Here is a 134,747-nt window from a genome sequence, read left to right on the forward strand (position 1 = left end):
GGAGGCTGAGATCTGAGGATTAAGGTTTGAAGCTAGTCTGGGCAGGAAAGTCTGTGAGACTCTTAGCTCCAATAGACTACTCAGAGAAAAAGCTGGAAGGAGTGCTGTGGTTCAAGTGGTAGAGTGCCAACCTTGAGCAAAAAAGCTCAGGGACAGCGCCCAGGACCAAGTTTGCATTTTGAAGCCAAGCAGCTCATGGCACCAGAGGTGCACACTGTTAGAGGGGGTTGTTGGACAAACAGTTTGCAAGTATCTGCAAGCTGTATACCACCTTTCATTTTGAAAAGGTGTTTTATCCTTAATAGGGTTGTAATAAGTGAAGAAACTCAGAAAACATACAAGAAAATGCTGTCAATGCCAGCAAAGAAGCTGATATGTTACAGGAGAACATAAGAGTAATGAATATACCTACATTTGTTTTACCAGTCCTGGGGCTTGAACTCAGGGCCTAGCTTCTTTTGCTCAAGGCTAGAACTGCTACCACTTGAGCTACAGCACCACAGTTGGCTTTTTCTGCTTATGTGGTACTGAAGAATTGAACCCAGGGCTTCATGCATGAGGCAAGCACTCTGCCACTAAGCCACCTTCCCAGCCCTACATCTTTTTAGTTTATTTTTTGTACCAGTACCTGGAGCCTGAACTCAGGGCCTCAGGATTGAACTCGGGCCTCAGGCTTGAACTCAGGACTTTGGCTTTTCCAATCAAGGTCAGCAGTCTACCACTTGAGCCATACTGTCTCTACTTGTAGCTTTTTGGTGGTTGATTGGAGATAGACTACCTTTGAACCTTGTTCCTTAGATCTCAGCTTCCTGAGTAGCTAGGATTACAGGCTTGAGCCACCAGTGCCCTGCTTAAACCTGCATTTTAACTGTATACCAGGATTAAATATTCCAGGTGCCTATGAGTCTTGAATTTATAAATAAGCCATGCTTTGTATCTGGTCTGGACAGAGTCTCAGGAACTATGCCCCCCAAAACTTAATAGGATCTTTTGTTAACTGGAAAATTTTAAATTGTAGCATATTTGTAATGCTATGTAGTACTTTGTAGGAGAAATGCCTGTGACTCTGTTCAACTAACTGCTATAAAACTCTGACTGAAGTTGGGTGCCGGTGGCTCACACCTGCAATCCTAGCTACTCAGGAAGCTGAGATCTGAGGATCGCAGTTCGAAGCCAGCCTGGGCAGGAAAGTCTGTGAGACTCTTATCTCCAATTAACCACCAGAAAACAGGAAGTGGCGCTGTGACTGAAGCAGTAGAGCACTAGCCTTGAGCTGAAGAGCTCACAGACAGGGCCCAGGCCCAGAGTTCAAACACCACCACTAACAAAACAAACAAAAAACATCCAAATAAAATGTGAAAAACCTAGCTGGGCGCCAGTAGCTCATAGCTACTCAGGAGGCTGTGATCTGAGGATCATGGTTCAAAGCCAGCCCAGACAGGAAAGTCCGAGACTCTCATCACCAATTAAACACCAGGAAACCGGAAGTGGTGCTGTGGCTCAAGTGGTAGAGTGCTCACCTTCAGCTGAAGAGCTGAGGGACAGCACCAGGCCCAGACTGACAAAAAAAAAAAAAGTGAAAAAACTTGAATTTACTGAGATCCTTACCACCTTGAAAAAGGACCCAAAACAAATCAAATTTAAAAAAGAACGAGGGGCTGGGAAGATGGCTCAGTCGTAGAGTGCTTGCCTTGCATGCCTGAGGCCCTGGGTTCGATTCCTCAGCACCACATAAGCAAAAAAGAAAAAAGCCGGAGGTGGCGCTGTGCCTCAAGTGGTAGAGCGCTAGCCTTGAGCTGAAGAGCTGAGGGACAGGGCCCAGGCCTAGAGTTCAGGTCCCACTACCGGACCCAAAAGAAAAAAAAAAAAAAAAGAACGAAAAGAGAAGGAAAAGAAGCAAAGAAAAAAAGTGGAAGGAAGAGAAAGGTGAAAAGAAACTTCCTAATGTCACTAAAATCAGTGGCATCTCTGAAGGGGAGATGGACTCCACCTTGTCTTTGGGAAACAACTTTATGGTAGAGAACAGGAAGTTTGTTAGCAAAGCTAAGAAAATCAGAGAGAGTGATTGCCCATGACTCACACAGGGTACTGATGCCTCTGATAACAGCTGCAATGACCCTTTGAGCACTGGGAATATTGATGATGAAATAGTAGGTTAGGGTTTGGCTCAAATGCACTAACTGCTACTCTGTGACCTAACAATGGGTATATTTTATAATGTGTGTATGTACATAATATATTTATTTGTCATCCTTATGGTTAGAATGTTTGATCCACTAGACCCAAGGAGTTCAAGGTCGTTTTCCTTATTCAGGTTGGATCATTACAACATAGACTTCTGAATGTGCCTTTAAACAAAGGATGGATTTTACTCCCTTCAACACGTGTCCATCCTTGAAAAAAGCATTTTCCTTTGCTAATTTTTTTTGGCCCAGAAGAGTCATTTTTTTCAAGTTTTCTGTTTTGTTTAAGATATCCTTGCTCAGTTCCCAGAGCACACTAATTATTTGAACAAACAGCCAAGGTCAGGGGGAATACGGTTGCTTTTTTTTTCCTTTTCTTTAATAAAATCAAATGTTGTGGCGTATTGAAAAAGTGTAAGACTTAATGAGGCCTGGGAAAGCAGTCAGGAATTTAGAGATAAACACTGTGTTAATGAGAAACCCCTGTGCCTCCTCCTCCCCTATTGGAGTTTGAATTTAGGGCCTTGAACTCCCTGGCTCTGCTGGCTCCCTTCAATACCACTCTGCTTAGCTCAACTCCCCTTCACCCTGTGCTTATTTTAGACATGAAGCCTTCTGGACTTCTCTGTCTCTGCATAGTTAGGATTACAAACAGAAGCCATAGGCTCCCAGCTGCCCGTGTGCTTTTAACCTGGTTATTATTCCTTAATACAGTGTTTTTCTCATTTCCTGATCTATCTGCCCATTAGTTGGTGGGAATCTGCTTTGTTCTCATAATTTCATGTTGATCCTAGGGCCCACTGACTGCCCTCCCATGGAGACCCCTCCTGTTCTCAGGAAAACCTCAGCCCTGACCTTATCTGAAAGCGCAGGACTGTTGGTGTCAGGAAGATACCCCACTATAAAACCCCAAACAGGACAGTTTGCACAGTAAGTCTCCAACAGGACAGGCGAAGAAATTGCAAAGATCTCACCCTTGATTGTGTATAAACCTACAAGCCCCCACACACCCCGTTATCTCCCTAACCCTACTCGGTGTTACACTGAGTCTCTCTGCAGCCACGATTAAAGCCTGTTCTGTTCTGCTGAGATCTCTGCCTTCTTTCCCTCCTTTTGACTCAGCCTAACACTGGGATAACAGGTACTTGGAAGCTGCTTTTGCTAAAACACACTGACCCTGAACTTAGGCTAACTAACTAAAAACAGGAGAAAAGCCTCCATTTCTGCCTTCATTCCCTCTTCCCCATTATCCTATATCTCACGCCTCCTCAATTACCTGCAAATATTAGGTTTGGGCAAGGAAAGACTGATAAATAACATCTTTATTACCAAAACTACCCCCTCCCAAGGAAAGGTATACTAGAACCTCACCCCACGCCCCCTCTTATCCCTACCCCAAAATGAAGACAACTACCTACAGTGATGTTGCAGCACCCTGGGGCAGGAGAAACATCTCATGGGAACCAGATTGTTCCCATAAAGTAATGACAGTAATAACACAGGTAATGGCCTGCCAGGCCACACCTGTAACTGGGACTCCTTATTATTTATTTATTTTTTGGTCGGCCGTGGGGCTTGAACTCTGGCCTGGGCACTGTCCTTCAGCTCTTCAGCTCAAGGTGAGCGCTCTACCACTTGAGCTACAGCGCCACTTCCTGGGACTCCTTATATGCATACCTTTCACCCCGTTTCTATTTCTTCCTCTACCTAAACTTAACACGTATGTGTGTGGTGTGTGCGTGCCTGTGCTATGTATATGTCCATCCTGGGGTTTGAACTCAGGACGGTGGAGCTGTCCCTGAGCTTTTTTTGCTCAAGGCTAGCACTCTACCACTTGCGCTTCAGCCCCAGTTCCTACCTTTTGGTGGTTAATTGGAACGAAGAATCGCACAGATTTTCTTACCCAAGCTTGATTGGAACCACAGTCCTCAGATCTCAGCCTCCTTGAGTAGCTCAGATTACAAGTGTGAGCCACCAGCCCCGGGCTAAACCTAACGCCTCTTATGTCTGCTACCCTGCTACCGAAGATGGGTGTGAAGTACTTTTTTGCTCAAGCTCACAGATCTCCTTTCTCCACCCTCAGCGCCTCGTGGCTGGACCTGACAGGTGAACGCCTGAGTTAGGCCGCTGGCCTGGAACTCTGGCTCCACCCTGGGAGGAACCTGGGGCGGCTGGGGTGGGGGCCTGGGGAAGGGGAGGTCCCCCCGACCGCCAGGTGTGGCCCTCCAGGGAGCTTGTGCACACACAGAGGCTAAATCTTAAATTCTGGGCTTGTGGAGGCCTCGGGGTCATTTTACCACCAGGAGCCGGCCAGGTGAGCCCGGGTCACACGCGGCACGAACGCCCGCGGTGCCCTAGGCTCCAAGGCCGCCGGCGCCCCCTTCCGGCCACTCGCAGCCCGCGCCGGTGCCACCTCGATAGCGGTCCCCCCCAGATCCCTTCCGGAGTGCCCACTTCTCATTTCCACCCCCCGGATGCCGGTGAGAGCCCGGGACCATCCCGCGCGCCTGCGCTGTCGCCGGCCGAGCCCGCTCGCTAGCGCGGTAGCCCTTTCCCCGTGCGAGCGGACGGCTCCGCGCCGGGGCGAGCGGAACCAGCCGGCCGCGGCGAGGGCACTTCCGGCGGCGGAGGGGGGGCGAGGCCCGCCGCCGGCGCGCGCGGGGTCACTTCCGGGGCTGCCGTCGGGTCTCGGCCGGGGGCCGCGGGATGAGGGCGGAGGCCGCGGCTTCGGAGCGCGGCCCGCGCGCGGCGCGCGGCGGGCAGGCCCCTCGGAGGAAGGCCCGGGCGAGGTTCGGGAAGCAGAAGGCGCCGCGAGCGAGCCGGGCCCCGGGGAGCGGCCCCGCGGGCGTCGCGGGGCGGCCGCCGAAGGCTCCGGAAGACTTTTCCCACAACTGGAAGGCGCTGCGGGAGGTGAGGCCGGAGCGGGCCCCGCGCAGGGCCGGCGCCGTCCCCGGGCTCGGGGGCGACCCCGAGGGTGGCGGCCGTCGGGCGGTGCGGGCCCTGCCCCGTGCCGGACCGGGGCCCCGCCGGTGCCCCGAGCTCTGCCGGGAGCCCGCCGTTGGCAGGCCGCCCGGCACTGGGGGCTGCGGGCCCGAGGCCGGCCTGCGCGGCGGGTCGTGGGGTCTCAGGCACCCCCGTGGTTGCGGCCCCCAGGAGACCCTCTGTCTTCTGCGAGTGAGAAAAGGCCGAGGAAGCCGACCGAGACTGCGACTGGGAACCGGGATTTGAACCCAGGCCGTTTGGCCCCGAGGTCCGGGCCATTCGTGCCTTCCAGTGGCGGCCGGCACTTAGGACTGTGGAGGTCGCGCGGTGCCTTGCTCGTGACCGCCTGCATGTTTCTAGTACTTTCTCCTAGATGAGGAAATTGAGGCAGGCAGAGTTTAAGGAAGTTGACCTAACGTCAGAACGAGGATACCGGTTCTTCCATTCTGACTCGAGCTCCTGCTCTCCGTGCTCCGAGGGCAAATCGCGGAAGCTTAACGAACAAGAGCGAGAGGATAAAGGACTTACCGGGTCCCCTTGGTATCTTGGTGTAGATATTCCTAGTCGTTTCCCTGTCTTGACATATAGGACCAGTCAGACACCCCCCCTCCCCAGTCCCACATTGTATATGATTTTCTCAGCACTGGCCCTTAAGAAACACGAAATTAAATGAGTGAAGTGAAGAGCCAGGTCTCATGATGCATTCCTGTAGTGCTAGCTTTTGAGAGATGGGAGTATCACTACTTGAAGCCAGCAAGACTCTAAAAACAAAAGAATGGAGGTTTACTATAGGGGAACTCTCAGGATTTCTGCAAAAAGTAAATCATTCAAGATCTTTAACTGTATCGGGAATGGTGGGCACTCACTTCATCATGTCAGCTGGCTGCTTTGTGCCAGTCTTCAATGTGGTCCAGAACAGCCCAGCTGGGGATTTGAGCACAAGGAGGAAGTTGGGCTCCAGCACCTCAGAGAGCCTGAGCTGGAGTGAAGTCAGAGCTGTGCTGCCGCCGGAAGCTCACCAGCTGCCTGCAGTGTGGCAGACATCTTTCTGGCTGTTGAATGTTACATATCTGACATCCAGGGACTCTGAGCAGCAGCAAACAGAGATGGTGTGAAGGAAGTGGTGATTGTGTCCCACACTGACCTGAGCCACAAGCGGAGAAACTAAAATGAACACTCAGGTTACATAAGAAGTGAAAATGAGCTGCTGGTAAACACACACACACCTCTGCACCACCCTCCCCATTCACAGGGGAGTGTTCTGGGGTGTTTGGTCACTAGCAGGCACTTATAGGGTAGAATATGATGTTTTGTTAGGAATAAAGGAGCATGTGGAGAAGTATGCATTATGATAAGTGAAGAAAAAAGCATCTCACCACCACTGTCAGAGTGAAAAGGGGTTTTTTCAAACTTTGAAAACTCACATTGCCAGGCATTGGTGTCTCATACCTGCTTATCCTAGATACTCAGATCTGAAGAGTGCCGTTTGTAGCTAGCCCAGGCAGGAAAGTTCATGAGACTCCAGTTAACTACTAAATGAGACAAGGCAGGCTATGGCTCAAGTTGTAGAGCACCAGCCTTGAGCAGAAAAGCTGCCCAGGACTGGTTGGGGGGGGGGGGGATCACCTCATATCAGTGATGCTGACAGGAAGTGTTTGTAGGTACAGTAGGTGTGTGTACATCTATACATGTATATAAACACAAGCTTTTCGTCTGCTGTGTCATTTCCAAATTAAAACATGGCTTGTATTTTATTTTTGTTCCACTAGCTGCTGAAACAAAAATCACAGGCCCCAGAAGAGCCTCTTGTCTGTCAAACAGATCTGAAAAATCGCCCCAAAATCAGCCAGCAGAATGGAAAAGAGAGCTCAGCTAAATCAAAGGGAGTCGATTCACGGCCTAGGAAAGACCAAGAGACCACCCGGGGCTCTGTTGCCTCTACCTCTAAGAGGGACAGGACGTTATTGGCACCTCCTACAGAGGCAAACAAAGCAGAGCACAAGAAAGGAGCCAAGAAAAGGACAAATGGTCCCATCTCTTTGAAACAAGGGGACATCAAGCATAAGAAGAGGAAAACTAAGGAGGCAGCTGTGGCCTTGACTCCAGCCACACCCACCGAGTAAGTATTAGTCATCTCTGCAGTCTCTGCTGTGGTGGCTGACACAAGCCTCCTGGTGTGCCAGCCTGAGAGGGCCCTAAATGTTACACCTGGCTGCCCGGCCTCCATCATCCTTACAACTGAGAAGGTGCCAAGGCCTGTCTGTCAAGGAGCCAATGTAGAGGTGGCCTGATAGTCTTCCTTACTTTGTCCAGTTACTTGCTCCCTCCGGAGCGTGGGATTGGGGAAGGCAGAGGTCGGTTACAGTTGCTGCTGCCTCTGGGGCCTGGCACAAAGCTCAGTGCTTAGGAAGCATCAGCCAAAACTGGGTTTCGAGGGGCTGGGAAGATGGCTCAGTGGTAGAGCGCTTGCCTTGCGTGCCTGAGGCCCTGGGTTCGATTCCTCAGCACCACATAAGCCAAAAAAAAAAAAGCCAGAAGTGGCGCTGTGGCTCAAGTGGTAGAGTGCTAGCCTTGAGCTGAAGAGCTGAGGGACAGCTCCCAGGCCCAGAGTTCAGGCCCCACAACCGGACCCCCCCCCAAAAAAAAAAAAAAAAACGCACAACTGGGTTTGGAGGTGTGGCTTAGGTAGAGCACTAACCAACAAAGCAAGTATCAAGTTCAAGTCCCAGTCTTGACCAAAAAAACCCAAAAAACTTGTAACATTAGTACTCAGGCATGGTTCAAATAAATGGCTGGGAGCTTGGAGGGCCTGAGTTTGATCCCTATACAGCCAAAACAGACCCAAACTTGCATTGTGAATGGACGCTGGAGCCAGAAAGACATATGAAATCCATTCTTCTTGCTTGCTGGATAACTGGGAGCTGGTTCCTAGCATGTTCTGCTCCTGTGGAGTCAGGAGACAGTGAGGTGTAGCATGCTTGGCCTAGTACCTGGCAACTTCTTGACAGGAAGGGGTCATCTCTCCATGTGGAAGACCAGGGGCTGGCTTCCTGTCGGTGTGTCTTCGGGACGCAGTTGCTGCAGGTGGAAGGGTGCCTCCCTGTGCCCCTGTGTGGGGCAGTCTGTGAGCTGCTGTCACAGCTCTGCCTCTCACACTGACCTCCGCAGGGGAGCAGGTCCTTACTGTAGTAACTATGGGAGTGGTTGGGTGGGCATAAAGCTGGAATTCACCAGGCTGTCAGTGCCCATCTGTGTTTCCTTTTAATAATCCTTTGTGTAATTACAAAGAAAATGTCAGCTGTCATTCTACTGAGGTGGGTCATAGGTTTCTGTTGGTATCCTGTGTTAGTCTGTGGCTTCTGAATCTTGGATATTCAGTGTATGTGCTAATTGAGAGGATCAACGTGGGGAAGGTGCTGAGATAATCCCACTCTGGCCTGGCCAGGCTGGTGGGGGGGGGGGGCACCCTTCCCTTTCCCTTCTGTCATCCCTCTGAACGGCAGCCCCCTCCCCGCCCGGCTCACTGCCGTCTTTGTCTTTTAGGGAGGACATCTGGTTTGATGATGTGGACCCCATGGATATTGAGGCTGCCATGGGCCCAGAGGCGGCCAGGATAGCACGGAGACAGCTGGGCCAGAAGGAGAGCAGCATCTCTCTGGTGAAGGAACAGGCCTTTGGCGGGTATGCTGGGCTCAGGCCGGGTAGCTCAGAATGTTCTTTTGGGGGTGGGACTCTGGGGAAGAAGACTACCCCCTCTCCTTCTCTGCTGTATTGGAGTGGAGCAGACATGGCCCCACCAAGTCCCGTGATTGTGCAGCCCATCCATGGCGGTGCAATGGTGCGGGTGGGGCCTGGAGCCCTTCCCCCAGTGCCTCTGATTCCCTCAGCCTGACGAGAGCCTTGGCCATGGACTGTGAGATGGTGGGTGTCGGCCCCAAGGGGGAGGACAGCATCGCAGCCCGGGTGTCGCTCGTGAACCAGCACGGGATGTGTGTGTATGACAAGTACGTGAGGCCGACCGAGCCCGTGACAGACTACAGGACAGCCGTCAGTGGGATCCGGCCCGAGGACCTCAAGCAGGGTACGTCTCCCAGGGCACGGCTTCGTGCTCCCCTGGCCCTGGCTGTTCAGAAACATGGCTGCACCTGGCGGTCCTTGCCTCCACACGGACTGCAAAATGGTGGGCGTGGGCCCAAAAGGGGGAATTACAGCACTGCTGTCCTTGCTGTGTGTCTACACCTGGGGACTGGGCGGGGGTTTGATGTAAGAGTCCAGCCCCATATATCTGAGGCTGTGGGATGACAGGGACAGGACATCCCAGCAGATGCCCAGGTCTCCTTGGGGATCGGCCCTGTGCTTCCCCCTCCCCCCCCCCCCCCCCACTCTGCACACTGCCTGCTTCTCGGGTGCACACAGTCATCAGGGTGGCCCTGTCACCGCTTACTCCTGTACCAACCAGTACTTCTTGCTTTTTGGTTCAGTGAGGGAAGTTGTACCATGCACCAGCCAGGGTTGGGTATGGCCACATGGCACAAGTGTGCTTCTGGAACCTTCCTGGTGGTGTGGTCCTCAAATGGGGTCTTCTGGGGAGAGACAGAAGACTCTCAAGACTAGATCTAAGGAAGCTCAGTGTCTGTGGAAGATGATCAGGCAGGAGTTTTTGTGTTTTTGTTTTTGCCAATACTGGGGCTTAAATTCATGCTGACCTGGACCCTTTTTTTTTTTTTTGGTCAGTCATGGGGCTTGAACTCTGGGCCTTGGTGCTGTCCCTCAGCTCTTCAGCTCAAGGAAAGTACTCTACCACTTCTGGTTTTCGAAGTGGCTTATTGGAGATAAGAGTCTCGTGCACTTTCCTGCCCTGGTTGGCTTTGAACCGCGATCCTCAGATCTCAGCCACCTGAGTACCTAGGATGACAGGCATGAGCCACCGACGCCCGGCTACCTGGATCTTTTTTGTTCCAGGCTAGTGCTCTACCACTTGAGCCACAGGTCCACCTCTGGCTTTTTGGTAATTAATTGGAGCTGAGAGTCATGCAGTCTTTGTACCTGGATTGGCTTCAAACCACAATCTTCAGATCTCAGCCTCACAAGTAGCTAGGATTATAGGCCTGAGCCACCAGCACTTGGCTAGGCATTTTTACTTCATGGAGCTCAGCCCTGGCCTTTTATTACATGGAGTGGAACTGCACTATTGGTGGCTCTGAGAGGTCTTAAATGCCATGCGCTTCTTTGGGCCAGGAAGGAGTTGGGAGGCTGTACTGGTCCACATATCGTTACAGCCCTCTCATTCCTGCTGTCCCAGAAGTGGGCAAGAACCCACAGTGCATGCCCTACGTAGTCCCCTCACCCGCTGGGGCCCATGAGCTCTGGAGCAGAGGCTCCAGTTGCCCTCAGAATAATCTTGAGGGCCCGCCCCTTTGGTTTTCAGTCTGCCATAGGTGGGAAGGGGCCTAGCGTCTGGCACTGTGGCTGGTACGCAGCATGGGGACCTGATGGAGATCAGGTAGGGGGTTGCTGTAAATCGGCCACAAGCAGTCCAGTTCCATACAGCCGAGGCTGAGGCTGCATGGGGGTGACAGGAGGAGCCCTCTCTGAGAATGGCTGATTCATTCTGAGGACTAGGGCTAAAGACTGTTTTGGTTTGATTTTTAGGTGAAAAACTTGAGATTGTGAAGAGAGAAGTTGCTGAAATGCTGAAGGGTAGAATCCTGGTGGGGCACGCGCTGCACAACGATTTAAAGGTGCCTTGTGCCATATACCCCTCCTCCTGCCCTCTGGCTCCAGAGGGTCTCCGTGTGATCCCCTGCCCGCCTGCACCAGAGCTTGGACTCGGGACCTTGCCCTCTTCCAGCTTACTGGCTAAACTGGTGCTCTTACCATTTCAGCTACACTTTTAGGCCTGTTTTTTGCTAGTTATTTTGGAGATACAAAGTTTCATGAACTTTTCTGTCTAGGCTGGCTTTGAACTGTGATCCTTTGGATATCAGGATTACGGGCATGAGCCACCAGCACCTAGTACTATTGTATCTTTAATTTTTAAATCTATGTCCTATTCTGGAAATCTCAGTATGTCCAGTGGCACTTCTGATTCCTTGCTGTGCTCGAAGGACCATACTAGGTCCTGGTTTTGGAAGTTCTGGCAGCATGAGGGCTCCAGAGCCAGAGCAGCTGACAGCCCTGCTCTGGGTTTGGTGAAGGGCTGGCTGTGAGTTCACCTGTTTCACCTGGCCGAAGGCCTGATGTCCAGTCGCCTTTTCCGTGCCCAGGGCCCAGCACATCAGAAACTTGGTTATGCTGGCTGAGTCCTTGTGGCTTCTGACCTGTGTCCAGTTTGTGCCTGCTGGAGCCTTGCCCTGATGCTGGGAGCCCAACCTTGTGTTTCCCTCAGACACCTAGGAAAACCCAGCGTGCTCACAAGCCATGGGTTACTTTTAAGTTCACAGGCAATTGCAGGGAGCAGGGGTGGAGGGGAGTGGGGAGCCCAATCTGGCTGCAGAAGAGATGCTTCTGCTCTTCCCCCAGCTGCCAGGGTGTGGGGTTCTTCTGGGCCAGGCAGCAGTTTAGTAGGTGGCCCCTTTACAACATTCTGTGAAAGCAGAAAACAAAACCATTGGAGGGGCTGGGAAGGTGACTTGGTGATAGAGTGCTTACCTAGCATGCGTGAAGCCCTGGGTTCGATTCCTCAGTACTACATACACAGAAAAAGACCAAAGTAGCACTGTGGCTCAAGTGGTAGAGTGCTAGTCTTAAGCAAAAGCTCAGGGACAGTGCCCAGGCCCTGAGTTTAAGCCCCAGGATTGGCCAAAAGAGGGGGAAGAAACCCCCCAGAGATTCATGTTCTTTTTACAGATGGCAGCACTGAGTCCTGCTAAGGTTACAGTGTGCCAGGAACACTGCCCAGTGCTTCTCCCACTGCTGCTGAGCATGCTCAGTAGGCAGGGCCAGCAGCTGCTCCCAGCAGTGGGGAGTTGGGTGCGGACATGTTCCTGGGGCAGCCATTCTAGGCTTGGCTTCTTTCACAGCTGGCCACCCACTGTCCTGTCCTGTGGGAGAGGGGTAGGAAAGCTTAGAAGGCCTTTCTAGGGTCAAGGTGTGTGGCTTCTGGCCTCTACTCCTTGAGGCTCCTGCAGGTTGGAACCTCGCGATGTCCTTCCTGGCCACGGTCTTTGGGGCTGTTCAGCATTATAAGACTCTAGTATTTGAGAGGCCTGTGTTTCAGGAACCTCTAGTGGTTTTAATTTTTTTTTTTTTTGTCAGTCATGGGACTTAAACTCTGGGTCTGGGCGCTGTCCCTCAGCTCTTCAGCTCAAGGTGAGCACTCTACCACCTGGGCCATGGAGCCACTTTCGGTTTTCTGGTGGTTTATTGGAGATAAGAGTCTCATGGACTTTCCTGCCTGGGCAGCTTTTTAACTGCGATCCTCAGATCTCAGCCTCCCAAGTAGCTAGGATTACAAGTGTGAACCACTGCTGCCCAGCTTTAACTTCCTTTTAAATAAGTGTTTAGGGGCTGTACGTGGTAGTTCATGAGTATAATCCCAAATATCTAGGAGGTAGAGATCAAAAGGATCACAGTTCAAGGCCAACCCAGGGAAAAGTTACTAAGACTTCATCTCAAGCAGTAAGCTGGATATAGTGGTGTGTGCCTGCTGTCACAGCTGTGTGGAAGGCTTTTAGGTAGAAGGATCATGGTAGACTGGCCCAGGCGAAAACGAAAGAGTTTTATCTGAAAAATTAAGCCAAAAAAGGGCTGGAGCTTGGTTCAAGTGGTAGAGCCACCTGCCTAGCAAGAATGAGGCCTTGTGTTCAAAACCCTGGAATTACCCGCCCCCCCCCCCCCCCAAAAAAAAAAATGCAACCTGACAGTATAGTTTAGTTGTAGAGACTCTGGGTTTCATCCTCAGCACCTGGAAGATAAAAAATTGTAACATAAAGTAAGTATCGAAAGCATTGAATCATCTTCAGAGACTACCAGTGGGTGGTGTCTTTTCCCCCACCCCCACCCTGCGCAGAGAGAGAGAGAGAGAGAGAGAGTGTGAGTGTGTGTGTGAGTGTGTGTGTGTGTGTGTGTGTGTGTCTTGCTGAACTTGCAGGGTTGAGCTGCTCAAATCTCAGCTTCCCATTATATGTAATCAAACTCCAAGTAGGACTGGAGGCGTGGCTCAAGCGATAAGAGTGCTACCCTAGCAAGTGCTAGGCCCTGATTCAGTACTGGGGGGCAGCAGGGATCCGGGCTTATCTCTGGGCGTTTATTTTGTGTGTCACCACGGGGTCTGCCGGATGCTGTCTGGAAAGGGGCTCCTGTATGCAGAGTGAGAATGAGAGCGCTCATTTCCTGCTCCTAGGTGCTGTTTCTTGATCATCCAAAAAAGAAGATCCGGGACACACAGAAGTACAAGCCCTTCAAGGCTAGAGTGAAGGTACTTGGCCAGTGCTGCCCCGCTGTGGCCCTGGTACTACCTGCTGGGTAAAAGGTTTCCTTTTAACCTCTAAAAGGCATCCTAGAGTAGAAAGCAGGGTAGGGTGCAGCACGTTGATGGAACGCACGGGCACAGTTCTGGGTTCAGTCCTCAGCGCTGCAAGAAAAGAAAAAAGGGTGGTGTTGTGGTGATGGTCAGTTGGAAGATGAGCCCGAGCAGGCCCCACTGTGTGCGCTCATCTCTGCAGTGAGTCCTGCTGAGGGAGGGCACCAGGCTACCAGGGCGGAAGGTGCCGTGCTGTCCCCACTCCCACCCTCTCCTGTGCTGGAGATGGACCGGTAACTTGAACTTGCTAGGAAAGCACTGGTGGCTACTGCACCACATCCCAGCTCCTCACCTCTTTATTGGGTTAGGCAAGGGGGGTTCACCAGCCGTGACTGACTGGTGCTGCATTCCCAAGTGCTATGGGTCTCCCCGTGTGAGGCAAACTGCCAGTCCCTGGCTGGGCTCAGAGCTGGTCAGGTGGAGGACCGCCCCTAGCTGACTGTGGACCATCTCCCCTCTGCAGAGCGGAAGACCATCTCTGAAGCTGCTTTCTGAGAAAATCCTGGGGCTCAGGGTCCAGCAGGCAGAGCATTGTTCGGTAAGTGTGTCCTTGAGTGACAGGCCCTGGGTGGTAGCTGTCCCTGACCTTGAAACTCAGGCTTATAAAGGAAGGGGTGGGGTCTTGGATGGCTTCTGGTTTAGAGGACACAGCAGAGTAGCTTTATGAAATGGTACATTCAGGGCTGGGAAGGTGGCTCAGTGGTAGAGTGCTTGCCTCGTATGCATGAAGCCCCGGGTTTGATTTCTCAGCACCACATAAGTAGAAAAAGCTGGAAGTGGCACTGTGGTTCAAATGGTAGAGCGCTAGCCTTGAGCTGAAGAGCTGAGGGACAGCAAGAGTTCAAGTCCCACAACCAACAAAAACAAAAACACCAAAAAAGGTGCCATGTTGTAACTATTCAGAGAAAAGTCCAATCTAACAGAAGGCTATGTTAGTCCATTTTATATTACTGTAATGAAATACCTGAGGCTGAGCACTTTATGAAGAGAAGAGGCATTCTTGGGGTGAGGCCTTAAAGCAGTTGATGTTGCAGTGGACAGGAAGCCAGAGGAGAGGGGCATCTTGTTCTTCATAATAGAAATGATGGGGACCTGGAGAACTAGTTACCTGGGCCTTCTGAAGTCTTCTTCCCATGACTTCCCACTGTGGCTTGCCCACCCAACACTGCCATGGGGGGGGGGGGGGACGGGGAGGAGCGGCAGAGCATGCTGACTCTGTGTAGCCTGTGATCAGCTGTTGGGTGGTTAGCATCATTATGTGTCTCCAGGTCCAAGACGCCCAGGCAGCAATGCGGCTCTACGTCATGGTGAAGAGAGAGTGGGAGAGCACCGCCAGGGACAGGCGCCCCCCAGCGGCCGCCCCAGCCCACTGCAAGGGTGATGCCTAGCCCTGCCCTCCCTGTCTGGCTAGTGGCACCGGGTCCAGTGGCATTAGGACCAACTCAGACCAAAGCATGGTAACATGTGAAACTTGGAAGCTGTGGCTGCGGGTTATGGAAGTGAGCTGCTGGACCTTGTTCTCTCGGCTCTGCTGTGGACCCGGTCTTGCCACAGCTGGTGACATGGTGCAGCCTAGAGGTGGGCTGCCTGAGGCTGCTGTGGCAGTAGGTTCTGGAGGGATCCAAGCCACTCAAAGCCTTCCCCTGGGGAAGAAGTGGACAAATGAGGCTTGATTGTGGAGTTTCCAGGCCAGGTGCCCACAGGTAGCTCCTGATACCCAGCAGGCTGGCACGGTAGCTTCTTCATCGAACTTTGCTGTGGCCCCTGGATCCTTTGACACTTGCATTTGTCTCATTTGTCCCTGAGTTAGCTGGGAGGCCAGTACCTGCAAAGACTCGCGGTCCACAGTGGTCTGGAAGTTGCCTCTTCTGGCCCAAGTCTCCTTGTGGATCTGAGGCTCTTGGACTGGGAAGACTGAAATCTGGCCAAGCTGTGGCTTTCTGGCCTGGCCAGTGTCAGGAATGGCCAGTCACACTGGTCAGTGAGGGGAGCCCAGGGCTTGGGGATTCACCTGACCGCTGCAGGAGAGGTGCACACTCAGAAGGTGTCACTCAGAGGCAGAGTGCTTGCCTAGCATGTGAAAGTCCTGCCTCCCTCTGGTGCAAAATAAAGGACTTGGATAGTTGGTGGAGGCCTGGCTTCCTGCAGCATCCAGAGCCCTCCAAGAGCCCCAGTTAGTCAGGCCAGAAACAACTGGGCACACCAGGAAGGAGCCTTGGCGTTTTTATTAGTCATGAAGGGTGTGATTGGGGTGTACTGGCTTGGTGACCCTCCCCGAAACCTCCCCAGGGAGGTTCTACTTCTGAGAGGAGGGTGCCACCTGCAGGTCCCTGGGGACCTCTGTCTCCCCTGAGGGGGGGACTGGGTTTCACCTGGGGTTTAACTTCATCCAGCCTCTGGAGCACGGTGGTTGCGTATGCGACCAGCTCCTGGAAGGAGGAAGCAAGTGTGCACTGGCAGCTTCGGGGTATGGGAATTGGCTGGGGTACCACCACGCAAAGGGCAGTGCGTACAGCTCTGGGAAAGTGGCGCCTGCCCCGGGCACTGGATCTAACCCAGTCTTGAGACAGGATAGCAGGCAGGTGGGAAAACAGCGGCTGGAGCCCCTACCACCCACTCACCAGGCTGGAGGTGAAACGTTCCACCATCTCCTGGGCCAGGGCCCTGATGCCCCCAGACTCCAGCTCTGATACAATCTCCTCTGGAAGAGCAGAGAACATCCTGAGGACCACAGCCTGTGGGGTGGGTGGCCTGCCAGTGCCACTTAGACTTTGCACTGCCCTAGGGTCCGGGTGGGTGCTCAGTGGGTATGGAGTAGAAGTTGCAGGGGCAGGAGGAGGGAGGGACTCACTGTAAGAAGCAAGGTAGGCCAGCAGCATGCACAGGTTCTCCACCACCTCTGGGTCATCCTTGTAGAGCTGGTAGATGTCCCGCAGGAGCCAGAGCCCACTGCCCTCCACCTCCAGCACTGCCACCCGGAAGGCCACCAGCTCTGCCAGGGAGGCCAGGGAGCATGGTTACACGTGTGCCATTCCAACTTGGCCAAGTCTTTGCCTCTGCCCAGTGGGAGGGTGGGCGTGTTGGGCAGGGGCTCAGCTTTCTGAGGGGTTCTGAGGTGTGGGCCTTTCCCTAGACTGAGTATAGAGGTGCTGGGAGAGGCCCAGGGCTGGCTTTGCACACACCTTCACCTGTGCAACCATAGCCACAGCCTGTTGGGGCGGGCACTCAGTTTGTCAGAAGGACTGGAGCCCCAGGTGCCAGAATACCTGGCCCCAGCCTTTGAGGAAGTGGGCACTTGATGTGATCTCCGTGCACAGTTACACCCAAGCTGCCCTGGGCCTTGCAGGGCATTGTTCCCCATACCCAGGGGTAGCCGAAGCTTGGAGGGTGAGACACCTCCAGTGTCACACGGGCAGGTGACAGGGCTGAGTCACCCTGGCTGGCTCCAGTTCCTGCTCCCTTTGGTCTGGCCTTGGCCCTCAGCTAAGTGGTGTCTCTCTTGCCCTCAGGGCCTCAGATTGGGGCCCAGTCCCTGAGACATGGGGTCCAGGACTGAGACCCTGGGGTGGCCTGAGTGGGAGGAGCTTGCTACCCAGGGAGAGAGGAAGGCCCCACACAAGGCCCAGTCCACAGTTGGAGGCTGACCAGGGCCTCTCCAGCTCTGTACTCCCATCTAGAGCTGGCCAGGAACGAGCTCTTCCCAGGGAGGACTGAGCAGGAGGGTGCTGGACAGCCCTGTAGATGGGCACAGAGCCAGAAGGTGGCCCCCAGCACCTAGGGTTAGTTGCCGCCCCCAGGAAGGCCGTGTGGCCAATACATTAGGATGAAGGGCTGGGCTTTGCCCCTGCTGTGCATTGCTGCTGACCATGTCCTGTCCCAGGCCAAGTGTTCTCTGCGAGGCTGGAGGACAGCCAGGCCTGGGGTACCCAGGAGGGCCTGGGGTGCTTAGCATGAGCTACTGAACAAGAGTCAGGTTTTGTGTTGTGGTCATTGTAGACAAGACCACATATTGCCGCAAATGTGTGAGTGGATGGGGAAGATGGCCACTGGACAGCATTAAGCAGAACACTGAAGGGTACCCATGCTGGTGCTTTGTGTACACATTTTGCTTTTCCTTTTATTCATTTATTTATTTTTTTTTTGTTTTGGTTTTTGGGGGCCTGAACTCTGGGCCTGGGCGCTGTCCCTCAGCTCTTCAGCTCAAGGCTAGCGCTCTACCACTTGAGCCACAGCGCCATTTCCGGCTTTTTTCTTTTTGCTTATGTGGTGCTGGGGAATCGAACCCAGGGCCTGATGCATGCAAGGCAAGCGCTCTACCACTGAGCCACCTTCCCAGCCCATCATTTATTTATTTTTTGATGCCAGTGCTGGAACTGGAACTCAATAGCCTGAGTGCTGTCCCTTAGCTATTTTGCTCCAGGCTGGCATTCTACCCTTGAACCACATCGCCACTTCGGGCTTTTTTTTTTTTTTTTTTTTTTTTTTGCTGGTTAGTGGGAGCTAAGAGTCTCATAGACTTTCCTGTCTAGTCTGGCTTCAAACCATGATCCTCAGATCTCAGCCTCCTAAGCAGCCAAGAATACAGACTTGGGCCACTGGTGCCCGGCTTTCCTTTCGTGGCTTGTGGCAGCTGGCAGGAATGACTGCCGGGGACTGCTCTGTGCAGCCTCTGGTGCAGTTCTGTCCCTCCTGGGGCTCACCTGACATCTTGGTGAGGCTGGCCAGGCCCCGGAAGGCATTGTTCACCAGCAGCACTCTGTCCTGGCACAGCCGGATGCTTTGCAGCAACAGCGTCACCACGGCCTCAAACTGCGACTCCTTGATGCAGCCTGCAGAGAGCAGGTGGGCCTCGGTGCCTGGACTTGTGGGGCCAGCCTCCCTCCTCAGCCACGGCTGCTCACCGACTAAGGACAGCAGCCAGAGCACCGCGCAGCCTGCCTCGGCCATCTCCCCATCCTCAGGGTGGGTGGCCAGTTGCTGGATGACCAGGGCAGGGATCTGGTCCAGTGGGCCTTTGTCCACAATGACAGCTGGATGTGGGGCAGGATAGGAGATACCCAGACCTTGAGCAGCAGCGTGCGCGGCTGCTCCCTCCTGCCGAGCCCAACAACAGAAACCAGGACGGACATGTGTCCTCAGAAAACAGAAGGTGGAGCTCCCCAAAGCCAGAAAGTCTGTGGGGCAGGAATCCCCCAGAGAGGCTTGGGGACTGATATTTTGAGCACTGTTCAGTGTCTGGGGCTCTCTGGACTTTCCAGAACCTTCCTCTGGGTAAAACAGACTTCAGGCATTAGGGTGCCAGGTAGGACCTAGAAGAGGGTTGGCCTTGGCCGGGGGCTCCCATTCTCTGAATCAAATCCAAGGATGGGCATTCAGCTTTCTGGCTGACCTCCAGCGCCAGGTGCCAGCGCTGGACTTGGCCCCCTTCCCTCAGCTTTGTCCCCCTCCCCTTCTGCACTGGGCTCTGCACCTCGGGGGCTGAGGTTGCCCTGGTGTGTTTACGAGCTAGGACGTGGAGGCCGTGATGGGAGGCTCTCACCGTCCACGAGGAGGGACCAGAGTAGGCCCAGGGCACGGAGGCAGACATCCCTGTCCTTTGCGTAGCGGTTCAGGTGCTCCAGGAGCAGCTCAATCAGTCCTGCCTTCTGCATCTCCTCAGAGACCGCGCCTGAGGGCAGAAGACACCCCAGGCATTCCACCCTTCCCCCCACCTGCCCTCTGACGTGTTTCTGGAGCTGGCCCTGGAGAAGCTGCCCATCTCCTGACCCCACCCAGCATCCCTCAGCCGTTACCAAGCTGGGGGCAGTCACTGTAGCTTCCCAGTGGGAAAGCAGATGTCCAGTGTGCCTGGCCGTTCCAGTTCATGTCTGTTTCTAGAGTCCCTTTCATCCCCACGTGTGTTCAGTGATGGATGGGAAATCTTTGGGGTGTGAAGGGAGCAGACTGGGGCCCAGCCCTGCCCTCCTGGGACTTCTGGCATGTAGCCTTGGGCTCTTCGAGTCTGCTGCTTTCTGTGGGACATCGGTGCCCACTCGTGGGCAGGAGGAAAGGGCACTGACCGCCTGGCCAGTAGCCTCCAAGCCCGCAGGCGCAGAGCATGATGTCAGTGTGTGCGAAGCCCATGGCTGTGCCTGCCATGTGCCTGGCACCTAGGTCCATCTGTGGAGGAACCGGTGGCTGTAAAAGTGGGTGTCACTGAGAGCGCAAAGGAAAGCACCCAACATCAGAGCAGAGCCGCTCACCACTTGAGTCATCTTGGGGATAAGTTCCATGCCACCCCCCAGCCCTGGCATTCTGTACCCCTGGCTCTCCCGTGGGATGGGCTGCGCACCCTGGCTGGAGATGATGGTGAGGATGCTGTGGCCTGTGGTGATGAGCTGCACGGAGTCGGGGTGGCTCCGCATGGTGTTCAGCAGGTAGACGATGATGGAGTTGTCCCACTGCGTCTTCGGTGCCTGTGCCTCATCATCTTGCATCAGTGCTGCTCAGATCGGGGGAGGAACCTGAGTTGACCCCATACAGGGGAGGCTCAGGGGCAGACAGGGCACATGGGGCCCTCCTTGATGGGGAGCGGCTGAGGAACCTGCCAGTCTGCCTCATCCCCCCCAGCATGGAGCAGACCTGGGCACAGACAAGGCCTGGCCGTGAAGGACACAGGGCCCTGGCCTGGCCCTCCTGCGTCTTGGGCCCGTGCTGGCCTCCCGGAGCCTACAGGGTTTGTGCTGGCAGAACTCAGAAGCTCACGGGACTTGCCTATGTGCACACTGGCCTGGTACCAGTCACTACCACTGTCAAGAAAAACCCAAACAGCTAAGACGTTTAAATGGTATGCGGAAGTTCATCCTTTAGTAGGTAAGCTAGAAAGATAACTACTTAGCTGGGCGCTGGTGGCTCACGCCTGTGATCGTAGCTACTCAGGAGGCTGAGATCTGAGAATCACGGTTCAAAGCCAGCTAGGACAGGAAAGTATGAGACTCTCATCTCCAGTTAACCAACAGAAAACCAGAAGTGGTGCTATGGCTCAAAATGGTAGAGCACTAGTCTTGATGAGCTCAGGGACAGCTCCCAGGCCCCGAGTTAAAGCCCCACAACTGACAAAAAAGCAACACAACTACTTTAGGCTTAAAATCAAAGGCAGTTTTACAGAGAGCTACAGGAGAACAGCTCAGCTACAGCTGCTCCTGGGTAGCAAGCTCAGTACTGCCCCCTCTGGTCCCCATGCTCCTCAGCTGCCCTCCCACCAGCTGGGGCCCCTGAAGGTACAGTGCCTCGGTCTGGGGGTGTCTAGAGGACTCTGTCCTATCCAGGTCCTCACTGCGCAGCTGGGAAGCCGGGCCGGGGGACGGGGGGGTGGGGGGGAAGACACCTGGCCTGCACCTGGCAGCTGGGGATGGGCTTCTAGCAATCAGATTCCTGGAGAAACTGTTGTCTCCCCTGGCTGGCCTGGCACCCACCTTGGCCCATGACGTGCAGCAGTAGGGACCAGGTGCACAGCTGCAGCTCTAGGATCCTCTGGTGCTGCTTCATGATGGCAGTCACTGACATCACCATCTCCATGGGCCATGGCAGGCCTGGCAGGGCAGAGGCACAGTGAGGCACCGGGGAGTGGAGGGAGCCGCTCCTCCATGACCCAGAGGGGCCCCTGGGACACCAGAGGGGCAGGCAGCACAGTGAGGCGCGGGGGGGGGGGGGGGGGGGGAGGGAGTGGGGGGGAAGCCACTCCATGACCCAGAGGGGACCTGAGCAGGAAAGCACAAAGGCAAAGCTGGCCAGTGCACACATTCCAGTGCCACTATCTCCCCTTTTTTAAAAGATGGAGTCTATATTGTCTGAGCTGCCCTCAAATTCCAGGGCTCAAGAGAGCTTCTGCCTCAACTCCCCGCCACCCCAAGTTGGGTGCTGGGACTACAGGCAAGTGCTGCCATGCCTGGCTCTGTAGAGGCATATGCTTCCCGTAGCTCAGTGTAGTCGGCCTTCTCCTTATGGCCCTTACTTTATAGGTGGGAAAGCAGAAGGCCTGACACAATGAAAGCACTTGGCCTTGAACCACAGCCTGATCCCAGCACCCACAGCAGTGACTGCCTTGACAGAGGCTATCTGTGGGCTGGGGTGAGAGGGGCTGAGGCTGGCTACTGGCTCCGTGTCAATCACATGGAACCCCTCTGGGGACGTAAACAGCCTTTAAGGGGTAGGAAGGGTGGCCAGGCCCAGAGTGCTGGGCTCCAGGGTCTGTCCTAGAAGCAGCCTGGACAGCGGGGGGGGGGGGGGGGGGGGGGGGAAGGCTTCTACCTAGCTCATCATCCGACATTGTCATTAGTTTCTTCATGGCCCTGAACTGGACTTCGGGGCTGCTGGAGAAGTTCTGCATGACCTCTGCAGCAACAGGGGGCATGGGGAAACTCGCTGAGGGCCGGGGCCACCAGGGCACCATTCCCCATGCCTAGCTGCTGGCCTGCTGCCCCTCCTCAGACCCGCCCCATCGGGCCATGAGGCGGCGCTCTTCTCCCCTGGGGCTGAGCAGCTTGTTGGTGATCGTGCCCATGTCTGGCAAGCCCCTCCCTTGGCCTCAGTGGGCTGCCTCTCATCCTGGCCCACGAGTTCAGACTGAGTGAAGACACCAGACCGTGGTACACCAGCCCACCACTGAGGTGGTGTGTGGGGCCAGCTCAGGGGTGAAGGCTGGGCTGTGGAGATAAACTCTGCTGTGCGAACTGGCAGCCATGGAGGGTATCTGGGCAGGGCAGTTGCCAAGCAGTGCGGGGCATGCTGGGGGTGGGGGTCGTGAGGAGCCTGGAAGCCACCCCCACCCCCCCGCTGGCCAGACAGGAGGAGCAGATCCCCCAAAGTCCAACCCTCCCAAAGGAAGCACCCTCAGCCTTCCCCGGGCCCCACTGTCACCTAAAATGCTGCCCAGGTTGCCTTGTAAGAGCATGTCAGTGACGGCCATGGGCACCACCTGCTGGTGCAGGGTCAGCATGACTCGGGGTGGCCTGGAGGAGCTGTCCGCGAAGGTGATGTGTATGACCTGCCTAGCAGAGGGGGGGCAGGAGGGAGCGAGAGCGCACGTGGTGGCCTCCCCCAGGCCACTCCCCCTGCTGGGCTCAGGCTGACACTGGGCGCTGGCCATCCTGGGATAGAATCTGTTTGGCAGGGTCTCTCATGGTGCCTTGTGTGGCCAGCACAAGCTTTTCCATCCCCTCCTCCCCCCCCCCGCCAAAACCTTGCGGGGAGCCCCTCAGGGTGGTCTTAGGTCCTGTCCCTTCAGACAAAAAGAGAAATTCAGACTGGATGTCTATGCTGCTATAAAGACTCATCTAAGCCAAGCGGGATTCACTCCTCCTGGATGGCTTTCCATGAACCCCTAAAAGTGTCATGGTTCCCTGGGGCTGTGTCCATGCTTGACGATGAGGGGGTGTGGCCCAGTGTTGAGAGGCCTGCATTCAGGGTCTCCGGCTGGGCAAGGCTGCATCTGTGCAACAGGATGTAGTGAGGATGGGGGCAAAAAAAAAAAAAAAAAAGCCAGCAGCCATGTTTGCTAGGTGCAGACATTGTGAAAAGTAAATTAATAGGTTAAAATAAAAACCCGGGGGGGCTGGGAAAATGGCTCAGTGGTAGAGCGCGTGCCTTGCATGCCTGAGGTCCTGGGTTCGATTCCTCAGCACCACATAAGCAAAATGAAAAAAGCTGGAAGTGGCGCTGTGGCTCCAGTGGTAGAACGCTAGCCTTGAGCTGAAGAGCTGAGGGACAGCGCCCAGGCCCAGAGTTCAGGTCCCACAACCGGACCCCAAAAAAATAAAAAATAAAAACCTGACCCTGCCAGGCACCAGTGGCTAACACTTGGAATGGGAGGATCACAGATCAAAGCCAGCCTGGACAGAAAAGTCCAAAAGACTCCACTACCAAAAAACCATAAGTGGAGATCTGGCTAAAGTGGTAGAGTGCTAGCCTTGAGTGCAAAAGTTCTGAGTTCAAGGCCCAGGGCCAGCACACCAAACACAAAAACAAAAACCCTCTGAGGCTCACCTTATAGAGATTCGATTGGACGGGCTGATCTGCAGCATAAGTGGCAGAAGGGAGCAGAAGGTCTCTGCACTGGGGACCTTCCGGTCCGAGATGTCTTTCAGAATGTCTTTCAGGTTACCTCCGGTCTGGTGGAGGGACTTCCGCAGGTTCATGGCCTCTGTGGTCTACAAGGATGCAGGCCTCTGGTTTGTGTATTTTCACAACTACGTGAAAGCCATGCACCAAAGGGCGGAGGGGGGGCTGGGGGCCAGAAAGAGGACTAGAGGGGAGCTGGAGGCCACAGAAGACATAGAGGCTCAAAGAAGCATGTGGCCATCTCACCGGGCAGAGGGTGGGCAGGGGGCCCCTGGTGCAGGGTGGGGTGGAGCCTGTCCTCCCTCCAAGCAGGAAGGCCCGGGCTCCCCTGAGGAAGGGAACGGCGAGGTGCTTCTCAGTTTAAATCTGGAGGCTCTGGGAAAGCGTGAAGGAGCTAGGGCCCAGACAGGTGCTTGTACTTTCTGGGACCTGGTCCTAGGAATGGGGGCATCCATGCCTGTGTTTGGCACTGTTGCGTGCCCCCCCCCCCAAAGGCTCAGCTTCCCACCTGCCTCCTGTCAGGTGACCATGACCCCCTGACAAGGACAGGAGAATACATCTCACTCCAGCTTGGCCTGTGTGGCAATTAGCCCTGGGGTATTTAGGTCGAGTCTCCCAAGAGGCAGCCTCTGCTGCCCTCTGCTCCAGCCAGGGGCCTCGGGTTGGGTGGTTTCCAGCCATCAGAGGCAGAGCTGATGACAGATGCCAAGAATCATGGCCCCTGCTGCCCTGTCCTCTTGCCAGAATGGACAGGGGCTGAGTATGGGGCCGTGGGTGGGACTGGAGGCCGGTGAGAGCGGGGCCCGCCCCCAGCACACAGCTCACATCTAGGAAGGAGCAGGAGATCAGATCGAGAATGATACAGCCCAGGGACCAGATGTCAGATTTCTGGCTGAAGGAGAAGTTGAGGGCTTCGGGGGCCATCCACGACTTCTGACAGGGGTCTGTGGGCAGGAGAAAGGCGGAGAATGCTGGGTCCCAGGCTCCCTAAGGGTGGAGGCAGGACAGAGCCCTCCTAGACGAGAACTGCCCCTTTTTAGTGACCCCATAAAACTGTATGAACTGCCAGCCCTTCTTGGGAGAGGCAAGAAATGCTAGCCGAGGGCAGTAGAGCCAGGGCTCAACTAGACCTCTGCCTTGGCTGAGCAGGGAGACCATCGGCCTGGCATGCTGGCTTGGGTGTGCGGAAGGAGCCATGTACCAAGAAGACTGAAGGGTGCACCTCCTCCAACAGCTCGCCCCTCTAAGTGTCAGGACCGGGGGTGAGGTTCCGGTTGCGCTGCCCTATTTCCAAATGTGTACTCTAGAGGAGCTGAAAGACTGGGGTCTTGGCTCAGCTCTGCCAGTCTCTGCTTGTCCTTAGGCAACCCTCCCTCTTTTGCCTCCACTTGCCTTTGAGGCTCCATTCCCCTGGCCAAACAGCAACGGGCTGCATGCCAAGATACTCCAGCCATTTCCACCTCCAGCAACCCACCTGGTACCCACCCGCCCACCCTCATATCTATTCATCCACCTCCATCCATTCACTCATCTATCCAACCACCCACCCCTTCTCATCCATTTATCCATCCTTACATTCATTCACCCACCTATCCATTCACCCATTTATCCATCCATCCAACCACCTACCCACTTAACCATCCATTTATCCATTCATCCTTACATCCATCCATCCACCTATCCATTCGCTTATCTACTTATCTATCCATCCATCCATTCACTCACCCATCCATCCACCCACCCATCCATCCCACCATCCTCTGTATAACAAAGAAAAAGTGCCACTAACCACTGCCACCTTGGGACTGAAATTCTCTACTTCATTTTCTCTGTCCACCTGGGTGGGTGTCTGTTAAGCCTTGAAGCTGCTTCCTTTACTCTGCCATTTTTTCAAAGGAAGAGAACTCATCTCCCTTGCTGCTGCCCTGACTCATCCCTTATGCGACTTCAGGATTCCAGTCACACACATATCCATGTCTGCACCCCACAGACCACCCCTGCCCCCTCCACACTGTTTCCTTCCTCCTGGGTCTTCCCTTGAATACATAAGCACTAACAGGGGCTGGGAATGTGGCTTAATGGCAGAGTACTTGCATAGCATGCATGAAGCTCTGGGTATCACATACACAAAAAAAGACTGAAGTGGCACTGTGGCTCAAATGATAGAGTGTTAGCCTTGAGCAAAAGAAGCTCAGGGACAGTGCCCAGGCCCTGACTTCAAGTCCCTAGGACTGCCAAAACAACAACCACAAAAAAAAAAAACACAAAAAACAAAACACTAGCATTTTCAGGGGTACCCCAGACCTTGCTTTGTTCCTGGGGTGCTTTCTCTCCAATCTGTTATTTCGGAGTCTGCATTTACAACCACAGGGGCTGTATCTGCTCAGCTCCAGCCCCAGCCAGGCCACCTCTTTGGGACCTGAGGCAGGTCTGTGGGGACCTTCTGATGGAAAAGCCCGGTGCCCAGAGTGGCCCCGGCCCCGTGGACCTGCGAGCTGCCCTCCCTGGGGGCTCGCCACCCCTCCTCTCGGCCACCTTCCTCCGCACGAATGTTCCACTTGGCCTCGTGGGTCATCAGCGTGTGGGAGCTGAGGTCCTCAAGTTTGCACTGGGTGTTGCCTATGACGATGATGTTGGAGGGTTTGAGGTTCCTGTGGCCAAAAGGTGGGACCCTGAGGATCTCAGAGCTGCTGGGCAGACCAGCACAGGCCCTGAACCTCACTCCCCTCCTGGCCTAGTTCTGGCCCTCCTCTCTCCTCAGGAAAATGCTCCTGTTGCCAGGCGCTGGTAGCTCATGCCTGTAATCCTAGCTACTCAGGAGGCTGAGATCTGAGGATTGTGGTTCAAAGCCAGCCTGGGCAGGAAAGTCTGTGAGACTCTTTATCTCCAATTAATCACCAGAAAACCAGAAGTGGTGCTGTGGCCCAAGTGGTAGAGCACTCACCTTGAGCTGAAGAGCTGAGGGACAGTGCCCAGGCCCAGAGTTCAAGCCCCACAACTGACACACAAAAAAAGAAGAGAGAGAGAAATAAAGAAAGAGGAAGGAAAGGAAGGAGGGAAGGAGGAAGAGAGGGAGAGAAAAGGGAAGGATGGAAGAAGGAAGGATGGTCGGACATTGAATGACATCAGTGTCTGGATGCCAGAATGGAAGCCATTTCCCAGCTCCTCCTCTGGTGCCAGAAGCTGGGAGCTGGCAGGCCAAAGGCTGGCCTGGGGTATGGCACCCATGTTGGCCTGTCCCGTCCCCAAGCCAGGCCACTGCAGGTGGCCTCACCTCTCCTTCCTTATCTCCACCTCCCTTGCACTTTAGAACCACCCGGCACTCGTCTGGATATTCACAAAGCGGTGCACCTTACCACCAGTCAGCCAGGCTTCTCTTAGCCTGGGATGGGGAGGGGAGGAGGAGTGGCCCATCCTGAGGAGGGTGAGGGGAGGGACCGGATCATGCCCCACCCCCAGACCCACACCTGAGTGGGAGGAGGCCCTGCCCATCACCTGTGAATGATGTCCAGCTGGTGCAGGTAATCCAGGGCGTCCATGGCCTGGCCAAGAATGTCCTGCATCCACTGAGGGAGAAAGGGGGATGCCAGCTTGGGAAGGGCCCTGAGAGCCCCCCAGCGAGGCACCCCCCAGCTGCGGCCAGGGGTCAGGGAGGTAGGTGTGGGAGGGGAAGAGGGGGTAGGCCCTGGGGCTTCCTCCCATAATTCAGCTAAGGTAGCCCTGCCTCATTCTCTAGGTCCTGGGGACATCTATGCTTCTCCAAGGGCTCTGCCCATGAGAGAAGGTCTGAAAACCTCTCCAGAGCTTTCCTCTGAGGCCCAGGTCATGAAAGGACTTTGGTCCCCACTGACACTCCCTTTGGGGGAAGATGGGGCCTGGCCCACTGAACAGAGCAATGCTTAGGGAAAAGTGGACAGAACTCTTTTGGGGAGATACCTAGAGCCAAGGGTGAGAGTCAAGAACAAAGCTTCTACAAGAAAGCAGGAGAGCACCCTGAGCCAGGGTGGAGAGGACGGAACAGCACTGGCGACTCTGTTACGACAAAGACCTTTGCCCTCATCCCAGTAGCCACCGGCCAGATCCCAGTAGCTCACACCTTTCAGCCTAGCTACTGGGGAAGCTGAGATCAGGGAAGATCCTGGTTTGAGGGCAGAAGAGTTTGCAAGAGCACTTTCTCAACCATAGCTGGGTGCGGTGGCCTGTGCTTCTCATCCTAGCCACACGGGAGACTGAGATGAGGAGGACTGCAGCTCAGGGCAGCATGGGCAGAAAAGTCCACATAAGCTGGACGTGATGGTGTGAACCTGTGGTCCCTGCCACAATGGGAAGCCTGAACTAGGTGGATCACAGTCCAGGTATGTGTCCAGGAAGGAAGGGAGACGCTATCGCAAAATTAACCAGTGCAAAAAAGAGCAGGAGGCATGGTTCAGTAGCAAAGTACCAGATTAGTAAGTCTGGTTCTGACTTCAAACTCCAGGACTGTCAGGAAAAAATGAAAAGAAAAAAGAAAAAAGGAATTAGAAAGTCTCAGGCTAGGCTGGGCACTGGTGGCTCACACCTGTCATCCTAGCTACTCAGGAGGCTGAGATCTGAGGATAGCGGTTCAAAGCCAGCCTGAGCAGGAAAGTCCATGCGACTTGTTTCCAATTACCCACAAGAAAACCAAAAGCAGAGCTGTAGCTCAAGGTAGTAGAGCATTAGCCTGGAGTGCAAAAGCTCACGGACAATGCCTAGGCCCTGAGTTCAAGCCCCATGACTGGGGGGAAAAATAGCCCGAGGCGGGATGGAGGTACCTGGATAATCATATAATATCTGGACAACATATAATGAAATCTTACTAATAAAAGAGAGAAGAAACTCAAGTGTGAGAATGGACAAATGACTGGATCAAGCACAAAAGAAGAAATCCAAATTGCCAAATGTGCCACCCTGGTGACTCACAGAGTGTGCAAATTAAAGCCCTTATAGAGTACCACTATCTAGCAGGGTGCTGGGGTGCAAGCCTATAATCCTAGCTACTCAGCAGGTGTGATCCGATGAACACAATTCAAAGCCAGCTCAGGCAGGAATGTCCAGGAGACTCTTATCTCCATTGAACCAGCAAAAAGTGGAGCTATGGCTCAAGTGGTAGAGAGCTAGTCTTAAACAAAAGAGCTCAGGGATAGCAACCAGGCCCCAAGTTCAAGCCCTAGTACCAGCACACACACACACACACGCGCTCGCGCACACACACACACACTCTCTCTCTCTCTCTCTCTCTCCCTCCCTCCCCTGAATAGCTACCACAAAAAAAAACACACAATGACAATGAAGTTCTGTTCAGGCCATCACGTGGAAGGGGGACCCTCACTGCTCACTGGGAAAGCAAACACTGGAAACATCCGGAACACCTACTGAGGGTACACCCCACACACCCGGTAACTTCACTCCCAAGGAGTGGATCTGAGGAAAACTTCACCCCAGCAGTGCTCCTCACAGGCTCCTGGAAACAGCCCTAAACTAGAGACAGCCAAAGGCTCACAGAGGGTGGACCAGCAGGACCAGCCCCGTGACTGCGATGCCTCAGACCAGCAGAGGCTTGCTGCATCCCATGAGGGATGAACCCAGAAGCGCAGGGTGGAACAAACAACATGCATGCGGATACCAGAGATGAGCCACCCACCCAGTGCACGGGGATGGACTTCACGAAGCACCATACAATCTCTGGAGGCAGATGCCCGGTTGGGGCCACGGGCTGGGAACCTTCTGGAGTCTTAGGAGTCTTTCTTGCTCTTTGTGGAGATTAGGGGAGTGCATGAGCATCTGCAATGCATCAAGGGACATGCCTCGGCCCACATATATAAGAAAAATCTAGGGACTGAGCATGATGGTGCACACCTGTAATCCTAGCTCCTCAGGGCTAGCAGCCAGGAGGCTCATGGTGGAAACGTTAGTTTTCATTGAGACCCCATCTCAATTTAAAAAAAAAAAAAAAAAAAGCTAGGTGTGGTGGTTCACGCCTGCGATCCCAGTTACATAGGAAACATAAATAGGAGGACTGAGATCTGATACCAGTCTCTGCAGAAACATAAGATCTTTTTGAAAAGATAAGTAAAGCCCCTCAAAAGTACAGGGGCCTGGATCTAGTGGTAAAATGCCTGCTTAGCAAACCTGCAGTCCTGAGTTCCAACACCAGTACTCCTAAATAGGAAGGAAAGAAGGCAGGGAAGAAAAGAAAAAAGGAAAAGGTAGAAATTAAAGGAAGACAAGCAAGGAAGAAAAGCTGAACCAGGCCCAGTGGGGTGTGCCAGGCCCCTGCCCTCTGCGCCCCACCGCGGGGCCTGTGGGGTCTCGGGTCTCCATGTTCCCCAGGCTTGCTGACTCGGAGGCCTCTTACCCCGGTGTCTATGGCCGCTTTTTTCTTCCTCTTATTCTCAATGACATCCAGCAGGGTTTCCTTGCTGTATTCCATCACCATGCAGAGGAACAGAGAGGAGATCTGCCGGGACACGAGGACCCTGAGCCGGTCTGGGTGCCCTATGGGCCAAGCGTCCTCTGATTGCTGCCATGGGGACGCTGCTGGCGGGGTCTCCTGTCTCTTCCTGAGGGTCCCCGTCTCTCCCTGTGGGGCCCCGCTGGGCTCTGGCTATATTCAGCATCCTAGACTTTGCCAAAAGCTCCAGTTGCCTCTGACCGCTGCATGTGGGGGTCCCTCCTACGGACCCACCCTCTCCCCTTTTGGAGTAACTGCTCCTTCAGGGCTCAGGGGAGTACTTTTCCCCAGGAGCCAGTCCTGCCTTGGGCCAGCAGGGGATAGCTCTGCTCCTCCCTAAGAGCAACACAGTGTGTCTCAGGAGATACTTTGGTGCATGCATGGAATGAGGGCTCCCCGCAGGCTTCCTCAGAACCCAGATGTGGGGGAACACGTGTGTAAGGGGTTTCCAGCCTAGGCAGGGACACAGGCTGATGTGGAGATGTGGCCCAGCCACTGGGACTCCCATCCCCCTTGGCCTCAGCTTCCCCCTCTCCCTTCCCTCCTCCACTTCAGTCCTCTCTGAGGGAGCAGGAGCACTCCTGCCCCAAAGCCAGGGCAGCCCTGAAGCCGCACACACAGACTACTGGAGTCAGGGCACCTACTTATGCCTCCTAGCCTGAAAACCTGGAGGATCAGTTGCTAGTTCTGGGGTTTGAACTCAGGGCCCGGACACTATCCTTGAGCTTTTTCACTCTACCACTTAAGCCACAACTCTACTTCCAGGTTTTGGGGTGGTTAACTGGAGATAAGAATTCCACGGCCGGGCGCTGGTGGCTCATGCCTGTAATCCTAGCTACTCAGGAGGCTGAGATCTGAGGATCGCGGTTCAAAGCCAGCCTGGGCAGGAGAGACCGTGAGACTCCTATCTCCAATAAACCACCAGAAAACCAGAAGTGGCGCTGTAGCTCAAGTGGTAGAGCGCTCGCCTTGAGCTGAAGAGCTGAGGGACAGCGCCCAGGCCCAGAGTTCAAGCCCCATGGCCGCACAAAAAAATAAAATAAAATAAAGAATCCCACGGACTTCCCTGCCAGGGCTGGCTTCAAGCCATGAGTCTCAGATCTTGGGCGTGAGCCATGAGTGCAGGGCCGCAGGGCCATTCGGACCCACCTTTCTGTTCCACATGATGAAGAGCTCCTGGTACACGGAGATGTGGGCATGCTGGAGCTTCAGTAGAGGCATCAGCTGCAGAGACCAGAGCAGAGGGGCAGGGGTGAGGGGAGCCAGTGTTTAACTGGTGGAGCTCTTTGTCATAGATCCCAACAAAAATGTCAGCTGCTGGATCTGGGCAGGCAGCGGGTGGGTACAGAGAGTCTGTACTGTTGGTGCATGGAAGCTAGAGGCTCATCTCTAGCATATTCTGGCATGTTGTGTGACTGAGACAGACTCCTCAACCTCTCTGAGCCTCACTTGCTTATGTGAAAACAAGGCGGGCTGGAGGTATGCACTTTCCTAGCATGTGTAAGACCTGGACTTGATTGCAGCATTGCAAAACAAAAACAAACAAAAAGACAAATGGTGGAGGCTGTGGACTCTGCCCCTGGTGAGCCAGTGCAGGTACAGGGCAGACATGGAGGAGGTGAAGGAAGGGCTGGGCCTCAGAAGGTGTGCGACCCAGGGCAGGTTATCCAACCAAGAACTTCTGCAGCCTCTTCTCCCAGGGAAAGGACTTGGGCAAGAACCCCAGGCGTCTGACCACAATGGCCACTCTGGAGCCTTGAGCCCGATGGCACTGGCAGGGCTGCGTGCCTGGGGATGTGGAAGGGAGCAGTGCGGAAGGGGAATTCCACGTGCCCCACATGCCCCGGCCAATCATCACCCTGCAGCTATGCTGCAGACCCGGGAGGTGATGGCTGGCAAAGAGCAAGGCAGGCCATCCCAGCAGGACCGTTCCAAGGAGACACAACTCACCCCGGAGAAGTCCCAGAGACAGAGCACTGCTCAGAGGCTCTGTGTATTAAACTGGCCACTGTCATTACTGTCTATAAATCAGGAGGACACTAGTGGTCAGTTATGAGGGGCAGAATTAAGGATAATTTACCCATTTACTGTTCCTTTCTTTTTCTCCCCCCGCCCTGCCATCTCTTGCTCTTTTCAGTGTTGGGATAGAATCAAAAGCCTTACACATGTTAGGCAAGCCAGTGTTCCAACACTGAGCTTCATGTGCAGCCCTGAAGAAAAAAGATTTTATTTATTATTTATTTATTTTGGCCATGGGGCTTTGAATTCGGAGCCTGAGCACTGTCCCTGAGCTTTTGCACGCAAAGCTACCATTTTGAGCCACAGCACCACTTCTGGTTGTTTTATTTATTTTTTCTTTTTTGATTGGTTGTGTGGCCTGAACTCTGGGCCTGGGCGCTGTCCCTCAGCTCTTCCGCTCAAGGCTAGTGCTCTACCACTTGAGCCACAGTGACACTTCTGGCTTTTTCTGCTTATGTGGTGCTGAGGAATCAAACCCAGGGCTTTATGCATGCAAGGCAAGTGCTCTACCAGTGAGTCACTTCCCCAGCCCCCACTTCTGGTTTTAACTAATGGTGGTTCATTGGAGATAAGAGTCTCACAGGCTTTCCTGCCCGGGCTGGCTTCAAATGGTGACCGTCAGATCTCAGCCTCCGAGTAGCTAGAATTTTAAGTGTGAGCCACCAGTGCCCAGCCAAAAACAAAAAATTTAAAACATAGTTACTGATAAATTAGCCTATGGACTGAGCCACCAGATACCTTTCAACTTCTCTAGGAGCAAGGGTCCTACGTGGCAGCGCTTGGGTAGCATCTAGGAGCGGGCATTTGGACATGGGCTCCCTTAGTAGCCTGTGCAAGAGCACACTGTGACCCTCCAGGCTTCCCTTCAGCTGGCACTCAACAGGGCACAGACCAGTTTCCCAGTCTGAATCCTATTCCTCTAGAGAGGAAGCCAACCAGACAGTTACCTCCTCCAGAGCCTCGTTGGCATGATGTTCATCGATGCATTCCACCTGCAGGGGTACAAGACGACCAGCTCAGTAACTGTTCAGTGAACCTCCATCATAATCACCAACACTACCATCACCATTGTTACCACCACCATCACCACCACCATCATCACTACCACCATTACCACTGTCACCACCACCACCCTTATCACCATCGTTACTACCACCACCACTATCACCACTACCACCATTACCACCTCTATCACCAGTACCAACCCCCACCACTATCACCATCATCATCACCACTACTACCACCACCACCATCATCATCACCATCACCACTACCACCACCACCACCCACAATTACCACCATCATCATCATAACTATTATCAAGTCTGTGAATACAAATCAGTCAAATATACTAACTGAGAGCCTACAAAATACTCAGAAATCCCATTCTAGGGATTTTTCCTAAGGAAATCATGGATGTTCAATTAAAAAACAAAAACATGGGGCTGGGAAGGTGGCTCAGTAGTAGGGCGCTTGCCTTGCATGCATAAGGCCCTGGATTCCTCAGCACCACATAAGCAAAAAAGAAAAAAGCCGGAAGTGGCGCTGTGGCTTAAGAGGTAGAGCGCTAGCCTTGAGCTGAAGAGCTGAGGGACAGCGCCCAGCCCCAGAGTTCAGGCCCGATGACCGGATCCCCCCAAAAAACAAACAAAAACAAAGACACAAGGATGTTTATCAGTTTTTGTTTGAATTCAAAACTGAAAATAAGCACTCATCCCACATGAGGAGATGAGTATGGCCAGGTCTAGCTCCTGGTGCAAAATGGGGTGGGAGGCTAGACAGGCACTAGGCTAGGAGAAAGGTATGGTAGTGACTTGAGACAATCTGCAAACTGTTGGGGGGGGGGGGGAATTAACTTCAATACCTTTCCTGTGAAAACTAGTTCATTAATGCTTAGGAAAAGATGGTTGCTGGTGGCGCATACTTCTAATCCTAGTTATTTGGCAGGGTGAGATTTGAGTATTGTAATTCAAAGTCTGTTGGGCCCCCACTGGTGGCTCATGCTAGTAATCCTAGCTACTTAGGAAGCTGAAATCTGAGGATCACAGTTCAAAGCCAGCCCGGGCAGAAGAGTCCATGAGATTCTGATCTCCAATAAATCACCAGAAAACTGGAAATGGCGCTGTGGCTCAAGTGGTAGAGCACTTGCCTTGAGCTGAAGAGCTGAGGGACAGCGCCTAGGCCCAGAGTCCAGAGTTCAAAAAAAAAAAAAAAGCAAAAAGCCAGCTGAGGCAGAAAAGCCCATGAGATTCTTATCTCCAGGGGGGAAAAAAAGCTGAAAGCAGAGATGTAGCTCAAATGATAGAGTCTCAGCCTTGAGCAAAAAAGCCAAGCAAGAGCAAGAAGCCCTGAGTTCAAGTCCCGGTGCTGGCACATGCTTAGTGTTGTGGTTGGTGGAATAAAGATGAGGACTGGTTCTCCATCAAGACAAGGTGCAGGACGCCTGAGGAGTGGAGGCCATGCCTCGTATCTGTTGGAGCGAGGCTAGTCCTCTGCCTGCTGGCCAAGAGAAAGGCCAAAAAGCCTTTCTCTAACTTAGGGAGTATGAGCATGAGCTTGGAGAGCAGCTCTACAGACAGAGCCACACCCCCAGTCACAGAGCTTCACAAACCCTCACCTGTTTTATCAAGAGCTTCTCATTAGTTTCTATTTCCTCCACCACCAGATTCACTCCCAAGGCTCCAGGACTCAATTGATTCAAAATCTACCAACAAACAGTAAGATGTTCTCAGGAAATGCTGCACACTGCTCTGTGCTCCCCCGCATTAAGTCCAGCTCCCATGCTGGTTGCCCCAACTTCCCCCGAGGGGCTGGCAGGGTCTGCCCCATGGTACAGGAGAGGAAATGGCAAGAAGGTTCCCCAAAGGGGGACCCAATGCTATCTCCCCAGGCCAGTTCTCAGACTCTCTCTACATCTTTCTGACCCCTGAGGACCATCAGACATATATGATGTGCCCTTGGGCACAGGGGTCTCAACTTCCAGCATTCACCTCCAAGTGACTACCGTAGGGAGAAAGCAAAGCCGTAACCACCCTAGTGCCCAGACTTACACCAAGCACCCGGCAGCCTCACTATGGTGTTACCTCCGTGTTTATAGTGGAGGAAACTGGGGCACAGGAAGCAAAGTCCGGGCCTAAAGCTATGACATTAAGTGTAGTGGCCTGGATCTGATTCACACCCCAGGGTCTGAGTCCAGAGGCTGTGATCTGAACCAACCCCACAGAGATGACCACCGAGCCAGAACTCAGCAGAGGGGTGGCCGGCGGGGAACAGACCACTCACTGGTCAGCGCGGGCCAAGGAGGCAGAGGGCTGTGTGTGGGATGGAACCTGACTCAGGAGCACCATGGGGTGCAGACCCACGCGAGGGTCACCGGGCCCTTGTGGACGGCCTCGCCTCTGCTCGGAGGACAGAACCAGACAGGAACACTGAGGCCTGGGCTTGGGGCAGCAAGTCGAGGCTAGGAGTTACAGCCCGGTCAGCAGCGTTTCAGCCTGCCCCGGCCATCCTCACCCCTGTCTCCCCTCACCGGGAAGGTGAAGTGGACGCCCGGCCTGCGTCCCGGGCAGGTCCCCGGGCCTGGGACTCGAGGCCCCGGCCGTGGGGAAGGGGCGAGGGGCTGTCCTCCTCCCTGGCCGGGCAGCTGCGGCGCCCCACACCGAGGCCCCGCGACAAGATGGAGGCTGGCCCTGGCCGGGGCGCGGTCCCCGCCCGCGGGGCACGGCCTCCGCGGCCGTGACCGCCACCCCGCGGGCTCACCGAGGACCCTCCGCCCGGGCAGCCCCGGCCTCCCAGCCAGAGGCCAGCTCGGCACCTGGTACTTGTCCATAGTCTCCGGACCGACACCGGCGCCCTCGCCGTCCGCTCGGCGCGGCTCGTCCGCCCCTCGAGCGCGGGTGAGCATGCGCAGTCGTGACCACGCCAGGGGCCCCGCCCCTCACCGCGGCCGCCCGAGGCGACCCTCAGCCGACGTGCTCCCTCGCCCCCCATCCCGGCGTGCGTCCGCAGGACGGCCCACAGCACCACGCCCCTGGACGGGCAGCGGCGGGCCGGGATGGAGAGCGCACCTGGGACCCGCGGGCGAGGGGCGCGGCCTTGCAGGTGGGGGGCGGGGCAGCGAGGGCAATGGGAGGGACCCGGCTCGTGGAGGGCGGGGCGACCGAGGAAAATAGGCGGGGCACGAGCCAGGTGGGCGGGGCGGAGACGATCAACGGGTGGGGCCTCGAGGGCGAGTGGTGGGCGGGGCCTCAGCGCGATGGGCGGTGCCTCGTGGTGACGGAGGCTGTGGCTGGCCGGCCGGGCCTAGAGGGCGGGGCCCGGAGCGCGCTGCGCGGGGCTTGGAGCGCGCAAGGCGGGGCGGCGACGGGTGGCGGGCGTGGCTTTGTGCGTGCGGGGGCGGCCCCGCGCGGAAAGGGCGCGCTGCGGGCGGGGCGGAGCCCAGCGGGCGGCGCGGCCCCTTTAAGGCTTGGCCTACGTGGCAGCCGCTGGAGCCGCCGCCGCGCAGCGAGGCCGGCCGCCGGGCACTTCCTGTGGAGGCCGCAGCGGGCGTGAGCGCCGAGCGCCGAGGAGCCGCCAGCAGAGCCTGCCGCCGCCATGGGCCAGAACGACCTGATGGGCACGGCCGAGGACTTCGCCGACCAGGTGCGGCCCGCCGCCCCGCACGCTCGGCCCCGGGGCTCGGCCTGGACGCCCTCGCCGTTCCCGGCGCGGCGCGGGGCCCGGCCTCCCCCTGCCGCCGCCCCCCCCGGCCCGGCGCGGCCCCCCTCCGCCGGGAGCGTCCCGGGGGTCGGCCGGGCCCCCGGAGGGCGAGGGGCCGCGGGCGGCCGGGGGCGGCCGGGCCCCCGGAGGGCGAGGGGCCGGGAGCGTCCCGGGGGTCGGCCGGGCCCCCGGAGGGCGAGGGGCCGCGGGCGGCCGGGGGCGGCCGGGCCCCCGGAGGGCGAGGGGCCGGGAGCGTCCCGGGGGTCGGCCGGGCCCCCGGAGGGCGAGGGGCCGCGGGCGGCCGGGGGCGGCCGGGGGCGGCTGGACCCCCGGAGGGCGAGGGGCCGGGAGCGTCCCGGGGGTCGGCCGGGCCGCCGGGGGCGGGGGGCTCGGCGCTGCGCTGGGGCGGGGGTGCCCTCTGCCCTTTGAACCGCGGGAGGCCCGATGGAGCGCCCTCCGGGGCGGGCGGGGCACGGCCGCGTCCCGGGGAAGCCCCGACCCCTGCCTGCCCCGGCGGGCCGGACTCGGGGTCCCCGGCCCGGCCTGCCCCCTCCCGCTCGGGCGTGGACTCTGCCCTGGCTGCGGTGAACGGGCGTCCGGACGCCGCCGGGAGGAGGGGAGGCCCGCGCCCCGGCCCCCTTCCAGAAGTGTACAGGTGGCGGGGGAGAGCCCGGAGGGGGCTCAACGCGGTCCCAGAGCCGCCAGGTGGGCAGATCCGGTCCCGGAAGAGCGAAGACCCGGGCTGCGAGCGCGCGGGGCGCGTGCGCCGTGCCCGCGCCCGTGCCCGCGCCCGCGCCCGCGCCCGCGCGCGCGGGGGGCGGTAGGCGAGCGCCCTTTACTCCCGAGCGTCCCGCTATGCCGTTTGAGCTTGCGGGCGGGCCAGTGCCCGGCCCACCTCCCAGCCTTTCTCCGGCTGTAGCCTACGGGAGGCCGCGCCAGCATGGAGCGGTGACGGCTCTTGGTTTTTTATGGGGGGGTGGCACTGAGTAAGCAGGCCGACCTGTGTGTGTGTGGAAGAAGTGAGCATTATCCGGCCAGTTGCTGCTGGATGGAGTGGCGTCTTTCTCCCCCTGTTCTGTCGGGTCTGTTGGTGCGGGCTGATCGTTCAAAAGCAGTTTGGAGGAATCACTTTTCTCCTATGGTCAGGCAGGGCTTGATGTGTGCAGACACAGCTTTACAAGTATGTTCCTCACAAAGACAGTTCCCAAGACTCAGGTGGGCCTCGTTAGTTTTCACAGACACGAGTGTGTGTGTGAGTGTGACTCATTGGGCTCGAACTCAGGCCTGGGACACTGTCCCTAAGCTTTTCCACTGAAGGCTAGCCCTCAACCATTTGAGCTACAGCTCCACTTCCAGCTTTGTTTTTTGTTTTTTGGTAGTTAATTGGAGATAAAAGTCTCACTTGCCTTAGTGAGTTTCAAATAGCTATCCTCAGATCTCAACCTCCTGAGTAGCTACTGTTACAGGCATGAGCCAATGGCAGCACTCAGCATTGACATGATTTTTAGTGACCCAGTTTTATTTCCTTAAGTAGCAGCTCAAAAAGATAGCTGGGTTTGCCGAGGGAATAGAGAGGTACATACACTCACCTCGCTCTTCAGCCTGGAAAGCCCTCAGTTTTGCAGATGAATTTCATAACCAAACCCAGATAAAATGTCTCCAGTCAAGCTGTTGCCAACTACCAAATGATAGATTTTCTACTGAAGAAAGTTCTGGAGCTCTTTACATAATCGTTTTTCTCCCTGTGTTTTGTTTTGCTTCAAACAGCATCATGCTACTGGGAAGGCCCTAGTGGGGACACAGGACCAACTTCAGCCAAGTTGCTGAGAAAGGTCATACCGGCTGGGGCTCCTGGACTGATCAGTGGCACCAGCCCAGTGGGAAATCCTGGGTCTCCAGCTCCCTGGCTAATGCCCTGTGTAGCTTGCTTCCAGGGTCTGGCATTCTGGCTAGTGTGGTAGGAGGCCCCGCTGCTTAGAAAACATGCCAGGTTCAGAAGGGCTCCTACCTTCAGCATAGGAGTCCAGCTGGGTAGTAGCACAGAATGTCTCAGGAGCTTCTTTGTGGCTGCTGGCAGAGGGCAGTGGTGGCTGGGGGGCAGGGTATGACTCCTCATCTTCTGAACCAGGATTAGGACCATCTCTGCTACCTGTGAATGGGCAATGGTGCACAGAGCCACATGACGTCTTTTTGTCACCAAAATCTAACCAGCTGTCGGGGCGAGGGGCTGCTTTTGTCTTGAACGTTCACTTGTAATACTTTAAACCTGTTTTTCAGTAAAGAAGGTGCTGAGAGAGAGTCCAGGCTTCTCAATGAGGATCTAACTTGCTGAGAAGGAGAATGGAGTCTTAATTACTGAGATCACTGTCAGATAATATGCTGTATCCATTCTATCTAAACTTGTCTGCAGAAAGCAAAAGCAAAAGTGAAGTGATGGGTTTGCCCAGAAAGTCTGGGCTGCTAAGACAGATGCACTCTGATAGCCATGACAGTACTAAGTGGACCAGGTCTCCATGCACACTGCCTTGTTATCCCCTCACTGTGGTAGGTGGGCCCCTGGCTTCATCCTCCCAGGGCTGAGGCAGGCTAGCCAGGTGCCAGCATCCTCCTTGCTTGTTGGAACTGTGACCTTTCCTTCTGATGGGTGGAGGCCTGTGACCTTTCCTTCTGATGGGAGAGGCCAGTCCACGGGGAGCACATGGGTTGGCTTCTGCTGGCTGGCTCTTGTGAGCTGCATCTCTGCCCCTGGCATCAACCTCCTTGCCCTTGGCAGCCAGGGACGGTGTCCTCTTGCTCCTTAGAAGCCAGGCTGTGGAGAAAGTGCTGAGATGTGCTCTCCACAGGAGCTGGGTGTTCAGAAGGAAGCCATTGGAGACCAGATTGGAAGGGACCAGAAACTCAGGAACTCAGCAATCCAAAATAACGTCAGTATGCTACAGATGCTACTCTCGGTTTTTAGACTGCAGTGTAAGCCTCTCAGCCCATTTGTACTGGTAACCAGGAGCATTAGCACTTAATGGGTTCTACTTAGTGGCTGTCACCAAGGTGACAGGAAGCTGCAGGGGGCCCTACTCTCTGCTGTGCCTTCTGGTGCTTTTACCTGTTCTTAAGGGTGGCAGAGCTACCCTAGCTCTGGGAGCTAGGAGATGGCCAGGCTTTTGTTTAGCTAGAGGCACCAGGAGAAGGTCTTATCAAGGTCCCCTGGACCCTGGGTGTAGCATTAGTTGCCTTGTTATTAACAGTGTGTCCCCTGACGTGGTGTGTTTTGCTGATGGTGAGGGTCTCTGTCACCTCCACCAAGGGCCTGCCTGCCCTCTACCATGAAGGACTGGGGAGCAGACTGCTTTCAGGTCTTGACAGGAGGTTAAAAAACCAGCGCCCCCTTCTGGGGAGCATTGAGGAGGCAAAGGGGAGCCTGGTTAGTGGCTTTTCCTAGAAGGTGAGTCACACCCTTCCCCTTTGTGAGACTTCTGTCAAACTTTTTTTTTTTTTTGTCAGTTGTGGGTCTTGAACTGAACTCTGGGCCTGGGCGCTGTCCCTCATCTCTTTAGCTCAAGGCTAGCACTCTACCACTTGAACCACAGTGTCACTTCCAGTTTTCTGGTGGTTAATTGGAGATTAGAGTCTCATGAACTTTCCTGCCTGGGCTGGCTTTGAACCACAATCCCCAGATCTCAGCTCCCTGAGTGGCTAGGATTACTGGCGTGAGCCATTGGCACCCGGCTCTGTCAAACTTTTAATTATTTTTTGTTTGTGTGGTGTTGAGGAATCAAACCCAGGGCTTCATGCATGCTAGGCAAGCACTCTACCACTAAGCTACATTCCCAGCCTCTGTCATACTTTTTTTTTTTTGGTTAGTCCTGGGGCTGGACCACCTCAGTGCCTGGGCACTTCTCTGAGCTTCTTTTGCTCAAGGCTGGCACAACACCACTTCTGACCTTTTCTGTGTATGTGGTGCTGAGGAATCGATCCCAGGGCTTCATGCATGCTCGGCGAGCACTCCACACTAAGCCACCCTCCCAGCCTCTGCCAAACTTTCATCATCCCCAGGTCCCTAGGAGAGGAATCAGGGTATTCTGAGGCAGAGGGCCCTTGACATCATCAGTGGGTGCAGCAGCAGCGTGTGAATGGCGCATGACTCACTGCTCACGCCACGGTGCAGGGTGGTTGCTCAGCACAGGATGCATAGGCTGTGGGCCATTGAATGTTGCAACCCCAAAGCTGCCTTTTTCTCAACATCCTTATGAACTGAGGGCTGTGTTCTCAATTCTTTTTTGCCCTGAACACGAACAGAATGTTGATGCTTGTGTGCTGTGTGGCTCCAGGTGGCTATGTGGTTATGACCCCTGTGTTCTGGTCCTGTCTGGGTCAGGTCTGTCTCTGTTTCTAACCCCTTCAGACCTCTTTGTTGGTAACTCTGTGGGACAGATTTCCTCATGGGTGTGTGTATGTGCGTGCTGGTATTGGTCTTTACACTCTTGCCTTAGCTTTTTTAAGCTCAAGGCTGGCGCTCTATCACTTGAGCTCTACTATTTGCTGGTTAATTGGAGATAAGTCTTGGATTTGTTTGTCCGAGCTGGCTGCAAACTGTTATCTTCAGATCTCCTAGCTAAGATTACAAATGTGAACTATCAGCTCCTGGTTTCCTCATTTCTTGAGTTACTTGCATGTTTCGTTGCTTGTATGCCACATCCTTCTTGGTTGTGAGGCTCATTGAGGTGGACTGACTTGCCTCTTCCTGCAAGCCATCCAAGTTGTATAACGAGAACCATGCTCACAGGCAGGCTCAGGTGCTCGTGGCCGGCATGGGCTGATGTGTGGGACGCTGGCAGTGCCTGTGTCCCTGCCACATGGCTGCTCTCACAGCCGTGCTGCTGTCCTGCCTGGGTTGAGGACTCCTTTCTGCTGTGCTGAGAGGACAGGGGCTATGAGATGCCTTCTGGAGTGGCACCTTGCAAGTCTGGGACCAATCTGAATGGTGCGTGGCCAGCATGCATATGAAATGGGGGCACCTTGTGCCCATTCTCGCTTGCCTTTGAAATCAGAGCTGCCAAGCAGCAGACATGCTTATTTCAGTGCACAATATCTGCAGATGTGCATATCACTGTGTTGATCCTCCCACCCATGCTGGTAGGGGAGGGAGGCCTACCTGCTCTTTTTGGCCCCCTCCTCTTGCTCTTTAATCCTATTGACCCAGACACTCCAATTAAGGGTAGCAGACTCATCAGGAGGCTTTGAACCACGTTCTCAGTCTTGAAGACTGCTGGTGGCAAATGAGCATGCTCAGTGAAAGTCCTTATGCTGAGGTGGATCTGGCCCCATCAGGCGTCATCAGGGTGGGGCTGGTTTGCTTACCTGGGGTGGGCACAGCCCCTGTGTAATCATGTCAGCAGAATCGGCTTACTGCTCATTTGGAAGCAAGTCAGAACACCTCTGGTGTCTGCCTCCTGGTGTCTTGGGGTCCACCCCCCTGGAGGTCCTGCTGCCACCTGTCCAGCTTCTGTTCAACACCTCCTGGTGGTGGCTTTTGCCCAGGTGTAGTCCCATGTCATTGCCAAGGCTGCTTGATGGGGGCACAAAGTGCAGGTCGATCCTCAGAGCAGTGCTAAATCCGGAGCCACGGACATGGTGTTTATCTCTCCCACAGAAGGGGTGATTGCACGGTTGCTGAGCGCATCAAGAGCATTAGGGCATGAGGAGAGACTGGGTGGAATGTGGCAGCAGCTGCCCCACACTTGTTGCTGGAGCAGTGTGTAGGTGCTCTGCAGGAGCCCTAACATTGACCAGGATGTATGGAGGACCTCTTTTTTTGGATTGGTTATGGGGCTTGAACTCAGGGCCGGAGTGCAGTCCCTGAGTCTCTTAGTGCTCAAACCTAGCACTCTACCTCTTGAGCTACATTGCCACTTCTGGTTTTTGAGTGGTTAATTGGAGATAACAGTCTCATGGGGACTTTTCTGCCTGGGCTGGCTTCAAACTGCGATCATGAGATCTCAGCCTCCTAAATAGCTAGGATTACAGGTGTGAGCTACCAGTGCCTGGCTCTGTTTTTGGTTTTGAGACCTTGAAACAATATTTTTTGGGGGGGGGGGGTCTGGTCGTGGGGCCTGAACTCTGGGCCTGGGTGCTGTCCCTCAGCTCTTCAGCTCAAGGCTAATGCTCTACCACTTGAGCCACAGTGCCACTTCCGGCTTTTTTCTTTATGTGGTGCTGAGGAATCGAACCCAGGGCCTCAGGCATGCAAGGCAAGCGCTCTGCCACTGAGCCACCGTCCCAGCCCTTGAAACAATATTTTTTTACGTTGTTTTTTATATAGTTAATCCCAGGGCTTGAACTCAGGGTCTGGGTGCTGTCCCCGGGCTTGTTTTTGCTCAAAGCTAGCCCTCTACCACTTGAGCCACAGCTCTACTTGACAGCTTTTTTTGGTAGTTTATTGGAGATATGTCTCATGGACCTCTCTGCCTGGACTGGCTTTGAACCGTGATCCTCAGATCTCAGCCTCCTAGATAGCTAGGATGACAGGTGTGAGCCACCAGCGCCTGGCCTGAAACAACTTTTTAAAATGCTGTAATTTTGGGAACTGGTATGTACATCTCTGTATTCCTGTGACTTTTAAAATGCTGTAATTTTGGGAACTGGTACGTACATCTGTATTCCTGTGAATACAGGAGTAAGACTGTGCAGCTGACCTTCACTGGCCTGCTCCTGGAAGGGACAGATTCTGCCCTGTGGACTCTGCCTGACACATCACCCCATGGGTGGGTCTCCTGTTCTTCAGCCCCAGGCCTTTGTGTTCCTTGGAATTCTTTGGCCGTGTGGCTCAGCTCCGAAGGGCAGTGTGATGCACCTGCGTGGCATTTGGACCTGACTTCGACAGAGTGTGCTGGCTTCCTGACTGAGCGCTCACAAGTGTCCCATTCACGGGGACATACAAAAGCCCTGAGTGCTTTCCCCCACCTTTGCCAGTGGTTTGACACATTGGCTTGTTGCTGTTGAGAGCTTGTCCATCACAGCAGTTTTTAACTTGCTCAGGTTATACGGGCTTTAAGAACATCCTAACACTTCTTGGGCAATAGCTGTGGCAGTTCCATGTTTTGTGCATGGTTGGGCTGAGTTGCCCTGTGGGCTGTAGAGCTTTCTGGAGGGAGCTTGTTGGGGTGGGAAAGGCCAGTCTTCTGCAGCATGCACAGCTCTCTCCTGCCTTTTTAAATTATTTTGGGTCTGGTCGTGGGGCCTGAACTCTGGCCTAGGCTGTCCCTCAGCTCTTCAGCTCAAGGCTAGCACTCTACCACTTGAGCCACAGCGCCACTTCTGGCTTTTTTCTTTTATTTATTTATTTACTTTTTGGGTCCGGTCGTGAGGCCTGAGCTCTGGGCCTGGGTGCTGTCCCTCAGCTCTTCAGCTCAAGGCTAGTGCTCTACCACTTGAGCCACAGCACCACTTCTGGCTTTTTTCTTTTTGCTTATGTGGTGCTGAGGAATCGAACCCAGGGCCTCAGGCATGCAAGGCAAGCGCTCTACCACTGAGCCACCTTCCCAGCCACACTCTTCTGCCCTTTGCTGCTCTGGACATTGGAGAACTGTACAAGTGGCACCTGCAGGCTGGCAAACCATGTGGCCATCATCTCTGTAGGGTCTATTCTGTCTGGAGGAGCTCATCACTGGGGAGATGCTGGGCCAGGCCTCAGCATCTAGCTGTGTCCAACCTTTCCCAGCATTGCTTAGAGCCAGGTTAGCCTGGGGGACTCATCCCCCTCCCCACCCTGTGTGTGTGGGGGGGGGTGGGAGGGTCTCATTCCACCCTCCCCCCCCTTCCCCGTGTGTGTGTGTGTGTGTGTGTGTGTGTGTGTGTGTGTGTGTGTGTGTGTGTGTGTCTGTCTGTCTGTGTCTGTCCTGGGCTTGAACGCTGGCCCCTGATGCTGTCCTGAGTTTTTTTGCTCAAGGCTAACACTGTACCACTAGAGCCACAGCTTCACTTCCATTTTGTTTGGTTAATTGGAGATGAGTCTTACAGACTTTTTTGCTGAGCTCGCTTTGACCTGTGATCCTCAGATCTCAGCCTCCTAGGTATCTAGGATTACAGATGTGAGCCACCAGCGCCCAGCCCTCATCCCTTTGGAGTTGTGCTCTGAATGTAACACAGGGAGCTGGATTGTGGCAATGATGGAGGCATTTTGGTACCATGTTTGGGGGTCTGTCATGACATCTGTGGGTGAAGGTCAGGGGTGTTGGCTGCTGAACATCTTCCGGTGCCCAGGACAGCTGTGCATGCCTTTAACTGAACATAGAAGCTGTGGCTGTGGCAATAACAGAAGGGCATCGTCCTGTGGGGTCTGTGCTCTGGGACTGAGCCTTGGATTATTGTGTGTCCAGACTTTCAGGGGAGCTCCCGGAGCAGGTGGAGCCCACCGTCTGCCCTGGGGAGGCACCGGGGCTGCTGAGGGCTCTTGCCCAGTGCTGGTTGTCTCTCCTGTCCCACTGCTCACTCACCTGCCCTGGGAAGTGCCTGTCGTGGTCCTGGGCTCCAGGCTGCAGCCGCCTCACCAGCACCTTCTGTGGCCCCTAGTTCCTGCGAGTCACCAAGCAGTACCTGCCTCACGTGGCGCGCCTCTGCCTGATCAGCACCTTCCTTGAAGACGGCATCCGCATGTGGTTCCAGTGGAGTGAACAGCGTGACTACATCGACACCACCTGGAGCTGTGGCTACCTGCTGGCCTCATCCTTCGTGTTCCTCAACCTGCTTGGACAGCTGAGTAAGTGGCTCTGGAGCTTGTCCGGATGCCTCAGGGCCCCTGTTCCCTCTGTAATGCCAGGCCCAGAGCACAGGGTTGGTGGTGATGGGGACAGTGCGTGTGGACTTGAGTGTTGCAACTGGCTGCAAGCTCCTTGATCCCCGGCGACCAGGAGCGAGGCAGTAACGGAGACTGGACTGTGGAACTGAGGTTGGGGTACTAGAAGACCCGGAGCCTCACGTCAGCGGCAGATCCCAACGCTCCATTAACCAAGGTTTTTATTGGTCTTGTGCAAGGAAGTACAAACTTCAATGTGAGACAAGGTTTTGTATACAAGTGGTAGATGACCTTCTCATTCTGGGAAGAAGAGCTAAACTGTAAATAGCTTACAATTTGCATAAACCTAAGTCTACCCTCAGTCTCCCACACAGTTTAGGGTAGAGTTAGCCCCCACCCAAGGTAGAAATCTCAGTTCCAGTTAAGCCAGGACTGACCTTTCCAGGAAACACTCAGCATTACGAGGAGAGTGTGTTGGGAGAAGGCCTTCCGAACTCTCAGTCCTTTCTGCTCTCTCTTGAGGGTCTCCAGCACAGGCGGGTCTTCATCGGTTCTACCAGCTCTCTGTGTGGGTTTTTTTTCCCCCAGTCATAGGGCTTTAACTTAGCGCCTGGGTGCTTTTCCTGAGCTCTTTTGCTCAAGGCTAGCACTCTACCACTTTGAGCCACAGCTCTACTTCTGGTTTTCTGATGGTTAACTGGAGATATGAGTCGTAGGGACTTTCCTGCCCAGGATGGCTTTGGACTGTGATCCTCAGATCTCAGCCTCCTGAGTAGCTGGGATTTACAGGCATGAGTCACTAGGCTGTGTTTGGGTGATTTTTGTCAGTCGTTGGGCTTGAACTCTGGGCCTGGGCACTGTCCCTGCGCTCTTCAGCTCAAGGCTAGTGCTCTCCTACTTGAGCCACAGTGCCACTTCCAGTTTTCTGGTTCTTAACTGGAGATAAGAGTCTCAATGGGGGCTGGGAAGGTGGCTCAGTGGTAGAGCGCTTGCCTTGCATGCATGAGGCCCTGGGTTCGATTGCTCAGCACCACATAAGCAAAAAGAAAAAAGCCGGAAGTGGCGCTGTGGCTCAAGTGGTAGAGTGCTAGCCTTGAGCTGAAGAGCTGAGGGACAGCGCCCAGGCCCAGAGTTCAGGCCCCACAACCAAAATAAAAAAAAAAAAAAGAAAGAAAAAAGAGTCTCAACAGATTTTCCTATCCAGGCTGGCTTTGAACTGCGATTCTCAGATTTCATCCTCCTGAGTAGCTAGGATTACAGGCGTGAGCCACCAGCGCCCATCTTGTGTTTGGGGTTTTTGTACCTAGTTCTGGGCTCATTGCTTTGGGGTTTGCTAAAGAAGTTAGATGCAGTCCTTGTTGGAGTCCTTGTTGGAGTCCAGTGGCTAACGAAGGTGTCTAAAAAGGAGATAATTTAGGTCAGAAGGGAAAGGGGACTTAGATCCTCCTCCTCCTGATAGACAGGCTTTGTTTTGGGTAGCAGTTTTCCTCCCTTGGGAGAAGGAGACTTGTGCTTGCCAGTCTTGGTCAGTTCAACCAGGTACTGGTGGCTCGTGCCTGTAATCCTAACTATTCAGGAGGCTGAGATCAGAGGATCACAATTTGAAGCCAGCCTGGGCAGGGAAATCTGTGAGACTCTTACCTTCAATTAACCACCAGAAAACTAGAAGTGGTGCTGTGGCTCAAGTGGTAGAGAACTAGCCTTGAGCTGAAGAGCTAGGGACAGCACCCAGGCCCAGAGTTCAAGCCCCACGACTGACAAGAAACAAAAACGCTGGAAGTAGAGCTGTGGGTCAAGTGGTAGAACACGAGCCTTGAGGAAAAACACAGGGAGAGTACCCAGGCCCCAAGTTCAAGCCCCAGGACTGGCATACAAAGCTGTCTGTGGTAGAACAGTCATAGTCCTGTTCCTGGTGGGCCTCTGGTGCTGGGAAATGGCCTGCTCTCTGGCCCAGCAAGGCACCCATGCTTTGGACAGTTCAAGTCCAGATAATGTCTTGTGCACCTTGCCTATTGTTCAGTCTCCCAGAAATTGCTTTTGGCTTGGGGAAGGGGTACTTTGCAACTGGACCAGAGGGCCAGGTGGGGTGGTGGTTTGGCTTGGGGAAGGGGTACTTTGTCTGCAGCTGGACCAGAAGGTCAGGTGGAGTGGTGGTATGGGTTTGCCCAGAAGCTATGTGCAGTTGTCCTAATGCTTGCCGTCCTCTTTCTAGCTGGCTGCATTCTGGTGTTGAGCAGGAACTTCGTACAGTATGCCTGTTTCGGGCTTTTTGGAATCATAGCACTGCAGGTACGAGGGGCACAGTGTGGCTCTCAGAGTCAGGACCAGTTTCATGAAGTATGTGGCTGGCTATCATTTTTCTTTGCCCCTGTAGAGCTGAGCATCAGACCAGCCTTCTGCAGGTGTGACTGCTTCAAGCTAATTTTCCTTGTGGAGAGGTGACTAGCATTTCCTCCTTGCAGGCTCAGAAGCACCAGGGCCAGAGCAGGCTGTGGAGGCTGCTCCCAAGCAGGTGCCAGCTCCAAGTACTAAGCCATCTTTTCCTCCATTTCCTGTGAGCAGAAATAAAAGACTTAAAGCAGATTTTCAATCCAGACTGGTAGTCTCAGAACCACTTTCTCTAGGAAGTTCTAGGCACAGCCTCTGATGTTTAGGTTCAAGGGTCATCCCTCACCCCTTGAGAAATATGGAACCAAATTACTGTGCTCCAGTCTGCCCTCCATGTCCTAAAATAATTTTGTGTATTTCATATTCTTTATGTTGTATAAACTGGCTAGTGGTATTAACAGAAGTTGATTTGAAAACACTGACTCGGGTTTCTCTTTCATACCCTCAGACGATTGCCTACAGCATTTTATGGGACTTGAAGTTTTTGATGAGGTAGGTGCTTCCCATTCAGTCCTCCATCCCTCACCTCCCTCCCTGCAGCTATAAACACTTTCCCCAGGGTAGTGTTGGGTGCGGCATAGCCTGTGCTGCATCCAGAGCCCCAGTACTGGGGTGAGAATGAGTCCTCTCTCCTCACCCCTGATTGAGGCTCTCAGTGAGAATGGAGACCAACCAGAACTTGGTTCTGAGCACCTCCAGGTGGCTTCTCACTGACGGTTCAACTTGAGGCTGACACTTGGTTTGGAGAAAGAGAATGAAGGACCGTGCTGTACACCTGTCAGATCTGCCTTGGTCTGGCCTGTTGGACAGGTGCCCCAGGAGCTTTAGCTTCTAGCTGGCATTTTGTTCCTCAGGAACCTGGCCCTGGGAGGAGGCTTGTTGCTGCTCTTAGCGGAGTCCCGGTCTGAAGGGAAGAGCATGTTCGCGGGCGTCCCCACCATGCGTGAGAGCTCTCCCAAGCAGTACATGCAGCTCGGAGGCAGAGTCTTACTGGTCTTGATGTTCATGACCCTCCTTCACTTTGATGCCAGCTTCTTTTCTGTGAGTACTCCTGCCTTCTCAAAGGCCCTGTCTCCCTGTGCCCACCTGCCAGCTCACTTATTTATGCCAAGGATCTGCCTCTCAGCAGATCCCAGCCTCCCGCCTTCACTCAAGGTCCGACTTTAACTTCTCTCCTTCCTGTGGTTCATACCTGTGCTGATTTGTTTTGCGTGCCAGCTCTTATCAGCAAAGCCAGCTTGGAGCGTTGGCCAGGCAAAGTGTGTCGAAGAAGCGAGCTGTGACTAGGTAGCTGAGTGGATTGGGTCATCGAGTTATGACAGATCCACTGCCCAACACTTAAGCTTATCTTGGTAAATCAGTCTGCTCTTGCTAGGAGACTTTGTTTTAATCTTCCCCAAACCTTTTACACTAAAGATAGTGCTTGCTAGGCACCAGTGGCTCACACCTACAATCCTAGCTACTCAGGAGGCTGAGATCTGAGGATCCCAGTTCAAAGCCAGCCCAGGCTGTGGTGCCGTGGCTCAAGTGGTAAAGCGCTAGCCTTGAGCTGAAGAGCTGAGAGACAGTGTTCAGGCCCAGAGTTCAAGCCCCATGACCAACCCCCCCCAAAAGATAGTGCTTAGCTGGATGTGGTGAAACATGCCTATAATCTCAGTAATTAGCAGGCTGAGACAGAAGGATTGTGAATTCAGGCTAGCCATGCTACATAGCATGACCCTGTTTAGAAAAAAAGTTCAGCCCACTAGAAAAAAAATTGGGGGGTCTGGGAAGATAGTTCATTGGTAGAGCTCTTGCCTTGCATGCATGAGGCCCTGGGTTTAATTCCTCAGCACTACATAAGCAGAAAAAAGCTGGAAGTGGCGCTGTGGCTCAAGTGGTAGAGCTCTAGCCTTGAGCTGAAGAGCTGAGAGACAGTGCCCAGGCCTAGAGATCAGGCCCCACAATCAAAAAAAAAAAAAAAATTTGGCCTCCACTTACTTTCCTTGTTGAATATGATTTGTGTGTATGTGCACGCGTGCCAGTTTTAAAGTTTAGACTCAGGGCCTAGGCACTGTCCTTGAACTGTTTTGCTCAACGCTGGCATTCAACCACTTGAGTCACAACTCCATTTCCTGCTTTTTGGTGGTTAATTGGAGAAGGGAGTCCCACAGACTTTCCTGTGATCTCAACCTCCTGAGTGGTCAGCTGAATATGATTTTTTATCTTCTACCATGTGGCCAAGCTGAGAAATCCTCAAATTCCATTGTTTCCCTTTTGATCATAAATTGAGGGTTTTGTTGTTGTTGTTGTTTTGTTTTGTGGCAGTAGTATATAAACTCTCAGACCTTGCATTCTTCTCCCTTGGCTTTTTTCTCACTTTTATTACTTGAGGCATGCCTCCAGTTTTGGGTTTTTGTTGGTTAATTGGAAATGAGAATCTAGCAAGCTGAATACCAATGGCTCATGCCTGTATTCCTAGCTGTTCAGGAGGCTGAGATCTGAGGATTGTGGTTCAAAGCTAGACTGGGCAGATTGGTCAAAAGCCAAGCAAAAGTGCCAGGTCCTGAGTTCAAGTCCCAGTACTGTATGTGTACATTTGCCTGTGTGCGTATACACACACACACACACACTTTTGTAGTTTCTGCCCCAGTTGGCTACATACACACACACACACACACACACACACACACTTGTAGTTTTTGTAGTTTTTTCTGCCCCAGTTGGCTACACACACACACACACACACACACACACACACACACACACACACACACACACACACACTTGTAGTTTTTGTAGTTTTTTCTGCCCCAGTTGGCTACACACACACACACACACACACACACACACACACACACACACACACACACACACACACACACACACACACACTTGTAGTTTTTGTAGTTTTTTCTGCCCCAGTTGGCTTCAAGCTTTGGTCATCAGCTTGTAGCCTCCTGAGTAGCCAGGATTACGGGTGTTGGCTTCAAGCTTTGATCATCAGCTTGTAGCCTCCTGAGTAGCCAGGATTACGGGTGTGAGCCACTGGTACCTGGTTATGGATTGTCTCTTTTTCAGTCCCCTCTATTCCATTTCACTGGAACCCATCCCAAAGTAGCCATGCAGCCTTGAGCACTTTGCTGCTTCTAAGTTCCTTCTGCCGGGTGAACTGTTAAGTGTATCTGTTAAGTGTAGGCCTGGCCACCATATGGCCAGCTTTACATCTTTTGCTGTCATATGTCCACTTTCTGAGTTATCACAGAGTCGGACTACTACTGCTTTTATCGGAGTTCTAGTCACTAAGGAACTAAGAAGTTCCAGAATCTGTCTTCTTATCTCCTGAGCCCTTACCAGAACTGTCCCAAATGCTCTGTTCACACTACCATGTTCCAGGTGTTTGTGTAACAACAGTCTTCTACTTGGTACATATTTTCATTCTCAGCCATTTTCTTACTGCTTAGCTGAATACCATGGACTGGACAGTTTATAGAGTTTAATTAGTAAAGCATAATGTTTTAACCATGGCCTGGAATCCAGAAGGTTCAGGGTCCGGTGGTCATACCTGGTGAGGGTCGTCTTGCTGTTGAGGACTCTGCAGGGCCCAAGGCAGTAGTGACATAGGTGAGAGAGGCAAGCCTGGAAGTCCACTTTGAACACAAAGCCACTCCAGTGACCGGACTCAATCTTCAAGAGCTGCGTCCTCCCCTCCCGGCGCCCCCCCCCCCCCCCCCCGGCTATTACCCTAGGTCATCGGGTATCCAGTCTTAACACACGACGCTGGCGAGGTACACTAACATCGTCTCGTCCCATCTTTAACAGATACAAAACTTCTTCCAGGTTTAGCAAGTGGTATTTAAAAACCACCACCACTGCTGTTCAATAGCAATGCGTCAGCCTGGCACTCATCGGGCCATGTGTATAAAAAAAACAGCATTGCTTTCCTCCCGACCTTTAGTCTGAGTGACTTTACTTTCTCTCTGTGCAGATCATCCAGAATATTGTGGGTACAGCTCTGATGATTTTAGTGGCCATTGGTTTTAAAACCAAGCTGGCAGCTTTGACTCTTGTCGTCTGGCTGTTTGCTATCAACGTGTATTTCAACGCCTTCTGGACCATTCCAGTCTATAAGCCCATGCATGACTTCCTGAAATACGACTTCTTCCAAACCATGTCCGTGATCGGAGGCCTGCTCCTGGTGGTGGCCCTGGGCCCAGGGGGCGTCTCCATGGATGAAAAGAAGAAAGAATGGTAACAGACAGCTCCCTCCTCTCCCTGGTCAAGGCCCACAGTGTGTGGAGGACTGGTTCAGGGTGGAGCCACCAACTGCCAGCATTTATGTGTCCTTTTCCCTTCCCCTCCCTTGGTAAAGGCACCGATGTTTTGAGAACTTTATTTGCAGACATTTGAAAATTGATGAAGTCTGCTCTGGAACCGCAGTATGGAAGCTGAACAACTAGCTGAACGGCCAGCCCGCCCTTAACACGCCCCCCCCGCCAGGCTGGCCAGCCTGCCGTTACTCCCCGCCAGGGCTTAAGAGCCAGCAGCTTGGTGGGTTGTGGCCTGTCCATCTGGCTTTGAGTTCTTTGGGGCGGGGGGGGGGGGGGGGTGGGTTGAGGGCCTTCAAGCTGTACTGTGAGCAGACACATTTGTCTATCTTTTTTTTTTTCTTTTGTAAGTTTACACCCTTAGCTCAAACCTACTAAATGATTTTGGATGGTCCAGCTGAACATCAACCATACGGCTAAACCCCTGGTTTAGAATCTTACCAGTGGTTCCAACCTTGTTTTGGCCCCTGCATTAGACTTTAGAATCACTGAAGACATTTAGAAAACCCCCAGACGCAGAGAATGGTGCAGTATTGGAGGGGCAACTGAGGCTGCTGGTGACAGCGAAGTGATTGACTTCAGCTGAACACGCACCATGTGCCAGTGGGTGGAAAACACCCTGGGAGCTTCAGTGGCTCAAGGCAGGGACTAAATATCTGGAGCCTGGCAGTGGGGAGAGCTGGTGAGGGAGCTGCACACAGGATGCTTGGCCCCTCCATGGAACCAGTCTGGGAGGAGCAGCAGTCTGCGGCCTAGCAGCGACACTAGCCCCAGCACTGGAGACCCAAGGCTCAACCCAGTCACCTCAACCTCAGAGCAATGCCTGAAGCCTGCAGGCCATGCTCCACCCCGGCTTAGCAGTGCTCCTCCAGTCCAGGCTGTGTGCTGGGCCACCCCGACACCACCTCCAAAGGCTGTTGCTTGCTCTCTGTCATCCTGTTTGCTGAATGCAGCCAAGGTTGCTTTTTACAATCTGTGATGCCTTACCGATTTGATCTTGATCCTGTATTTAAAGTTTTCTAACATTGCCTTACACTGTGTTTCTCTTTTTGGGGGGTGAGGGAAGGTGTCTCATGTTCATATGACAGTGAAATGCCATGGTTAATCACAATCTCTGGATCTCCCCTAGACTCGTGGGGACAAACCCACACAACCTGGGGGGGATATGGTGGAGACTTGTCCACTCCAGTAGTCTCTTAAGGGGCCATCTCTGGGTTTCCCCTTAGTCCAGTCCACTGGCATAACACCCTAGATCCACCTGCTCCAGTGATGCCTTTCCAGCACCCTCCCTGTGTCCCATTGAGCCTCACAGACTGCCCCATCGCACCATTTAGGTAAGATGTAGTAAAGACTCTGGCCTCAAGGCCTCCCCTCATCCTACAGAAAGGCCCGTGTGGATGCCGCCACAGCAAGACTGCCTCAACACACACCCTTTGGCCCTGTCGCGTGACATGACTTGTGGAGTGGAGCCTGGGAGCAAGTGTTTGGTCAGCCCTGCCATGCAGCAGCGGCCTGTCTAGGGGCCCACTTTCCATCTGGTAGTTTTCAATGGACTGCCAGGTGGGGAGAGAAAGAAACAGTCTACCCATTGGTTTAGAAAAATAACTGAAAATGCTTTTTGCTTTATGTGGGGATAGGTATAAATCTCATTTTTATGCTGTATTTTATATCTTAGTTGTGTTTGAAAATGTTTTGATTTTTGGAAACATCAAAATAAATAAAGGCATTTGTGGTATGCGGTGTGATCCTATGGGAGCATCCAGCCTGGGCGGGCCTGGCCAGGCTCGCCGCAGCCCAGAGCAGCCTCACACGGAACAGCTTGGGAAGCCCTGCCGCTGCCTTCGTGTCAGAACTCCAGCAAGTCAAGAGACAGTGGGAGCCGTGAGTGGGTCTCCGTAGTCTGCATTACCCCAACTGCTTGAAGGAGTTGAAGCTCCTGGGCTTCTTGGTCAATGACCCAAGCTGTTTCTGTGGCAAAGCGGAGAAAAGGCTAGGTTACCAGGCCTTCCGGACCCCATGAGGAAGGTTCTATATGCCTAGGACATGCCATCAGGCCTTTCTGTGCTGGGTTAGAGCACTGTCAGCCTGGAACAGGGTGCCGTAGATCCCCTCAAAAACTTTGACCTTTGGGGCGGGGAAGGTGGCTCAGTGGTAGAGCACTTGCCTTGCATGCTTGAGGTCCTGGGTTCGAGTCCTCAGCACCACATAAGAAAAAAAAAGCCAGAAGTGGCGCTGTGGCTCAAGTGGTAGAGCGCTAGCCTTGAGCTGAAGAGCTGAGGGACAGCACCCAGGCCCAGAGTTCAGGCCCCAACACCGGACCCCCCCCCCCCAAAAAAAAAGACCTTTTAACCCCAGCCCTGTTTCCTACCCTGTAGCAGAGGAAAGGTGGTCTTCAGAAGTCAAGCCATTCCCGAGGCCATGCCCAAGCTCCCCAGCTCAGAACTTCTGGAGACTGTGGTTTCCATGTTCCTTGTCAGCGTGAAATAGCTTGTGGAAGGTGTGCCTGGCATATACTAGGCCACAGGTAGGAGCTCACCTTTCTCCGCTTACACATCTGCCTGCAGTCCACTCCCGTCTCCTTTCTGTCCTCAGTGTCTGCCTCTCCTGGGGGCCTTGGCCGCGCCTCCTCTTGGTCTGTCAGAAAGTCGGTGGAGCCATCCTCATTCTTCTGTCCTCCCAGGTCCTTTTTGGCGAACAGCTCAGCTATTATAAGGAATAGACACCGTTTCAGGCTTGTTGGAGGTACACCAACACTTGGCCTTCGGGATGGGGTGGGGCAAGGCTGAGGGGGGAAATGCCCAGATGGCCGTGGTGCTAGCAGGACGCACGGGGCCTGCTTACGCGGGTACAGGTCTGTCATGCTGTCGTCACTACTCGGGCTCTCCCCTTCATCGCTGGAGGCTGGCTCCCAGAACGCTGCTCTCAGGCCAGGTCCGTCCCCGTCCGTGTGGACTTGCTTCCTCTTCCTCCTATGCAGCAGGCAGGCAGGGACATACTCCACTCCTTGCTCCTGGCACTCTTCATCTGGGAGACAAACCAGCTTACACTGGTATTCAGTGCCACCAGGGCCTCTGGACATGGTGATAGCCCACGGAGGCTGCTCCGTCAGGGCCCCGGATCTCCACCCCACCAGATAGCGACCAGAGCTGTAGTGAGTGGGCAGCTGGGCTCAGGTCCTACCCAGAGGCCAGAGAGGGGTGCAGGTCCACCAGGCCAGGCTACAAGAAGCTTTCTGCGAGGGCAGTGTGCAGACCCACTGTGAGGCCCCATGGCAAGACACAAGCCTATCACCAGCTGACCAGTCTTCCCCCTCAGCACTGTGGGGACATGCCCTAGGAGCTGCTCCATGTAGCTGCCTGACCCTCCCTTCTGCGCTTGGAGCTCCAAGGCCAGTATGAAGCTTCATGGAAGGCACTTACTGGGGATCCCTCTGCTGTGCTCACATACTGAGGATCTGCTGGAGCCAGACCCTCAGTCTAACAGCATGGGGGATATCAGCTCTGCTGTCGTCTGGTTCCTGCCACTGCCTGCCGCCGCCTCCCCAGCATGTCCCCACAGCCACATTCTGACTCTTCCAGATCATTCCTGTCTCAGTTCCACAGTCCATCCAAGTTGTGTGTGTGTGTGTGTGTTTCTCTCCACCGTAGCTCAATGGTCTTGTTGCTAGCTCCAGGAACCCTGACTGTAGGCCCAACCCCTCACCTTGTTATTCTGCATCTTCTCAGCCTCAAGTCAGCATCCATCTGCCCCCACTAGGGGCGGGACAGTGATGCAAGCACTCAAACCCGCTCCCCTGTCCCCATCCTCCTCCCGTGTTCACCTGTATGTCTCCATGTTTGCCTTGTTCAGGCCAGACGTTGCCCTCACCAGAATCTAGCCAGGGTTGGTCCGCACGATACCTTAGCTGCCTTGGTGAGGGGTGCCAGGTCCAATCCTGTGGTCACTTTCCTACTCTTGTCTCTCCTGGGGCTTTACGATGCTCAGGACTGCCTAGTCCCCTCTGCAAACTCAGGCAGGGAAGCTCCCTCTTGGTTCAGGCACAGCTCTACAGTGCCTAAGCACTGGCCTTCCTCGCTAAGCTGCCCTGAATTTAAGAACAAAAAAGCAGCTCTCCCTGCTCCCCTGACGACCAAGCATTGACTACTCAGCCTTGGACTGAGTCACAGACGGTGCCTTCCCAGCACAACCTCCCTGCCAAGTCCCCCTCCATCTTCCACAGGCCGCTAATCTGTTCCCACCAGATCTAGCCTTGACCACAGCCTCTAAGATCCTCTGCAGCCTAGCTTGCCCCAAACTGCATGCTGGTGGAGGCTGTCAGCCCTCCCAGTCCCAGAGGACCACAGGTTGGTCCCCTAGGAGCAACTCTGGAAGATATTTCCTCCACAGTAGTTTCTGTCCCACCCAATACTTACTTACTGCAAGTTCCTTCACAGCCTGCTTGTACCTGTGTGCCCATCTATGTTGGAAGTCCGTGAGGTCCCAAACCACCTCCCTTTTCCTTACTGTGCCCGGACTGTCAGGTGTAACCAAGGATGTCTGGAAGGTGACCATGGTCCCCCTCTGCCCTGCTGGCGTCTCTGGCTTCCAGTAACTTACACTGCTGCAGTGCTCTCCGGTAGCGCCGGCCGCGGGTGTGCCTCAGCACGTGCTCCGGGGCTTTGTTGATGTGTCGTAGGGTGAGTTTGCAGAACAGCTGGTGCCTGTGAGACAAAAAAGACGGTTCGCAGGGGCAGGTTCGCCGAAGACGCCATCAGAAGGCTCCACGGCGTGTCCAGTCGGGGGGGGGGGGGGGGGGGGCTGCGGTCCTAGGGCTTGAGCTCGGGACCCGGACACGGTCCCTGAGGTTTTCCGCTCAAGGCTAGCTCTCTACCACCTGAGCCACGGCCCCACTTCGGCTTTTCTGGTGGTAAGTCGGATCGTGGCACGGGCTTTCCTGCCGCGGGTGGCTTGGAAACGCGATCGGACCCCAGCCTCTGGAGCAGCTGGGATGCAGCGCGAGCGAACGCGGCGCTCAGCCTGCCCCGCGGCCCCGCGTGGCACGGTCGCCGAGGGGCAGGTCCTCCGGGGGAAGGCGCGCCGGCCACCTACGGCTGCTTGGTGCTGGGCACGATGTGGGGCTCGAACTCGGCGTAGTCGAAGGCCGGGCCGGCGCGCGACAGGCGCCGGTACTTCCTGCCGCGAGCGTAGGCCTGCAGCTCGGCCAGGCGGCAGGGCAGCTCGTGGCCGGTCAGGGCGCACCTCACCTGCGGGCGGGCGGCGGGGCGGGTCAGACGCCGGCCCCCGCCCCTCCCCCGGCCCCCTCCCCTCCCCGCGCCCCCCGGCCCCGGGACGGACCCTGCCGGTATCCGTCAGCAGGCGCAGGCTCGGGTGCTGCCGGAGGAAAGCCCTCACGTCCTCGGGCGGCTCGTCCATGGCGCGGGCGCGGCGCGGTGCGCGCCTGGCGGGGCGGGGCGGGCGTCCCGGAAGTAGAACACCCCTCCCGGAAGCTAAGGCGCCGACCCGGAAGTGCTCGCGGCGGCCGCGGCCATGGCGGTCGCGGTGCGGCGGCTGGGCCCGCAGGCCGCGGTGCTGCTGCGCAGAGCGTGCGTGGGGCCGTCGGGCGCGGGCCGCGGCGGGGCGGGGCGGGCGCGGTGGGTGGGCTTCGCGTGCCCGGGCTCCGCCGGCCGCCGCGGCCCGCCCGGCCCCGCCGCCTGGAGCAGCGGCCTCGGGCTTCCTCCCCGCGCAGGTGAGGCCCGGGCGCGGAGGCTGCGGCCGGCAGCCGAGCGGGGACCCGTGGGGGGGGGGCCCCGCGGTGTCCTGGGGTCCCTGCGGCTGTGGGCGGGGCGGGGCCCGCGGAGAGCGCCCCGCGCCCCGCGCCCCCCGCAGCCCGGGGCCGTCGCTGGTGTCCCCGCGCCCGGCGCCCCCCGCAGCCCGGGGCCGTCGCTGGTGTGGCCCGCGCCCCCCGCAGCCCGGGGCCGTCGCTGGTGTGGCCCGCGCCCCCCGCAGCCCGGGGCTGTCGCTGGTGTGGCCCGCGCCCCCCGCAGCCCGGGGCCGTCGCTGGTGTCCCCGCGCCCCCCGCAGCCCGGGGCTGTCGCTGGTGTGGCCCGCGCCCCCCGCAGCCCGGGGCTGTCGCTGGTGTGGCCCGCGCCCCCCGCAGCCCGGGGCTGTCGCTGGTGTGGCCCGCGCCCCCCGCAGCCCGGGGCCGTCGCTGGTGTCCCCGCGCCCCCCGCAGCCCGGGGCTGTCGCTGGTGTGGCCCGCGCCCCCCGCAGCCCGGGGCCGTCGCTGGTGTCCCCGCGCCCCCCGCGCCCGGCGCCCCCCGCAGCCCGGGGCCGTCGCTGGTGTCCCCGCGCCCGGCGCCCCCCGCAGCCCGGGGCGGTCGCTGGTGTCCCCGCGCCCCCCGCAGCCCGGGGCCGTTGCTGGTGTGGCCCGCGCCCCCCGCAGCCCGGGGCCGTCGCTGGTGTGGCCCGCGCCCCCCGCAGCCCGGGGCCGTCGCTGGTGTCCCCGCGCCCGGCGCCCCCCGCAGCCCGGGGCGGTCGCTGGTGTCCCCGCGCCCCCCGCAGCCCGGGGCCGTTGCTGGTGTGGCCCGCGCCCCCCGCAGCCCGGGGCCGTCGCTGGTGTCCCCGCGCCCCCCGCAGCCCGGGGCCGTCGCTGGTGTCCCCGCGCCCCCCGCAGCCCGGGGCGGTCGCTGGTGTCCCCGCGCCCCCCGCAGCCCGGGGCCGTTGCTGGTGTGGCCCGCGTCCCCCGCAGCCCGGGGCCGTCGCTGGTGTCCCCGCGCCCCCCGCAGCCCGGGGCCGTCGCTGGTGTGGCCCGCGTCCCCCGCAGCCCGGGGCCATCGCTGGTGTCCCCGGCGCCCCCCGCAGCCCGGGGCTGTCGCTGGTGTGGCCCGCGCCCCCCGCGCCCGGCGCCCCCCGCAGCCCGGGGCCGTCGCTGGTGTGGCCCGCGTCCCCCGCAGCCCGGGGCCATCGCTGGTGTCCCCGGCGCCCCCCGCAGCCCGGGGCCGTCGCTGGTGTGGCCCGCGCCCCCCGCGCCCGGCGCCCCCCGCAGCCCGGGGCCGTCGCTGGTGTCCCCGCGCCCCCCGCAGCCCGGGGCCGTCGCTGGTGTGGCCCGCGTCCCCCGCAGCCCGGGGCCGTCGCTGGTGTCCCCGCGCCCCCCGCAGCCCGGGGCCGTCGCTGGTGTGGCCCGCGTCCCCCGCAGCCCGGGGCCATCGCTGGTGTCCCCGGCGCCCCCCGCAGCCCGGGGCTGTCGCTGGTGGCCCCGCGCCCGGCCGGCCGGTGCAGCCGGCTCGCCGTCCCCCCGTAGTGTGGCCGAGGCCCCCACCGACGGGGCCCTTCCCCCGGAAGCTTAGGTTCCCTCGGCCTTTCTACTCGTGATGAGCGGTGGAAACGCCAACGCCAGAACTACTCTCAGCGTTGTCCGGGGACCAGGTCGCGTTGTGGTGGCGCAGAGCCAGCTCTGGTGCCTGGCTGAGGGGCCTGCTTCAGCTACCGACGAGCTAACTAGCTGCCTTTTAGGTGCTTCTGGTCTGAGTGGACGCGTGCATGTTACTGCGGAACACGCCTTGACGCGTCCTGGAGTTACGAAAGCCTGACGGTGGTGGTTCCGAACACAGTCATGGCTGGCGGCAGACAGCCCCAAGCTGAATGTGTCCTCGGTGTAGCCTGGGTTAGGAGACACTGGGCGCAGCTGTATGCAGCTTAGGGTGGTGACTTGAGGTTTTTGCGTTTTCCCTCCTGCACCACATTCTCTGAGGTTATGTTGGTGGAGTCTTTTTTTTTTTTTTGTCGGTCCTGGGGCTTGAACTCAGGGCCTAGGCACTGTCCCTGAGCTCTTTTGCTCAAGGCTAGTGCTCAACCACTTTGAACTCTCTGCTTCTGGTTTTGGGATGGTTAATTGGACTTTCCTGCCTGGGCTGGCTTTGAACCATGATACTCAGGTAATCAGCCTCCTGAGTAGCTAGGATTACAGGTGTGAGTCACCATCACTTGGCCTGGTGGAATCTTCTTGAGGAATTGACTACCCAGTGCTGTTTGAGGGCTTCTGGTCCTATGCCAATGTTGTAAAACTTCCTCCAGGAGTGGCTCAGAGGTCCAGCAGGTATGGCAGTTCAGCCACAGAAGTGCCTGCTGAGAAAGTGGAAGATGACTCCTTTCTCCAGTGGTTTCTGCTCCTCATTCCCGCCACTGCCTTTGGCCTGGGAACTTGGCAGGTAAAGTCTGGCATTCAGCTTGGGCTTCTCTGAGTTGTTCTCCCTGCTACCATCTGCTCGGCTCATTCTCTTGTTTCTGTAGGTCCAGCGTCTGAAGTGGAAGCTGAAACTGATTGAAGAATTAGAGGCTAGAGTCATGGCAGAGCCCATCCCTCTCCCAGCAGAGTGAGTATGGGTACACACAGGGCTGGTCTCACTTGTGGTTAGTATTTGCACCTTTGCTTCTGCCTGCTCTGATGTGTCTCAGTCATCCTTACCAGTTGTTCTTTGCTGTTGACAGCTTACTTGTTGCCTCAGGCCACCAGATGGATGCAGAAATGTCTTATTTTTGATGCTGGTTTTCACTGCTTTTCAGGTCTAGAGGGATCTTCCACAGTGCTGACACCACTCTATAGCACTGTAGGGATAACTCTTAGTCCTTAGGTGAAGACAGATAACGTGGGTCTTCACGAGATTCTGTATTTTGAAAAAGTGCCTGGAATGCAAAAGGCTGTGTTCTGGAAAGACAATTCACAAAGATGAATTCTGGGCAAATAACAGTGTGCTTTTATGTGTCTTACATGAGATATTCATGTAAGAATCCACACTTAGCTTCTCTCAAAAAGCTGGACAGGGCACTGTTTCCCCATGACATCTAAGTCCTGCAGCTGAGGATACAGACTGCTGTCACACTCTGCACAGCCTTCACTTTTCTACATTATTTTTCTGGGCCTTTTTTGGCTACAGCTCATCTACCCTTTCCTTGTAGCCCGCTGGAACTGAAAAGCCTGGAGTATAGGCCAGTGAGAGTCAGGGGACACTTTGACCACTCCAGGGAGTTGTACATGATGCCACGAACCATGGTGGACCCTGCTCGTGAGGCTCAAGAGGCTGGCCGACTCTCCTCCTCAACAGAAAGTGGGGCCTATGTTGTTACTCCCTTCCACTGTACAGATCTGGGGTGAGTGAACTGTGCAGGGCCTGGCTGGCCTGGCAGGGGTACTTAGGGCATACTGATTTTTATGTCCTTCCCAATGCTTAGCCTTGCTAAAATCCTGAGGAATCTAAGATATCCAAAGGGCATTAGGCAACCTCTTCTGACATTAGGCAACCTTCTTAACGATTCTTTTACCACTTAATAGGTTCTTCTGTATGTTAATCTCCAGATGGAAAGAGGGTTTACTTAGGCCCTCTTTTGGGGAATCTTCTGATAGCCACTTAGACCACTGTGATGCAGCATGAGGCCAGCAGGAGTATCTCAGCAGAAACCCCCCAGCTGCCTAGAGGGAATCTTGAACTAAGAAATTGAGTGGGAAGGTGGCTTAGCGGTAGAGTGCTTGCTAGCATGCATGGGGCCCTGGGTTCAATTCCTCAGCACCAACCATGTAAGCAGAAAAAGCCAGAAATGCCCCAGTGGCTCAAATGGTAGAGCACTAGCCTTAAGCTTAAGAGCTGAGGGACAGTGCCCAGGCTCAGACTTGAAGCCCCACGACCATGGGAAAAAAAAAAAAGTTGAACAAGCTGGGTGCCAGTGGCTCATGCCTATAATCCTAGTTACTTAGGAAGCCGAGAGCTGAGCATTGTGGTTCAAAGCCAGCCTGGGCAGGAAAGTCCATGAGACTCTTGTCTCCAATAAACCACCAGAAAATCAGAAATCGTGCTGTGGCTCAAGTGGTAGAGCGCTAGCCTTGAGCTGAAGAACTGAGGGACAGCTCCCAAGCAACCTATGACCAATACCCCCCCCCCCAAAAAAAAAGTGTATAGGAAATGGAGGTGTGGTAAAGTGCCCAGCTTCAAGCAAAAAAGGCTACTAAGAGTTGAGGCCCAGAGTTCAAATGCCAGTATTGGCACAAAAAACAGATAGGAAGAGCATGGAAAAGGAGCACCTGGGGGCTGCTAGTCTCTGGATCTCAGGTGGGACCCAGATGCTGCTGGTTCTTGTATACTTCAGCTGCCACAGTTGAAAAGACTGTAGAGCCCAGAAAAGGGGGGTATAGCACACTGCTGTAGGCCAAGCACATGAAGGAAAGCAGCAGAGAAGTGGCAGTGTACTGTGTGTACCAGCAACTTTGGAAGCCTAGTTGGTGAAGGGTAGTAGTTGGCAGGGGGCTTTGCCAGCATCACACTCCCAGGGCCTGGGGAGATACAGCCTAGTAGTGAAATACAAATACTCAGCTCTGGATTGGGGTTTTCTGGCTAGTCCTGGGGCTTGAACTCAGGGCATGGGCACTATTCCTGAGCTATTTTGTTCAATGTTAGTGCTCTACCATTTGAGCCACATTCCCAGCCCAAAACCCTGGACTACTTAACACTACAAAATTAAACGGACCAAGCCTTTGCTTGATTCTCTGTAGGGACGTAAGGCCATTAGGGACGTAAGGCCGTTAGCATTAATTAAACCACTCCCCACCTGACCTGCCATTCTGGTCACTCTAGAGTCACCATCCTGGTAAACAGAGGGTTTGTCCCCATGAAGAAAGTAAATCCAGAGACCCGCCAGAAAGGCCAGGTAAAGGACAGTGGGGACATGGGTCTTTCCTGCTTGAGAATGGGGCTCCTGTAAAAAACAGTCATGCCTTTCTTTGTAGATTGCAGGAGAAGTAGACCTAGTTGGCATAGTAAGGCTAACAGAAACCAGGAAGCCCTTCGTTCCTGAGAACAACCCAGAAAGGAACCACTGGCATTATCGGGACCTGGAAGCTATGGCCAAGACAACAGGCGCAGAACCAGTGTTCATTGATGCCAACTTCCGTACGTTGTGATCAGCCCACCCCAGAAGAGAAAGCTGCTATTGTAGATACCCTGCTCTACCTCCCTGGCCAAGCGGTTCTTGATTCCACCCTAGCATGTAGTGCTGGGAGACACTGGCAAGTTCTGAGTAAAAAAGGGACAATGGGTGGTGGGTTACAAGAAGCAAAGGTCCTACTGGGATGGAGATGGACACAGCCCACTGTTTCTACAGAGAGCACAGTCCCTGGAGGCCCTGTTGGAGGACAGACCAGAGTGACTCTGCGAAATGAGCACCTGCAGTACATCCTTACCTGGTAAGCCTCAGCCACCTCCCCTTCTCAACACCACCTAGCTCCATGCTTACAGCCTGACTTCTTTCAACCAAAGGTACGGACTATGTGCAGCTACATCATACCTGTGGGCCAAGAAGTTCCTACGTCGGACTCCTGGCAGATGAGGTGGATACAAGCCTATCCCAAGTAATTTTAACTGTGATCAAATGTCTTAAAAGCCTTTTTATTCCACTCACCATTGGTATAAATAAAACTTCCCATGCACTGGCTTGGTGACTCAAACATATTCCTGACCAGTAAGGAGATAGGGGTTTGAAGAGGAAGGGGTCATAGCCCAGGAAGACCTGGGTGTGTAAACTGAGTGGACCCCTGCAGACAAAATGACAAATGCCCTTAATGGAGAGGTACGGGAGCTCTTAGAGTGCTACATTTACGGGGTGTAGTCGTAGTGCTTGTCACCCCCATGACTTTAACTCAGAATGCCCACACACTGGAGGAAGGACAGTTTTATTATTTTCATGTACAGAGAAATCAACATTGCACACTTAGCCCAGCTTCGTGGCCAGCTCCTTAGCCTTTGCCTTTTCCAGCTTGGCAATTCTAGCCACAGATTTTGGACCCAGGACATTGCCTCCCCAGTGACGGCGGATCTGAAATGAGAAGAGACAGTCAGCCTGGCCTGCCTCCTGATACGCCAAATAGAACTCTTCAGAGCCCCTTAGAAACAAGGTTGATCGGGACTGGGAAGGTGGCTCAGTGGTAGAGCGCTTGCCTTGCATGCATGAAGCTCTGGGTTCGATTCCTCAGTACCACATAACCAAAATGAAAAAAGCCGGAAGTGGTGCTGTGGCTCAAGTGGTAGAGCGCTAGCCTTGAGCAAAAGAGCTGAGGGACAGCGCCCAGGCCGAGTTCAGGCCCCCCGACCGAACAAAAAAAAAAAAAAAAAAAAAGAAAAAAGAAACAAGCTTGATCTGCAAAGTTCCTTACCTCATCATATCTGTCATTGTAATTGGTCCTGATAGCCTCCACCAGCTTCGCCAGAGATCCCTTGTCTTCCCTTAAAAAAAAGAGGGGGCGGGATAGAGGTTCAGTATAGTATGTTGTTTGAGAAAGCAGAAACAACTTCACTTTGTAGCTACCAGGCTTTTTATTTGCCTCAGATACAGTATGGCCACATGATTTATTCAGGTGAAGAAATTCTTAACCATCATTGGCAAAGGTTCCTCCAGTGGGTGTGAAGGTCCAAGGCATGAATTGAATGGACTGAGGGAATCTGGGGCCAGTCCACACACTACTTACGAGTTAACCTGAGTGAAGGCAACGGTGGTGCATGTTTTCCTGTGGACGAGGCGCCCCAGCCTGGCCTTCCCCTTAATGATGCAGTAAGGAACACCCATCTTGCGGCACAGGGCAGGCAGGAATACCACCAGCTGGAAGAAAGCATCAGCTGTTGAAGTGTCTGTCCTCACCCACAACAGCATCTCATGGGCCAGCTTGCTGGCAATTGCTCAGGGTTAAAAAGCTCATGGATTTTGGCACATCAAAATTTAGTTCAGTCAGAGGTTCACATCATAGCAAGAGCCACACAAATTGGATCCCTAGTTAATGCTGATCTCAAACCCCTTTCAGTCCCAGAGAGCCCTGCCATCAGAGTTGAAGAACATGCAGACCCACCTCGATGGGGTCCACATCATGCGCAATCACCACGAGCTGGGCCTTCTTGTTCTCCACCAAGGTAGTAACAGTGTTAACCCCTGGAACACAACCACACTCAGTGCTCAGGCAGCTTGGAAACAGCAAGCCGCCATGCACAGCTGTGACTCAGTGTTAAAAAGCTCGAATTTCACTCTCCATGAGGACCTCAGGTGAAGAAATTCATACATCATCGCACAGCCTCGACCACTCACCCCACAGGGAGGGCACCACCGACCTGCTCGAAGGACTGGAGGTCTCTTAGTGGGGACATCTCCTTTGCCAGCAGCTTTCTTCTCAGCTCGGGCCAACAGTCTCTGCTTCTTCTCCTGTTTTGTCTCTGGCCTGTACTTGTGGGCGAGCTTAAGTAGCTGTGTAGCTGTGTAAACATTCTACAGTTAGGCTTCTTGGGAGGGCTTGGGCTTGAGACATGGTCACACCTGGACTCAGGTATATTCATGTCAAGCCCACCTGTGGTTTAAATGGCTACTCTATGATAATTAAACACTAAGGGCCAGGAAAGTGGTAGACTGCTTGCCTAGCATGCATGAAGCCTTGGGTTCAATCCTCAGTACCACATGAACAGAAAAGCCAAATAGAGCACTGTAGTTCAAGTGATAGTGTGCTAGCCTTGAGCAAAAGTTCAGGGAGTGTCCAGGCCAAGTTCAAGCCTCAGGACTGGCAAAAATAAAAAATAAACACTACATCCATCCTGCTCTATTACAAGAATGGCAGCTATCAATCAAACCAAGGCTGCTGGGTACTAGTGACTCACATGTAATCCTACCTACTCATGAAGAAACTGAGGACTGTGGCTCAAATGGTAGAAATGCATACCACTTTTTTTTGGTCCATTATGTGGCTTGAACCCTGGGCCTGGGCCCTGTCCCTCAGCTCTTCAGCTCAAGGCTAGCAGTCTACCACTTGAGCCACAGCATCACTGCCAGTTTTCTGAGTTTACTGGAGATAAAAGTCTCACAGCTTTTCCTGCCCGGGCTGGCTTTGAACCGTGATCCTCAGATCTCAGCCTCCTGAGCAGCTAGGATGACAGGCGTGAGCCATCAGTGCCCAGTTACATCACCTTTTCCAGCCTCATTCACTGAAGACTAGGCTTGGTACCCACCAAGAACCTCACCTGTCTGGCGATCCAAGGCTTGGGTAAACTGGTTAATTGCAGGAGGCACTTTCAGCCGCTTGTAGAGGATCGCCCTTTGCCGCTGCAGCCGGATGTAGCGGGGCCATTTGACAAAACGGGTGAGGTCCCTTTTGGGCTGGATGTCCTGTCCTGAGATGAGAACTCTGTGAGTGGGGCTCAATGTCAAGTCACGTTTTTTAAAGGCACTCAGAGGGTGTTGGTGCATCAGCGATCTTGGTGGTTTCAAGTGTCATCACTATCTTTCCGATAGCAAATATCCTTTTACATCATCTGCACACAACAATGCCAGCGAGCAAGGGCGACAGCAGTTCCTTCCCTCTTCAGCAGGAGGTCATGCTGGCTCCCACAGGCCGCGCCCCCCCCCCCCACGAGCCCCAACACGACACCTGGCAGAGTACCGTGCCGCCAGAACCGAGTCCGCTCTCCAGGAATCCCAGCACGTCAGGACACAAGCTCCCTAAAACCCATCTTCACCCCTCCCCTTGCCACTCACCAATGCCAAAGTTCTTGGGCCTTTTTTCAAACAGCGGATTTACCACCTTCTTGGCCTCCTGCTTCTTCACGACAGCAGGGGCCGGGGCCACCTTCTTCCCCTTGGCCTTCTTTCCTTTCGGCTGGGCAGAAAAGAAAACCAGTTACACCTCGCCCTTCCCGCGCGTTCCCCTCCAAGGGCAGCGCGAAGAGGAGTTCGGCCGGCGCGGCTCGCGGGCCGGGGCCGGCTCCAGTCCCGGGCGCGCTGCCCGCCCTCCGGGCGCGGGGCCGCCGCCTCCGGCCTCGCCGGCCGCCCGAGTCCCGCACGGCGGCACCGCGCTCCGATCCCTCCCGCACCGAGGCGCCGCCGCCTCCGGCCTCGCCGGCCACCCGAGTCCCGCACGGCGGCACCGCGCGCCGACCCCTCCCGCACCGAGGCGCCGCCGCCTCCGGCCCGCCGCCTCCAGGGCCAGGCCCCGCGGGGCGCTCCCGGCGCGGGGTGTCGCCGAGGACCCCGCAAGAGCTCCCCCGAAGGAGGATGTCAGCGGATGCGGCCCCAACGCGGCCCCGGCACCGTCGGACGCCACTCACCATCTTGGGTGGCTGGAGAGAGAAAGGGAAGGGAATTGTGGGTAATTTGTAACCCCCTCGGCGATCGCGAGAGCTGGCGCCGGCGCGGGATTTCGGATTTAAAGCGACAGGACGATTGCGTGCCGGGCTTGGGGCGGCGCCTCGCGGCGGGGAGCCGCCTCCAGGACGCGGGCCTCCCGGAGGATCCGCGGAGCCGTGCGGGTAAGCGCGGGCCCGGGGCGTCCCGGCTCCCGGTAGCGGGGGGATACGCTCTTTCGCTAGCCCCTGCGTCTGGTCCGAGCCCGGCCGCCCGGGAGCGCGGGGCTGAGACTGGGGCTAGCCGGGCCGCGTCGAGCTCGGGGCCTTGGGGACGCGCGGTCGGACCCGCGGCCAAGGCACCGCCTGCGGACACCCGGGGTGCGGCGCGGCCCGGGCCTGGTCGGGGAGCCCCAGGCAGGCGGAGGCGGCCGCGCCGCGATCCGGGGGTGGCGGGCCGGCCGGCGGCTGACGCCGTCCGCTCACACCCAGCCCCGCCCTGCGCCCGGCGCCCCCGCCTGCCCGCGGCCCCGGGCCCGCCATGGCCCAGCAGAGAGCCCTGCCCCAGAGCAAGGAGACGCTGCTGCAGTCCTACAACAAGCGGCTCAAGGATGACATCAAGTCCATCATGGACAACTTCACCGAGATCATCAAGACCGCCAAGGTGGGTGGGCCCCAAAGACCGCCGCGAGGGCGGGTGCTGACGCCCACCCCTCTGGTAGCGGCGGCGGGCCTCGTCTCGGTTGGAGACGCTTGGCAGAGAGGGTGGCAGAGTGTCAACAGGAACAGACAGGTCAGCAGATCAAGACGTGAGCCCAAAGTGACAAACTCGAGACTCGGGCCCGATTGCCACAGCTCCAAGTCCAGCACTTACTATTGGCCCGGGGTTGTGGAGACTTCGCGCCTCAGTGTCTCAGTTTCTCTGTGTCATAGGCCCTTGTGATGACGTGAGTTTGCCCATACATAGCAGGTATCCTAGGGCCTGGCACTGAGGAAGTGGCCCATTCCTTGTAGATATTCCAAGTGTGAACGGGAGAGAAACAAGGGAGAAATGGGCTAAGGAGCAGGTTGGGGAGAGCCCTGTAGGCAGGCAGTGGTCAAGACTTAGTCGCATCTGGGCAAGCCCTCTCTCTGACTGCTGCAGCCCAAATAGGAGCCTCCTGCAGCTTGACCACCTCAGACTTGTCAAGCCTGGCTGGCCAGTAATAGTAATGATAAGAGCTAGCCTAAATCTAGCGTTTGCTGCCAGTCAGACCACATTGTAAGAGCTGTTTGTGCTGTTTAATCTTCCCAAGAACCTTGTACCATCGCCACTCCACATTCAGCGGAAACTTGCCCACAATCACTCTGCTAATAACGGGCAGAGTCAAGATTTAAATCCAGGAGGTCTGCCTATTACCCACTGAAGGAGCGTAAGACATCTCCAGTCCTCTGAGGTCTATCTCACCCTTTAGTGGCCCATCTGTAATCTAGGGGCAGCAATTCAGGCTTCTCTGAGAAGAAGCCCATCTTTTGTTTGTTTGTTTTTGTTTTGGGGCTTGAATTCTGGGCCTGGGCGCTGTCCCTCAGTTCTTCAGTTCAAGGTTAGAGGTTAGCGCTCCACCGCTTGAGCTACTGCACCAATTCTGGTTTTCTAGGTGGTTTATTGGAGATAAGAGTCTCACGGGACTTTCCTGCTCTGCCCGAGCTGGCTTTGAACGGTGATCCTCAGATCTCAGCCTCCTGAGTAGCTGACAGTCATGAGCGCCCAGCGATCCCATCATTCTTGAGAGGATGATGACTAGCCAATAGTGAGTGCCTAGCGCCCAGGAGGGATTAGGAAAGGACTGTTCAAAAAGACTTAAGTGATCTTATTGCCTGGTGCTGGTGGCTCACACCTGTAATCCCAGCTATTCAGGAGGCTAGATCTGAGGGTTGCAGTTCAAAGCCAGCTTAGGCAGGAGAGTCCATAAGACTCTTATCTCCAATTAGCCACTAAAAAGCTGGAAGTGGAGCTGTGGCTCCAGTGGTAGAATCAGGGGGTGGGGGAAAGGTCTCACACTCAGAAGACCAAGAATGGGAGGATTGTGTTTCTAGGCCAGCCAAGGCAAAAAGTTCATGAGACCTCATGTCATCTAATTAAAAACAAAACAACACTGGGTGCATTGGCATGTGTGTGTGTATACATATATATATGTACATATATATATACATACATATATATGTATACACACATACATATATATATATGTATACACACACACACCCTGTTTCCCAGCTATTCAGGAGGAGTGTACACACACACACACACACACACACACACACACACACACACACACACACACACACACACACACACACACACACACACACACACACACACACTGTTTCCCAGCTATTCAGGAGGTACAGGTAGGAGAATCTTGATCGGGACTAGCCTTGGTAAGAAGTGAGACCCTGGGCTGGGAAGGTGGCTCAGTGGTAGAGTGCTTGCCTTGCATGCATGAGGCCCTGGGTTCGATTCCTTAGCACCACATAAGCAGAAAAAGCCAGAAGTGGCGCTGTGGCTCAAGTGGTAGAGCGCTAGCCTTAAGCTGAAGAGCTGAGGGACAGTGCCCAGGCCCAGAGTTCAGGCCCCACCACCACCACCACCAACAAGAAAGTAATAATAAGTGAGACCCTATTAAAAAGTAACAAAAGCAAACAAGAGCTGGGGGGGGGTAGTTCACATGGAAGAACACTTGCCTAGCAAGTATAAGCCCTGAGTTCAAATCCCAGGACCTCCAAAAAAGCACATTATCTTGTTCATTCAGCTAAACTTAGTGTCTTAGTCCCTGCCAGATGGTGCCACACTCTAAAAATTGGCCAAGCCGGGCGCTGGTGGCTCACGCCTGTTAATCCTAGCTACTCAGGAGGCTGACATCTGAGGATCTCGGTTCAAAGCCAGCCCAAGCAGGAAAGTCCATGAGACTCTTATCTCCAAGACAAACCACTAGAAAACTGGAAGTGGTGCTGTGGCTGAAGCAGTAGAGCGCTAGCCTTGAGCTGAAGAGCACAGGGACAGTGCCCAAGCCCAGAGTTCAAGCCCCACGACCAACCAAAAAAAGAAAAGAAAAAAAAAAGTTGGCCAAGCCGAGGCCCTGTCCCTCCACCTAGCACAATCAGACAGCAGTCCGCAGGGCAGCTTCTCCCTCGTCCTGGAGAAGGAGCCCCTTGAACAGAGCAAGAGAGCGTGGGACTGGACCTTGCAGTTGGGTGTGCAGGCACTGGGTCCACAGAAGGCAAGATTGGTTGTGGAGGTACAAGTGTGCTGGGCAGCTGGTTGTTCCTGTGAGCCAGGCCGGAGCAGGGGTGGGAACTCTTGACTGGGAGGGGTGGGGCGCTGGGCTGACTGTAGGCTTCTTGTTTGCTCCCAGATTGAGGATGAGACACAGGTGTCAAGAGCCACTCAGGGTGAACAGGATAATTACGAGATGCATGTGCGAGCAGCCAACATCGTAAGTTACTGGGGTTGGGGGGGAGGGGGGAGGCTCCCCACTGGGGTTTTGTGGTTGGCACACAGGTCCTCTGCCTGCCTCACCCTCCTGTGAGCAGTAAAGGAAGAGAGGTGAGGGGAGACCACTTCTCAGGATAACATCCCCAAGGCGGCCAGGCCGAGAGCTGGCCCAGGACAGTCTGAAGCTGTGCAGTGGTCAGAAGAAGGCAGCCTACCTGCTGATTCCCAGGTCCCCTAAGAGTCATGCATGAAAAGGGGAATTGCTGAATGAACTGTATGTGTGGTGTGAACCCTGCTACTGTCACAAGAGAACCCCAGGCAGCCAGATGTGTACTCACAGATGTAAGGGAAAAGGCCCCAAGCCACAGCCATGGAGACGAGTGAGCACCGTATTTTCTATGGAGGTTGTGCTGAATGTACAGATGTGTGCCCACTGACCCCTGTGATTGGCGCTCCAGGCCCGCCAGTGTGAAAACCAGAGGCTGGAGAGCTCTGGAGCAAGCTTATTAATAAACAAGTTTAGGGACTGGGAATGTGGCTTAGTGGTAGAATGCTTGCCTAGTATGCATGAAGCCCTGGGTTCAATTCCTCAGTACCATTTAAACAGAAAAGGCCAGAAGTGATGCTGTGGCTCAAGTGATAGAATACTAGCCTTAAGCAAAAAAAGAAGCTCAGGGACAGAGCCCAGGCCCTGGGTTCAAGCCCCAGTACTGGCAAAAAAAAAAAAAAAAAAAGTTGGTTCCACCTGCATGGTGAGGCAGGGCGGGAGCTGCACCTGCATGGTGAGGCAGGGCGGGAGCTGCACCTGCATGGTGAGGCAGGGCGGGAGCTGCACTGGATCTGCACCTGCATGGTGAGGCAGGGCGGGAGCTGCACCTGCATGGTGAGGCAGGGTGGGAGCTGCCTTCTCAGCTTCTGGCTAGTGCCCTCCCCTCATCCTTGCAAATGGCCCCATGCAGGTTTGTGTTCCCATTTTGTAGACCAGGAAACTGAGGCTCCCAGAGCGTTGCTGCCAGCCTATCTCCAGCAGCGTGGAGAAGGCCACTGTCTCCTCCCTCCCCACTCATCTTCGGCCTGCCCTGGCTTTGATGGCTGCAGGTCCGAGCTGGCGAGTCCCTGATGAAGCTGGTGTCTGATCTCAAGCAGTTCCTGATCCTCAATGACTTCCCATCAGTGAACGAGGCCATCGACCAGCGCAGCCAGCAGCTGCGTGCCCTGCAGGAGGAGTGCGACCGCAAGCTTGTCGCCCTGCGCGATGAGGTCTCCATCGACCTGTATGAGCTAGAGGAGGAGTACTACTCGTCCAGGTACAAATAGGCTGGCCCCCCTGCCTGCCTGCGCCTGGCCAGCAGGTTGGGCTGTCCAGGCCTGGAAGGGGCTTCCGTTCCTCACACCCTTCCTGGTCTTGGCAGCAAAGCTGATGCCGATTCCTGGGCTCCAGAGCAGAGCCCCTGGCCAGAGCATTTGATGGACAGACAGTTCACAGCCACCATCAGGCCTGAGCCTTTCCCTCCATGCAGAGGGATGGAAATCATAGGACGTCTGGTATGGAGGAGGCGGTGTCTGGAGAACGGTGTCCTCCAAGACAGGGGAGCCCTCCTCTGGGCAGAACTTTCTGGGCCTTGATTCTGGATCTTGAATCCATACCCAGGCGGTCCAGCCCAAGCCATGCCCCTTTCTAGGATACCACTGCTTGCCCAGGGAGGCAATGCCGTGTACATGAGGCTGAACCCCACGCTGTGGATGGGGGCGGCCCTGGAGGGAGGAAATAGGGTGTCTGGATGTTGCTGTCAGGTCAGCTCTGTGCTGGCACTGGGTGCCACAGAGCAGGACCTGTCATTGCAGCTCTCACAGGGCCACTTAGAATCCTGAGACTGAGCCAGAGGGGCCTGGAAATCCCTCCCACATAATTTACCTGGGAAACAGAGGCTGGAGACCTGAGGCCTTCCACCCTACCCCACTAGCTTCTAACATACACATTCAGTGTGTCAGTTGCCAATTTGTCCCTTTTGTGCCCCCTGCTGGACAGACCCTTCCCTTCTCATGGTAGATGGAAAGTTTTCCTTTCTGTTAGACCTAGGCCACACCAGGAGGCCACAGACATTCAGCATGGTCTGTGGTCTGGGGCTTTGCTTTCTTGCCCTGGATTTAGAATCGTTGCCCAGCTAGAGAGAGCAGTTCTAGATGTTTCTTGGGATTCTGGGGCTGTCATTGGTACCTGGAAATGCATCAGTTGAGTGCAGCATCTCCTGCACGCCAGGGGACCCTTGCCTTATGGGGCTGAAGGCCACAGGGAGTTGAGGACAGTCCTGAGGTCATGCAGCAGAGCTGGGATGGGAACCCATAGGCCCCAGCAGCAGTCTCCCCCCATTTGGTCTCTCTCTTCCTCTAGAGGGGGACCAGTCTGTGTTCCATCTACCCCAGCCTCCTCCCCCACAGCTCCTGTGGGGAAGCAGCTGCCCCTTTTGCCTGTGGACGCCCTTAAGCCTTCAGGGCTCTTCCCACCAGAGCTGGCTGGTTTGGTCCACGCCTCCCTGCCTGCACTGTCCACTCACTGCTTCTCTTTCTGCCTCTGCCTCTTCTTTCCATTCTCCTGTGTTCGGGTGATGCTGAGAATGAACACACGGAGCAGGCGAGGGGGAGGTGATTAGACCCGGGGAATGACCCGGCTCTGCCTGCCAGGATGATCTGCGCTCCTGCATCCTGCCTCTCAGGCCCTCCATAGGAAGCCCCAGGGGAGTGTGGGGGTGTCACAGAACCTGAGCAGCGGTGCTGGGAGGTGCCAGGGCCTGGGTCCCCACACAGGGACAGACCCAGCAGTAGGGCAGGGTTTCTGCCATGGGTGTGGGGGTGAGCTTTGCAAAGGTTCATGGGCACCTCAGCTGGTGAGGGGAGAGTCCCTGGGCTGGGGCAGGGCAAGCAGGGCCCTCAGGGACTTGGAGAGGCCCGAGTGGCAATCCAGCAAGAACACCAGCTTGGTCCTTGGGGAGGACTTGCCAGGGTCACCTAGCCTGTGACAGGGCGGCCCCTACGGCCCCTCCCATAGCCAGGAGTGCCTGAGAGGCCTGGCGCGGAGGAGAGGAAGGGGCGGCAGGCCAGGGTGGTGGTTGTGGTTTCTTAACTCTGCTTCCGTCTTGCTTTCCCCTCCCTGCTTCCCTCTGTCTGCTCCTGTCCCTCCCGGGGTTTCTGGTGGTGGAAAAGCTCCAGTCTTTGCGAAGCTAATGACCTGCCTCTATGTGAAGCTTACTGGAGGCTGGACCTCGACACCGACTCTGCTGATGGCCTCCCAGCCCCTCTTCTGGCGTCCCCGGAGCCCGGCCCTGGCTCGCTGCCGGCTGCAGCCCCCTCCCACTCCCATGCCGGTGGCCCTGGCCCCACAGAGCACACCTGAGCCTCCAAGGCTGCCCTCCCCCAGGAGCAGGAGCGAAATCCTGGGCTCCTTCTTGAGCCTGCCCACCACAAGCTAGCTTGTGCCAGCCTTGGACCCGCTGGACTCCCCAGAGCCCAGGAGCTGCTGTGGCCTTAGGAAGTTGACCAGGCTTCGTCCCTAGCACAGTTAAGGACAGTTGTTAGACCCATTTCAAGACGGCCCGTTATCTCTAGCCTCTATCTCTCAGGTTACTGGGTGGAAGGAAGTATGTCCTGTTGAGCTTCATGCTATTTGAAGAAGACTGTTTACAGTGGGCACAGTCAACAGTTGGCTAAGTCCATTCTCATGATGGCCAGGGCTACTGCCTCTTGCTGAAGGCACAAATGACCACCCTGGCAGGCATGTGGAAAGTGGGTGGCTCCCATGGCAGCGGCTGGGGCCTCCTGACCAATGCCACCATGCTTGTTCTACTTTTGTGATGAGACTTTGATTAAAAAAAAAAAATACTACCCTTGCCAGGCACCTGTGGCTCAGACTTGTAATCCTAGCTACTCAGGAGGCTGAGATCTGAGGATTGTGGTTCAAAGCTGGTCTGGGCAGGAAAGCCTGTGAGACTCTTATCTCCAGTGAACCACTAGAAAATTGGAAGTGGTGCTGTGGTTTAAAGTAGTAGAATGTTAGCCTTGAGCAAAAAGCTCAGACAGGCCCAGGCCCTGAGTTCAAGACCTATAACTGACAAAAAAACAAACAAAAAAACAACTACCCTTTCCCATCGCTCCTCTTTCTTCTTCATTCCTAGTCAGTCTAGAACCACCCTCAGTGCCAGTGGCTCCTAAGTGAAGACTGGCTCTGCTGGCACAACCTGGGGTTCAGGCCAGTGCCTAGTAAGTCCTTAGCATTTGGTGAGTGAACTACCTGCCACGATTGAACATCCCGTGCCTGGGCACCTGTATGTTCTCACTGCCACCCTGAGTCAGTGTTAGGTGTGCACTTGGGGAGGAGTCATGCTCAGGCCCAAAGCTGGGCCCGAAGTGGCAGAACCAGGGTTCGAACCTCAGGAAGTCAGAACTACTGCTTCTTGGGGGTAGGCTCAGACTCACCGAAACCCCAGTGCTCTGGGGATAGAGTGAGGTTCTCCACAACTGCTGCCACTGGAGTCTGTACCCCCCACCCCGGTGCCATCCCTCCACAGGCTCTATCCTCATTCCTCGAGGAGATCCACACACCACCACTAAGGGGCTCTAGACCTTCAAAGCCAAGCAGAAGGGAAGGGACATCTGGGAGCCAGGGGCATGGCTCTGATCTGGTTTCTTGGGGGCCAAAGGACGGTCACTTTTCACGAGTTCCCACTGATAAGATGCCGACAGTACAAGACCAGAAGGAATGTGCCATGAAGCTTTAAAAAGCATCTGAACAATAAAAGCGTGTCTCACCGTGTATTATTATCTGCTTGGCCAGTGCCATCCTTCGCACTCCAAAGTGAGCGGTTTCTCCCTGAACCCAGCGCGGCCCCCCTTCCTCCTCCTCCCTCCTCGGGGAGCGCGGTCTCCCGCACCGCTGACGCCACGGTACTGAAGGGACCGGTGGCTGGCGGTGTGCGCCGAGAACACCGGCCCGGACGCGCCCTGCTGGAGACGCCCGCACCCTCCCTCAGATGAGGGCCGTCCCATCTGTCTGAGCCCCGTGGCTTGCCTAGCCCGGCGCGGGCCGCGTGAGCCGCCGCAGCCCCGGAAGCTCACGGTCAGGATGGGCAGGCTCTCGAGGCCTGCGGTGGGAGGCGGCGCGGGGCGGCAGGGGCGGGCGGGGCGGGGCGGGCGGCAGGGGCGGCCGGCCGGCCGGGGCAGGGCGGGGCGGCAGGCGCGGGGCGGGGCGGCCGGCCGGCCGGGGCAGGGCGGGGCGGCAGGCGCGGGGCGGGGCGGGGCGGGGCGGCCGGCAGGGCCGGGGCGGGGCGGGCGGGTGGGGCGGGTCGGCAGGCGCGGGGCGGGGCGGCCGGCAGGGCCGGGGCGGGGCGGGCGGCAGGGGCGGGTGGGGCGGGTCGGCAGGCGCGGGGCGGGGCGGGGCGGGGCGGCCGGCAGGGGCGGGGCGGGCGTCGCGGGGCGGCCGGCAGTGGCGGGGAGGGGCGGCCGGCTGGGGCGGGGCGGGGCGGGCGTCGCGGGGCGGCCGGCCAGGGCGGGGCGGGCGGGCGGGGCGGGGCGGGGCGGGGCGGGCGGCCGGGGCGGGGCGGGCGGCCGGGGCGGGGCGGGGCGGGCGGCCGGGGCGGGGCGGGGCGGGCGGGCGGGGCGGGCGGGGCGGGGCGGGGCGGGCGGCCGGGGCGGGGCGGGGCGGGGCGGGCGGCCGGGGCGGGGCGGGGCGGGCGGCCGGGGCGGGGCGGGGCGGCCGGCCGGGGCGGGGCGGGGCGGCCGGCCGGGGCGGGGCGGGGCGGCCGGCCGGCTGGGGCGGGGCGGCCGGCTGGGGCGGGGCGGCCGGCCGGGGCGGGGCGGGGCGGCCGGCCGGGGCGGGGCGGGGCGGCCGGCTGGGGCGGGGCGGCCGGCCGGGGCGGGGCGGGCGGCGCGGGGCGGGCGGCAGGCGCGGGGCGCGCTCGGGGCCGCCCTCACGGCCGGAGCCCCGCTTCGCCGAGGCCCCGCTCCCCGGACGGCGCGACCGCACGCGGTCTGGCCTCCGTCCCCGCGTCTTCTCACGAGACCCGCGCCGCCGCGGGCCGTGGCGCCCCGACCCCCCGCCGCGGGCCGGAGCCGCGCGCCCCCGGGCGTCGCCGCCGTCTCCCACGTGCTCCCCGCACGCCCTTTCCAGCGCGGCCAGTCCTGACTAATCGAGCGCCGCTCGGCGGTCGGCTGGCAGCGCCTGCACAGCAGTGACTTCCGGCGCACACTCCGTGGCTTCCGGCGCGCCGCGTAGAGTGCGGTGTGAGTGGTGCGGGGTCCTCGCCCCGCCCGCGGCCATGGCCTCCCTCCTCGCCAAGGACACCTACCTGCAGGACCTAGCCAGGAAGATCTGCGTCCAGCCGGGCCCCGAGCGGCCGAGACGCGAGCGGGGTAAGGCGGGGCGCGCGGGCTGGGGCCCCGGGGCGCGGCGCGGCCCGGGCGGGGAGGGAGCGCGCGCCCGCCGCGGCCCTCGCTCACGCCCGGGCCGGCCGAGGCCCGCGCGGCCGCGCGCTTGGCTCCTTGGCGGGGAGCCGTGCACACGAGGCCGGCACACGCTCGGGAGGGGAGGTTGAAAAGGTGGGCCACCTCTCTCACCTCGTTGCCACCTTCCTTGTCCGTGGCGTGGACTCCGTGCGTTGATTCCCATTGCACACCCCGGTCTCAGTGTAAAATGTAACCAGCTTCACCTCCAAACAGAAACACCTGTGTGGCAGTGCCATTTACCCCCTAGCTTTTCACGCCAGCGCCGTACGGACGTCTTTGGGGATTTTTTGTTTTTTGGTTTTGTGCCAGTACTGGAGTTTGAACTCAGGGCCAGGGGGCTGTTCTTTAGCCTTGTCTGCCCAAGTCTGGGGCTCCCTACCTTATGAGCCACACCCGCAGTTCCGTTTTTTTGCTAGTTAACTGGAGATAGGAGCTTCATGGACTTCCTGCTTAGGCTGGCTTAAAGCTGGGTTCCTAAGATCTCAGCCTTCTGAGTAACTGGGATTACAGATGTGAGCCACAGTGCTCAGCTTTATGAACATGTTTGTGAAGGGCAGTTCTCACAAACAGAATTATTAGGTCAAGCATGATCTGCATTCCAGGTGAGGTGGGTGGATTCTCCATCCTGATTGTTTTGAGGCATCCTTGTGGAGTTAAAACCATTGCATGATCTTCCTGCCTGCTGAATGTCACAGGAGCTGAGGTGCAACTCTGTTGTTTTGTATTCCAGCTGGCAAGGCTCGAGGCTCAGAAGCTTCTGGGCCTCCAAAAAAGAGAAGGAAAAAAGCACAGAAGAAACCCCCCGAGCAGGAACAGAAGGCCATGCACAAGGCCAAGTCCTTGAGAGAGAAGTCTCCAGCTGCTTCTGCAGCCAAGAAACAGGCAGCACCCAAAGAGGAGGCTTCCAGCTTCCCAGGGACTCCTGCAGGTGAGGGCTCCAGGGCCAAGATGGGGCTGGGTTGCAAATGTGATCACCACCATTCACAAGGAAAAGCATCAGGAAGCACTCGGGGTTCATGTGAGGCCCCTGCGGAGTTGGATGGGTTCTGGGGCCCTGTGGGAAGTGTTATGCTTCCACTACATATGATAGAGTAGCAGGGGACAAGGTATCTGAGAATCTGGAAGGTTACAGTTACTAGGAAGTCCTTTCTCTCTAGGTGTTTCTTCTTTTTCTTTCTTTTGTGCTGGTACTTGGGCTTGAACTCAGGACCTAGGCACTTTCCCTTAGCATTTTTGCTCAAGGTTAGTTCTCTACCACTTGAGCCACTGCTCTTGAAGATAAGAGTCTCACTGACTTTCCTGTTCAGGGTGGCTTCAAACCACAATTCTCTGAACTTAAAACTTTGAGTAGCTAGGATTATAAGCATGAGCTACTGGAACCAGGCTGGGAAGTATTTTCTGGTATTTTAGTCAGTTGCCAATCTTGAAGGAAGTTGAAGGCACAAGTCCAAGTTGAACAGGTGGAGTAGAACCTACTGCATTGGCCTACAGATCGCAAAGTGGCTGCAGTGGACCCAGAGCAGCTGAGGCTTAGATGCTCTGCCATGTGGAGGGAAGGGAAAGGCTAGAGGGCGCCCTTTGAGTACTGTCTCCTTTGCAGATGACCAAACCACGGGACCTGACTCTGTGTTCGCCCTGGAGGTGCTGCGGGAACGACTGCACCAGAAGATGCAGGAGGCCCGGGGCCAGGTAGGTGGGGAGCCCTGCCGAGCCCCTAGAGCATGTTGGAAAGTGGCTTCCCACTCTGCCTCCTTGCTGCCAGTGGGACCACAGTGCAGGCCTGGTTTGGGGCGGGGGGGGGGGGGGGAAGCTGGCTGGGGGGGGCATTCCTACAGTTTCTGGCTTGCTGGCTGCCCCTCCTGTGGCCCTCAGAGAGGCACAGCCTGCTGTCTCCGGAAATCTGCTGACACCACAGGGACTGGGTGGGCCCGGGTCTGTCCTCTAAAGGTCAGTGCCTTGAGCTTAACTGCCCAGCCCTGACATGGTGCCGTCTCCCCCGACCCAGCTGCACCCTTTTCCTGGCGCCTGGGTGCGGGGGAGGGGGCTGGCATGAGCAGGATACACTCAGGCGTGCCTGAGACACAGGAGGTAGGTAGCGGTGCAAGGTGAAACTGTCCGTGGAGCGCCCTGCCCCACGGAAGGGCCTGAGAGTGAGGCTCGTTCTTGTTTGGGGTTCCCTTTTTCCCACTGGGCCACTTTGGGTGATGGGTCACGTCCTTCTGAAGCCCATGGCCTCCAAGAGGATCTCCCCACTTGCCTCCAGCCTGCGCTCCACCTCAGCCATATGCCACGTGGTGAGGACCCTTAAAGTTAAGAGCTGTAGTGAGTGGACCCCCACTTTCCCTCAGGGAAGTGCCAAGGAGCTGTCTGCGGCCACTCTGGAGAAACGGCAGCGGAGAAAGCAGGAGCGGGAGCGGAAGAAGAGGAAGCGGAAGGAGCTGCGTGCCAAGGAGAAGGCGATGAAGGCTGTGAAGATGGAAGTAGCCTCCGAGGCGCCCCCTGAGGTGGCCTGCAAGGAGCCACAGGAGCAGGGGCTGATCTTCAACAAGGTGAGCAGCAGGACGGTGGTTGGGGAGAAGGGCAGGGCCACTCCCTTGTGAGCCCCCTGTTAGGTGGAAATTTCCTGTTCTCAGGTGGAGGTGAACGAGGATGAGCCGGCCAGCAAGGCCCAGCGGAGGAGGGAGAAGCGGCAGAGGGTGAAGGGGAACCTGACCCCGCTGACGGGCAGGAACTACAGGCAGCTGCTGGAGCGCCTGCAGGCTCGGCAGGGCCAGCTGGAGGAGCTGCGGGAGCAGGATGCGGGGAAGGCCCAGGAGCTGGAGGCCAAGATGAAGTGGACCAACCTGCTGTACAAGGCAGAGGGTGTGAAGATTCGGGACAACGAGCAGATGCTGCAGGAGGCGCTGAAGCGCAAGGAGAAGCGCAAGGCCCAGCGGCAGCGCCAGTGGGAGAAGCGCTCGGCCCAGGTGGTGGAGAAGATGCAGCAGCGGCAGGACAAGCGGCGGCAGAATGTGCGCAAGAAAAAGGCAGCCCGCGCCGAGCGGCGTCTGCAGAAGGCCCGCAAGAAGGGCCGGGTGCTGCCCCAGGACCTGGAGCGGGCTGGCCTGGCCTGAGCGGCCCGCCCCTTCCCAGGTGCCTTTCCCACCTGCTCTCCTGAGCTTGGGTCCCCAGGTGAGGTAACCTGGGCCTCGCCTTCAGTGAGGCTCCGATGAGGCCCCAGAGAGAAGGTTGGTGCCTTCGCCAGACCTGGGAGGGGCCAGCCCATTCTGCATCTGCCCTCTTGAAGGGGAAGCAGGGGTGGAGGGGAGGCCTCTGCTTCCTCCTCTTTCCCATGGCCATGAACAGGAGGATGGCCCTTGGGAGGGCCAGAACCCGCAGGGGGCTGGTGGGCTCACACTATTTGGAGGAAGCCAGGGCCAGCCAGGCTACCTAGCTCTGCCTCTCTCTCCTGTTCCTCAGCCATTCCTGCTCAAAACCCAAGGAATGAAAGGGAAGTGGGGTCACAGCGCCATCTGTGGGCCAGTCACTGGCAGAGCACTGAAGTGCTTCCCTTTGGCCTCCTAGAATCAAGGCCAGGATAGGGGCTGGTGCAGGTGGGCCTCTGCTACGGCAGGACAGGCGGAGATGGCGACCCTCCTGGGTTAGCTCGGTGAAGCAGTGGCTGTGCAGGTTGGTGGTGTCTCGGGTGTCTTGGAGGGAAACAAATCATACTGGGCAGCTGTTATGAAATGAGCTTTTGTCTAGGGAAAAAAATCCTTAATAAATGGGGGAGTTTTCCTTTGCCTTGGGGTGCAAGTGTGGACTGGGGGCTTTCTGGCGGGACCGGGTTCAAAGTGCTCAAGTTCAAGGTGGCGGTGTGGGTGCTTTATGGGACCTGTCTTCATAGTGCTGGACTGAGCTCTGGGCTAAAGGCAGGTGAGATGCCAGGCCGAAGGGAAGCCAAACCAAGCCTGTGGCAGCGGCAGCTGCGGAGGAGCACTTCCCACATCTTTGAGAAACGACTTGGGTCCAGCAACAAGAAGTATAGACCAAGCCGGTGTCAGTGGCTCATGCCTGTAATCCTAGCTACTCAAGAGGCTGAGATCTGAGGGTTCGCAGTTCAGAGCCAACCTGGGCAAGAAACCTGAGACTCCTATCTCCAATAAACCACCAGAAAACTGGCGCTTTGGCTCAAGTGGTAGACCACTAGCCTTGAGCTGAAGAGCTGAGGGACGGCACCCAGGCACAGAGTTCAAGCCCCACGACCGACAGAAGAAAAAAAAAGTATAGAGCACTGGCATCCTCTGCCCATCGCTTTCCGGCTCCACCTTTGAGCTCTCTGGGCAGGCTGCTACCCCTGGCAGAGTTTGGTGTGTCCTGGGGCCCGAGGCACTGTCTGAGCCAGACTCCTTTCTGGGCCCATCTCAGCAGAGCTCCAGCTGGCTGCTTGGGCGTTGGCAGCTCAGTACAATAACCAGGTGTCCACCCCACCCTGGATTTTTCCCAGGTATGACCCCAGTAGACTCCAGTTCCCTTGGTCTCTGAGAGGGTTGAAGCAGCATCCAGCTCCTAACAAGTCCCAAGGGAGGCTTAATAAACATCCCACAGCCCTGGGTGCTTAAGCAGCAGCCAGGAAGAAAGACGGACCCTACTGCAACAGCCACTGAGCTTCCCACAGCAGCCATGGAAGCACGAGGGGCAGACGCAGCTGGAGTTCAGAGGTCACGTTAGTGTCGGTGGAAAATTCATTCCACCCTAGCTCTAGAACACCAACTTTCAGGAAGGACAATGGTTTTCAGAATAGTAAAGTGGGACCTCATGGTCCAGACAGAGGCAGAGAATCACAAGACTGAGGCCAAGCTGAGCTGCATACCCGAGATCCTGTGCTCACAAACAAAGCAGAAATGGTGAGCAGAGGCATAAGTTGAATCTAAGCAAATGCCAGTTACATAAGCCTGGTAGTCAGTACCTGAAATTGTTTTTGCTGCTACTGGGGCTTTTTACTTATGGCTGGTGCTTTCCCACTTGAGCCACACCTCTGGTTCAGCATTTTGCTGGTTAATCCGAGATGGTCTTAGGGTTTTTTTTAGATCCTTAAATCTTAGAGTCTCCTAAAATCTTAGCCTCATAAGTAGCTGGGATTACAAGGATGAGCAACCAGTGCAGGGCTGGCTACTTAAGTTTTAAACATTTAGTTCTTTGGCTATAAATAGCCACAAACCATGTACTCAGTCCCAATAATTGTGAGCTGCTACGTATTGAGCATGAGCCAAGTTTGGTAGTACAGTGAGCCCTCACCCTCCGCAAAGTAGCAGCATTATATATATATATATATATATATATATGGTTCTATAAACTCTGCTCTCCTATAAACCTTTTCCATGCTCTTACAAAGACTTCATATGCTTTTATTTATTTTTTGCCAGTCCTATAGACTGAACTCAGGGCCTGGGCACTCTCCCTGAGCTGCTTTTGCTCAAGGCTAGCACTCTACCACTTGAGCCACAGCACCACTCCTGGCTTTTTCCGTTTATGTGGTACTGCGGAATCGAACCCAGGGCCTCGGGCATACTAGGCAAGTACATGTCTATGTAATTTAGTAGCATAAAATTCTATCAGTACTCGCCAGTGAAGTACAACAACCCGAGTGGTGAAGATCATGACTTAGCAGCTGTGCAGTGCCGATGGCGCTGAACGTGATAATGAGGTGAGTGCACTGCACAGCCAAGCGGAGCCCGGCAGCTCCTCTGAAGGCTCCGCTCACCAGCGCTTCACAGGTGGTGCGGCGTCTTCACCCTGGGCCGTGACTTCTATTTCCACTGCAGGTGTAGTTGTAACTGATCTCTTCAAGTGTTGGACACCGCTATGGGGAGTTGCTGGCGCTGATTTTCTTCTGAGTGAGGAGGTTTTTATAAACTGACGTGCGGCTCTTGATTGTATTTACAAAGTGCAACAAACACAGCATCTGGGGGTGTCATTCCTCAGCCACTCCTCAAGTCCTTTGGCCATTCTGACCATGGCTGCAAGGCGACCGAGTGTTACGCCAACCTCCTCCTCCTCTCCAGCCTGTAGTTCTTCTTCATCCTCTTCACTTGCTGATTTCATCTCATCCATGTTACAAACTTGTTCAGAAGCCAGGCATCAGTGGCTCATGCCTATAATCCAAGCTACTCAGGAGGCTGAGATCTGAGGATTATGGTTCAAAGCCAGCCTGGGCAGGAGAGCCCATGAGACTCTTAGTTCCAATAAACGACCAGAAAACGGAAGTAGTGCTGTGATTCAAGTGGTAGAGCGCTAGCCTTGAGCTGAAGAGCTGAGGGACAGCGTCCAGGCCCAGAGTTCAAGCCCCAAAACCAAACAACAAAAACCGCAGAGCAGCAATCAGACATCAGTGTGAAGTAGACAGATGCTGAGCGCGTGGACAGCGTGGCACAGCAGACATGGTGGCTGCAGTCCCTGAGCCAGTCAGCACCCAGGACTCGGAGCACGGTGCTGTGCTCAGTCTCCTGCCATTCCACCAGACAGTAGTGTGCCATGTACAGTCACATGCTGGCAAACTTGTGCAAGCACTAGTAGCATCATCTGCATTTCAATTGTGTACAGTATAGTTATTTTGATTTAATATTTTAATATGTTTGAGTTATTGATTGTTTATATTTTTGTATTTTAAGTTTTTAGGTAGAAATAATTAAAGTATATAAATAATATATACCATAAAGTCCTGTGATGCAGGGGCTGGGAAAGTGGCTCAGGGGTAGAGTGCTTGCCTAGCATCAGTGAAGCCCTGGGTTCAATTCCTCAGCACCACGTAAGCAGAAAAAGCCGGAAGTGGTGCTGTGGCTCAAGTGGTAGCGCTCTAGCCTTGAGTTCAGGCTCCATGACCAACAAAAAACATCCTGTGATGCAGCAAAAACTGCAGTACAGAATTGGATTTAAAAAACAGGACAGGGTGTTAGTCTGACATGCTCTTCTCCCCAGATTGGCGGACAAAGGGCCCTTTTGGTGCAGGCAGCTGGTAACCAGCTTCCTCCATTTGGTCAGTTACAGCCATCAATGGTAGCAGCAGGCCGCCTCACCTACACTTTGGGCAGCTGCCATAAATCTTAGCCCACCATAATGGAATACTAGGCTCTCACATCTCATCCGAGCCAGTCCCCTAGACAATAAGTACTGCCTTACCCAGGGACAGGCTGCTGCTACTCTGTCCTAAGAGAGAGCTAGAGCTAGCCTGTCAGACCCCTGCTGACAATAAGCCCCCTTCTCTGTACATGACGCTCTCCATGTGGTTTTGTAGGATGGGTGCTTTCACAGTAAAGCTGCAATAAGTAAAGTGATATAGCGAGGGACTATGTGACACGACCGTACTTGCATTTTAGAATACAAAGGAATCTATAAAGAGAACAAGAAAATGGAAAATAGAAAGTCAAACATTTTGCAATGTAAGTTTCCACAAGGAACCCTCGGCCTGAATTGGGCAGCGACAGTGGACTATTAAGCACATCATAATGCCTGCCAGAAAGCTGAACCAAGGGAGAGAGATTTTTATGGCTTATTGAAGGAAGAAAAAACCGAATCAGAGCATTTATTTTTATTTCATCAGCTTGGTAAATGGTGATGCCATTGGGGGGAAAAAAATGCAGGAAGACCTCTGGACTCGTCTCCAGAGACTAGAGTGAAAAGAAAGCCCAGGAATCTTCTTCGTCCTACGCTGTGGTCTGCGTGGAGTGCCCCCCACTCCAAATATAGAGGAATGAAACATGGGGTGCAAAGCCTTGGAGAGACCCTTTCACCGCACTCGTCTGTGATAGGACAATATCTCAAAAGAGCCACCGCCAGCTCCATTCCCCCCTCCCCTCCCGAGTGTTGCTGTAATTTTAAAGAGTAATTCTCATTTTGTTTTAGTTTTTCTCTCATCTACTCTCTGATACGGTTTTGTTTTTATTCATCAGGATGAAAGGAAGTTTTCAGTGTGTGTTTCCTTCATGTGTGGCCTCAACCTAATTTAGAGGATTAGGTGTTTGTTTTTCCATTTGTCTCCTGACAACTGAAGGGTTGACCCTGCCCTATGATCCCAGGTGCATACCGAGGTCAGGAAGAATCCCAGGTGTGTGCCGAGGCCAGGCAATCCAACCTAAGCCTGGCCATAAACCTACCATTATGGGCCTAACAAAAGTCCCCACCACCACCCCAGCCCTAACAGCCTTTCCCATAACCTCTGTCTCCTTGCTTAGACCCCGTAAAAGCCCGACTCCAACCCCACCTCCCTGCACAGCCTCCATCCTACAGAAAGGTTGCTGGCTCTCGTTGCTGCGCTTTAATAAACAGTGCTTGCCTGTTGATATAGTCTGGCCTGTTCCTTTCTCCCCCAGTTTCCTAGCGATCCCAGCTATTCTGCGTATCATGGCTGGAAGCTAGCCCTGGCAGGGAAGAGCTTATCTCCAGTAGTGAACCCCCTCCTCCCTGCCCCAAAAAAAGTCAGAGGTAAAGCTGTGGCTCAAGTAGTAGAGTACTGGCCTTGTGCACAAAATCCCAGAGACAGTGCCTAAACCCTGAGTTCAAGCCCCAGGACTGGCATATGCACACAAAACAGTCAAGTTCTAGAGTATGGGGCACCTACAGAATGCTATGGAGGTAGCTAGCGTTGAGTTCTGTGGCCGGATATTTGTAAACGGTAGAAGGTAAGTGCTGCTGAAGGAGAAGCGCTGGGTCCTTGCGTGGCTGTTATGTACCTGAGACTATGGAGCTGATAAAAGTTCTTGTAATGGCAGGCAGAGACTGGCAGGTGCTAGAGCCTTGGGTGTGTAATGCAGAGAGGCAAGGACAAAACCCAAGGTCAAGGGAAAATTGTGGACCAGATGCACATGGCTAGCCCTGCTAACAGCCTTTATCCCTGCATGGAGTGGGCCTTCCTGGCCTAATTACTTCTGAAAGTTCTACTTCTCCTCTTGTTAGGGAGGCAACCGAATCCCAACCTGAGTATGGGAGTTCAAACCACAGTAGATAAAAGATGCTGAATGCAGGGAAGTTGGCTGAGTGGTAGAGCGCTTGCCTAACATGCATGAAACCCTGGGTTCGATTCCTCAGTACCACATAAGCAGAAAAGGCCTACTGTGGCGCTGTGGCTCAAGAGGTAGAGCACTAGCCTTGAGCAATAGAAGCTCAGGGACAGTGCCCAGGCCCTGAGTTCAAGGGAAAAAAAGAAAAGATGCTGAATGCTTTGTTCATAGAAAGGAGGAAATGGGAAGGAATAGGAAGCCCAGACCAGAAGGAGGGAGCAGGGATAATACCCCTAGGGGCAGGTGGGAGGTTAATCCAGTGGTCGGCCTATGAAATGACCTGAAGTTGAATTTCAGTGCCATAAATGGCTATTAACATGATTTTTGCCAGACTGTTCAGTTTTGTTCTTTTGCTTTGTACCAGTCCTGGGGCTACTATCCCTGAGCTTTTGTGCCCTAGGCTAGTGCTGTACCACTTGAGCCACAGCTCAACGTCTAGCTTTTTGGTGGTTAATTGGAGATAAGATTCTCATGGGCTTTTCCTGCCCAGGCTGGTTTCTATCTGTGATTCTAAGATTTCAGCCTCCTGATTAGCTAGGATTACAGGCATGAGCCATGGGTGCCTGGCTAGACTGTCTCATTATGAGTAAGTGCACAAAGCCTCTGTAGCTCTTACGAGCCAGTGGACTACTAAATCAAGGTGAGGAGTGTCCGCGCATGCTGCAGCCCCAGAGGGAAGGAGCAGTTCTTGGCACCACACTAATGGCAAAGGTTCAGAACTGGCCATGCAAGGCGCAGAATCTTAGCGTCTCAGGACGCGCTGTGCCGACAGAATCCACCAGGAGTGTGGGCTTGCGTGGTGGGTTTTAAGCCTGGTTCTCGTGGACACGGGTAGTTGAATGCCTGTGTGCGTTGTGGTGCAGGCAGATGGGTCACTGCCAAGAACCGACCACTACCCCACAAGACTCCAAAGCACCTGTGCCGGTCAGCCTCCCGTCTGCATTAGTCACACAGAATGTGACAGCGGCCAGGAAGGTGGGCCTTCCTTCTGTGGCCAGGGTTTTGGTTTTTAGCTCTGGGGTCCGACCAGGGCCTTGCACCTGTTGGCAAGTTCTCTAGTGAGCTACGTCCTCCAGCCCTAAGTATCCTATCTTGAAGATATATGGTGTTCCTCCAAGTTCCCCGGGCTTCCCTGGCCCTGCCCCCAGAGCTCTGTAATCCTTCCATGTGTGCAGAAGACAGTCAAGGAGTCCTGGAGCTTGAACTCAGGTCCTGGGCGCTGTCCCTGGGCTTCTTTTGCTCAAGGCTAGCACTCTACCGCTTGAGCCACAGCGACACTTCCAGCTTTCTCTGTGTATGGGGTACTGAGGAATTGAACCCAAGGTTTCATTCATGCTAGGCAAGCACTCTACCACTAAGCCACATTCCCAGGCTTACTTCCGGACTAAGTGAAAGCCTGTCCCCAGTCTCTCCCAAGGCTTCCTCCGCTGTCCAAACTTCCCTTCCATCAAGACCCCAGCTACACTGGACCAGACCCCATCCTTGTGTCTCTGCCTTGGCCACATTAGTAATAGCCCTACTTCCCCATTCCAGCCACGGAGAGTTAGGATTTCAACTCATTTACACCCTCACCCCAGACCATTCTACCCATCACTAGACCAGATTGCCAGTCACAGAGCTGTAGTAGGGGAGCCCCAGATTCAAACCACCTCCCCAAGGACGCAGGGTCTTTGTAATGTTTATGAGGTGAAGCGGGATGGTGTGCCGTGCTCTTCATGTTCACTGGGCTTTCAGCCCTCCAGTCAGCGGGCCTGTGAGCACACTGAAGGATTGGTGAGTTCCACCCATGCGAGCCAAAGCTTTTCTACAAATCCCCCTCAGTGTGACAGCAAATGGTGGTGCCAACCTAGAGCAAGGTTAGTGAGTGTCTAGTCATCGTTAAGCTCAGTGAGCTAACACCAGCAGCGAGCCAGGCGTCTGAGACGGGAACACCGAGGGTCCAGGCCCACTCAAGCAGAAAAAGTACCTTTGCATCCGGATGTCATGCCCTCGTCTATACGTGTGTGTTCACGCTCATGGCTTTCTTGAAAAGGCTCCGTTATCCCATGGTAAACAAAACCCAGCCCCTAGCAAATGAGTCCTTGCCAGTCCTCTAGGCTGGATGATTTCCTGTGGGTGTGGAAGGCCTTTGTCACAGTTCTTTGTGTATCTAGCAGGCCGAGCACTCCCAGGGTCTGACATCTGTGGCTACCATGAAGGGATTAGATGTCAGCCTGCTTGTCTTCTGACTACCGGGCTGCCAAGTTTTCAGTGTCAGTGAGCGTTTGATGGGAGGGAGAAGCACGGGGATCTAGGGAACAAGCGCTGGAGCCTAGGGATTGTCTGTGGGTGGCTGTGGCAGGAGAAGGTGGGAGAAGGCAGGATAACGGACCCCCAGTAGTACCTGCTTCCAGCCTCCAAGTGGTGGGCACCCTGCCGAGAGGCCACAGAACTGCAGGAGGAGAGCTGAGGTCCGGACGTGCCATTCAGCCCATGTGGCCCACTGAGAGCCAGCCCACCATCTTGGGAGGCTGTGACTTTTCCCCCGGTTGGGAAGCAATCAAGGCACACCCAAGGTCCCCAAGTGGGGTTTGCAAATCCATGCCCAGGACAAAGCTGTCGTGCTATGGTGGGGCAGGTAGGCCCCAGGGCGTGGGCGTCCCGCAGTGCTGGTCTCTGCTTGGCGCTCAGCAGAGGCTGTGCCAGGCAGCCTGGCTGATAGGAAGCCCGCCCTTGGCAGCCTCTGTGTGTGTGCGTGCCCCAGCCCCTCTAGCTTGTCCTGGGGCTCCCTTACTCCATGAGAAAGGACAGGATAGCCTGGGGTGTTGACCGGAGTCCACTGAGCGGCCATCTTGCTTTCACTGTGAGCAGCACTTTTGTGAAGGAAACCAAGTACTCCCTAAAATAGTGGAGACTGTTACCCAACATAAAAACACACTGCCTTTTCCTGCTCATCTCACTCACTCTGGGAATCCTCCTTTGGGGTGAGTCTCTGGGGGGCTCCCAGGCCCCCTCCACACTCACCTGTTCCCCGAACACCCATCAACCCTGGAGTGCCCCGCACAGTGCTCTGTCTCTTAAAGCACGGGCTGTTTATCGAACATTGGAGGTTCAGCAAGGCCCATAGCGGAGGAGACAGTGTCCAAGGGGAGGGCTGTTCACAGCACGGGCGCTGCGGCTGGTCAGGAGGCAGGAAGGGGAGACCCTGGCAGTGGCTTCCTCAGGGCTTCCATGAGCAAGAGAGATGAGGCTAGCAGCGGGGGCATGGAGGCAGGCCAGCCAGTGTCCCCGTTCAACTGTCTCCTTGGCTTCCAGGACAGCAGAGTTGTAAGGACAAGTCACCCCATCTGCTGAGAACTGATGCTTCCCTCAAGACATAAGGACTTCCTCACACCCCATTTCAGAGCCGACCTGAGTTAATGACTGGCCAGGCCACACTTGGACCTGGCTGGATTGCTTCCTTATGTTGCTTAAAATCCTTTCCTGCCACCTCCCCTTATTTTTTTGGTCTTAAGGTGTGAACTCAGGGCCTAGGCGCAGTCCCCGAGCATCTTTTGCTCAAGGCTAGCACTCTACCACTTGAGCCAAATGCCGCTTCCAGCTTTTTCTGTGGTTAATGGAGATGATAAGAGCTTCACAGTCTTTCCTGCCCAGCCCTTTTACCTTTCCTGTTGTTTGCATTCTTTGAAGTGAGTTTGAAACACCCTGAGTTGGCCTCTGGCCAGGCTTGTGGTCAGTGATTAAAAAAAAAACTTTTGAGTTTTGAAATGTCTAGAAACATCTTTCATCTTTGTTTTGCCTTCATCTCGAAACACTTGAAATTTGGGGTGTGTGTGTGTGTGTGTGTGTGTTTTATTTAGTGTTGGTCCTAGGGCTTGAACTCAGGGCCTGGGCACTATCCCTGAGCTTTTGTGTTCAAGGCTAGCTCTCTACTACTTGAGCAATAGCTCTACTTCTGGCTTTTTGGGGGTGATTAATTGAAGATAAGAGTCTCATGGACTTTCAAGGTTGGCTTTAAACTGTGATCCTCAGATCTTACCCTCCTGAATAACTAGGATTAAAGGCATAAGGCACCAACACCCAGCTTGAACTTTATTTTAATGAACCTGCATTTGATCAGCTTTGGTTTGCTCTCAGCAAACAACTTACATGAAGCAGTCTCTTGTAAGGAAGGCTCAGGCTATTGAGCTCCCTTTTGGTCACTCATGAACTCAAGATTCTGCTTTTGATTCTTTGGGATAAGCTAACAAGATCATAGGATAATTTTATGGGCTGGGAAGGTGGCTCAGTGGTAGAGTGCTTGCCTTGCATGCATGAGGCCCTGGGTTCGATTCCTCGGCACCACATATACAGAAAAAGCCCAAAGTGTCGCTGTGGCTCAAGTGGTAGAGCACTCACCTTGAGCTGAAGAGCTGAGGGACAGCGCCCAGACCCAGAGTTCAGGTCCATGACCGGCAAAAAAAAAAAAAAAAGATCATAGGATAATTTTATTTAATTTTTTCCCCCTGCTGGTACAGGGCCAGCTTGCTTGATTGACAGACTGACAGCTACTTGAACTGGGCTTCTAGCCTTGCTTTTTACTGATTATTTATTTATTTATTTTGTCAGTCAAGGGACTTGAACTCTGGGCCTGGGCGCTGTCCCTGAGCTCTTGGGCACAAGACAAGCATTCTACCACTTGAGCCACAGTGCCACTTCTGGTTTTCTGGTGGTTCATGGGAGATAACAGTCTCACAGCCTTTCCTGCCTGGGCTGGCATTGAACCGTGATCCTTAGATCTCAGTCTTGTGAGTAGCTAGGATGACAGGTGTGAGCCACCTGTGCCCGGCAACTGATCATTTTAGAGATGGTATCTGGTAGACTTTTTGGCCTGGGCTGGCCTTGAACATGATCCTAAAGATCTCAGCCTCCTGAAGAGCTACATTTACAAGTGTGAGCCCTGGATGCCCTACTCCACTTTTAATTTATCTTATTTTACTTTTTTTTTTTTTTTTTTTGGTGCTTGAACTCTGGGCCTGGGGTCTGTGCCTGACCTTTTTTTGCTCAAGGTTGGCCCTCTACCACTTAAGCTACACTTCCACTTCCAGCTTTTTATGTTCATTGGAGATGAGGATCTCAAGGCTAAGGGTGTACCTTCTTGTAATCCTCAGATCTTGACCCCCAAGGAGCTAGGTATTAGCTGTCTTATAAATCTTTTCTTTTTTTTAAATTTTTTAATTTTTAATTTTTTTTTGGTGCTGGTCCTAGGGCTAGCACTCTACTAGTGAGCCACAGCTTCATTTCTCTGAGTATTTTATTAGAAATAAGAGTCTCATGGAATTTCCTGCCTGGGCTTCTTCAAACCCTGATTCTCAGATCTCAGCTTCCTGAGGAGCTAGGATTTCAGGCATGAGCCATCTGATGCCCAGCTCCATCTTTTGATTTTTTTAAAAAAAGAAATAAACTGGCAAAGTGCTGTCATGGCGTCTCTTCTATTTTGTATTGATATCAGCAGCGTTCAAGGGCTTCAGTTTCCCTACATATTCACTTGAATTTTTAAATTTGTGGGGGTTTCCCTTTTTATTTTGTCAGTTGTAGGGTTTGAACTCAGCCTGGTCACTGTCCCTGAGCTCTTCAGCTCAAGGCAAGCGCTCTACCACTTGAGACACAGCGCCACTTCCTGCTTTTTCATCTGGCAATAGACATCATTTTACTACCTCTTTTCCAATTTGAATGTCTGTTCCTCCTCTCTCTCTTCCCCTCTCTCCCTTCCCCCTTGCTCCCCTCCTCCTCCTCCTCTTACTCCTCCCCATTTTGGTGCTGGTCCTGGGGCTTGAATTTAGGGCCTACGTGCTGTCCCTGAGCTTTTGTGCTCAAAGCTAGCATTCTACTACTCAAGACACAGTTCCACTTCTGGCTTTTTCCACTCAGTCGTTAACTGGAAATAAAGTCTCATGAAGTTCCTATTTCAGGCTGGCTTGGAACTGTAATCCTCAGATCTCAAACTCCTGAGTAGTTAGGATTACAGGCATGAGCCATGGTTGCCTTGCCTCTTACTTCTTTTCTTGCTTAACTTCCTGGGCTGGAATTTCCAGGATAGTGTTGAGCACAATCAGCAAGAGGAAACATCCTTGTTTTGAAGCTGATGTTGGTGTAAGGTGAAAAAACAGAGAAGCCGCATTTTGAAGGATCAGACCACACTAGCGGTCTGCAGGCAGCCAATTGTTACAAAGGCCTGTAGCCCACAAATATACTTAACACTGTTCATAACAGGCTAGAGAGGAAAGAAAGAACAAAAACAATTGGGGCCCCATGGTGACCGGAGAAGAGCCAGGAGACAGGACACAGCATATGAACATGGAGATGCATGACATAGCATAATGGCACCTGAACTGGTCCACACTTAAATATGGTCAGGTCAGGGGGCAGGGTCACAGGAAGCTCCCAGTCCCAGGCACTGGACTGACAGGCTCAGTCACCTATCAGCCAAGTGCCCCGCCCCCTCTAGGGATTCAGCCCGGGAGGCTGGGGCTTCACCCTCCCCCAGCAGGAAGACAAGATGCCAGACCCTACCATCCACCATGTGGCCAAATGGTGCCAGCCAGACCCGGTCTCCCTCCTTCAATGTCAGAAAAGCTCCTATGATTTCACCTTGTGCATTACTGTAAGGTAAATTATCCCAGAAGCCACATTTTAAAATATAGAATATTGGAATCTTTACTATACAGTTAACAGGCTGCAGGCCGCCAGTTGTTACAAAGGCCTGTAGCACGCAAATACAGGTAACACAGCCAGGAAACATGCTAAAGAGGAAAGGAAAGAAAGAACAAAAACAATACCAACAAGCCAATTCAGCTCCAATGGAGAGCTGAATTGGGACTCCATGATGACTGGAGACAGCCAGGATACAGGACACAGGACACGGTCACAGGGACACACGTGGCGTGAAGTCTGGTGGCTAGGTTGGTCTCGGCCTAAATAGGTCTGAGCAGGGGGCAGGCAGATCCTCAGGAAATTCCCGCCCCAGGCACTAGACTGACAGATTCAGTAACCTATCAGCCAAGTGCCGGCCCCTGCCTCCAGAGGTCTGGGCATGCCCATTACCTGGGAGGCAAGTGATGGGGTGGGGGTGGGGTGTTAGACTCGAACTTGAGACCCCCGAGTGACCCCAAGAGACCACGACCAATGCAAACAGCAAAACAGTCATTTATTTGCAAGCTTGAGCCTGGACTCACAATCATCACCAACACAGCAGGTCAGAGTTGTGAGCCCCGATCACATGTTCAGTAGGGTTCTTATAGGGTTTCCAGCAAATAGGAGGGGGTTTAAGGTTTGCGCGCTTCTACATAATTGGTCAGCATTTCGTGGGTAAGTTTTGGGTCGCCCTGACCCTGCAGCTGCTTCTACCAGCTGACCATCCCGTCCATTTTCCAGTAACTGGGTTGTGTTTCTCAACCCTTATCTAACTGGGGTTGCTAGGGGTATAATGGGTATAATTGCAGTTTGGATTGCAGGCTTTCCAAGCACCTTCCAAGAACTGGTCTTTCCAATAAATGTTTTGTCCCTTAAATTTAACCTGAGGTCAGTTGTACAGGAGAAGATGGCTTGTTTTTAGAATGGAGTTAGCTTAGTCCTTCAGGGGTGGAGTTTTCCCCCCAGTATGAATACAAGATGCCAGACCCTACCATCCACCATGTGGCCAATATGGCGCCAGCCAGTCCTGGCCTCCTTACTTCAGCATAATGTTGGCTGTGGGATTTTCACGGATTCCATTTAACAAGTTAAGGAATCTCTGCCTATTCCCAGTTTATTGGTAGGTTTTAAATCATGAGTAGAGCCAGACATAGGGATTCAGGTTTATAATCCCCTCAGGAATAGCTGAGATTGGGAGGATCAAGGTTTGAGGCCAGTTGGGGAAAAAAGACTCCACCTCAACAGAAAAGGCTGGATGTGTTGGCATGCACCTGTTATCTGAGCTATGACAGGAAGGATAACTAGGAGACTGGCCCAGGTAACTGAAACCCTATCTCAAAAATAAGCAGAGCTAGGTACTGGTGGCTCACACCTGTAATCCTGCTACTCAGGCGCCTGAGATCTGAGGATCAGGGTTCAAAGCCAGCCTGGGCAGGAAAGCCCGTGAGACTCTTATCTCCAATAAACTACTCAGAAAACCAGAAGTGGTGCTGTGGCTCAAGTGGTAGAGCACTTGCCTTAAGCTGAAGAGCTGAGGGACAGCGCCCAGGACCAGAGTTCAAGCCCACCACCGACAGAAAAAAAAACAAGAGCAAAAAGGGCTGGAGACATGATTCAAGTGGTAGAGTTCCTGCCTAGGAAGCATGAGGCCCTATGTCAACACACACACACACACACACACACACACCCCATAAATGAAGTTGGGTTTTGTCGAAGAAATATTTTTTCTGCATTAATTTTTTCCTTTGTGTTCATCATTATCTTGATTAATTTTCTGCCTACAATTGTGACAGTTCTAGAGAGGACACAAAGCACGATTGATGAGGACAGGGCTTCCACAGAGGAAATATCTGATGCATTAAGGGAAACTGAGGCGCAGCCCCTGGATCAGGTTCGAGAACCTGAGGGATAGCCAAGGGGAGTTGGCCTGGGTGGCAGGCCAGGGCTGCCAAGGCAGGAGCAGAGATGAAGAGACTCATGCAGTTGATTGTGTAGGGGTGAGAGGAGCTGCCCCTGAGGAGGCCTTGTGGGGGCTGGTGGGGGTGGAAAGTTCTGAATGCTGTGGGCACAAGCTGTGGAGGTTCTCCATCAGTGGGACTGCAAGTGTGAGCCACTGGTGTCTGGTTTATGCTTCATGTTTCTTTTCCTTTCTTTTTTTTTTTTGTGGGTCATGAGGCTTGAACTCTGGGCTTGAGCCCGGTCCCTGAGCTCTTTAGCTCAAGGCGAGGGCCCTACCACTTGAGCCACAGTGCCACTTCTGTTTTGTTTTTTTTTTCTGGTTTATTGGAAATAAGAGTTTATGGCCTTACCTGCCCAGGCTGGCTTTGAACTGTAATCCTCAGATAGCTAGGATGACAGGTGTGAGCCACCGGTGCCTGGCATGTTTCATGTTTTTGAGAAACTGCTGAACTATTTTCTATAGGGTTGCATTGTACGTTTCTACTCAATCCTAATTTCTTCATTTCCTTCCTTCCTTCCTTCCTCTCTCCCTCCCTTCCTCCCTTCTTCCACTCTTCCCTTCCTCCCTTCTCCTCTCTCTCACATTATGTTCATCCCATTGGGTATGAAGTGGTATCTGATTGTGGTTTTGATCTGTATTTCTCTAATTAGTAGTACTTACTGGTGGTCTTCTAGTGAGTTTTTTTGTGTATGTGTGCCAGTCCTGGGTCTTGAATTCCAAGCCTGAGTGAGCACTGTCCCTGAACTTTCTTTTTTTTTCTTTTGGGGGGGTCCGGTCGTGGGGCTTGAACTCTGGGCCTGGGTGCTGTCCCTCAGCTCTTCAGCTCAAGGCTAGCGCTCTACCACTTGAGCCACAGCGCCACTTCCGGCTTTTTTCTTTTTGCTTATGTGGTGCTGAGAGGAATCGAACCCAGGGCCTCAGGCATGCAAGGCAAGCGCTCTACCACTGAGCCACCTTCCCAGCCCTGTCCCTGAACTTTTTTGCTCAAGGCCAGCACTGTACCACTGGAACTACAGCTCCGCTTCCAGCTTGTTTTGGGCCATTAATTAGAGATAAGAGTTGTATGGCTTTTCCTGCTTGGGCTGGCTTTGAACTGCAGTTCCCAGATCTCAGCTTCCCGAGTGGCAGGATGACAGGCGTGAGTGGTGCCTGACCTCTCGTGAGATCATGGACCACTTGTATTTCTTATCTGGGGAAATGTCTGTTAAAGGCCTTTGTCTTGTTAAGTTTCTGAGTATAAGAGTTCTTCGTATATTCTGGATGTCAGACCATTCGCACATAGAGAGTTTGCAGGTGTTTTCTCCCATCCTGCAGTCTGTTCATTTTCTTCATAGCGTCATTAAGTACACAAAGGTTTTTAGTTTGGATGAAGCCCAATATATGTGTGTGTGTGTGTGTGTGTGCAGGCGTGCATGTGTGCACACGTGTGTGTGCTTGCATGTGTGTATGTTTGCATGTGTGTATGTTTGCATGCACATGTGTGTGTTTATGTATGTTACTCTTACACATCTAAAAAAAAAATCCATCACCAAGTCAAGGTCAAGAAATCCTTGTGTTGGGAGGCTGGGTAGTGGTAGAGCACTTGCCTTGCATGCATGAGGCCCTGGGTTCGATTCTTCAGCACCATATAAGCAAAAAGAATAAAGCTGGAAGTGGCGCTGTGGCTCAAGTGGTAGAGCGATAGCCTTGAGCTGAAGAGCTGAGGGACAGCGCCCAGGCCCAGAGTTCAGGCCCCACGACCGGGCCCAAAAATAAAAATTAAAAAAAAAAAAAGATTCAAAGCCAGCCCAGGCAGGAAAGTGGTTATTTCCAATCAACCACTAGCTCCACCAGAAGTGGAGCTGTGGCTCCAAGTGGCAGAGAGCTAGCTTTGAGCACAAAGAGCTCAGGGACCATGCCAGCCTTGAGTTCAAGCCCATGACCAAACAAACAAAAAAAAAAGCATCTCAGCACTGTTTCTGTCCTAAGCCTTACATTCTCTCATGAGCTGTAATGTTTAGTAAAAAGGAAACAAAAAATGTGAAGGGAAAAAGAGTAGCTCCCTCTCTCTCTTTCTGACCTTATCTGCTTACCCAGTTAATTAGCATAATTTATTATTTGTTGATTTACTGTTAATTGTACTCAGGGCCTGATTACTTTCCCCTAAATTTCTTTTGCTCAAAACTGGTGCTTTACCAGTTGAGCTATAACTCCAGCTCTGGCTTTTTTTGGGTCAGTCGTGGGGCTTGAACTCTGAGCCTGGGTGCTGTCCCTCAGCTCTTCAGCTCAAGGCAAGCACTCAACCACTTGAGCCACACCTCCACTTCCAGTTTTGTGAGTGGTTTATTGGAGATAAGAGTCTCATGAACTTTTCCTGCCCCACCTGGCTTTGAACCGAGATCCTCAGATCTCAGCTGCCTGAGTAGCTAGGATTACAGGCGTGAGCCACTGGTGCCAGCTTCTAGCTTCTTTTGCTGGTTAATCAGAGATAAGAGTCTCATGGACTTCCCTGCCTGGGCTGGCTTAGAACTGTGATCTTCAGATCTCTTCTCAGTAGCTAGCAATACAGGCATGAACCACTGGAAATGTTTAGATGAGATACTTATTCCAGGGAAATGACTTCTCTGGACACAAAGCCTGTTTTAAAATGTGTTATCTCAAGGATGGACACCTGTTTTGAAGAAGGCATAAGAGAGAATCCATCCTGTTTGACTTGATGATCCAAGCTTAGTGATTAGGCAGCCTTGATGAGCCAAGCTTAGTGATTGGGCAGCCTTGATGATCCAAGCTTAGTGATTGGGCAGCCTTGATGAGCCAAGCTTAGTGATTGGGCAGCCTTGATGATCCAAGCTTAGTGAGCAGGCAGCCTTGAGATCTTGGTGGCTGGACAAAGCAGTGTCACAGCACGAATGACGGATCGGGCCAGGCTGGAGATCATCTGGGATCTCTCATACTAAGGTGATTTGAGCCTCAAAACCTAACTTCCTTCTTTCCTTCCTTCCTTTCTTCCTTCCTCCCTCCTTCCCTCCCTCCCTCCTTTCTTCCTTCCCTCTTTCCTTCCCTCCTTCCTTTCTTCCCTCCTTCCTTTCTTCCCTCCTTCCTTCCTTCTTTCCTTCCCTCCTTCCTTCCTTCTTTCCTTTCTTCCCTCCCTCCCTCCTTCCTTCCTTCCCTCTTTCCTTCCTTCTTCTTTCTTTCCTTCCCTCCCTTCCTCCTCCCTCCTTACCCCTTCTTTCTTTTTATATCAGTCATAGAGCTTGGACTCAGGGCCTGGGCACTGTCTCTGAGTTTCTTTTGCTCAAGGCTAGCACTCTTCCACTTTGAGCTGCAGCTCCAATTCTGGTTTTCCAGTGGTTAATTGGAGGTGAGAGCTTCACAGACTTTCTTATCTGAGCTAGCTTTGAACTGTGGTCCTCGGATCTCAGCCTCCTGAGTAGCTGGAATTTCAGGCGTGGCCACCAGTGCCCAGCTCCCACGTCCTTCTTCTTGAGTGCCCCTGATGTAAGAGTGTCGGCAGCCCCTGTCTTCACGCCCACCCCACTACGCCTGGTTCACTCACTGCCTCTCTGGCTTTGCTTTCCCTACAAACTTCTTTGGGGTCTACCTCAGTGTGCCCTCAAATTCTTCTCTGTGGGCACCCCGGGGCCAGGTGGGGGCCTCCTCTCAGTCTATCAGGTAGCACCGACCCTAAGGTAACCGAGGACAGTTTCTCCTGAACCTTCCTGTAGGCTCATCTGTAGCTGCAGGTGGAAGGGATCTCTGGTTCACACACTAGCCCTCGGGAGCAAATGGTTCGACCTTCTAAGTGTCAGCAAACATGGGGGCTGGGGGCTGAGCTGTCCATGCTGGAGTCAGGGGCTGAGAGCTTGGGCAGGCTGGGCACACCTGTGCTGGAGAGCTGAGTGGGGCTGGGCCCGTGAGCAGGCTGGGGCCCCTCAGGAGGGAAGGCTGGACTGACAGCAGCAGGAAGCATCCAGGGCCTGCTGGGTCTGAGGTGTGGCTAAGGCACTGGCCATCTCTGGTGGGGTCACTGGACTGAGGAGGCTGGTTGTGGTAGTCAGACCTGGGCAAATCAGAAGCCTGCCAGAGCGCCTCCCCGCCCAGAAGGGACAGGGGGCTGGGCCAGGCTCTGCAGTGGGTCTGGCTTTGTGCCTGAGGTCTAGCACTGAGCTCCTGCCTCTCAACAGGCACCAGGGAGCCATGGATCCCAGAGGTGAGCTGGAGGGAAAAAGGAGACTCATCATGGGCTTGGGGCCTTCGTTGCTTTGAGCTAGAGGTTCAGAGATGGTTGGTTAGGCAGCAGGGTTGGCAGGAGCCCTGAGGGTTTGTGGATCTGGTGTGTGTGTGTGTGTGTGTGTGTGTGTGTGTGTGTGCTGGCGTGTGGAGTGGGGACACAATGGTGGTGGTAGGACGGGAGCTGGGCCTCAGTGGAGACTGCAGTGCCAGGCAGAGCTGCCCGTTCCTGGCTCCTGTGGGTGCTAGTGACCCGTCTGACCCCTCTGTTGGCTGTGCTCTCCACCTGCTCAGGTGCCAGAGGACCAGAGGAGATGTGAACTCTCAGATCTGTCAGGAGAGAGATGAATGGTGGGGAGCTGTGGGGAGAAAGCGGGAAGGAAGGAGAGATCCCGGAGGCTGGTGGGTGACCATCCTTCTAGGCCACAGGTCAGAAGGTGAGCAGGAGGAGGCGCTGAGGCAAGTGGGGGCCGCCGCCCAGCCAGGCCTTGTGGATCAGGCCTGTGCTGCCAGTGTCTCTCCCTGCCCAGGTGGTCTGGGAGCTGGGGCCTCTGTAGGGCCCTGCGCCCCAGCCTCCCTGCCATCTGAGGCCCCCGCTGGGCTGGGAACAAGACACCTGGGCTCTCGGGGACTTGGTGTCTGGGCACAAGGGACAGTAGGCTGTGGGAGTCAGGGCAGGGGAGCAGCTCTGAGGACAGAGGCAGGTGGCATGCCCACTAGCAAGTGGCGATGGCCGGGCCCAGTCAGTGTGGATCTCCTGACAGCTCTTGGTGGGAGCAGCAGCCCTGCCTCCTCACCCTCTCACCTCTGCCAGGGCCTGGCAGCCAGGTGGGCTCCACGGAGCCTCGGGAGGAAGGCAGGGTGTGCTACCTTCTTCTGCCGTGGGTGTTCTTCAGCATGGGTCAGCCTCTGTGGGGAGCGCAGATACTTCAGAGTTGAACCCTGGCCCTGGGCGTCTCCCCTGCTTGGAAGATCAGGGAGAAAGATCCAGATCCCTCCCCAGGTGGCAGGGAAGTGCTCCCAGAGGCGTCCTCATCCATTGACGCCTTTATCTTGGCCTCTCAGGGCCTTCCGGGAGGGTCGTGAGAGGAAGCAGCTCGGTCCCCAGGGAGGCTGCTGCAGACCCGACAGGCTGCAGACACCTGTCTTTTAGTGAGCAGCTAGCAGCTCATCCTCCTGGGAGAGGAAATGGGAATAATGGCCACTTCTCACACCTGCTTGAACCTCTCCCTGATGGGCAGCAGGTAGACTGTCCTGGCCAGGCTGGCCTGGGGCCTCCTGTCACCAGACAGGCCAGGATGAATCTGTTCATGCTTGTCCCATTTCCTGGATCCCCGTGTTTTGGGCGTTTGACCTGTGTGTGGTGGAGGGTGCTGGTGCTTGAACTCGGGCCTCACTTTTTCACTTAGCTTTATTATCAAGGTTGGAGCTCTACCACTTGAGCCACACCTCCATTTCTGGCTTTATTTTTTGGGGCCAATCCTGTGGCTTGAACTCCAGGCCTGGGTGCTGTTCCTGAGCTTTTTTTTTGGTTGTTAGTTGTGGGGCTTGAACTCTGGGCCTGGGCACTGACCCAGAGCTCTTCAGCTCAAGGTGAGCGCTGTACCACTTGAGCCACAGCATCACTTCTGGTTTTTGGGGTGGTTTATTGGAGATAAGAGTCTCACGGACTTTCCTGCCCGGGCTGGCTTTGAACCGTAGTACTCAGATCTCAGCTTCTGGAGTGAGCCCCCCTCCCCCCCCCCCCCCCCCCCCCCCCGCTGTTCCTGAGAGTTTTTGCTCTATCACTTGAGCCACAGCTCCACCTCCAGCTTTTTGGTGATTACTTGGAGATAAGAGTCTCACAGAGTTCCCTGCCCTGGCTGGCTTCAAACCTTAGTCTTCAGATCTCTGTTTCTTAAATAGCTAGGATTAAAGGCGTGAGTCACTAGAACCTGGCTTGTCTAGAGTTTTATATAAAAGGAATTAGACGCTGAATTCCTTCTTTTCCACCCAGAATAATTAAATTTGAGACTCTTTCAGGTGGTTGAGTTCACCCATAGTTCATTCCGCATACTGCCCCACTGTATGGTCACACCTAGCTTGGCCTTAGCTTCTAGGTTAGACCTTTGGCAGGTGGAGCTGTGGGAGGCAAATGTAGACTAGTCTTTCTGTGGAAACACCCATTTCCTTCCTCAAGGGGCAGGAAGTCCAAGTTAATTTCCAAAGTGCTTGTAGGGTCCTCTGTTCTCCAGTGGCTTCTGAAAGCTCTAGCTGCTCCCCTCGGCCCTGACAGATCATATGCTCAGCCTTTCATTCTTATACAATGCATGTAATGGCATCTCCTTGTGGTTTTAGTATACTTTCCCCTAATGACTAGTGAAGTTGAAATCTATGTTTCATATACTTTGCAGCTATCCATGAGTATTCTTTTTCTCTCTTTTTGTTACAGGTCTGGGGCTTGAACTGGGGCTTGCTCTTGCATAGCTTGCTTCCCAGTTGGTGTTGTACTGCTTGATTCATACTTCCAGGCCCACTTTGGCTATTTACTATTATTATTATTATTACTATTGTTGTTGCCAATGCTGGGGCTTGAACTTAGGGCTTTGTTCTTACACAGCCTGCTTGGGAGGTTGGTGCTTTTCTACCAGATCCACATTGCCAGTAATCCATTTTGGGTGGCTCCCCACCTTCTTCTCCTTCTTCTTCTCAGTATTGGGGCTTGAACTTGGGGCCTGAGTCCTGTTCCTTACCTGTTTTTGCTCAAGGTTAGCCCTCTACCACTTTACCACACCTCCACTTCTGACTGTTTAGTGGTTAATTAGAGATAAGCGTCTCACAGACTTTCCTGCCTAAGCTGGATTTGAACCATGACCCTGTGATGAGTTTGTATATCAATAGCAACAAGCTTAGACTTCATAGTTTCACTTAGTTTATCTAAGCACTTCAAATACCACCCACACCAATAACTAACTCCTAGGCCTAGTTCTACTAAGCTTGCCTCATGCCCGTGGCTCCGCAGTAGTGGACACTGGCAGGAGAGTGCAGTGGAGCCAAGGCCTGGGAGGAGAGGCGGGGCCGGGGAGAGGGGAGGCGGGGCCTGGGAGAGGAGAGGCGGGGCCGGGGAGAGGGGAGGCGGGGCCTGGGAGAGGAGAGGCGGGGCCTGGGAGAGGAGGGGCAGGTCAGGAGAGAGGAGAGGCGGGGCCAAGGGAGCAGCACCAGCTGGGAGAGGAGAAGCAGGCAGAGGTGGCTGGGGACAGACAGGTGGACCCTGCAGTCCTGGTTTAGGCAGCTGTTTCCAGATGTCAGACTTTGCTAGAGAGCCATAATATTGCCACAAAAATAGACCTGAGCATCAGCGGAACAGGTTGGAAGACACAGAAAACAAAAGCGCGTAACTACAGTTGTTTGAGAGTCGGCAAAGGAGGGGAACAAACAGCCTCTTGAACAATGGGTGTTGGGAGGACTGGGCAGCCATGTGCAGAAAACTAAAAGTGGATCCCTGTTGTCATCATGCATTTTGAAGTTGAACAAAAGGAAAGGTTGGCAGGGGTTTGGGGGAAAAGGATCTCTGCTGCCGTGCTGGTGGGAATGTAAACCAGTACAACCACTCTGGAAAGCAGTCTGGAGCTTCCTCAAAAACGAAAGTTCCCTGTGACCAGCCATACCACTCCTGGGCATCTACCCTGACCATCACGAGCCAGGCTATGATAAAGTCACCTGCACATCCATGCTCACTGCCACACTACTCCCAATAGCCAAGCCATGGAAACAGCCCAGATACCCCACAATAGAGGAGAGGATCCCAAAAATGGGGTACCTGTACACAATGGAATTTTACACAGCCGTTCGAAAGAAATAATGTCATTTGCAGGGAAATGGATGGAACTAGAACAAATCATGTTAAGTGAGGTAAGCCAAGATCAGAGAGACCAACTGCACAGGTTCTCCCTGATGTGCAGAAGTTACATTGAAAATGCACTGGGATAGGACAAAGTATACCAGATTCTAGATATGCACATACAGTGACACCAAAAGAAGAGAGTTTAGGAGAGAATCATAGAAGCGCAATAGCCAAGCACCTCTTCATATGTATATAAAATAATAGACATACTGAAACAAACTCCAAAGATACGGAAACAAAGGACTTAAAATTGATTTCTTTTTCTGCTGATTCCTTATTGTTTACCTTATACATGGTGTGCTCACGTGCACTTCTGTGGGAGGGCGGGGGGGGGGGCCCGGAATGTGAGGGAGAAGGGTAAAAAAGTGCAGCAGTGGAGCGCACTGGTCATGGGTGGAAGAGCACTGTGCGACTGTGGTGCAGAGGGGAAGGAGGGGAAAGGAGAGAGTGAGGGGCAAAGGACCAAGTCAGCGTAACCTCTCCATACACATAACCCTTCTAAAGCCACAATAAGGTAAAAAAGGACAGTTTTAAAAGTTTAACTAATGGGGCTGGGAAGGTGGCTCAGTGGTAGAGCGCTTGCCTTGCATGGATGAGGCCCTGGGTTTGATTCCTCAGCACCACATAAGCAGTAAAAGCCGGAAGAGGCGCTGTGGCTCAAGTGGTAGAGCGCTAGAGTTCATCTGAAGAGCTGAGGGACAGCGCCCAGGCCCAGAGTTCTGGCCTCACCACTGTGAAAAAAACAAAAACAAAAAGAAAGCTTAAAAATTTGAAAGTTACTTGAAAACTAAGAAGTTGTTTTCACTTAGATTTTCCTACAGCCAAACCATGTGCCAACTACATACATGAGGGGAAAAGATACATTCAAGGTATGTGGCCACCAGGCACCATGGCTCACACCTGCAATCCTAGCTACTCAGGAGGATGAGATCTGAGGATCACAGGTTGGAGCTCCCCACAGCAGATCAGTCCATGAGACGCCATCTCCAAAACAATCAGCAAAAATAAGGGCTGGGGGTGTGGCCCAAGTGCTCCAGTGCTTGCTGAGCAAGCCAGGGAGCCGGAATGTGGCCTGGCTTCCAACCTCAGTGCAGGCCAAATACACAAATGAGAGGTCAGGTGTTCCCTGCCTGGTTCCTTGGTTTCCCAGAAGCTAGTCGGAGTTATTTGTTTCATGGCTGGAGGAGTAGGAAACAGTAAGGTAAAGGTAGACCAGTAGTACAGGGAGTTGAAAGGACTGATTTTGGGGCCTGAGCCAATCACAGGTGGTGGTGTGTGTGTTGTTCAGTAAGCCTTTCTGACAAGGCCTGTTAGCCGTATTTGAACTCTTTCTCTCCCTCCTTCCCTCCCTCCTTCCCTCCCTCCCTCTCTCTCTTTCTCGCTCTCTCCTTCCTTCCTTCCTTCCTTCCTTCTTTCCTTCCTTCCTTTCTCCTTCCTTCCTTCCTTCTTTTCTTTTTTTTTTTTTTTTTATTGTAAAGCTACTATACAGAGGGTTACAGTTACATGAGTGAGGTTATGAGTACACTTCCTCTTGAACATTGTTACCCCCCTCCATTGTTTTCCCCCTACCATCCCCTCCCTCCCTCCCTTCCCCGAGGTTCTTTTTTTTTTGATTGTGATTAAATGATTACATAATTTCAAAGTCACAAGTTCATTCTAACTTCCCTGGAGCAAATTGTCTACCACAGTCTGTAATATATAAGTGTTCACATGTTATATACCATATTTGTGATCAGCAGCATGGGGATATTTAGTAGTGGTTCAACCAGATGAGCGGGAGTTCTTTTTTTTTTTTTTTTTTAATTTAATTTTATTTTATTTGTGAACATACTGTACAGAGGAGTTACAGTTACATGGGCAGGATAATGTGTACATTTCTTACCAAGCATTGCAGCCTCCTCCTTTGTTAGTTCTTTGTTTCTTAAGTCCTGTTAGTTTTGTCGTATCACCTAACCTTTTGGATTTAGCATCCACTTATCAGGGAGACCATGTACCGTTTGTCTCTTCGTTCTTGGCTTACCTCGCTCAACATGATTCCTTCTAGCTCCATCCATTTCCCTGCAAATGCCATTATTTTGTCATTTCTAATGGCTGCATAATATTCCATTGTGTATAGATACCACAATTTTTGGATCCATTCATCTGTGGTGGGGCACCTAGGTTGTTTCCATATCCTAGCTATTGTGAACAGTGCTGCAATAAACATGGAGGTGCACGTGTCCTTGTATATTGGTTCCTGTTGTTCAGGGTAGATGCCTAGAAGTGGTATGACTGGGTCGTAAGGGAGGTCAATCTTTAGCTTTCTAAGGACCCTCCAGACTGCTTTCCAAAGTGGTTGTATAAGTGTACATTCCCACCAGCAGTGTAACAGGGTTCCTCTTTCTCCACATCCCCTCCAGCATTTGTCGTTGGCTGATTTGTGGATGTGGGACATTCTGACTGGGGTAAGGTGGTATCTCAGGGTTGTCTTTATTTGCATTTCCTTCACCACCAGGGATGATGAACATTTCCTCATGTGTTTCTTTGCCATTTTTATTTCTTCATTTGAGAAGTCCCTCTTTAGTTCCCTTGCCCATTTAGTAATTCGTTTGTTAGGTTTGGGAGGGATTAGTTTCTTGAGTTCCCTGTATATACAGGATGTTAACCCCTTGTCTGATATATTGCTGGTAAATAATTTTTCCCAATTCGTTGGTTGTCTTTCTAGCTTAGTTGCGATAGATTTAGCTGTGCAGAAGCTTTTTATTTTAAGGTAGTCCCATTTGTCGAGTCTCTCTCCAACTTGTTGTGACCCTGGGACTCTGTTCAGGAAGTTCCTTCCTGTGCCTATTAGTTCAAGTGTCTCTCCTACTCTGTCCTGTAGTAGTTTCAGAGATTCAGGTTTAATGTTAAGGTCTTTAATCCATTTTGAGTTGATGTTGGTGCATGGTGATAGGCTGGGGTCCACTTTTAGTTTTCTGCATGTGGCTGCCCAGTTTTCCCAGCACCAGCGGTTGAAGAGGCTGTGTTTCTTCCATTGTATGTCTTTGGCTCCTTTGTCGAATATCAGCTGGCTGCAGGCCTGTGGGTTTATATCTGGATCTTCTATTCTGTTCCATTGGTCTTCAGGTCTGTTTTTGTGCCAGTACCATGCTGTCTTTGTTATTATAGCTCTGTAGTAGAGTTTGAAGTTCGGCATGGATAGCCCTCCCATATTGTCTTTATCCCCTAGAATTGTTTTGGCTATTCTAGGTCTTTTGTTGTTCCATATAAATTTTTGGACTGTTTTCTGTATTTCAGTGATGTACGTCATTGGGATTTTAATAGGAATTGCATTGAATTTGTATATTAGTTTTGGAAGTATCACCATCTTTACTATATTAAGTCGGCCTATCCAGGAGCATGGGAGGTCTTTCCATTTCCTAGTGTCTTCTGCAATTTCTTTCTTTAACTTTTTATAGTTCTCATTAAATAGTTCTTTTACATCTTTGGTTAGGTTAATTCCTAAATATTTTATTTTTGGGGAGGTTATTGTGAATGGGGTTGCTCCCTTTATTTCCCTCTCTTCCTGTGCGTTATCAGTGTATAGGAAGGCAACTGATTTTTGTGGGTTTATTTTGTATCCTGCTATTTTGCCGAAGTGACTTATGATTTCTAAAAGTTTGGGGATGGAGTTTTTGGGATCGTGGAGGTATAGTATCATGTCGTCTGCAAAAAGGGATAGTTTAACTTCTTCTTTCCCTATGCGGATCCCTTTAATGTCTTTTTCTTGCCTTATTGCCCTGGCTAAGGGTTCTAGGACTATGTTGAAGAGGAGTGGAGACAGTGGACATCCTTGCCTTGTTCCTGTTTTTAGGAGGATTGGTTGTAGCTTTTCCCCATTAAGTATAATATTGGCTATTGGTCTGTCATAAATGGCTTTTATTGTTTTTAGAAATGTTCCTTCTATTCCTATTTTCTCCAGAGCTTTTAGCATGAATGAATGTTGAATTTTATCAAAGGCCTTTTCTGCATCTGTGGCGATAATCATGTGATTCTTGACCTTGGCTCTGTTGATATGCTGGATTACATTTATTGACTTACGTATGTTAAACCATCCCTGTGTCTCTGGGATGAAGCCTACCTGATCATAGTGTATTATTTTTTTAATGTGTTTCTGGATTCTGTTAGCTAGAATCTTGTTAAGGATCTTTGCATCTGTGTTCATCAAGGAGATTGGCCTGTAATTCTCCTTTTTGGTTGGGTCTTTGCCTGGTTTGGGGATGAGTGTGATATTGGCTTCGTAGGATGAGTTTGGGATAGCTCCCTCCTTCTCTGTTTCTCTGAAGAGCTTGAGGAGTACGGGTATTAGTTCTTCTTTAAAGGTCTTATAGAATTCTGCTGTGAATCCATCTGGTCCTGGGCTTTTTTTTGTTGGAAGACTTTTGATAGCTTCCTGTATCTCATTATAGGATATTGGCTTATTTAATTGGTTAACTTCTTCTTTGCTCAGTTTGGGTAACTTGTATTTCTCTAAAAATGCATCCATTTCCGCCAGATTTTCTTCCTTTAGAGAGTATAGCTTTTGAAAGTAGTCTGTTAGAATTGTTTGGATATCTTGGGTACGTGTTGTGATGTTTCCCGTGGCATCCCTAATCCTATTAATATGGGTTTCCTCTCTTCTTTTAATTAATCTTGCCAACGGGCCATCAATTTTGTTTATTTTTTCAAAGAACCAGCTTTTTGTTTGGTTTATTTTGGTTATGGTTTTCTGATTTTCTAATTGGTTAATCTCTGCTCTCAATTTGGTTATCTGGCTTCGTCTAGTAGCTTTAGGTCCCATTTTTTCTTGTTTTTCTAGCTGTTTTAGTTGCAACATGAGATTATTTACTTGGTCTGTCTCCATTCTCTTGATGTGGGCACTGAGGGCAATAAATTTGCCCCTCAGGACTGCTTTTGCTGTGTCCCATAAGTTTCTTTGTGAGGTGTTTTCATTTTCATTGAGTTGTAGGAAATGCTTTATTTCTTCTCTGATCTCTTCTGTTACCCAGGCCTTGTTAAGGAGTGTGCTGTTCAATTTCCATGTATTAGAGAAATTTCTGCGGTATGCTTTGTTATTGAGAGCTAGCTTGATTCCACTGTGGTCAGATAGGATACAGGGGATTATGTCGATCCCTTTGTATTTGCTTAAGTTCCTTGCATGAACTATGATATGGTCTATTTTGGAGAAAGTTCCATGAGCTGCTGAGAAGAATGTGTACTGTGTTGTTTTAGGGTGAAATACTCGGTAGATGTCAGTTAATTCCGCTTGAAGTATGGCCTCACTTAATTCGGTAGCTTCTTTGCCAATCCTCTGGTTGGTAGACCTGTCCTTTGGTGAGAGTGGCGTGTTAAAGTCTCCTAGTATTATCGTATTGGGATCTATTTTATTCTGTAAGTTTGAGAGCATTTGTTTAACATATCTGGGTGCACCGATATTTGGGGCATATAAGTTGATGATGGTTATATCCTCCTCTTGGATTGTTCCCTTTATTAATATGTAGTGTCCGTCCTTGTCTTTCTGTACTGATTTTAATGAAAAGTTTATTTTGTCAGATATCAGGATAGCTACACCTGCTTTCTTATTGGGGGCATTTGATTGGTAGATCCTTTTCCACCCCTTCACTCTGAGTTTGTTTGTATGTTTGGCTGAGAGGTGGGTCTCCTGAAGGCAACAGATGGATGGGTCTTGTTTTCTGATCCAGTCCTCAGTTCGTTTTCTTTTAATTGGCGAATTCAGCCCATTTATATTAAGAGAAAGTATAGAGAGATGCATTGTTGTCCCTGCCATTCCGTTTTCCTAAGTTTTTCTTCTTTCCTTTCCTCCTGTGCTTGCTCAGTTAGACTTTGAGTAATGCCTGTTTGGGGCAGGTCCCAGTTCCTGGTTGCTTTCTTCAGGTTGTGTCCCCCCTCTTAGAATTCTTTGTAATGCTGGCTTAATGTTTATGTATTCATTTAGTTTTTCTTTGCTATTAAAAGTTTTCAGTTCTCCATCGAATGTGAATGCTAGCTTTGCCGGGTATATCAGTCTGGGTTGGCAGTTATTGGCTCTCAGGGCTCGTATGGTGCTTTCCCAGGCTTTTCTTGCATTCATTGTTTGTGTGGAGAGATCTGCAGTGATTCTAATTTTTTTCCCGTTGTAGTATAGCTCCTTCTTCATTTTTGCTGCATGCAGGATTGTTTCCTTATTGTTCAGATCCATCATTGTTACTATAATGTGCCTAGAAGTGTTTCTCCTGGGATCTTGCTTGTTGGGTGTTCGATAAGCTTTTGTGATGTAGTTAAGATGGTCGTTTTTGAGGTGGGGAAAATTTTCATTGACTATCTTGTTAAATAGGTGTTGCATTCCCTTGCTCTGGAATTCCTCACCTTCGTCCACTCCGATTATGTGAAGGTTAAATTTTTTAGCATTATCTGCTTGCTCTTGAATTTCCCTTTGGTTTAATTTGAGTGATTTTTCCATATCTGTCACTTTTTGGTCCAGTTGGTGTATTCTGTCTTCTGTATCTGACACTCTACCTTCCATTTCATTCACTCTGTTGACCGTGGCTTCTATTGTGGTTTGCATGGTGGAAATGGATCCCTTTATGGATTCAATGTTGGTTCTCAGAGTACTGATCTCACCTCTCAATGAGGTGAGATCAGTATGCATTACCTCTAATTTGGCGTTTATCTCACTTCTTACTGAGGTTTGTGCAGCTTCTATTTTTGCATCCAACTTTTGTTTGATGTCCTGTATATCTTTTGATAGTTCATCCTTGTGCTCTTTCAATTTCTGATCCATTTCTCGCTTTATTTCTTGAGTCATTGCCTCCAGCAACCCTTGGATGTAGTTTTTGTCTTCCATTCCTTCTTTGCTCCCACTGGGGCTCTCCCCTGCGTGGCTGCTGGCTTTTGAGGTGAGCTTGCTGTCCTGGGTAGTGGTAAACCTTGTGATTTTTCTCTGTGATTTTCGCATGGGGGTTCAGGAGACTGCTCTTCAATCTTGTTTTGGTGTGTCTGTCTTTGCTTGGTTGCTGATTCTGTATTGGTAGAGAGAGTCTGTGCCTGATCTGGATTGTGTTGGGAGCCTATTTCCAGCAGCTCTCTGCTGTAGCAATTCTCGCCTTTGGAAGGGTTGAGCAGCCTAGACTGCTTGTGTTTGCTCCTGCGGGTGCTCTTGGGAAGATCAGATGCTCTGGATGCACTCTCCCAAATACTGGAGTCTGCTATGGGCTCCTGATGTGTTTTTGTTTGTTTGTTTTGGGCTGGTTGTGGGCTTGAACTCTAGGTTTGGGTGCTGTCCCTCAGCTCTTCAGCTCAAGGCTGGCACCCTACCATTTGAGCCACAGCCCCACTTCTGACCCTTTTTGCTTTGTTCAGGCGCCGGTCCCCGGGCCTGGTTCCAGCCCCAGCCTGGAGCGCGCTCGTTAGGCCTGTGCTAATGTGTATACCACCTAGGTTATGCAGCCTGGAGGACACAGTTCAAATTTCTTCTACTGTTGGTAGTCTTGACCCAGGGGCGCTGTTCCTGGCTTGGGCATTAAGCTCCCTTCCAGGGGCGCTCTTGCTCTGGCCTGGCCAGCAGAGTGTGCTCCACCGGCTGGTGGAGCTCTCGAACAGTTCCCAGTTTTAGTGGGTCCTGTGGTCCGGGTGTTGGGGTAGGGAGTCTAGGTCAGGGTCTGGGGATTCCCTCCAGCTCTGGTCTCACTGTCCCCTGTTGGGTACTCACCCTGTAGGTCGTCAGTTGTTGTTGCAATCCGAGTTCAGTTGGGGTGGTTGCGGGCTGGGTTGGGCGGCCCCCGCCAGTGGTCTGTGGACAGGTCCCTTCGTCGTGCTGCTGGTGCCGGGCGGCTTTGGCGGGATGGAGCCTCTCCGCTCCGGTGGAGAGTGAGGGGTGGGGGTGGGATCCTCGTGGAGACTCCCAGCTGGTAGGTTTCTCTGTTCCTGGCGATCCGATGTTCTGCAATCCGGTACCTGGTGATCTGCAAGCAGCCCCCTGTGTCTCTGTGGCTCCGGCAGCCCCCGCCTGGCCGGCTGGCCGGCGGCTTGGCGCACTGCCGCGCGGCCAGTAAAGGTTGGGGGAGGGGTCTTCGCTCTTCTCTGTTCTGAATTTCTTCTTTTCCTTTTCCACCTCTGGTTTTTCTCTGAGTGTTCGTCTTTTTGTTGTTGTCGGTCTCTTGGGGAGATTAAATGTTGGAACTCGAACTCTCTTTTTGGTTGGAGAGAGCTGTGGCGTTTCCCTACTGCCCCGTTGCCATCTTGGTCCCCCTCCCCCTCCTTCCTTCTTTTCTCCTTTCCTTCCTTCCTTCTTTTCTCTGACTTCATCCTTTCCTTTCTTCCTTTCTTTTTTCTTAGGCTGGGACTTGAACTCAATACCTGAAGCTTTTGCTCCTTCCCTAGCACTCTCCCAACTGAGCCACACCCCCAACCCCAATATTCCAACTCTTAACCATGGAAACTCCTGACTTTCGTAGCTCAGTGACCAGCGCTGGCCCAGCATGCGCAGGTTCCTCACAGGAAGTCAAAGGAAATAGATGCCGGGAGGGGTGAGGGAAGGCGGGGGAGCAGCTGAACTTCCCACTCTGTGTTTCAGGAAAACTGAAGCACTACTTGCTTCACCCCGGAACCCTTCTCCTGATGACTCTCACTCTGGTTTTCTTCAGGTAAGAAGCTGGGCTTGGGAGTGGCCCGCCGGAGCTGGGTGGGGGCCCTGGGCTGCCTTCCACACCACAATCCCAGCAGGATGAGGGTGCTGCCACCCTCAGCTGGGCTCCATGGTGTGTCCAGCCTGTCCTGGCCTGTGCCCTTGGCCCTCACGGTGATGCCCATTTTCCTTCCACTTGGTCGGGGGCTCTGGGCTGGGTGGTTGGCTTGGGGAAGGGGAGGAAGGCCAGTCTGGGCGGAGGGTGGGGCCAGGCAGCGGACCCCTGCAGGCCTGCATCCTGAGCAGCTGTCTCTGCCCACTTCCTTCTCCTAGCTATGGGTTCTTGACCCCCAGCAGACAGGCGCTGGGAGGCCTGGGAGCTGAGTCCAGGTGAGTGAGGCTGAGGGATGGAGGAGGGCCTGCGTGGCCTGTGCTGGGAGCCTGACCTGTGTGTCCCATCCGGCAGCCTCAGTTGCCCTAAAGCATCTCTTGCCTGTCCCCCTTTGGCCTCAGCTCCCATCTGACCTCCAGCCCCGACCCTGGACTCCCCTGGCTCTCTGTGCCCTCCACCTGAGGAGCCTGTTGAGTGCATGGCTTTGCCTTCCACCCTCCTGCCTCACCCCTGTACCAGGTGGTCCCCAGGTCCTCATCTGCCTGTCCATGTCTCCCACATCCGTGGGCTTCTCTTTGCCTTCTCAGCCCTGTGGTACCAAAGCTTGTCTGTCCCTCCATGTGCCTGGCGCCTCCCTCCACAGGAGCTGCTCCTCCTGGCACAGGTTAGGAGCTCCTGTGTGGCCTGACCCCTCCTGCTGGACCTCCACAGCCCACCGCTGCCGGGCAGTGTGCCTCCCACAGCTCCAGGCAGGCCAGGCTCCAGCTCTTGTTTGCTCTCTGCCCTCTGCCTGGATGTCCTGTCTCCCTCCTGCTCTGTGTTCTGGCTGCTTCGTCCTTGGTCAGTGCTCTACCCCACTCACCACTCCACTCACGCAGTCTTTGTGGCTGGTAGTTTTGCAAACGCAGGCCCAATTCCTTCCTTCCTTCCTTCCTTCCTGTATTCCTTCCTTCCTTCCTTTTTATATAATATTTATATAGCATCTCCAGCTTTTCCTCTATAATCCTCGTATCGCCATCACCCAAGTAGGGGGCTAGTGATGTGTGCTACTGTACTCTTTTTTTTTTTTTTGTCAGTCATGGGGCTTGAACTCTGGGCCTGGGTGCTGTCCTTCAGCAATTCAGCTCAAGGCTAGAGCTCTACCACTTGAGCAACAGCGCCACTTTTGGCTTTTTCTGCTTTTTATGTGGGGCTGAGGAATCGATCCCAGGGCCTCATGCATGCAAGGCAGGCACTCTATCACTGAGCACTCTACCACTGGTACTGTGCTCTTTTTGTATTATTAGCTTACAGTGGTTATACAATAGGGCTATAATTATTTTTATATCTCCACATATTTAAGTGTATTCCAATCATTCTCACTCCTCTACCTCCCCCACCCCCCAACAGGTTTCTTTGCTCTGTGTTCATAGTTGTAAGCATCTGCTCCAGCTGAATTCAGCCTCTCTCTTCCTCCTTGTTAGTCCCAGCCCCTCGCAGGGGGAGTTGACTGGGCAGTGGTGTATGGATTGGCGGGTGGCTCTGGGTTGGCAGATGTCCAAGGTGCTGTCTGGGATGGGTGGGGGTGCCTGGCTGCACAGGCTGCTGCAGGAGCGCCCCACGGCCTGGGGCGTGGAAAGTTCAGGTGGTGACCAGTCATCGCCCCTGCTCTGCTCACTTTAGATGGATATAGGGCCTGATGTGAGTTTTTGTGCTCGAGGAAGACTGCCTTTAACTGGGCAGCCGTAGGAGGAGTCAGAGGGGACGGTACTGCTGGAATTACACTAGCTGCTTGTTTGCTGGGGTGAGAAGGGGTCGGAGCCCAGCTTTACGGGAGAGGTGTGTGGGACGTGGAGTGAGTGAGTAGAACAGGATTGAGTGGATGTTGTGCTGAGTTCAGGCCGCCAGGGGAAGTGAGGCAAGGTGAGTAGGTATATAGGCCCGCAGAAATTAAAAACAAGCTGCCACCAATGATCAAGAAGGGAGAAGAGAAGAAAGACAACCAAAAGAGAAAAACAGAAACAAGAAACCCAAGACAGCAAAACCCGAAACAGAGCAAAATTCCTAAATAAAAATAATGTCCAGGTGATCAGTCGCTAGGTGCGCATCAGCTAAGAGGCAGAGTTCAGGGCGGGACCAGCCAGGACAGGTGAGCAGCCTTCAGCGCTGGGCTGGGGCTGGGCCTCCGCTGGCCTCACAGCAGGGAGTCCCGAGGCTGCCCTGTGCCTGCGGCCTGTGTGGCACTGCTGCCCTCATCAAATGTGGGCCGGATTGATTGGGTCTCCTCCAGCTTAGCCCCATGTCCCGTGTGGGTTTGATTTGGGGAATTGCCACAGGAGCTTCGTGCCTGGGCTGGCCTCCAGCTGGGATCCCCCACCTCCCTCTCTTGTGTGGCCTGGATAACAGGCAGATGCTCCTGTCCAGGGTCTAGCAGTCAGGTTCTTGATCGTTGGCCGTCCCTGGGATTTGGGGTTGACTGGCCTCGGCGTGGGAGGAGTGGCCTTCCTCCAGGCCCAGCTAGTCCCATGCACTTGTGCCTGATACTCTGCTCTTGGCATAGACCTGACCCCTGTGTCCTCCTTTAGAGTGGCTGCTGTGGAGGGGGAGCAGGAGCAGAGCAGAGCCTCGTCCAGGTACAGTGTCCTCTCGTGGTGCCTCTGGCCTGGTGTGTGTGTGGGGAGGGGGCTGGGCACCCCCGCCCGGGCCTGATCTGGGCAGTGGGACTTCCCCTGCGTTGCTCTGCCTTCCTCTCCTGCAGTCAGCGAGACCGCGGGGCTCAGCTCACGCGCGCTCAGCACATGCAATGTCTGCTTCCTTGAACCAGCTGCACTCAACTGACTGTTTTTAAATTACAAAATATTTTCTCCTGTCCAGGCTCACACCTGTAACCCTAGCTACTCAGAAGCTGGAGATCTGAGGATTGTGGTTCAAAGCCAGCCTGGGCAGGAAAGTCCCTGAGACTCTTATCTCCAATAAACCACCAGAAAAGCTGCAAGTGGTGCTGTGGCTTAAGTGGTAGAGCGCTCGCCTGAGCTGAAGAGCTGAGGGACAGCGCCCAGCCCCACAACTGACAAAACAAAATAAAACAAAAAACCTTTTAAAAAATTTTAAAAATGGTTATTATAAAGGTAATGTAGAGAGGCGTTACAGTTACATAAGTCAGGTAATGAGTACATTTTTCTTTGGGCAATGTCACCCCTTCCCTCTCTGTCTCCCTGATTTTCCCTCCCCACCCCACCCATAAGTTGTAGAGTTCATTCTCAACACAGTGTCCAGTGAGTACCACTGCTGCATTTGTTCACCCTTAGTCCCTCCATTTCTTCTTTTTTTTTTGGTCTGGTCATGGGGCCTGAACTCTGGGCCTGGGCGCTGTCCCTCTGCTCTTCAGCTCAAGGCTAGCGCTCTACCACTTGAGCCACAGCACCACTTCTGGCTTTTTTCTTTTTGCTTATGTGGTGCTGAGGAATCGATCCCAGGGCCTGAGGCATGCGAGGCAAGCGCTCTACCACTGAGCCACCTTCCCAGCCCAGTCCCTCCATTTCTATGCCCCCTTTACCCTTCCAAAGACAGATAAATGAATAAACAAGACAAAAAGAAAACAAAACGAGCAATGAAGGAGTAAACTTCTTGTTTCCGTTTCCTGGAGTTCATTTTGATAAACATTAGTTTATCCGATCAGATGCACATAAGCATTGTGCCTTTGTATTCACCTGACTTAAAGAGGGACACTCCCAGGCTGGTATAACTAGGATTTAAACTTCCTGTATGTGTGTGTGTGTGTGTGTGTGTGTGTGTGTGTGTGTGTGTGTCTGTCTCCATCTGTGTCATTGAGTTTATGTGCATGTGGCAGTACTGATGTTTGAACTTGGGGATTAAGCACTGTCCCTTAGCTTTTTCACTCAAGGCTAGCTCACTACCACTTGAACTACAGCTCCACGTCTGGCTTTTGGTGGCTAACTAGAGATAAACATCTCAGACTTTCCTGGCCAGGCTGTGTTTGAACTGCGATCCTCAGATCTCAGGCTCCTGAGTAGCTGTGATTTCAGGCCTGAGCCGCTGCACCAGCAGGTTTTGCCCTTTTGTGAGTGGCGTGATTTTGTCACCTGTGTCATCAGGGTTCATCCCTGCTGCAGCCTGCGCTGCGCTTCCCTGCCCTTTCCATGCGGACTACCTACTCCCAGAGCCATCACGGGAAGAAAATGGTGGCTGCTGCAGGCTCTGCCCTGCGGGCTCCTCGTCTGTGGGGTCCGCTGCTCCCAGTGTCACAGGCCTGGCATGGACAGGGTTTCCTGCCACCTCTGAGGCTGGTCTCTGACACCCTGAGACTGGGAGCTTGGGCTCTGGGTGCCACAGAAACTGCCACAGGCCAGTCTGAGGCCCAGGAGAGCTGGTGTGGGCATCTCATGGTTCCTTGGGGCAGAGATTGCTGCTCAGCACCCCCCCCCCCCCGCAGAGTTATAGGAGCCACTAGGCCCCTCCCAGCCTGCAGCGTGGGTCCACCAGCCCTGTGTTCCTTGGGTGCTTGGTTCCTCTCCCACATTGCAAAGACAAATTAGAGACTGGAAGCCTCAAGCCTCAGCCCCTCCACCAGCTCTGGCTCTGGGTGATGTGGGGTGTAGCCCGCACAGCCGGTGAAGGGCGGCTCCCCAACCCCACAGCCCCGTGGGACGAGGGTCCCGAGTGACTCCTGTGCACACTTGTGTTTTGGTTTTCAGGATGGTGTATCCCCAGCCGATGGCTCTGGCGCCCGCGTGAGTAAATGGACTGTCGCTGCAAGGGGCGCAGGGGTCTGTGGCAAAGATATGCACAGGCAGTTTCTTTGGGCTGGCTTGTGGCTTGGCTACCATGCCTGAAGCCTCCACAGGGCAGGAAAAAGCAACAAAGAAACGCTCTAGATTTTCCTGGATTAGTGCTCAATGTTCTGTTTCCTGTTATTTCTTTTTTTTCTTTTTGTATTGGAGGTTGACCTGAGGACCCCAGAGGATCTGTTCTGTTTCTTTGACTTGAGTTCCTGGCAGAGTCACGGGTTCCCTAAGGGGTGCTTGGGTGGGGTGAGGACCACTCCAAGCCTTGCCAGCAGATCTCAGCTCCTTCTGCAGGAACAGGGCCGGCATTCGGGGATGGCTGCTGCCTGGTCCCCTCGAGTCTGATTTGCCTCTGGTTGGTCTCCTGGTGACGGCCAGGTCTGCCTGTGGGAGGACGGAGGCAGCCGGGGAGAGGGCAGGTACGGCGGTGGGCACACATTGCACACCGAGTGTGGCTCTCTTTCTCTGTGCAGTAGGAGAGACGTCCTTGTCCTGACACCATGGCTGGCTCCCATCATCTGGGAGGGGACCTTCAACATTGACATCTTGAATGAGCAGTTCCAGCTTCAGAACATCACCGTGGGATTATCTGTGTTTGCCGTCAAAAAGTAAGAGATGGCGCAGGGTGGAGGGCTGAGGCCTGGGGACACCTGGATCTGTCCTGTGTTCAGGCCATGGTGGAGGGTGGGGGACGATGGAAGGGTGGCTGTGAAAGTTCCTTCACTCCGTGACCTTTCTGGGCCCCTATTGCTCAGCTGCTGGTCGAGCCCAGTGCCATTTCCCCTGACAGCTGGTGCCCGGTCTCCTCCCTCTATCCCCTCAGCCAGGGGTGGCTGCACCCCCTCTGCTAGAGGAGGCAGCGGGAGAGGAGGGAGGAGCCTGGCTTCCTCTGGGAGCAGCAGGAGCATGGTGCCGGCCAAGCCGGGGGGGGGGGGGGGGGGGGGGAGGGGGCCGCTGCTGTACTCTAAGATGCCAGGCAGGGCTGTGGCAACAGTCTGTAGACCATCCATCTGCAGGCCTCTGCGGGTGGCAGCCCATCTGTCCACCCCAGGGGTACTGGTGGGACCAGCTGGGTGGGAGCTAGTGAGCAAGCTGCCTCAGGCCCAGCTGCCCTGTGGAGGCTGTGGAGAAAGGCCTGGGTGCAGGAATGGGCCCTGGGGTGGAGATGGAAGCTCCTGCCCGTCACAGAGCAGCAGCAGCAGTGTGCAGAAGGACCCTAGGACAGCCCTAGGCTGCCACCACCTCACCAGCTGGGACTTGAGGCGGTGGTGGCTGGCGGGAGGGTCTCAGAAGGGCACAGATGCAGCATGAGCACTCTGGTCCCACTGCCGGGGACTAGAGCAGCACCCAGCACAAAAGCCCTGCTGCCATGTTTGGCCACGCTGTCTCCCTGGGACCCGGTGTGGGCCCAGCAGACACCAGCAGGTGCTGAGCCCGCGGGAAGGCGGCCGGCCACCCCACCGCTGTCAGCTGGGGCTGAAGCCTCGGTGGCTGCGCTTGGTGCCCTGAGAAGGATTCATTGAGGAGTCCGTGCGGTGTGGGTACGAAGGGTGAGCGTGGGCAGCAAGTGGAGAGCCCTGTCCCGTGGCAGAGGCCCAGTCTCTGGGCAGTCTTGAGGGAGGACTGGCCATGAGGCAGGCGGAAACTTCCTGAGCTACAGCTCTTGCTCTTGGAGCTAAGACCCGGGTGTGAGCAAACGCTGGTGGGTCTGCCCCTTCTTCCTCAAGTGCCCATCTGCCTGGCCTGCCTGCCCTTCCGAGTCCCGCTCCCTGCGCTTCCTGAGGATCCAAAGCCTAGAAATGGTTTGCTGAGGCCATTGTCCAAAGGCTACTTCATGCTGTGAAGGAAGGGCTGGGTGTAGAGACTCTTCCTTCCCTAAGATGGGGCTGAGGGACAGGCCCACAGGAGGGGAGCCAGTATGCAGACCTAGGGATGCTGTACAGCTTCCCTGGAGTCCCAGGGTCCCCGGCCAGGTGTCCTGGAGCCCCAGGGATGATGGCCAGGTGTCCTGGAGCCCCAAGTGTCCAGAGGCGTGGCAAAGACACCTTTAGGATCCAGGTGTGTCGCTCAGTCTGGCATTTGCCACAGAACGGTGGGGCCACAGGAAGCCTCCAGCTCCGGCTCAGGTCTGCTGTGGACTGTGGGATGCTGGTGGTCCCCATCTCTGACAGAGCAGGGTGATTGGCAGGAGAGGGTGGGTTCCGCTGGACCCGGGTGGGTTCCGACTCCGGGCCCAGCCACACCTCCCCCACCCCTCGTCCTCCCTTGCAGGTACATCACCTTCCTGAGGCTGTTCCTGGAGTCTGCGGAGCAGCACTTCATGGTGGGCTACCGTGTCACCTACTACGTGTTCACCGACCGGCCCGCAGACGTGCCCCAGGTGGGGCTCGGGCCGGGACGGCGGCTGGCGGTGCTGCCCGCGCCCAGCTACCCGCGCTGGCAGGACGTGTCCATGCGCCGCATGCAGATGATCAGCCAGTTCTTGGAGCAGCCCTCCCGGCAGGAGATGGATTATCTGGTGTGCGCCGACGTGGACATGAAGTTCCAGGACCACGTGGGCGTGGAGATCCTGACCCCGCTCTTCGGCACCCTGCACCCCGGCTTCTACACGAGCAAGCGCAATGCCTTCACCTACGAACGCCGGCCCCAGTCTCAGGCCTACATCCCCCACAACCAGGGGGACTTCTACTACTTGGGGGGCTTCTTTGGGGGGTCAGTGGCGGAAGTGCACCGGCTCACCAAGGCCTGTCATGAGGCCATGGCGGTCGACCGGGCCAACAACATCGAGGCTGTGTGGCATGATGAGAGCCACCTGAACAAGTACCTGCTGCTCCGCAAGCCCACCAAGGTGCTGTCCCCGGAGTACCTGTGGGACCTGCACATGCTGCCCCGGCCCTCCGTGCTGAAGAAGCTGCGGTTTGTCGCCGTACACAAGAATCACCAGGAAATCCGGAACCGCTAGCGGGACTGGAGGGCGGTGGTCAGCGACACCAAGGGCATGCAGCCCGTGCTGCCCTGGAAGGCTTTTAGAGAAAAGGCTTAGTGCCAACCTTCCTTTGACACTAGAAGTTGCTGAAGCTCCCCTCCCCCATCTCCACACCTCCGTCTCCCCTGTCCTCCCAAGGCCAGCAGGCAGGCCAGGCACCAACTCGCTACAGAGACAGGCCTGGTACTCGGGTGCAAGTCGGGGCCTCTAGGATGGATGACCTTGCCATCGGCCCCCACAGTGTGTCCTTGGCTCTGGAGGCAGGTGGTCCCAGCCCCTCCACAGAAGATGGATTACATCGTGGGGTAGGGGAGGGGGCAGGGCGGTGGGCCTGAAGAGCCTGGGGCTGGGCCGTCTTCAGCCTCAGGCTGTTTTCCTGCTCCTCTCTGAGTTCTGGTAGCAGAGTAGACGCTGGAGCATGTCCTTCCTGCCATGCTGTGCGGGGAGGCTTCGCGGTGAGGCTTCGGGTCAATGATGGCCTGGAGAGGCCATGGCCTCTGCCCAGCCCCGAGGAGGCCGTAGCCAGCTGCCCCCGTCCCTGGGCCTGAACTCAGAGCCTGGATGCTGTCCCTGAGCTTTTGTGCTCAAAGCTAGCACTCTACTTTTTGAGCCACTGCTCTACTTACAGCTTTTTGGTGGTTAATTGGAGGTAAAGAGTCTCATGGACTTTCCTTCCTAGGCAAGATTTGAACTGCAGTCCTCATATCTCAGCCTTCTGAGTAGCAAGGATTGCAGGCGTGAGCTACTGGTGCCTGGCAATATCTTGTTTTACCTTGTGGTTCTCTTGTGACATTGATGTGGAATGTTTTTACGTAATTACTTACCATTTGTGAATTTGTGGGGGGTTCTAGAGATTAAACCCAACCCCTCATGCTTGCTAGGAAAGATCTCTACCACTGGAGCCATGTCTCCAACCCACCTCTGCCCAAGTTTTAGTTGGTTTGCTTTTTATCATTGGATTTGGAGAGCTCTCTGTGTAATTTATACAAGTTTTTTATCATTCTGTGTTTCACATTTCTACATTGGGCTTGACTTTTAATTCTCAATAAAATCTTTCATCAAGCAGAATGGCGTTTACTGTTTCCTTTCATTTTGTTGTTTTATTTCATGGATCCTGGGGCTTAAACCCTGGGCCTGGACACTGTTCCTGAGCTTTTGTGTTCCAGGCTAGTGTTGTACCACTTGAGTCACAGCTCTACTGTCAGCTTTCTGTGGTTAATTGGAGATAAGGGTCTCATGGAACTTTCAAGCTGAGTTGGCTTCAAACTGTGGTCCTCAAATCTCAGCCTCCTGTGTAGTTAGGTTTACAGGTGTGAGCCACTGATACCTGGCTAGAAGTATTGAATTAATAAATTTTTGTGCCAACAATGGAGCTTGAAACTTAGGCCCTCCAGGTCTCAACTGGCTTTTTCACTCAAGGCTAGCACTCTGCTACCAGAGCCACCTCCCCACTTTTCTCGGTTTGCTGGATAAATGGAGGTAACAGTCTCATGGACTTTCCTGGCATACACTGTGATCCTCAGATCTCAGCCTCCTGAGTAGCTGGGATTACAGGTGTGAGCCCATTAGTACCTGGCTAGTGTTTAATGAAGTTTATCGGTTATAGTTTGGGACTTGTACCTGAGACACCTCTGCCAAGGTCACTTAGTCACAAGGTCACCTTGTGATACCTTCAAGAAGTTGATGCATGAGCAGGTGTCTGTTCTGCTGTTTTTTTTGCAAAGTGTGTGTGTGTGTGTTTGTGTGTGTGTGTGTAGGAGAGTAAGAGCGAGAGAGAGAGCGAGAGAGCGAGAGAGAGAGAGACGATGTCAGTACCAGCCCCACTTGTGGACAGGCTGTCCTGCCTTGGTGGACTTGCCCGTGTGCCTTTGTGGGGGGACTCGACTGTTCTTCTCTGGCCTTCACTCTGCAGCACCCAGTCTGAAGGACTGTAGCTGTGTGACATCAGGAAGCAAGTGGCAGAGGGAGGACCTCCCACGCGGGCCCTCCCGAAAGGCATCCAATCAGCAGGAAAATCCACCTGTCAGAGGCAGCTTTTCCACCTGCTCCCCTGAACCCTGACACGGAGCTTCTCTCATTACCAGACTCTACGCCTTCTCCCCGTTCCCCAGACCCTAAGCTGACCACCCTGAACCACAAAACAGAAGACCAGTAAAACAAATGGCTCGGATGCATGAACATGATTTGGCGTTCCATTTCTCTGTGCCGAATTTCTATGAGAAATGTTGGTAATCCAGAGTGTCCAGGCCTTTCACCTCCTGTTTTGTTTTACTTCTTATTTTTATTTCATTTTATCGTGGCTGGCTTCCCTGCGCGATGCTGGCAAGAGTCACAAATGTCTCCGCCTGGCTTCGTAGCGATCCGTTCTCCCCTATTGCTCTGTGTGTCTGTCTGCAATCAGCAACCTATCATTCTCTCATAAAGCCGAAGAGTGCCTCACAGCACTGATTCTCTGACTTTGCTCTTCACGTTCTCCTGCTTCTGGTTAGCTCTCAATATACTTCCATGAACTTCAAAACAGTGCATCAGCTGCAACCTAGCAATGCTTTGCGGTGCTGAGGAGAATGAATTCAATTGTAGATGAGTTTGAAGAAAATAGGGATCTCATTCATGCCCAGAGATCATGATAACTAAAGGAAGAACCATGGCAAATCCAGAGCTAACCTCTAGGACCAAGGGCTCAGGCCTTGAGGGATGAAAAACACGCCGAAGTAGAGGCGAAAAACAATGGCCACATGGAAGAGAGTGCAGGGCAAAAAAAATAGCAGCTCTGTCACCATAAAGAAAATGAAATAGGCTTCAGTCCACAGAGCCCGTGCCATGCAGGCTTCTCCCAGCACACCATGAGCCCCAGAGTAGGGCCAGGGTCATCTGTGCTTGGTCACAGCCCTCAGCTGGTGTGAGGCGTGTGTGTCAAAGCGCAGGGCCATGCTGTGGCACCCACACACAGAAGGAGAACCGTGTGGATGTAGCCAGACGACGCAGTGGGGCCCATGGGGAATGAGGCAGCAGACTCCGCACAGACGTGCAGCAGAACCCTATGCGTGCCAGGCTGGACAACAAGCCGTGTTGCTGACCAGTGTGTAGAGGCCCAGGGGAGCGAGGAGGAAGGGGCTGGAAGGTGCAGAGGAGGGCAGAGCTGCTGGCCCAGCATTTGGTCGTGGATCTCTCCCTTGAGTTTCTCTTCAGGCCTTTCCTGGGCCAGCCTGCCACTGGTGCCACGGCCCGAAGGTGCTGGTGTTGGGTGTGCTGGTCTCTGCAAGGACAGCCACCATCCCAGGGGCGAGAGGGAGACCAGCGGCCATGCTGGCCTGGAGTCCGAGTCTGCTCCCCACCCATCTGCCCCTAGTGCCATCACGTACTTCCTGGGCTCCTGGCTGGACTTGCATCCGGAGGACTTCCTGGCCTCCGCACAGCCTCCCTGCCTCCAGCGCCTCCTGACTCACCTGAGGCTGCATATGCCGGACTCTGACATGGAGCGCCATGTCTCCCATGTCCTGGCACAGCTGGGGATCAAGACACCCAGCCAGGACGAAGCTACGGGTGTGGAGCCGGGGCCTGAGACACAGCCCGTGCAGGGGTGGAAGGGGCAGGGCAGCCCTGGAAGAGGCTCCCACATTCCATGGGCAGCCAGGGGAGCCTGAGGCCCACCGTGGGCTCAGGAGGGAGTTGAGCAGTGGGCTGTGTGGTTTCCCACGCTGGGAAAGCTCAGGGAGGAGGGTCTGGTGGACTCTTGAAAGCCCCGAGCAAAGCAGCCATGGAGAAGGCCTTGTCTCCTCCTGCAGCTCCAGTGGCAGCCCCAGCGCTTGTCACGCCCGCGTCAGAGCCGCCCTCAGCTCCATCAGAGACTGTGGCCGCCAGGCCCGGGGGTGGAACAGCATGGGGTTCCCAGGCGGAGGCCCCTGCCGCCTCCAATGTGGCCTGCAGTCCTGGGGGAGCCAGAGCCCCCTGTGTGGAGGAAGAGCCGGCTTCCACGTCAGCTCTGGAGCCGAGTCCTGATGGGGCCAGAACTGCCAGGGGAGGAGCAGAGTCACCTGCCAGCTTGACTTCAGCGCTCAGCGCCCAGGGAGCAGCCGCGGCCGGAGCTCAGCTGGACCCCATTGCACCCTGGCTGTGGGGCCCAGTGTGGAGGAAACAGCAGTGTCTGCTGAGGAGATGGAGCCGCGGGACAGCTTGGCTCCTGTGCTGGGGCCCCAGCGAGCAGCAGAACCTGTTGCTGGGGAGGAGCCAGTGTCCATCTCCGCTCCAGGTCCCGAACAAGCCACCTTCAGTGCAGACCCGCAGATGCTTCTGCGCTTGGCTGAGCTGCTTTTCTTCATTGGAGCGCCAGCTGTGCTGCTCTCACTGGTGGCAATTGTGATTGTGCTGCTGTGGGTGTTCAGAGAAGTAAGATCTATGCCTCTGGAGGGCAGTGATGATGGAGCTCCACCGAGGAGCACTGACAGCGAGCCGTGCGCCACCTCGGCTGCCGGTCTCACTCCCGGAGAAGCCTGCTTCAGAGCTGAACTGGGGGTGTTTGTCATTCTGACTCTGGTCGAGTTTTTGTTAGGGGGACCAGCTGGGGTGCTGTCTGTTCTAGGGCTACTAACCACAGTACTCTGTGTGGTGAGAGCACTAGGTGCTTGTGCACAGTCCCAGCCATCTGCCAACTTGGCTGTGGTGCACAGTGGTCACGGAGCACCAGCCTCCAGGGCTGCCGCAGAGCCACCTGTCACCTCGGCTCCAGGGGTCAGTCCTGGAGATCCAGGCTCCAGGGTAGAGCTTTGGGTCCTTCTGCCCTTGGCCGTCATGGTTTCCCTGGTGCCCACCCCAGCTCTGCCCCTGTGTGTTGGAGGAGCTGCAGCTCTGGTGCTCTACCTAATAGGAGCACCAGCTTCCCAGAGAACAGCAGGGAGTGCTGCGATGGAGCCAGGTTCCACCGAGCCGTTGGAGCTCGGGCCTGAGGACCCAGCCGCCTCCGGGTGTGAGAGCATCTCGTCCCACCTAGAAGCCAGTGGTGGGCGTCCAGACCCCACCAGCTCCCAATGCTGAGATGGAGGCCCCTTGCGGCTCAGCTCTGCTGCTCCACCCGGAGCGAGCACCAGGCAACAGTGCTGCCATCGAGCCCGCAGTCCTCACCGGAGCACTCCTCCAACTTGGCTCCCTTGCTTCTTGGGAATCTGAGCCGGATCGGGCATCCTTTCCAGCCCAAGAAGCTTGCCAGCCTCCCGTGTTGACCAGAGAGTGCGGGCAGCGTGGAGATGCCTCCGGTCCTCTCTGTCCTTCCCTGCTGGGCAGCAGCGTAACTCACATGGATGGATGTGGTGAGGGGCTGGGCAGAGCTGGGTATGGTGGGGGCGGGTTTCCGGTAACTTCTGCTTTCTGGGCCCCTGCTTCCTTCCCCTGGGGCCATGGTTTGTGGTCCCATCCGAGCTCCAGCATGCCTAGCACCTCGTCGTGTAGGAGCACTTGCTGAAGAGCAAACCCTGGAGAGGAGCTGAGCCCCCGCCCCTCCCAGCTGTGCGGAATCAAGCACTGGGCCAGACACAGGGGCAGCCAGGGCGCAGCCCACCCTGTGGGCCAGTGGACCTGTGGAGCCGCAGTGCTCATTAGGCAGGCACCTGCTGTGCACCCATGGCTGTCCAGGCCAGTCTTGGGATGGGCCTTGTCCTAGGGCTAGGTCCTGTGCAAGTGGGCCAGGAGACAGACATGAGGTGGCTGGGCCAGGGCCCGAAGGGGTGGCCTGGGATGTGCCGGTCTCTGGGAGGACTCAGAAGACTCAGGGAAAACAGTGCTCTCCTTGCCCACCTTGGAATCCTGATGGTCCCTTGGGGGCTGGGTGGAATGGAGGGTCAACACCGCAGACCCAGAGCCTCCCAGTGGCTGCAGTGTCTTCCTCCATGCTCTGAGCTCCATGCCTGCCGTGGGCTCGGATGCGGGCCTGGGCCGGGGCCTGTGGAGTGTGTGTGACGGGACCTGGTGACCTCGGCGCTCTTCCCCAGGAGCTCTTCCCCAGGCGCTCTTCCCCAGGAGCGAGAGCTACCTCGGCCCAGCCAGGGCAATCCTCGGCAGGCGTATGGAAGCTCCTTTCCGCCTGAAACTCCCCAACACAGAATGGGTGCTGGTGCACAGGCACACAGGCACACACACACGTGGGCACAGGAGCTGTGCAGGGTGTCTTGTGGCCACACATCTCTTTCCAGTTAGTTGAAATCAGAGCAGAGCTACCTGGTGGGTTGGGTGGCACAGCATTGTGCCAGGACGACAAATCCCCTCCCGGCCTGTGGGTCCCTGGAGCTCCGTAAAACCCTTTGGAGCCTCTTGTGTGGGCTGATGGGAGGCTGGCCTCCCACACAAAATGGAGTCCAACTGCCTCCCCTCCCCCTCCCAACTGTCACCTTCTCTCTGCCCCTCTGCAGAGCCAGCTTGCTTTCATTTCCCAAGCTGGCAGGCAGAATTTCTGCAGTAAAAAGGACTCCAAGAACAGAGAGCTGCTGTGAAAGGTATGGGAGGAGGAGGGGAAGGCAGAGGGCAGAGGTGGATGGCGCTCAGGCGGGAATCAGCGCCCTGCTGCTGGGGTGTGTGAAGCGTGGCTTGCTCTTCTCTTGGGGAGGAAGGCAAAGGAGGATTCTGTGAGGCCCTTATGCAGGTCGGGCCCGTGGAGCCCTAGCAGCCTGTGGGCACGGGATGCTGTGGGGAAACACAGGGTCGTCCTCGGAAGCAGGGAGCCCAGGACTGAGGACTGCTCCTCCCCGAGGGCCCCAGCATCCCACTGGTCGCCAAATGTGCTGTAGGCCCGGGGTATGTGGCAGCCCTTCCCAAACCATGCTGGGCTGACTCCGGGATGCCTCCAACTGGCTCGAGGTTCTGTCCAGAAGAGGCCTGCTCTGACAAGTGGCTTTCAGGGCTGCCCCTGGGGCACCTAGGGCCCTCTGGGCTCGGTGCAAACCTCCAGACCCAGCACGACCACCTGCAAGCACTGCGGGGCTCTGAGGTCTTGGCGGGAGCAGAGGCTGCGCATGCTCTCACGCCAGCTGAGCGGTCCTAGCACAGAGCAGCAGCTGTGAACAGCCCAGGGCCCGCTACCTCACGCCTCCAGGCTACTTCCTCCTAAGCCAAAAGCACATCTGAGTATTGCCAATCAAAGCTAGGCTGGCAGTCAAATCTGTGAGCTGAACTCTCCAAATCAGGAAAGGAAGCCGTGGCTCAAGCGCTAGAGCTCCAGCTCCAAGCTTCAGAGGTCAAGGACCACACAGGCCCTGCCATCTATCCCTAGAACTGAAAGAACCCTAGGAAAAGAGACCCCAAAAGAACAAAAAGGGGGAGGCCAGCTCCCTGGGCATCGTTGCTGACCTCTCTGGCTGCTTCCATGGGAAGTGCAGCAGAAGGCACAGCCTCCTCCACGGGCACCTGCTGTGCACGAGTGGGCCCTGGGAAACTCCCTGCCCAGCTGCAAGAGGCAGTTTCCTGCCCTGGCCCAGGAGCAGGGGCTGGCCAGAGAGGGGAAGATGTTCCAGAGGTCTGGATCCCGACCCTACTCGCTGAGGAGAGCCAGGATCTGGGGTCAGGAAGGAGTCTGGAAGTCTGTGGCGCTCTTCCTTCAGGCTCATCTCCTGTAAGGACCCTGACACATAGACAACTAGCCAACTGGACTCTGCTCAGAGGCTGCAGGGCCCCTTGCCCTGCTGACCTTCAGGGCACTGGACAGGCCACCAGCCCTGTCTGGACCTCAGTTTTCCACTCTCCTAACAGAAAGATGCAGAGCGGCCGGGGCTGAGGTCCCAGGCTGGCATTTGAGCTGCCAAGGAGAAAGAAATGAAGGAGGCCAAGTTCTGAGGAGGCCCGGGCCCCACATGCCAGTCAGGCCAGCAGCACTGGTGGCAGGCAGGCAGGCAGGCAGGCAGGCAGGCAGGCAGGCAGGGAGGGAGGCAGGCAGGGAAGGAGGGAGGCAGGCAGGCAGGGAGGCAGAGGGGGAGGCAGAGAGGGTGGTAGGGAGGCAGGCAGGCAGGCAGGGAAGGAGGGAGGCATGCAGGGAGGGAGGTAGGCAGGCAGGGAAGGATGGAGGCAGGCAGGCAGGCAGGGAGGCAGAGGAGGAGGCAGGGAGGGTGGTAGGGAGGCAAACAGGCAGGGGGAAAGGCAGGCAGGCATGAAGGCAGGCATGGAGGCATGGAGGCAGCAAGGAGGGAGGCAGGCAGGACACCCCGGGTTCCCCAGCCCATTCAGACAAAGCTTGCAGATGAGGAAGCAGGCAGAGGGGAGGCCAGGTCCCCAGGTGAGATCCCACAGCAGTGAGTGCTGGAGCAGAGCCTAGGCTCGACTTGGGCTGCCCAGGGGCGAGCTCTGGGGCTCAGACCAGCGGTCATGTCAGTCCCAAGGGGAAGACACTGGCAGTAGAAAGGACAGGACAGTGTCCCTACCAACACCAGCCTTCATCCTGACAGGAGCCTTGCATATTTGATGTGAAAGAGCAGCAGCTCAAAGCAAGCCCCAGGAGGTTACAAAAGACGGTGAGAAACTAGGACATAGGCCAGGTTGCCTGATAGAGAGGAGACCCAGCCTGGCCTGGCTCTGTTCACCTTCAACCTCACTCCCAACAGTGCCCAAGGAGAGGGAGGACTCTCACCTGGCAGAGGAGGAGCCTGGGGAGCTAGCTGGCTGGCAGTGGGGAAGGGGGAAGTGGAGGCAGCAGAGCTGGGCTTGGCAGAGTCTAGAGGAGGGGGGTGGGCAGAGGTGGCCTAGCTCACTTTGGGATCTGCATAGGCCAGAAAAAGATTGGACCTGGGGCCATTTGTAGTCCCAGGCAGCGGGAAGGGGCTCTGGACAGAGGTGGCCTGAAGTTCCCCAGGACGCTGTGCCATGGAACGCCGTGAGGGGCTGAGGGCTGGCTGAGAAGCCCTGGGGACTGGGAGAGTGGTGGGCCCTGGCCTTTGCCCATCCCCCACCCAAACCAACAGGTGCTGACCATGGCATCGTTGCCTACGGGGGCATCTTCCTGGTGGGCGTCATGATGTTGGATGCTGCATATCAAGATGTCCAGGAGGTGAGTAGCCAGGGCCAGATGGGCCTGGTGCTGCAGGAGAAAGTCCCCTGGGAGTCCTGAGCTCTGGCCCTCCTGACGCCCTAAGGTCATTTCACACTCAGTGCTCACCCCCTCTGGCCAGGTGCCGCCCAGGGCTGCCTGCCCTTGGCGCTGTGCACACAGAGCCCAGCTGGGCCTTCAAGTCTCCCCAGGCAGGACGCGGGGACCAAGACAAGCCAGGCTTTCCCAGGACAAGCAACCTGTGGCCCAAGAGAGACCTTTTCACCTGAAGCCACAACCTCCCTCCTAGCCTCAGAGGGGTTAGACCACACAGTCCCTGAACCTGACCTCACTCTGGGTGCCCAGGGCTCCTCTGAAAGGGGCCCTGCTCCTGTGTATGCACACAGGATCCCCTGACCAGAGGAGGGCCTGGCCGGAGGTCCGAAGGGAAGAGGGGCCTCATTCTAACTCCATTGCCCTCTGCCTTTTAGGAAAGAATGGTGTCCAGGTAATGAAGGTGAGTGGCAGCAGCCAGACAGGACAGGGTGGGAGGGGAGCTGCCTGGAGGTCCAGTCAGGCCTGCCCAGCTGCACTCCATGCATGGGTGCAATGGGTAGAGAGAGCAGGTCCCACCCCCAGGCAGGGTGGGTGTGGGTGGCATGTGGGACAGCTCCCTGTGCAGGACGGTGAGGCCTCGGCTGTGAGATCCCGCAGAGGCCTGGGGGTCCTCAGTGGAGGGTTGTGTGGAAGAGCATGCAGAGGAGGTGGGTCCCTCCCCAGCCAGCCTAACCCTGCGCAGGCCAGCCCAGCCCTGTCCCTGCCATGGTGCTCTCCCTGGCCAGGAGAATGAGTCATGGAGCTTTGGAAGAAGCTGCAACACCGCTGAAAATATTATCACCTTGAAGCCGATGAGGCCTTTCTTGCCTGGGTCAGGGGCCTGGAGCGGCTGAGCAAGGATGGCAGGTGGGTTGGCAGACACTGGGGCAAGAGCGGGGCCTGCCCTAGGATGGGGTGCAGAGGGCCTGAGGCGTGTGTGTGTGGGACCTGACAGAGTCCCTGGGCATCCCTGATGCAGGGTGGTCGCCAGGCTCTCAAGTGCAGGCCAACTCTGGCAAGGACCTGAGCACAGCACTTGGTCACCTGACCACCACCTCTTGTCTTAGCTACACGCTGTCCTGTGCACTGGAGCCCCGGAGGCAGACTGACAGTAGCAGCCTTCCTGGCAAGAAGCGCTCAGGCTTTGGGAAGGCTGGAAGCAGTAAGTGGCTGGGCCCTGGAGGGCAGGGGTTAAGGAAGGCGCTGGGCTGGGAAGCGGCCGCCTAAGGTTGATGCTGATGTGCACTGTCAGCAGCCCTGGGGCTGGGCTCAGAGGCCTCTCTGGGCCTCACTGTCCTCCCCTGGTGCGTGTGTGGGATCCATCCCTCAGGCAGGGGTCAGGGTTGGGAAAGTGGTGATGGTCCAAGATCCTAGATGGGAGCAGCAGGCTTGCCGGAATTGGGGAGCAGGAGCTGGGGTGTCTTCGGGTGTTCCCTCCAGGAAGTCGGCCTTTCTGGAAGCCACCACCCCCACAACCCTGACCTTATTTGCAGTGGCAGCTCCCAGCCCACATCACGGGAGCAGCTCAAGCGGGGCTCAGCCAGTAGCAGTGGTAGCGGCGGTGGCGGCAACAGCACAGACCCCACTGAGGGAGCCTCAGACCACAGCGGGAAGCGCTCTGTCCTTGTCCAGAAAGGAAGTCCAGCTCCCCCTGACCTTCCACAGGAGCCTCGATGGACAATCCTCCCAAGAGCAGGACGAGGTGCCAGCCTGCCCCTCTGGCCTATCCCACCCTGCCCACTGGAGAGGCAACCAAGGGGCCAGGGAAGTCCAGCGCCTGCTCACTCACCAAGCCTCTGGAAAGCCCTAGAGCTGCCTTCCTGGCTGGGGCACCCAGCTGACGAGGCTGTCCCTGCAGGTCAGGGCTGGCGATGCCCCATGCCCTCCGGCACATCGGGGATGCCCGTGATGTGCAGGAACCCAGCCTTCCCTTTTGCCTCAGTCACAGCCAGGTCCAGCAAAAGCCACAGCCAGAGCTGGGGCTTGCGAGTGGAGAGCAGCGTCTGTCTGGGGCCTCTGTGAGAGCAGCAGCTGGGAGACTCCATGATCATCGGGATGAGCTTGCCTGAGCACACAGGAAAGTGTACCAAAGCATCCTGGTGAGTCGGCAGTGGGGGTTCCCTAGAGTCCTCACCCAGCCAGGACACAGCCCTGTGGCCTCTTCCAAGTCCTTTCCCTTCCCTCTTCCTGGGCCCCCGCTGTGGGGAATGAATACCACAGCATGCCTCAGGGAGCAGGCAGGGCTCAGGGTGCACCTGACCACAGGCAGGCAGGCAGGGTGGCTTGGAGGCAGGGAGGCAGGGAGGCAGGCAGGCAGGAGACCCAGGTTTCCCCAGCCCCTTCAGGCAAAGCTTGAGATGAGGAAGCAGGCAGAGGGGAGGGCAGCTCCCCAGGTGAGATCCCACAGCAGTGAGTGCTGGAACAGAGCCTAGGCTAGACTTGGCCTGCCCAGGGGTGGGCTCTGGGGCTCGGCCCAGCGGTCATATCAGTCCTAAGGGGAAGACACTAGCGGTAGAAAGGACAGGACAGAGCCCTTGCCAACACCAGCCTCCATCCTGGCAGGAGACTTGCATTTTTGCTGAGAAGGAGAAGCAGCTCAAACCAAGCCCCAGGAGGTTATAAAAGACGGTGAGTGACTAGGACCTAGGCCAGGTTGCCTGAGAGAGAAGAGGCGCAGCCCGGCCTGGCTCTGTTCACCTTCAACCTCACTCCCAACGGGGCCCAAGGAGAGGGAGGACTCTCACCTGGCAGAGGAGGAGCCTGGGGAGCTAGCTGGCTGGCAGTGGGGAAGGAGGAAGTGGAGGCAGCAGAGCTGGGCTTGGCAGAGTCTAGAGGAGGGGGTGGGCAGAGGTGGCCTAGCTCACTTTGGGATCTGCATAGGCCAGCCTAGGATTGGACCTGGGGCCGTTTGCAGTCCCATGTAGCGGGAAGGAGCTCTGGACAGAGGTGGCCTGAAGTTCCCCAGGACACTGTGCTGTGGAAAGCCGAGTGGGGCTGAGGGCTGGCTGAGAAGCCCTGGGGACTGGGAGAGGGGTGGGCGCTGGCCTTTGCCCATCCCCCACCAAAACAACAGGTGCTGACCATGGCATCGTTGCCTATCTGGGCACCTTCCTGATGGATCTCAGGATGCTGGACACTGCATATCAAGACATCCAGGAAGTGAGTAGCCAGGGCCAGATGGGGCCTGGTGCTGCAGGAGAACGTCCCCTGGGAGTCCTGAGCTCTGGCCCTCCTGACAGCACCAAGGTCATTTCACACTCAGTCCTCACCCCCGCTGACCAGGTGCTGCCCAGGGCTGCCTGCCCTCGGCACTGTGCACACAGAGCCCAGCTGGGCCTTCAAGTCCTTCCACAGAGGACGTGGGGACCAAGACAAGCCAGGCTTTCCCAGGACAAGCAACCTGTGGCCCAAGAGAGGCCTTTTCACCTGAAGCCACAACCTCCCTCCTAGCCTCAGAGGGGTTAGACCACACAGTCCCTGAACCTGACCTCACTCGGGTGCCCAGGGCTCCTCTGAAAGGGGCCCTGCTCTTGTGTTTGCAGGCGGGATCCCCTGACCAGAGGAGGGCCTGGCCGGAGGTCGTAAGGGATGAGGGGCCCCATTCTAACTCCATTGCCCTCTGCCTTTTAGGAAAGAATGGCATTGAGGAAATTCATGAAGGTGAGTGGCAGCTGCCAGACAGGACAGGATGGGTGGGGAGCTGCCTGGAGGTCCAGTCAGGCCTGCCCAGCTGCACTCTGTGCATGGGTGCAATGGGTAGAGAGAGTAGGTCCCATCCCTGGCAGGGTGGGTGTGGGTGGCATGTGGGACAGCTCCCTGGGCAGGACGTGAGGTCCAGCGTGGCTCAGCCAGCAGCGTGGCAGGGGCAGCAGCAGCGTGGCTCAGCCAGCAGCGTGGCAGGGGCAGCAGCAGCGTGGCTCAGCCAGCAGCGTGGCAGGGGCAGCAGCAGCGTGGCTCAGCCAGCAGCGTGACAGGGGCAGCAGCAGCGTGGGTCTCACTGCAGGATCCTCAGACAGCAGCACCAAGGGCGCTGTCCTGCTCCACATGGGCAGTCCCGCTCCCCCTGCCCTCCACAGGTTCCTCGAGGGACAATCCTCCCAAGACCTGGACGAGGTGCCAGCCTGCCCCTCTGGCCTATCCCACCCCGTCCACTGGAGAGGCAACCAAGGGAACTAGAAAGTCCAGCGCCTGCTCACTCACCAAGACTCGGGAAGGCCCTAGAGCTGCCTTCCTGGCTGGGGCACCCAGCTGTCGAGGCTGTCCCTGCAGGTCAGGTCCTGCGATGCTTCGTGAACTCTGGGCATGTCAGGGATGCCCGTGATGTGCAGCAGCCCAGCCTTCCCTTTAGCCTCGGACATAGCCAATGCCAGCCCAAGACACAGCCAGACCTGGGTCTTGTGAGTGGGCAACAGCGGCTGCTCCTTGGCCTCTGTATGAGCAGCAGCTGGGAGACTCCAGGGTCTTCAGGGTGAGCCTACCTGAGCACCCAGAACATGTGTACCAAAGCATCCTCGTAATTAAGGCAGCAGGCCAGTCCCTGGAGTCCTCAACCAGCCAGGACACAGCCCTATAGCCACTCCATGTCCTTTCCCTTCCCTCCTCCAGGGTCCCCCCAGTAGGTGTGTGTGTGTGTGTGTGTGTGTGTGTGTGTGTGTGTGTGTGTGAAGAACACAGCATGCTGCAGACAGAAGGCAGCGCTCAGGTCTGTACCAGGACACAGTCAGACATGCAGGCAGGCAGGGAGGCAAGCAGGCAGGCAGGCAGACAGGGAGGCAAGCAGGCAGACAGTCTGGAAGGTAGCAGGCAGGCAGGCAAGCAGGTAAGATTGAGGGAGTGGTGGAGGCAGGCAGGGAGGGAGGCAGGGAGGCATGGAGGCAGGCAGGGAGGTAGGGAGGCATGGAGGCAGGCAGGCAGCAAGCAGGAAGCAGGCCAGCAGGCAGGGAGGTAGGGCAGCAGGTACAAGTAGTGTTCCTAGTTCCCAGACCAGAATCTCAGTCCAACCACACACTGGGCCCCTGAGGAGGCCTGAGGGGAAGAAACAGGGAGAAGGGAGATGAGGTCCTGCCCCAGGACAGGCAGAGTCCACCTGGGACCTCTTCACTTTCCCGAAAGAAGGATGTCCTGAGACTGGTGTTTGGAGCAGGGGCTTAGCTGGGAAGGAAGTGGATTTCCTGGGAGGGAATGGGTGACCCAGACAAGGCAGGGGGAGGCTGCTTAGTAGGCTGTGGTCCCAATGGAATGGTGGTGGGACCAACCTGGCCAGCGCCACCTGGTGGCCTGGGAGTGAATCAGGACAGTGGAGTCTGGGTGGTGCTCAACCCAGAAGCCACAGAATCAGCTCGCCAGTGAACTGGCCCAGTGGAGAAGCCTCTTTCCTCTTGCAAGGCCTCCAGGGTGCCCCAATCATCTGTAGCCTCTCCTTCCTCATGCTTCCTCATGGAGAGTCCAGGCCACACTGTCCTGCTCAGTCCCCTCCCGGCCACCAGCCACAAAGGCTGTGATTAGACCCCAGCAGGGAGGCTGTGTCCTGCCATGTGCTCTGCTCAGAGCCTCAGGGCAGCTGGACGAGGCTGCAGCCATGTCCTCCACCCCTGCAGCCTCCAGCCCAGCGCGGCCCTGGCTGCTAGGAGGCCCTGCTCCCGGGCTCTGGGCCTCTTCCCTCCCTTGGGGTTGGGGAGAGTCTGGTGTGTGTCCTTTGGCCATGCACATGGATTCTGTGAGCCCAGAGACACCAGAGCTGAGCGGGATCCCGGCTGGGAGGAGGCGGCACACGGCTGAGGAGAGTGGGGCTGGGACTAGTCCAGGACCAGGGCCATCCTTACCTCGCAGAGCCCTCGCTCAGCAAGGAAGAGTGCACACAGCCCCATGGCG

The 134,747-nt window shown here is 54.8% G+C and overlaps 9 protein-coding genes and 4 non-coding genes across 18 annotated transcripts; 6 read left to right on the top strand and 7 right to left on the bottom strand.

Moving 5' to 3' along the window:
- Positions 1-4,889: 4,889 nt before the first annotated feature.
- Rexo4 (REX4 homolog, 3'-5' exonuclease) lies at positions 4,890-15,814 on the top strand. The gene is made up of 8 exons (XM_042680884.1): positions 4,890-5,093; positions 6,935-7,284; positions 8,709-8,846; positions 9,053-9,246; positions 10,818-10,906; positions 13,510-13,584; positions 14,153-14,227; positions 14,958-15,814. The coding sequence occupies exons 1-8, from the start codon at positions 4,890-4,892 to the stop codon at positions 15,075-15,077; spliced, it is 1,245 nt and encodes a 414-aa protein (XP_042536818.1). The 3' UTR covers positions 15,078-15,814.
- Positions 15,815-15,899: 85 nt separating this feature from the next.
- Positions 15,900-36,158, bottom strand: Stkld1 (serine/threonine kinase like domain containing 1). Of its 4 annotated transcripts, XM_042681111.1 has the most exons (19): positions 36,093-36,158; positions 34,896-34,982; positions 33,226-33,270; positions 31,409-31,483; positions 30,164-30,265; positions 27,283-27,353; positions 26,323-26,438; positions 24,613-24,731; positions 23,713-23,876; positions 22,588-22,718; positions 21,979-22,062; positions 21,144-21,260; positions 20,021-20,170; positions 19,229-19,357; positions 18,591-18,719; positions 18,390-18,518; positions 16,541-16,681; positions 16,311-16,390; positions 15,900-16,118 (listed from the first exon to the last, which is right to left on the bottom strand). In XM_042681111.1, the coding sequence occupies exons 1-19, from the start codon at positions 36,105-36,107 to the stop codon at positions 15,921-15,923; spliced, it is 2,082 nt and encodes a 693-aa protein (XP_042537045.1). In that variant the 5' UTR covers positions 36,108-36,158; the 3' UTR covers positions 15,900-15,920. The 4 variants fall into 4 exon arrangements, with proteins under 4 accessions (XP_042537045.1, XP_042537043.1, XP_042537046.1 ...); XM_042681109.1 differs by having other exon boundaries at positions 18,390-18,719; XM_042681112.1 differs by lacking the exon at positions 21,979-22,062 and having other exon boundaries at positions 18,390-18,719.
- A 599-nt stretch (positions 36,159-36,757) lies between these two features.
- Surf4 (surfeit 4) lies at positions 36,758-52,526 on the top strand. The gene is made up of 6 exons (XM_042681051.1): positions 36,758-36,919; positions 45,542-45,728; positions 47,977-48,053; positions 48,601-48,644; positions 49,007-49,193; positions 52,120-52,526. Exons 1-6 carry the CDS (start codon positions 36,872-36,874, stop codon positions 52,384-52,386), a joined length of 810 nt encoding a protein of 269 aa, XP_042536985.1. The 5' UTR covers positions 36,758-36,871; the 3' UTR covers positions 52,387-52,526.
- A 101-nt stretch (positions 52,527-52,627) lies between these two features.
- Positions 52,628-57,904, bottom strand: Surf2 (surfeit 2). Of its 2 annotated transcripts, XM_042681053.1 has the most exons (7): positions 57,794-57,904; positions 57,548-57,702; positions 57,056-57,159; positions 55,301-55,483; positions 54,996-55,162; positions 54,624-54,653; positions 52,628-54,427 (listed from the first exon to the last, which is right to left on the bottom strand). In XM_042681053.1, the coding sequence occupies exons 1-7, from the start codon at positions 57,869-57,871 to the stop codon at positions 54,365-54,367; spliced, it is 780 nt and encodes a 259-aa protein (XP_042536987.1). In that variant the 5' UTR covers positions 57,872-57,904; the 3' UTR covers positions 52,628-54,364. The 2 variants fall into 2 exon arrangements, with proteins under 2 accessions (XP_042536987.1, XP_042536988.1); XM_042681054.1 differs by lacking the exon at positions 54,624-54,653.
- An 81-nt stretch (positions 57,905-57,985) lies between these two features.
- Positions 57,986-63,916, top strand: LOC122108882 (surfeit locus protein 1). The gene is made up of 8 exons (XM_042680885.1): positions 57,986-58,184; positions 60,512-60,645; positions 60,728-60,810; positions 61,394-61,585; positions 63,061-63,133; positions 63,213-63,375; positions 63,587-63,668; positions 63,742-63,916. The coding sequence occupies exons 1-8, from the start codon at positions 57,986-57,988 to the stop codon at positions 63,809-63,811; spliced, it is 996 nt and encodes a 331-aa protein (XP_042536819.1). The 3' UTR covers positions 63,812-63,916.
- Positions 63,917-64,135: 219 nt separating this feature from the next.
- Positions 64,136-67,630, bottom strand: Rpl7a (ribosomal protein L7a). Its single transcript, XM_042681052.1, has 8 exons — positions 67,558-67,630; positions 66,989-67,109; positions 66,475-66,624; positions 65,578-65,718; positions 65,322-65,401; positions 64,947-65,077; positions 64,635-64,704; positions 64,136-64,297 (listed from the first exon to the last, which is right to left on the bottom strand). The coding sequence occupies exons 1-8, from the start codon at positions 67,558-67,560 to the stop codon at positions 64,193-64,195; spliced, it is 801 nt and encodes a 266-aa protein (XP_042536986.1). The 5' UTR covers positions 67,561-67,630; the 3' UTR covers positions 64,136-64,192.
- LOC122109082 lies at positions 64,798-64,864 on the bottom strand. The gene has a single exon (XR_006147659.1). It is a non-coding gene; the product is annotated as a small nucleolar RNA SNORD36 (small nucleolar RNA).
- Positions 65,151-65,225, bottom strand: LOC122109095. Its single transcript, XR_006147672.1, has one exon. It is a non-coding gene; the product is annotated as a small nucleolar RNA SNORD36 (small nucleolar RNA).
- Positions 65,463-65,538, bottom strand: LOC122109094. Its single transcript, XR_006147671.1, has one exon. It is a non-coding gene; the product is annotated as a small nucleolar RNA SNORD36 (small nucleolar RNA).
- On the bottom strand, positions 66,696-66,770 carry LOC122109083. The gene has a single exon (XR_006147660.1). It is a non-coding gene; the product is annotated as a small nucleolar RNA SNORD24 (small nucleolar RNA).
- Positions 67,631-68,056: 426 nt separating the features above from the next.
- Med22 (mediator complex subunit 22) lies at positions 68,057-74,972 on the top strand. 2 transcript variants are annotated; one of them, XM_042681056.1, is made up of 4 exons: positions 68,057-68,236; positions 70,968-71,048; positions 72,146-72,354; positions 74,249-74,972. In XM_042681056.1, exons 1-4 carry the CDS (start codon positions 68,114-68,116, stop codon positions 74,436-74,438), a joined length of 603 nt encoding a protein of 200 aa, XP_042536990.1. In that variant the 5' UTR covers positions 68,057-68,113; the 3' UTR covers positions 74,439-74,972. The 2 variants fall into 2 exon arrangements, with proteins under 2 accessions (XP_042536990.1, XP_042536989.1); XM_042681055.1 differs by having other exon boundaries at positions 72,460-74,349.
- Positions 74,973-77,303: 2,331 nt separating this feature from the next.
- On the top strand, positions 77,304-81,325 carry Surf6 (surfeit 6). Its single transcript, XM_042681246.1, has 5 exons — positions 77,304-77,449; positions 78,273-78,470; positions 79,143-79,231; positions 79,891-80,091; positions 80,176-81,325. Exons 1-5 carry the CDS (start codon positions 77,356-77,358, stop codon positions 80,653-80,655), a joined length of 1,062 nt encoding a protein of 353 aa, XP_042537180.1. The 5' UTR covers positions 77,304-77,355; the 3' UTR covers positions 80,656-81,325.
- Positions 81,326-114,290: 32,965 nt separating this feature from the next.
- LOC122108883 (histo-blood group ABO system transferase 2-like) lies at positions 114,291-119,758 on the top strand. Its single transcript, XM_042680886.1, has 5 exons — positions 114,291-114,299; positions 114,577-114,624; positions 116,107-116,231; positions 117,273-117,404; positions 119,068-119,758. The coding sequence occupies exons 1-5, from the start codon at positions 114,291-114,293 to the stop codon at positions 119,756-119,758; spliced, it is 1,005 nt and encodes a 334-aa protein (XP_042536820.1).
- Positions 119,759-134,747: the final 14,989 nt, after the last annotated feature.

The sequence above is a fragment of the Dipodomys spectabilis genome, unplaced genomic scaffold, assembly GCF_019054845.1.
Source record: "Dipodomys spectabilis isolate Male_0828 unplaced genomic scaffold, ASM1905484v1 ptg000067l, whole genome shotgun sequence".
Lineage (NCBI taxonomy): Eukaryota > Metazoa > Chordata > Mammalia > Rodentia > Heteromyidae > Dipodomys > Dipodomys spectabilis.

Excerpts from the sequence above, each read along its gene's own strand:
- Rexo4 (XM_042680884.1), top strand. The coding sequence starts at position 4,890 with ATGAGGGCGGAGGCCGCGGCTTCGGAGCGCGGCCCGCGCGCGGCGCGC. Across the intron at positions 5,094-6,934 it reads ACTGGAAGGCGCTGCGGGAG|CTGCTGAAACAAAAATCACA; the intron begins GTGAGGCCGGAG and ends TTGTTCCACTAG. Across the intron at positions 8,847-9,052 it reads AAGGAACAGGCCTTTGGCGG|CCTGACGAGAGCCTTGGCCA; the intron begins GTATGCTGGGCT and ends TGATTCCCTCAG.
- Stkld1 (XM_042681109.1), bottom strand. Across the intron at positions 30,266-31,408 it reads TCATCATGTGGAACAGAAAG|ATCTCCTCTCTGTTCCTCTG; the intron begins GTGGGTCCGAAT and ends GTGTCCCGGCAG. Across the intron at positions 18,720-19,228 it reads CTGGTCCCTCCTCGTGGACG|CTGTCATTGTGGACAAAGGC; the intron begins GTGAGAGCCTCC and ends CCCCACATCCAG.
- Surf4 (XM_042681051.1), top strand. The coding sequence starts at position 36,872 with ATGGGCCAGAACGACCTGATGGGCACGGCCGAGGACTTCGCCGACCAG. Across the intron at positions 36,920-45,541 it reads CCGAGGACTTCGCCGACCAG|TTCCTGCGAGTCACCAAGCA; the intron begins GTGCGGCCCGCC and ends TGTGGCCCCTAG. Across the intron at positions 45,729-47,976 it reads CAACCTGCTTGGACAGCTGA|CTGGCTGCATTCTGGTGTTG; the intron begins GTAAGTGGCTCT and ends TCCTCTTTCTAG.
- Surf2 (XM_042681053.1), bottom strand. The coding sequence starts at position 57,871 with ATGGACGAGCCGCCCGAGGACGTGAGGGCTTTCCTCCGGCAGCACCCG. Across the intron at positions 57,703-57,793 it reads TGCTGACGGATACCGGCAGG|GTGAGGTGCGCCCTGACCGG; the intron begins GTCCGTCCCGGG and ends GCCCGCCCGCAG. Across the intron at positions 55,163-55,300 it reads CATGACAGACCTGTACCCGC|CTGAGCTGTTCGCCAAAAAG; the intron begins GTAAGCAGGCCC and ends TCCTTATAATAG.
- LOC122108882 (XM_042680885.1), top strand. The coding sequence starts at position 57,986 with ATGGCGGTCGCGGTGCGGCGGCTGGGCCCGCAGGCCGCGGTGCTGCTG. Across the intron at positions 58,185-60,511 it reads CGGGCTTCCTCCCCGCGCAG|GAGTGGCTCAGAGGTCCAGC; the intron begins GTGAGGCCCGGG and ends AACTTCCTCCAG. Across the intron at positions 63,669-63,741 it reads CTGCAGTACATCCTTACCTG|GTACGGACTATGTGCAGCTA; the intron begins GTAAGCCTCAGC and ends TTTCAACCAAAG.
- Rpl7a (XM_042681052.1), bottom strand. Across the intron at positions 65,078-65,321 it reads ATGATGTGGACCCCATCGAG|CTGGTGGTATTCCTGCCTGC; the intron begins GTGGGTCTGCAT and ends GCTTTCTTCCAG. Across the intron at positions 64,705-64,946 it reads GCCTTCACTCAGGTTAACTC|GGAAGACAAGGGATCTCTGG; the intron begins GTAAGTAGTGTG and ends CTTTTTTTTAAG.
- Med22 (XM_042681055.1), top strand. The coding sequence starts at position 68,114 with ATGGCCCAGCAGAGAGCCCTGCCCCAGAGCAAGGAGACGCTGCTGCAG. Across the intron at positions 68,237-70,967 it reads AGATCATCAAGACCGCCAAG|ATTGAGGATGAGACACAGGT; the intron begins GTGGGTGGGCCC and ends GTTTGCTCCCAG. Across the intron at positions 71,049-72,145 it reads ATGTGCGAGCAGCCAACATC|GTCCGAGCTGGCGAGTCCCT; the intron begins GTAAGTTACTGG and ends TGATGGCTGCAG.
- Surf6 (XM_042681246.1), top strand. The coding sequence starts at position 77,356 with ATGGCCTCCCTCCTCGCCAAGGACACCTACCTGCAGGACCTAGCCAGG. Across the intron at positions 77,450-78,272 it reads GCGGCCGAGACGCGAGCGGG|CTGGCAAGGCTCGAGGCTCA; the intron begins GTAAGGCGGGGC and ends TTTGTATTCCAG. Across the intron at positions 79,232-79,890 it reads TGCAGGAGGCCCGGGGCCAG|GGAAGTGCCAAGGAGCTGTC; the intron begins GTAGGTGGGGAG and ends ACTTTCCCTCAG.
- LOC122108883 (XM_042680886.1), top strand. Across the intron at positions 114,625-116,106 it reads CAGAGCAGAGCCTCGTCCAG|GGTTCATCCCTGCTGCAGCC; the intron begins GTACAGTGTCCT and ends CTGTGTCATCAG. Across the intron at positions 117,405-119,067 it reads TCTGTGTTTGCCGTCAAAAA|GTACATCACCTTCCTGAGGC; the intron begins GTAAGAGATGGC and ends CCTCCCTTGCAG.